Genomic DNA, 144,179 nt, shown 5'->3' on the forward strand with positions numbered 1-144,179 from the left:
TAGGGAAAACCACTAGACCATTCAGACATGACCTAAATCAAATCCCTTACAATTATACAACGGAAGTGAGAAATAGACTCAAGGGATTCAATCTGACAAAGTGCCTGAAAAACTATGGATGGAGGTTCATGACGTTGTAGAGGAGACAGGGATCAAGACCATAACCAAGAAGAAGAAATGCAAAAAGGCAAAATGGTTGACTGAGGAGTCCTGACAAATAGCTGTGAAAGGAAGAAAGAAAAAGTCAAAGGAGAAAAGGAAAGCTATACCCATTTGAATGCAGAGTTCCAAAGAATAGCAAGGAGAGATAAGAAAGCCTTCCTCAGTGATCAGTGCAAAGAAATAGAGGAAAGCAACAGAATGGGAAAGACTAGAGATATTTTCAAGAAAATTAGAGATAGCAAGGGAACATTTCATGCAAAGATGTGCTCAATAAATGACAGAAATGGTATGGAACTAACAGAAGTGGAAGGTATTAAGAAGAGGTGGCAAGAATACACAGAAGAACTATTCAAAAAAGATCTTCATGACCCAGATAATCACGATGGTGTGATCACTCACCTAGAGCCAGACATCCCAGAAAGTGAAGTCAAGTGGGCCTTAGGAAACATCACTATGAACAAAGCTAGTGGAGCTGATGAAATTCCAGTTGAGCTATTCCAAATCCTAAAAGATGATGCTATGAAAGTGCTGCTCTCAATATGCCAGCAAATTTGGAAAACTTAACAATGGCCACAGGACTGGAAAAGGTCAGTTTTCATTCCAATCCCTAAGAAAGGCAATGCCAAAGAATGCTCAAACTACTGCACAATTGCACTCATTTAACAAGCTAATAAAGTAATGCTCAAAATTCTCAAAGCCTGGCTTCAACATTATGTGAACCATGAACTTCCAGATGTCCAAGCTGGTTTTAGAAAAGGCAGAGGAACCAAAGATCAAATTGCCAACATCCATTGGATCATCAAAAAAGCAAGAGAGTTCCAGAAAAACATCTATGTCTGATTTACTGACTATGCCAAAGCCTTTGACTGTGTCGATCACAACAAATTGTGGAAAATTCTTCAAGAGATGGGAATACCAGACCACCTGACCTGTCTCCTGAGAAATCTGTATGCAGGTCAGGAAGCAACAGTTAGAACTAGACATGGAACAAAAGACTGGTTCCAAATAGGGAAAGTCATACGTCAAGGCTGTATATTGTCACCCTGCTTATTTAACTTTTTTGCAGAGCACATCATGAGAAATGCTGGGCTGGATGAAACACTAGCTGGAATAAAGATTTCTGGGAGAAATATCAATAATCTTAGACATGCAGATGACACCACCCTTAGGGCAGAAAGCCAAGAAGAACTAAAGAGCCTCTTGATGAAAGTGAAAGAGGAGAGAAAGCTGGCTTAAAACTCAACATTCAGAAATCTAAGATCATGGCTTCTGGTCCCATCATTTCCTGGAAAATAGATGGGGAAACAATGGAAACAGTGAGAAACTTTATTTTCTGGGGCTCCAAAATCACTGCAGATGGTAACTGCAGCCATGACATTAAAAGACGCTTGCTCCTTGGAAGAAAAGTTATGACCATCCTAGACAGCATATTAAAAAGCAGAGACATTACTTTGCCAACAAAGGTCCATGTAGTCAAGCTATGGTTTTTCCATTAGTCATGTATGGATGTGAGAGTTGGACTATAAAGAAAGCTGAGCACCAAAGAATTGATGTTTTAGAACTGTGATGTTGGAGAAGACTGTTGAGAGTTCCTTGGACTGCAAGGAGATATCCAACCAGTCAATTCCAAAGGAGATCAGTCCTGAATATTCATTGGAAGGACTCATTCTGAAGCTCAAACTCCAATTTTTTGGTCAACTGTTGTGAAGAAGTGACTCATTTGAAAAGACTGTGATTCTAGGAAAGATTGAAGGCGGGAGAAGGGGACAACAGAGGATAAGATGGTTGGATGGCATCAGTGACTCAAAGGACATGGGTTTTAGCAAACTCCAGGAGTTGGTGATGGACAGGGACGCCTGGCATGCTACAGTCCCTGGGGTTGCAAGGAGCTGGACACGACTGAGTGACTGAACTGAACTGAACTGAATTTACCAAAATAACCTTAATAAATTTGAAATTTGTACTAAGTTTAGGCACAGTCTTTACCCAGAACCTCATTTTTAGTCATACTGACCATAAGGCACAGGTTTATGTCTAGGAAAAGTGACGATGAAATCAACCCCGAGTGAGTGAAAGTCTCTCAGTTGTGTCCAACTCTTTGCGACCCCATGGACTATATGGTCCACGGAGTTATCCAGGCCAGAATACTGTAGTGGGTAGCCATTCCCTTCTCCAGAGGATCTTCCCAACCCAGGGATATAACTGAGGTCTCCTGCATTGCAGGCAGATCCTTACCAGCTGAGACACCAGGGAAGTGAGGTAACTATGATAGCTGTTAACAAATTTCCATTTAAAAGCACCATCCATTTATTACAGATCCTGCAAGCAAATCTTTAGTACCAACAGTATGGTAGTATATTTAGAGCACTGGAACAGGTCTCATGACACTTTTAACCTAGGTTTTCTCTGCTGAAAGATGTGTAGTGTTGGACAATTAAACTTCAGTTTCCTCATTTATAGGGTGTGTTTCTCACGACAAATGTGTGGCATGCAGCTGCCTGAATAAGTAATAGTTATTTGGGTTATTAGCCTCTTAAAGCTTCAGTCCCTTATTTCTTCACCAATTTGTCCATCCATTCATTCATTCCTACTCCCCAAACCAAATAAGGACATCTTCTACAGTAAACAAAGGACATCTGATTAATATTTTCTTCTGCTATTGCCTGAAGATTTAATTCTTTGAAGCAGTTCAGTGAATTCATCTTCAGTGTTCTTCAGAAAAGTACATTATGGTAAACTGTACTGTTCTTTCATGAAGTTCCCAATTACTTATGGGGTACAGTGGATCAGAATGATTATCTCAGTCCTTCTTTGATGGGGGACAGGGAGGAAAGAAGCTGCCTTATGGGCAGCTGGATAATCTGTGGGCAGAATGTGGGGGTGGTACCAATTTGTGATAAAGATAGACGTGAGATTTTCATCAAAGTAATGACTTGTAACTGCTTCTCTCCCATTTTCACATACAACCCACAGGCTGACATTTGGAGTTTCTTATCTTCTTGTTTTCTGAGTATAATGTTTATTTTAATCAGATTCTATTTTTGTGCTCATATTCTGAGTTAGGGCAAGTTGGGTTGATGGCTGATCTGATCTGCCATCCAAAATCTGGCTTTGGGGCCTGAGCTTTGCTACTACTGAGGGATGCTGTTTTAAGTTTAGGCAATTTTATGTGAATTTTAAAGCAATATAATCACTCACTTAAGAATCTCTGATTAAATAAAAATGACCAGGTGTTGCAGAGACATTCAATTAAAAAAAAATGCCTGGCCATTCATAGAGAGGCTTATGTTAGTTGAACTCAATATGCCTTAGCTCATAATAAGCAGAATTGAAGTGTTACTGAATTTTACCACTTAATAAAGACTAATTTTTTTTTTAAATTTTAGCATCAGGTTCCTTACCTGAATATAAACAGACAAGTGAATTTTCTATTGAAGGGACCAATCACCCACCAGAATTATAAAAGGATTACTTTAAAAACATCTGAATGAACAGCAGCCTTGGAAAGAAACATTACCTAAACTTCCTTTACTGATTTAAGAGCTGTAATAACCCCCTGGACGGAGTTTTCTGTCCAGGAGGAGACTGATTCTTAGTCCTGGGATGTGAGAGTTCAGCTGCTTTAAACTGTCCTTTAGGGGAGCTTTCCATCACGTTGGAAAAGACTGGGAAAAACTGAGGGTGGGAGAAAAGTGATGGAGGATGAGATGGTTGGTTGGCATCACTGACTCAAAGGACATGAGTCTGAACAAACTCCAGGAGATGGTGAAGGGCAGGGAAACCTGGCATGCTGCAGTTCAGGGGGTTGCAAAGAGTCAGACACAATTAGTGACTGAACAACCAGCAACCATCCCAGAAGAGCACCATCCCTAGCACCTGGATGGACAGTTGTGTAAACAAACCTGATAGAACCTTCTATACTTTCCCACTGAAGCTCCAACTGCTCCTCCTTTTGTTAAGCACATTTCGACACCACGGTCTTTGGCAATCTGGGGAGCCTTTCCTTCTCACATGCATGTGGATTATTCTCCTATGTGATGGTTAATTTTATGTGTCAACTCGACTGGACTGCAGAGTGCCCAGACATTTTGTCAAACATTCTTCTGGGTGTTTCTGGATTAGTCTGATATTTAAATTGATAACTCCTCAGTAAAGCAGACTGCTTTCCCTAGTGTTGGTTATCCTCAAGCAATCTGAGGACCACAGTCCTGAGTGGAACAAAAGGTTGACTTCTCCCTGGAGAAGTGGAAACTCTTCTGTGTGGTTGCTTTCAAGTTGGGACACTGGGTTTTGAATGTCCTTCAGACTGGAAACATACCCCTGACTCTCCTGATTCTCAAGCATTCAGAGATGGACTGGAACTGCATCCCTGGATCCCCTGGGTTTCCAGCTTGCTTACTGCAGATCTTGTCAGCCTCCATATCATGTGAGAAAATTCCTGACAATCAATCTATTAATTAGTCAACCAATTCTATTGCTTCTGCTTCTCCAGAGAACTCTAATACATCTTGTTGATCTGCATGTTGTTAATTAGTTCACAGGTCTCCAGACACTGGGATACAAGTTGACTGAGGAAAAGTTTTCCTCCCAAGAGTTTTGATAATGAGGATGGGGTATTCAGGACTCCCCACTCACTCTGGAGGGTGCAGTGATTTTGAAACCTGCAACAAAGCCAGAAAAAGTCAACTTTCTTACCAGTCTGAGTCTTGGGTCTCTGCCACATGTTCAATTAAATGAGGGTGATAAGAAATTTCCCTTTTTAAAAATGGAAACACTCATAGTTTAGATATACAAGAAAAAATTTTGGGCTAGAACTAGTTCTCTAGATATTGTGATTCTTGGTTTAAATTAGTCCTTCCCAGAGATAACAGATTTTCCTGGTGGATCAGATAGTAAAGAATCTACCTGCAATGTAGGAGACCCAGGTTTGAACCCTTATTCAGGAAGATTCTTTGGAGAAGGGAATGGTGACCCACTCCAGTATTCTTGCCTGGAAAATCCATCAGAAAAAGGAGCCTCAGTTCAGTTCAGTTCAGTCGCTCAGTCGTGTCCGACTCTTTGCGACCCCATGAATCACAGCACACCAGGCCTCCCTGTCCATCACCAACTCCCGGAGTTCACTGAGACTCACATCCATCGAGTCAGTGATGCCATCCAGCCATTTCATTCTCTATCGTTCCCTTCTCCTCCTGCCCCCAATCCCTCCCAGCATCAGAGTTTTTTCCAATGAGTCAACTCTTAATATGAAGTGGCCAAAGTACTGGAGTTTCAGCTTCAGCATCATTCCCTCCAAAGAAATCCCAGGGCTGATCTCCTTTAGAATGGACTGATTGGATCTCCTTGCAGTCCAAGGGACTCTCAAGAGTCTTCTCCAACACCACAGTTCAAAAGCATCAATTCTTTGGCGTTCAGCTTTCTTCACAGTCCAACTCTTACATCCATACATGACCACTGGAAAAACCATAGCCTTGACTAGATGGACCTTTGTTGGCAAAGTAATGTCTCTGCTTTTCAATATGCTATCTAGGCTGGTCATAACTTTCCTTCCAAGGAGTAAGCGTCTTTTAATTTCATGGCTGCAGTCACGATGAAACCTGCTGCACCATGGCTGCAGTGATTTTGGAGCCCAAAAAAAGAAAGTCTGACACTGTTTCCACTGTTTCCCCTTCTATTTCCCATGAAGTGATGGAACAAGATGCCATGACCTTAGTTTTCTGAATGTTGAGCTTTAAGCCAACTTTATCATTCTCCACTTTCATCAAGAGGCTTTTTAGTTCCTCTACACAAAGATTTGAACATGACTGTGTACCTAACACCTTCACTTTTCCAGAGATAGTCATTGTGTCCATTTATCCTTGTCTTTTGTGTTATTGCTTTGTATTGTGCTGTCTATAAGTGTTTTTGATAAGAATGAGAATCATAGGGTAGACAGAATATACAGGCATGGGTTCTATATATCTGTGGTTTGAATTGGCCTCAGAGACCAGTGAATTTGAGATTCTCACTGGACTGCTGTTCACTTGAACAAACTTTGGTGTGAGTCACCTATAAAACTGAATGAGGTGCTTCATTCATCTTGATGTTTTAAATTGTTTTTTAAAATTTTAATTGTATTTTGATTTTTTTTGTATTTTTAATTGATAATTGCTTTATAATATTGCATTGGTGTCTGTCATATATCAGCATGAATCAGCTGTAAGTATACATATATCCCCTCCCTCTTGAACTTCTCCCACATCCCACCCTATCCCACCCCTCTAGGTTGTCACAGAACACCTGTTTCAGTTCCTGTGTCACAGAGAAAATTCCCACTATTTTACGTATGCTAATGTATGTTTCCATGCTACTCTCTTCATTCATCCCACCCTCTCCTTCCTCCACTGTCTATAAGTCTGTTCTCTATGTCTGTCCAGACTCACCACTTCATGGCAAATAGATGGGGGAAACAATGGAAACAGGGAGAGATTTTATTTTTGGGGGGCTCCAAAATCACTGCAGATGGTAACTGCAGCCATGACATTAAACGACACTTGCTCCTTGGAAGAAAAGCTATGACCAACCTAGACGGCATATTAAAAAGCAGAGACATTACTTTCCCAACAAAGGTCCATCTAGTCAAGGCTATAGTTTTTCCAGTGGTCATGTACGGATGTGAGAGTTGGACTATAAAGAAAGCTGAGCACCAAAGAATTGATGCTTTTGTTTGTTTGTTTGTTTTTAATTTTATTTTTAAACTTTACAATATTGTATTAGTTTTGCCAAATATAGAAATGAATCCGCCACAGGTATACTTTTGAACTGTGATGTTGGAGAAGACTCTTGAGAGTCCCTTGGACTGCAAGGAGATCAAACCAGTCCATCCTAAAGAAAATCAGTCTTGAATATTCATTGGAAGAACTGATGCTGAAGTTGAAACTCCAATACTTTGGCCACCTGATGTGAAGAGCTGACTCATTGGAAAAGACCCTCATGCTGGGAAAAATAGAAGGCAAGAGGAGAAGGGGACGACAGAGGATGAGATGGTTGGATGGCATCACTGACTCATTGGACATGGGTTTGGGTAGGCTCCAGGAGTTGGTGATGGGACAGGGAGGCCTGGCGTGCTGCAGTTCATGGGGTCACAGAGTTGGACACGACTGAGCAACTGAACTGAACTATGTCCGTGTCTCCACTGCTGTCCTGCAAATAGGTTCATCAGTACCATCTTTCTAGCTTCCATATATATGCATTAATATGTGATTTCTGTTTTTCTTTTTCTGAGACTGCTGTTGAACTCCTCCTAACACCATACATAAAGATAAACTCAAAATGGGTTAAAGACCTAAAAGTAAGGCCAGAAACTATAAAACTCTTAGAATTTAGGCAGAACACTCTATGGCATAAATCACAGCAAGATCCTTTATGACCCACCTCCTAGAGTAATGGAAATAAAAACAAAAATAAGCAAATGGGACCTAATTCAACTTAAAGCTTTTGCACAGCAAAATAAACTATAAACATGGTGAAAAGACAACCATCTTGATTTTGGGTTCTGAGAGTTTGGCTTAGCTGCAGAAAGAACATCATCTCCCGTTTTGTGCCTATTGGGGGTGCAGATCATAGGGTCTGTGCCTGGATGAGGCTGGCTGTCAGGTCAAGGTTCTGAGACATGAAGAACCATTATTGGCTCTCAGGTGACTGTCTAATCCACAACCCTTCCTATCTCACTATCTTTGTAGTGTTGAGAATTCCTTTCTTAGTATTGTCCACCAGGAATCATGGATTAGATGGGAGATAGATTAGATGGATTTGTGGGAGACTGGAGTGCCATCCTCACTGCCTGTGGCAACTTGTTCTCCTTCTTTTCAGCTATCTTTGGGAGTTCCTTTGGATTATGGAGGCTGCATTTTCTGTGTTCTCTTCAGGGACACCTCTCATGCACATAGTTAAATTATATTCTAAGCCTGGAAGTTTACCTCCAGGTCTTCCCCAAAAGAGACAGTAGTTTGTGTTACATTTGAATAGATATACTCATGCAGATCCTAACTGTGAAAGGACCGACAATGGATCATATAATTTATAAACGCTTTTATATTTAAGGGACTTATAGAATGCTCTCATCCTACACAAATACCCTCTTGGTACTCTGGGAGGATCAGATAGAAAGAAGGGCACAAAACATATTAAAACTGGCCTAAAATGTTCCCTTGGGTTTCCCAGCTGGTAAAGAATCTGCCTGCAGGGGGCACTTTGATCCCTGGGTTGGCAAGATCTTCTGGATAAAGAAATGGCAACTCACTCCAGTATTCTTGCCTGGGGAAATCTCATGGACAGAGGAGCCTGGTGGGGTACAGTTCATGGGGTTGCAAAAGAGTCAGACACAACCGAGTGACAGAGTGACTAAACAAGAAAATATTTCCTTAACAAAATTCAAGAGCAGAAGTCAGACTTAGAACAAAAATTTGTTTTACTGTAAATTCTCCTCTGCCTCCTTCTTATACTCACCTTTACCTCCAGCTCCTTATTCCTGACTCCCCAGAATATCTTTTAGATCCACCTTCTCCGAATCCAGCTCCATTTCCTCAACTAATTCTTTTAATCTCTCAAACTTCTATGGCTTCCCCAGAAAATCTCTTGACCACCTAACCACCTGCTTTAACTTCCCTTTCTTTACAATAATTACAAGAGGTTTTTTTAAAAACTGACTTTAAAACATAAGGTAGCTGTCATTCATATGATTGTTGTCAACCAAGAAATAGGGGTCTCCTGCATTTCAGGCAGATTCTTTACCAACTGAGCCATCACGAAGACACTAGTGTAAACAGGTGAATGTGCCTTTTGGTTGGTTGACTTGGTAAAGTTGACATTCAGATAATTCCAGCCTGTGATGAAAGAAATTGCAAGAACTCCTTGCAGTTCAAAGATTTTAACTCATGTAACAATATTTCAAGATAATTTTCTTAACCTGGTACTTGTTAAGATATTTCTTATGTGTATATATTTCCTATAATGCCAATTACAATGAAATAATCTGGGGCTTAGGAAATTTGCAAGGTCTAAGAATTGAAGAAAATGCAGAGGTGAAGTTAATGTGTTTTACATATATATCACTTCCTATTTACATAGAAAGATATTTTCCCTTTGGTATGATTCTAAATTGCAAAAATGTTCATTTAAAAAAAGGTCAGCATTTTTAGTTTGAATATTCAGCAATATGTAATTATACAGATCAAGCTACATTAAGCAGAATTTACATTTTCACATTTGTCAGATCAAAACAGACTAATATTTACATTTAAAACATGACTGCATTGTATAATCATAACCAGAAGTTAAATTCAGCTACTAATTTTGCTAAAAATATTTTATTATTTTAAATAATAATAAATATCTATAAGGTGCTATGCAATACACAAAAGAAATATCAAGGAATGGTTAAAATTGGGTGGTTAGCTCCTAATGAGGGTGTGATCCTTTCAACTGGATTCAATAAATAAATATTTTCAGCATTCTAGTTTATGATGAGCTACAAAGTTAACAAGATTGTCCAAATAAATCATTAATTTTACATGTAGTCTGTTTATTCCTGCAAATAAATGGTCCAGAAGTAGGAAAGCTGATTTTACGATAAACATTAAATATCATACAATAGTGAAATTTTCTACTGAAATCATTGTTCATTATCAAGATCTAAATGTGTCCGATATATGCTTTCCAACCTGTATGGCAAAAGAGGTGGACAATAAATACTGATATAGCCAAGTAATTTTTATAAAATGCAATTAATAAATAGGAAGTCAAGAGCCATGTATTCCTAATTATATATAATCATATGAAAAGGAAAGGAACCAAAGCTAGCCACATGATAATCGTCTTTCCTTTGGTATCACTGTTGTATATCCTTGTATATGAAGTAAATATGTATGAGAGTAAGGCTGAGACAAGATATTTAGACATAAAAAAGTATCAGTAATAAAGGAAACTAAACTCTGCTTATTCTCTCTTCTTAGGAAAAACATGCAAGTCAAAGATTTGTATTAGTTTCATTCAGAAAACTGACCATTCCACTTCTAACTTCAGCTGAGGGTTACAGGCAACAATATAGGAGATCATGGTGCATTCTCCATGAGTGCTCAGTAAGTGACTTTTGATTAATGGTTTAGTGTAAGTTCATCATTGATACTAAAACATAACAACTCAAGAGCGAATTTCTTGTTAACAACACCATTACAAGTACAAAAAGCACATTATATTGTTTTTAAGATTTTTGTCCTTCAAGACAAAAATTAAATACAAATCAGGTATCATATTGTTATATATTTCAAAGAAGACAAGAAAGCCATGGAATTGGTCCTTTAGTGGAATACAGATTTTTCTTTTAACAGAATGAAGACTAGTAGAGACACATTTCATTTGAATGTACATGCTAGTATCTTTTTTTCTTACACTTTTGGAGCTTTGGGCTATATTCATCTCCTCTGCTGTTTTCTGTGCTACTGTCGCTATCACTGCTTTGTTTCTGCCTCTTTCGTTTATTTGTCTGGTAAAGGTCTGAGTCACTTGGTTGCTGCTGAGTCCATTCGTAAGAGCTGGGTCCCGCCTCCAGATCTGACCCATGATTCAGGGAGGAAGATGCAGAAGTGCTACCAGGAAGTGGTGCTGTCATCTCGTAGTAAGGAAGCTGCAGTGCTGGGTAGTGGGCAGGCCACTGCTGTGGGAAAAACCCACACACATTCACCTACCAAAGCAAGCCCACAAAGGAGAAAAAAGACAAAGTTAGAGTTCACATTTATTATACAAGTAACTATGAGCACACCAAACCATGTGTCAGTAAGGAGGACAGGGATGCAGTAGTTTCTTTAAACGATTGACAAAGATTCCAGCTGGTGTATAGCGTACTACAGTACAGATCAGTGCTGTCCTAAAGAAATATAATGTAAGCCACATGGGTAGTTTTAAACCTTCTAATAGTCACAGGACGAAAATAACAATGAAACAGGTGCAATTTAAATCATATATCTTGTGTGTGTGCTCATTTGCTCAGTTGTGTCTGATTCTTTGCCATCCCATGGACTGTAGCCCACCAGGCTTCTCTGTCCATGGAATTTCCCAGGCAAGAATATTGGAGTGAGTTGCCATTTCCTACTCCAGGGGCTCTTCCTGACCCAGGGATTGAACCCACATCTCCTGTGTCTCCTGCATTGGCAGGTGGATTATTTATCACTGAGTCACTTGGGAAGCCCTAATATATTTTATTCCCAAATGTCCAAAATATTGTCATTTCAACATGTAATCAATATAAAAATTATTCATGAGATATTTTACTTTTTTATACTAAGTCTTTAAAATCTGCTGTGCCTTTTATACTTATGGATGTGGTTTAGTAGCTAAGTTGTGTCTGACTTTTGTGACCCCATGGACGGTAGCCCACCAGGCTCCTCTGTCCATAGGATTTCCCAGGCAAAAATACTGGAGTGGGCTGCAATTTCCTTTTCCAGGGGATCTTCCCAACCCAGGGGTTGAATCCAGGTCTCCTGCACTACAGGTAGATTCTTTACTGACTGAGCTACCAGGGAAAGAAAGAAAGAAAGTGAAGTCGCTCAGTCGTGCCTGATTCTTTGCGACCCCATGGACTGTGTAGCCTACTAGTCTCCTCCACCCATGGGGTTTTCCAGGCAAGAATACTGGAGTGAGTTGCCATTTCCTTCTCCAAGGGAGCTACCAGGGAAGCCCTATATATTTACATATTTATACTTATATTCAAAAGCATATTCAATTTGGATACTAAATTTTCATTGAAAATATTTAATCAGAATTTAGATTATAAAAAATTTAGTTGAAATAGTAGCTATACATACCCAAGTTTTTTTTTTGCAAGCATACTTCAAAGTTTTGCAACAACTGCATCAAGTTTCTGTTCCTAAACTTAAACTTTAATTAAAATTAAGTAAAATGAAAATAATCAATCCTTATGGATGGCTGATAGTCACCATATTTTACAGCACAGCAGTCAATTCTTAAGATAGATTAACTCAAATTTCTAGCAATTTAAAGTAGATTAAGGACCTATTTGCAGGGCAGGAATAGAGACACAGACACAGAGGGCAGACTTGTGGACATGGGAGAAGAAGGAGAGGGTGGGACAAATTGAGAGAGTAGCATTGAGAGAGTAGTAATAGAAAAAAATACATTACCATGTGTAAAATAGACAGCTAGAGGGAAGCTGCTACAAAACACAGGGAGCTGAGTTCACCTCAGTGCTCTGTGATGACCTAGAGGGCTCGGATTCGGTGGGCAGGCGAGAGGCACAAGAGGGAGGGCATATATGTAGACTTAGGACTGATTCACGTTGTTGTGCAGCAGAAACCAACACAACATTCTTAAGCAATTTTCCTCCAGTTAAAAATAAAAAATAAATTAGTAACCAGTAATGCTGAATGCGGCAACATTAATACTTATTAATATTTTTGAATGAAAGTATAAATAGTAGACTGTGGACAATGTGATCATAAAGTTATCTACTTCCATTAAAAAAGATTAATAGGGAAACCAAGCTCTCATGTGTGCGTATGTGTATGTATGTATGGCTCATCTCATCAAAGAGAAAAATAATGCCACAAAGAAGATATTGATGGTTTTAGATGAGAATTGGCTGTTTATTACTATCTCACCATAAACAAGGAACGGGCTTTCCTGATGGCTCAGCGGGTAAAGATTCTGCCTGTAATGCAGGAGGCTTGGGTTTGATCCCTGGGTTGGGAAGATCCTCTGGAGAAGGAAATGGCTACCTACTCCAGTATTCTTGCCTGGGAAATCCCATGGACAGGGAAGCCTGGTGGGCTACAGTCCACAGGGTCATAAACGAGTCAGACACAACTAAGCACAGACCGTATTTTTCCAAAAATTAAATTATCATTATGTTTACATAAATTATTCATTATGTTTACAAAGTGAAAATGGCTATTTGAAAAATCTGAAGATCATATGTATGTTGGATGTTTGCAAGAAATCTCGTGTTAATCAGAATACCTGTGTTACAGTCCCACAGCTGTCCTTAACAAGTTGTATAATCTTGGGCTTTCTGATTAATCTCTGAACCTCAATTTTATTATGTATATAATGAGAAGTTAGAAGAAAACATTTCCTAAGTTCCCCTTTAACAATATAGTCCACCACTGTGATTTCTAGGCCAGAACCACATTTTTGAGAGTCTTTGGAAATAAGGTAGTTTACTCTACCAATTGAGAAACTTTGTGTTTAGTTAAAATAAAAACCTATGTACAAAAGCAGTATATGGTGATTGATGCTACATTCTATCAAAACGCTTCATTAAACAGTATTCAATTTTAGAAACATACCTTTTAAATTTTAAAAATACAGTCATTTAAGTGATTCAAATTTTACTTTACCACAGTGCATTATCACTTGCATCTGCCATTTTTCATTCATACACTGGCTGTTTGCAGAGATAACATGTGTGGGATTTCAGATGATCGATTTCAGATTAAAGAGCAGATCGCCACTGGGGCACAGTGCTCAAGGCATATTCTGCCTTCACTCTAGGCTTCGAGTTGAGCTTAAGTTCCAAGCAGTTTTCATATCCTTTATAGTTTGTATTATCATGTTATATTTTCAACCAAAGGCATATCAAACTTACCATCTTCTGAAAGAGAAAATATTCTTGAGATAAAGATGCATTATTAATTGGAGAGAACTGCATGGAAAAGGAAGATCTGCCCATGGCTTCTTCATTTCTTGAGGGAGGTAAAAGAAGAAGTAATATGAAGTTAAAATTCCTATGGACAGAGGTACTCTAGTCTTAGAAAAAAAAAAAAGAGACAGCTTCATAATTAAAGAACTTCTCTAAAAGCTCAATTAAGATAAATTAACTTTAAACATATTACACTGATAATATAGTGACAGAGCAGTATCTCAAGTCTTATTAATTACCACATACTGAAATCTCAATATTTAGAGTCACATTTGGCTTTCTGATAGGAAAATGTTAATCAATGTTATAGTTGTATAAAGGCATAGAACACTCAGATATGAAGAAAGCAAAGTAAGTCAATAATAATCACCAAGCATACACTCAATCTTCTACAAATAAAAAAAGGTGAAAAAATAGGAATTTTTTCAATTCATTTTTGAAGGTATTTTCACTGTTAAACTAAAAAAATTATGCTCTTTGTTAAACAGGCTGCTGATATTAGCATGAATCACATATTTGCTGATTTCTTCCACACGGTGATAGTGGTAAAGAACCTGCCTGCCAGTGCAGAAGATGTGAGAGACTCGGGTTCGATTTCTGGGTTGGGAAAACCCCCGGAGGAGGGTATGGCAACCCAATTCAGTATTCTTGCCTGGAGAATTCCATGGACAGAGGAGCCTGGGGGGTTGTGGTTCACAGGGTTGCAAAGAGACAGACACGACTGAAGTGATTTTGCACACATGCACAATCCCTGATTACATCAGAAGTGTCCAAAAATTTCATTTATATATGTAATGTTTGCATCTATGGAGATCTCTAATAAATCCCAATGTTATATGTACTGGCTGGATTCTCAGCTAGTCCTCATTATAGCTAGTCTTCATTCTACTTGCTCCACAGTATGCCACAATTTTAACACTAATACTGCTAATCTTAGGACAGGAAGTTTACTGTGGGAAGGGTGAATTAAAACAGGCAGATGGAGGCAAAGACAAGGGCAGGAGAACAACAAGAAGCTGTCAGACGGATAGGTGTTGGTTCATGGTGAGAGCAGGATCACAGAAGCCAGCGGAAAAGTGGGTTTCAGCGAGGAAATACTTAGTGTTGGTTGTTAGAGTAAACTGGATAAGCATTAGAGCTACTCTATCATTGATCAGAAGATTCCTGACAACAAACTGTTCGAAGAACAGCTTCCAAACAACAGTGGGGTTAAGAAGTGAATAGGAAGTAAAGATGTGAAGGATAATTTTTCAGTGAGAAGAAGGGGTAAATATAACAGACTGATTTGGAGACAAAGTTCAAGGAGACGTGAACATGTGTTTGCAGTAAGTGATGGTAAAGAAACAAGATAAAAAGCACAGTGAGGTTATAGACTGGGAAAGATGTGACCCAGTAGCAGAGGTCATGAGATTAGCATCATTATAAAAATAGCTGCAAAATTTCTAAAACCACTATCTTTCCCATGAGAATTTCAGGGCGTGCATATGTTTCTCCATAGAGGAGTCACATGTAAATTGGGAAGTCACAAGTTGAACTGTGTCAACTCAAAAGTTATATGTTGTAGTCCTAACACCAAATAATTCAGAATGTGACCTTATATGTGAGAGTTAGACTAAAAAGAAAGCTGAGCACCAAAGAATTGATGCTTTTGAACTGTGTTGTTGGAGAAGACTCTTCAGAGTCCCTTGGACTGCAAGGAGATCAAACCAGTCCATCCTAAAGAAAATCAGTCCTGAATATTCATTGGAAGAACTGATGCTGAAGTTGAAACTCCAATACTTTGGCCACCTGATGTGAAGAGCTGACTCATTGGAAAAGACCCTGTTGCTGGAAAGATAGAAGGCAGGAGGAGAAGGGGATGACAGAGGATGAGATGGTTGGATGGCATCACTGACTCAATGGACATGAGTTTGAGCAAGCTCCTATTGGTGATGGACCAACAGGGAAGCCTGGTGTGCTGCAGTCCATGGGGTCGCAAAGAGTCAGACATGACTGAGCAACTGAACTGAATTGAGACCTTATTTGGAAATAAAGTTGCTGCAGATGTAATTAGCTAAGAGGAGGTCATACTGGAGTAGGAGGTGCTAAACAGGCATCCTTCTTTATTATAGTCAAAGGGGAAACTTGTGGAGACAGATGCACACAGGGAGAACATCATATGGAGATGAAGGCAGAGAATTGGGTGATGCTTGTACATGTCAAGGAATATCGATGATTGCCAACAAATGAGGGGAAGAAGCTATGAGAGAGGCACTGGATTCCCTGGTGGTTCAAATGGTAAAGAATCCACCTGCAATATGGGAGAACTGGGTTCAATCCCTGGGTTGGGAAGATCCCCTGGAGGAGGACATGGCAATCCACTCTAGTATCCCTGCCTGGAGAATCCCATGGACAGAGGAGCCTGGCGGGCTACAGTCTATGGGGTTGCACAGAGTCAAACATGACTGAGCAACCAAGTACAGCACAGCATATATGAGAGAGGCACAGAACAGATTCTTTCTCATCGCCCTCAAAAGGAACTCTAGCAGACACCTTGATTTTGGACTTTGAGCTGTGAGACAATACATTTCTGTGTTTAATTTCATTTGTGATACTTTTTATGGTGGCTTTAGCACTGAGAAGCTAAAGGCAAAGGAGAAAAGGAAAGATATACCCATTTGAATGCGAGTTCCAAAGAATAGCAAGGGGAGATGAGAAAGCCTTCCTCAGTGATCAGTGATCAAAGAAATAGAGGAGAATAATAGAATGGGAATGACTAGAGATCTCTTCAAGAAAGTTAGAGATACCAAGGGAACATTTCATGCAAAGATGGGCACAATAAATGACAGAAGTCATATGGACCTAGCAGAAGCAGAAGATATTAAGAGGTGGCAAGAATACACAGAAGAACTATACAAAAAGTATCTGCATGACTCAGATAATCACGATGGTGTGATCACTTACCTACAGCCAGACATCCTGGAATGCAAAGTCAAGTGGGCCTTAGGAAGCATCACTACAGACAAAGCTAGTGGAGGTGATGGAATTCTAGTTGAGCTATTTCAAATCCTAAAAGATGATGCTGTGAAAGCGCTGCACTCAATATGCCAGCAAATTTGGAAAACTCAGCAGTGGCGATAGAAATGGAAAAGGTCAGTTTTCATTCCAATCCCTAAGAAAGGCAATACCAAAGAATATTCAAACTACCACACAATTGCACTCATCTCACACACTAGCAAAGTAAGGCTCAAAATTCTCCAATCCAGGATTCAACAGTACATGAATAGTGAACTTCCAGATGTTCAAGCTGGTTTTAGAAAAGGCAGAGGAACCAGAGATCAAGTTGCCAACATCTGTTGGATTATCAAAAAAGCAAGAGAGTTACAGAAAAACATCTACTTCTGCTTTATTGACTATGCCAAAGCCTTTGACTGTTTGGATCACAACAAACTGTGGAAAATTCTGAAAGAGATGGGAATACCAGACCACCTTACTTGCCTCCTGAGAAATCTGTATGTAGGTCAAGAAGCAATAGTTAGAACTGTACATGGAACAACAGGCTGGCTCCTAATCGGGAAAGGTGTATGTCAAGGCTGTATATTGTCATTCTGCTTATTTAACTTATATGCAGAATACATCATGAGAAATGCTGGGCTGGATGAAGCACAAGCTGGAATCAAGATTGCCAGGAGAAATATCAATAACCTCAGACATGCAGATGACACCACCCTTATGGCAGAAAGTGAAGAACAACTAAAGAGCCTCTGGATGAAAGTGAAAGAGGAGAGAGAGAAAGTTGGTTTAAAACGAAACATTCAGAAATCTAAGATCATGGCTTCTGGTCCCATCACTTCATGGGAAACAGATGGGCAAACAATGGTAACAGTCACCAACTTTATTTTCTGGGACTCAAAAATCACTGCAGGTGGTGACTGCAGCCATGAAATTAAAAGACGCTTGCTCCTTGGAAGAAAAGCTATGACCAACCTAGATAGCATATTAAAAAGCAGAGACATTACTTTGCCAACAGAGGTCCATATAGTCAAAGCTATGGTTTTTCCAGTAGTCATGTATGGATGTGAGAGTTGGACTATAAAGAAAGCTGAGCACTGAAGAATTGATGCTTTTGAACTGTGGTGTTGGAGAAGACTCTTGAGTGTCCCTTGGACAGCAAGGAGATCGAACCAGTCCATCCTAAAGGAAATCAGTCCTGAATATTCATTGGAAGGACTGATGCAGAAGCTGAAACTTTGGCTACCTGATGCAAAGAACTGACTCATTGGAAAAGATCCTGATGCTGGGAAAGATTGAAGGCAGGAGGAGAAGGGGACGACAGAGGATGAGACGGTTGGAAGGCATCACTGACTTGATGGACATGAGTTTGAGCAAGCTCCGGAAGTTGGTGATGGACAGGGAAGCCTGGTGTGCTTCAGTCCATGGGCTTGCAAAGAGTTGGACACGACTGAGCGCCTGAACTGAAATAGCACTGGTGGCTGAGACGGTAAAGAATCTGCTTGCAAGGCCAGAAACCAGGTTTTGATTCTTGGGTTGCAAAGATCTCCTGGAGAAGGGAGTAGCAACACATTCCAGTATTTTTTCCTGAAGAATCCCATGGACAGGGAAGCCTGGAGGGCTATAGTCCATGGGGTTGCAAAGAATCCGACACAACTGAGTGACTAACACAAGCACACTAATACAGGAACTATTTACTAAAAGCAGAAAGTATAAGAGGTAATAACAAGCACAAAAACACATTTCCAAGGAAGACTAGTGAAAGATGAGGGTATGACAAGAGCAGCATTCTCTGTACAACACTTCTAGGACACTATGACCTTTTCTCATCCTTCCTTTATAATGCAGCACATACTAGAAGAATAAGGTATTACCAGTGAAGTGGAGTATTATGGAATGTATACCTATCTCTGATCTTTTAGCCTAGAATTTGTGATAATGAAATGCATATCAAATAGAGGTAGAACATGTATGAGTTACTGCTATCTTCTAGTTGTTTATCTAGTCTTCTTCTGCCCCACACCTAGCAATACCTTGTTTCTGTCCAAACTCATATGGAAAAAGAGGTATCTTTTCCCATTAGAAGAATAAGGCAAGTTTTTATGTAACCTAAATGGCTCAATTCATGAGTCCACAGTTCCTTTCATACCAAAGAAGTGAATCACCACCACCTCCTGCCAACATTTGCTCAAAGTACTCACTGGATACTAGCTGTATGCCATTTTAAATACCTTGAAACTATAAAATTTGACTCTTTGGCAATAATTGTCTTCATTGTAGATATGAGGTACAGTGTGATCATTTGTCCAGGGTTATACTGTTAATAAAGTGACAGAGGCAGGATTCAGATTCAGATAGTCTGATTTCAGCACCTACTTGTCCCGATTTCATTGATTTAGAAATGTGGGGGACAATGAGGACGTGGAGCACACTGTGTTATGCGTGGGGCGCAGTACTTCTTCAAAAGATGAGTCTGGGTAACTGCCAGTCCTAAGAGGTCACTCTTCTATGCTTAGGAGGGTAAATATAATTAGCAGGCATGGGAGGTTCAATGCTGTTAGTTTACTTGAGAACATTCAGTTCTGCTACAGAAAACAAGAAAACAACCAGCATGGATAAAACTCAGAAGAAAAGAATATGGTAGCCTTTATGAAAGATACATTGATGGATCTGATGCAGCAGCAGAGAGAAACAGGGGCTATGAACATTAGTGTAGCTAGAACTCAGCTAATACAGATTTATGAGATAGTGATGATATTGTAATTAGAACAAGCAAGTGACTTGGAAGACATAGGCAGAATTCACAACATATATTAAATATTCAAAATAAATAATTTAGCATGTGTTAAGAGATGCCACGGATAGATTCAGTAGAAAATACGATGGAACAAATAAGACTGTTAGTCATGGGTAGAAAGGGAAGGAAAGACCAAGTCATTATCATGGTGCCACTGGGCTAAGTTATGCTGTTCTTATGTCTGCTCTGCCTAAGAAACTCAGGTAGACCTTGTGAGTATGTAGCTCCTTCTCTGGCCAGGTATATTTGCCCCTCTGTCTCTTTGAGAAAGCAAGTAAGTGAGATTAGCTCTAGGAACTTTCTATCTGAATGGAATCTCTTACTCTAACCTCAACTCTAGTGCTCGTGCGTGCATGCTTGCTAAGTTGCTTCAGGTGTGTCTGATTCTGTGCGACCCTTCTGGTTCCAAATAGGAAAAGGAGTACGTCAAGGCTGTATATTGTCACCCTGTTTATTTAACTTATATGCAGAGTACATCATGAGAAACGCTGGACTGGAAGAAACACAAGCTGGAATCAAGATTGCTGGGAGAAATACCAATCACCTCAGATATGCAGATGACACCACCCTTATGGCAGAAAGTGAAGAGGAACTCAAAAGCCTCTTGATGAAAGTGAAAGTGGAGAGTGAAAAAGTTGGCTTAAAGCTCAACATTCAGAAAACGAAGATCATGGCATCCGGTCCCAATACTTCATGGGAAATAGATGGGGAAACAGTGTCAGACTTTATTTTTCTGGGCTCCAAAATCACTGCAGATGGTGACTGTAGCCATAAAATTAAAAAGACGCTTACTCCTTGGAAGGAAAGTTATGACCAACCTAGATAGCATATTCAAAAGCAGAGACATTACTTTGCCAACAAAGGTTCGTCTAGTCAAGGCTATGGTTTTTCCTGTGGTCATGTATGGATGTGAGAGTTGCACTGTGAAGAAGGCTGAGTGCCGAAGAATTGATGCTTTTGAACTGTGGTGTTGGAGAAGACTCTTGAGAGTCCCTTGGACTGCAAGGAGATCCAACCAGTCCATTCTGAAGGAGATCAGCCCTGGGATTTCTTTGGAAGGAATGATGCTAAAGCTGAAACTCCAGTACTTTGGCCACCTCATGCGAAGAGTTGACTCATTTGAAAAGACTCCTTTGCTGGGAGGGATTGGGGGCAAGAGGAGAAGGGGACGACAGAGGATGAGATGGCTGGATGGCATTACTGACTCGATGGACGTGAGTCTCAGTGAACTCCGGGAGTTGGTGATGGACAGGGAGGCTTGGTGTGCTCCGATTCATGGGGTCGCAAAAAGTCAGACACGACTGAGCGACTGATCTGATCTGATGGACTATAGCCTGCCAGGCTTGTATACTGTCCAGAGATTCTCCAGGCAAGAATACTGGAGTGGGTTGCCATGCCTTCTCCAGGGGATCTTCCTGACCTAGGGATGGAACCTTCCTCTCTTAAGTCTCCTGCATTGAGAGATGGTTCTTTACCACTAGAGCCACATGGGAAGCCCACTCTAGGGCTAATAACCACACAATCAGTGGGGAAGGATGATGCAATAGAGAGAGAAACAGGTTGTATGAATATCAGTGTAACCAGAACTCAGCTAGTAGGGTCCCCTGCGTACTTGTATCCTATCCTCCAAATGTTAAATTATCCAATACCCAAAGCTTTCCTTTTGCTTTTCCCTGTATCTTTTAAATTGGTTTAATAAATGCTGTGATTTGAGCACCTTAATCTGGTTTGGGAGACTTTCTGTCCCATGACCTTTAGTATAGCTAAACTGAGAGCATCCCTGCGGGCTATGGTTGCATCAAGAAATAAGCCTACATCAAATATGAGAATATTTTGAAAATTACCATAGGGAAATTCTAAAAAGTAGTAAAATAAATAGTAGAGTGACTTAATGTTCAAAGGCTTAATTTCAAGCCTAGAAACTATCACCTTTTCATCTTTGTGCCCTTGGCAATTAGTTAACTTTTGCATCTATGTATTTATTCAAGTATAAAATATGGATAATAGTATTTCTATGATCCATCACAGTGAGACTTTGCACACTTAAGTGATTTCACAGTAATGAAAAGTACACGATAATCTATAAACAATGCTACAAATATAAATCTCTCCCACCTACTGCAGAAAATATTGACTGAATTTTAAATGAAAATACTTTCTGTCACTTTTCATGCCTTCAGGAAAAATGAATTCTTTAATATTAACCTATGTCTAAATAGAAAGGTTTTATAGAATATATGAAAACCCTTCCTGGTATTAAGACCATATTTATTTGCCTTACCTTTATGAAAAAAAAAATATTTTTAATTACCTGTAGCTGTGTGAATTTATCTTAACACAGCTTTCAAAACTTTGGTTAGCAGGTTCACAAGAGCGAGAGCTCCCTTCAAAAGAAAAAGAATAACAGATTATTTCAAGGTACATCTTTTTGGAGTTCTCACATTAAGCCATTTTCAAAAACTCCATATAAAATACACAAGATGTTTCTGACCTCCCAAGTGCTACTTACAGGGTTGCTTATATCACTTATAAGAGCGTGAATTATAACCAAGCTTTGTCCAAAGCAATGACTGTAGAAAAGAATTAGGCTGACATGGGGCCATACAAAGTATATAATGCTGCTTGCTAATACATACCTGTAAACTAAAGATGGCAAATGATCAGTGTTATTTGCCTTCTGTGTGGAAGGCATGAGTTCTCTAAACTGCACTGACAAACATGAAAGTAACCTGACAGAGGCCACTGAGCAGGTGGCTGGGGATGTGTCAGGACATGATATGGCCTGGCCTGTTTTACTGTCGGTATGAGTTAATCGGGTGGTACTTAAGAGCATGATGCAGCCAATTAATTATCTTTGTTAAGACAAAATAAAATGAAATGTGAAGTGGCCCTTTTCCTTTGCAACAAGACAACAGTGTTTTCTTATTCTTATGTTTTTTTTAGTACAGCGAGAAGCACAAGAACCAAACAAGGGGTACATTCATAAACCTGAATCATTGAGGAGGGAAGGAACATAAGTACCATAAGCACTGCAACATAAGTATAAGCACTGCCTCTATGAATCCCTCAAACTATAAAAGGGCTAGAGTAATAACGCCATGTTCTCTGGACATCTAATCAATGATGAACAGTGTTGATGTGTAGCAGGAGAAGGTGACTGAGGCCATTCATGTCAGGAAGCTTTTCTCTGTGGCTATGAAGGGTCAGCCTTTGGCCAGCTGCTTTTACAGGGCTCAGATCCAGGGTGATATGTATAACATGGTAAACCCAGGACAAAGACTAAGGCACCCACCCTATCTTCCAAATGGTAGATATTTGATACCATTGACAAGAAGATCAGCAAATAGCCTTGCTGCATAAAAGCTAGAGTTGGGTATCCCCAGTTCACTTAGATTTGTTTAATTTTTAACAGCCAATAGCAACCATCATGGCTATTTGCTGGCTGACATTAAAAGAGACCACTTTAAATTTTAATATAGAAATGATGCTATGGATTTGGCAATGTCATTGGTAGTAGTAACTAATCACATAACATTATGAATGTGTTCTGAGAAATTTTAAGAGGCTATAGGAGCACTTTTTTGGTCTTAGGCTATAACACAAAAAACATAGGAGAAAAAAAAAAAAAAGTTTACACCTCTGGAAACACCACCACCAACAAAACACACTTGGAAGATTTCATCAGTGAGAGAACCTACCAAATCGATACTGCACATTAATTGGTCTTCCATATAAACGAATTCCATTCAGCAGAGCTATGGCATAAGACACCGATTCTGGGTGTTTAAAGCAGACAAATCCAAAAGATTTCGGCTTTCCTTCTCTGTCTTTGCATATAGTCACTTTGGTTAATGGCCCAGCCTGAAAGAAACTTAAAAATTATTTTGTCATAAATCTAAATATTTTTTTACACTCAGAAAATCAACTATATTCAATTTAGGCTAAAATTCCAAATCTGTTAGCAATAACAGCTTTACATAGTTCTTCTGATCATGTATTTTCCTAACAATAAATATCATACTTCATCACACTTTCTTGGCATTTTCTGGCTCATCAAAAAACACTTATGTTGTTAAGGTCAGGAAATTTTAGGTAATAGTTCCAAATCTTAAAAAGAAAGATAGGCCTAACAACAATTTAGAGTGCATTTAAATCTAAGATTAAAATACTACTTTGCCTCCACACATATAGACCATGTTTAACTCAAAAATAACTGAAATGATAAACCCAGCATTCCTTGAGATGTTGGGTTTATGTTGCCATAAAGAAACTCCAGTACTTTGGCCACCTCATGCGAAGAGTTGACTCATTGGAAAAGACTCTGATGCTGGGAAGGATTGGGGGCAGGAGGAGAAGGGGATGACAGATGATGAGATGGCTGGATGGCATCACGGACTCGATGGATGTGAGTTTGAGTGAACTCTGGGAGTTGGTGATGGACAGGGAGGCGTGGCGTGCTGCAATTCATGGGGTCGCAAAGAGTCGGACACGACTGAGCGACTGAACTGAACTGAAAGAAACTGGTAACATCACATTAAAGCCTATTTTTTTTTTTCTGACAAGATTAAAACATTTTCACGAGAGAAATTAAGTTTCTGATCTATATAGAAACTGTATTTTAATATGGTAAGCCCATTTGGTAAATATTCTCAAAGGGAAAAGTGTTTTAATATGTTTAAGACTTTTAAGTAGGTACACTATTTGTAAAAATGAAAAATCAGTAAGGGTCTAAGTCTAATAACTGGGGAATATTATTCCATGGTATATTATTAAAATAGGATAAAATAAAATTGCAAATATTTATATTTTATTGTGATTAAAACCTATAATTAGCAATACAGAGTACAAAAGCAGAGTCAAATATTGTAAAAGAGTGCTAATTACACCCTCAAATGTCACATTTCCAGCATGACAATGATTAGAGGAAGTACTTACCAAGCATCATATAGATTTAAAGGTAGATGGCTCATACTTATTCATTGCTCTTTAATGACTGTTTGCTTTTCTCTGTTGAGTTGGATAAGTATATTAAGGAATTGTTTTTAATCTAAAGAAAAATGTTAATTATCATCTTTAAAATGATACTGTATTTAAGATTCAATCTTTCTTTCTTTATTCTCTACTTTCCCAGGGAATAGCTCATCCTCCCTTCTGGCTTCAAGAACTACCTTATCAACGAATCTATTTTTTTCACACTCATGCCTCCTTCATGCAGACAGTCTCCTTGAGAGCTCCATGTGATTATACTTCAAACTCAACACATTTGAACCTAAATTCATTATCTTTCCCCTTGAGATCTCTGTACTGTGCTGTGATTTGTCTCTCAGTTGTGAGACTGTGATCCTTTGGATTATAGTCCATCAGGCTCCTCTGTCCATGGGATTTTTCAGGCAAGAATACTGGAGTGGGTTGCTATTTCCTTCTCTGGATCTTCATGGCCCAGATTTCTTGGTTAAGAATACAAAGATACTAAACCTGATTTTCACTCTTCCAAGGATAATCAGAAATTTGAAAGAAACTAGTAAAAAGGAGAACCATATAGAAAAAAACAAATCAATTTTAATCAGTGTTTCTCCACAAGTGATATTAAATATATGAAATCACAAATGGACAGAATATGCTTATATGCTTTGAATTTTACAAATTCAAAAATATACCCATGCATTTTAAAAGATGATATTCAACAAGAAGACTTGCTGGTAGTAAAAATCACATCATAAATTTTTAGTACTTTTAAACCAGAGTCAAACACATAAATAGTGCTGCCAGTTGTCAAGATTTGCTAAGTTTTGCTGGGTTGAGCCTTTCTAAAAGACACCTCACTTTAGTAAATCGTCCCAGAATACAGAAGAGCATAGGCAAAAATAAAAACAAATGCTTTGCTGCCTGATCTAATACAGATGAACATTTAGCTAGAAATTATTAAAAAAAAAATGAGACTATCAATCTATCTAATGTATCTTGTAGTTTCACATACAACTGGTACAGATCCAGTTCCTATTGACTAGAAATAACATATGTGCATGGGGGCATTCAGGTCTATCCATCCCATGACCTCATCATTCCCACCCCCCTCTTTTTTGTTGGCTCAACATGAGAGAAGCTTTCTGGAGAAAAAGAACTATAAATTTTCTTTCTACCTCCCTCCTTCCTTCCTCTTCTTCTTTCCTTTTTTTTTTTAAGTTAGAATGATAAATTCCAAATAATACTAGGATGAAAAATAACTGCAGGAAAAGACAAGTATTAGAGTAGATTAAAAATGGCAGGTTTAAAAGGATGGCAAGTTAGAAGAATAAGCATTAAAGCCTTAAAATCCGCAATATTTTTCAAGTAATGTTTTATGTCCAGGAAATGAAACTGTGTTCCTGCAGAAAATTCTATTAAATTGTGTGCATCTGTTGGTGGCTCAGATGGTAGAGTCTGCCTGCAATACAAGAGACCCAGGTTTGATCCCTGGGTTGGGAAGATCCCCTGGAGAAGGAAATGTCAACCCACTCCAGTTTCCTCGCCTGGAGAATCCTATGGACAGAGGAGCCTCGCGGGCTGCCCTCTATGGTGCTGCAAAGAGTCGGAAAGGACTGAGCGACTAACACTTTCACTTTCACTTCATAATTAATAGAGGGGCAATTTAGTTCAGACACAAATGTAGAGCCTTTCAGAAACTACATAAATAACCCCTTTCCCCTCTGATACTCATGCTTAGCCCTTAGAATTTAGTTTTGCTATGGTCTCCCTTGGAACTTGCTCTTATTCTGATAGAGGAAAGTCACTTTTGATTTCTCTTGATATAAGCATCAGTACTATTATTAATAGTAATAGTAGTATTATTTAGCAGTAGCAGCAGCAGCAAACACTTAGGAGGTACCAGGTTCAGTTCTGTCTGATCTGGATGAGTTTACTCAGTCTTCACACCACATCATACTGTAGATACTATGACTCCCACTGACATTTGAGGAAACTGTGGTGCTGAGCTATTTATGTACTTGGCCAAAATCACATTGCAGATATCAGAATTCACACTTGAAACAACTTTGCTGTACTAAATGTCCCTGTTTTTGCACATTATTTTAAAACGTGATAATTAATTTTAAATTTCTCCTTTTAGAAAGACCAAGGACTGTCTCCAATGTGTATGCCTAGCACCTTACTTACTGTCATTGTAATTATTGATCATTAAACGGTTAAATGAACGGCCGAATGTGGATATCGCTTTAGCATGTAAAATCTATGTGTATACAGTAGGTGTATACAGGAGACATAAGTTATCAGGTCTGAAAAAGTTTTTGTAAGATCCTCTTGGTATGAAATAAAGGGAACTAGTCAGGGTACTGGAGAAGGAAATGGCAACCCACTCCAGTGTTCTTGCCTGGAGAATCCCAGGGACGGGGGAGCCTGGTGGGCTGCCATCTATGGGGTCGCACAGAGTCGGACACGACTGAAGCGACTTAGCAGCAGCAGCAGCAGTCAGGGTATCAATCGGTCTCAGTCATGATTTGGCTGCCCAAATTATGAGGAAATCTCATTTATTCTGGAGTAAAATCATCTCCTGTATAAAAGGGCTTGGGAGAGTAAGTAACGTATACGGGAAGCATTTTAAAATATATTCCTCTCATTTCGCGGGATGTAGGGCGTCAGGGTGCTTATTATCTGAAGGAATACAGTGACAGAGCTGTTTTCCGTTTTGCCTGAGCACACCGAGGCCCAGGCAGCCTCTGCAAAGCCCTGACTCAGGGCTGGGGGTTGGGGGTATCCTCGTCACCGCACACCCCAGGACTCTGCAATGGGGATGGGAAAGGGAAGGGCTGGGAATGAGGCGCACTTTTTGTCACTTCACTGCTGCTGCTGCTGCTAAGTCGCTTCAGTCGTGTCCGACTCTGTGCAACCCCATAGACGGCTGCCCACCAGGCTCCCCCGTCCCTGGGATTCTCCAGGCAAGAACACTGGACTACCCACTTGCTAACCTGGAGACAGCTGAGCCAAAGCGGAACTAAATTAAAACCAGAGCAAAGGATGCGGAGGGAAAGGGAGCCGGACTCCGGGTGGTTCAGGTGCGCCCCGCCCCTCCTGCTGCGCTTCCGGCTTGACGCGCTCCGCCCCTCTGATACCCCTTCCCTGCCGACTGTACCTGAAGGAACAGCTCGTAAAGAATTTCTTCCCGCACTCGAGCCTCTAAATTTCCCACAAACACCGTCCTGTCGGCTTCCTCCTGAGCAGGCAACATCCCTCCGGCTCGACCCCAGAATGGAGGAGGCTCCGAGGCCACGCCCTCCCTCCTTGGCTGGCGGAGCCGACGAAGAGAGTAAGAGCGGCAGGGGCGGAGCGATGCTGCGGGGCCACGCCCCCAGCACCTCGTGGTAACCGCCCACCGCACCTTTGCCATGTCCCGTATCCGACCAGGACCATGGGAGAGTGAGTGAAACTAAGATTAGTCTGCAAGGGGCCTTGACATCTTGCTTGTGGAGATCCGTTCATTTCTTCAGGGCACGACATTATTAATTCATTTTGGATGTGTTCAACAAACATTTTAAATAAAATGACTATAGAGATGAGATACAAGCTAAGCTAAGTCGCTTCAATCGTGTCCGACTCTGTGCGACCCCATAGATGGCAGCCCACTAGGCTCCCCCGTCCCTGGGATTTTCCAGGCAAGAGTACTGGAGTGGGGTGCCATTGCCTTCTCCATAGAGATGAGATAAAAGACATACTAACTTCGTTACCGAAGCTCACAGGCTAAAGGGGGAAGACTAATTTTTTTGTTTCCAAAGAGTAAACGAATAAATAATTGGGGTTTAAAATTGGTGTTTTTCATAAAACTCGTTTTGAAAGAATGAGTGCATACGTGCATGGATGTGGATAGAGTACTAGAATTAATTTAGCCAGGAAGTGTTCCCTAGTTGAAGTCTTTGAAAATGGACACAGGTTTTAGGTAGACTGCAGAAGGCATTTGCACTTGAGAAAATAGACTATACCAAAGAATACTGGAAAGACTATAGCAAGTTTTGTTACTGAAGACAGAATTTTTGAAGATGGCTGCTGGGTGACTGGGCTTCCCACCTGGCTTAGTGGGTAAAGTATCTTCTTGTAGTGCAGGAGACACAGGAGACAGGAGTTGGGTCCCTGGTTTGGGAGGATCCCTTGGACGAGGGTGTGGCAACTCACTGGAGTATTCTTGCTTGGAGAATCCCATGAATAGAGGAGACTGGTGGGTTACATCCATAGTGTCGCAGAGACTCCGATAGGACTGAAGTGACTGAGCACACAGGCATGCTGGGTGACTGTAGTAGGATCTAGTGTTTGTATTTTATATCAGGGCTGTACTTCTTTTTTTTTTTTTTTTACTTTACAATATTCTATTGGTTTTGCCATACATCAACATGCATCCGCCACGGGTGTACACACGTTCCCAATCCTGAACCCCGCTCCCACCGTCCTCCCCATACCATCCCTCTGGCTAATCCCAGTGCACCAGCCCCAAGCTTCCTGTATCCTGCATCGAACCTGGACTGGCGATTCGTTTCTTATATGATATTATACATGTTTTAATGCCATTCTCCCAAATCATTCCCCCCTTCCTCTCCCACAGAGTCCAAAAGACTGTTCTATACATCTGTGTCTCTTTTGCTGTCTTGCATACAGGGTTGTCGTTACCATCTTTCTAAACTCCATATATATGCGTTAGTATACTGTATTGGTGTTTTTCTTTCTGGCTTACTTCACTCTGTATAATAGGCTCCAGGGCTGTACTTTGTAAACTGTGGACCAAGGTGAAAAATTAATCCTTACTTGAGGAGGACTGGAAAAAAAAATTCCTGAAAGGAGGAAGAAAACTACTCAGAATCTCAATATTTTGATAAATTAAACAAAATATTGTCAACTGTTAACTTGGCTTCCTTTCTGATACCATATGTCTACATAGAAATGTGGTGATAGTTCATTTGAGTTGAAAAAGTATTCTTTTACATGGACCAAAGAAAAGTTTTCTTTTACATGGTTACTGGACCAAAGAAATCATCTTTTTTGATGGAAAGGACACATCTTTGGAATCCAGATTTCTAACTGAATTCTGACATTACTTAATTTTATAACTTTAAGTAATTTCACTTTTTAGAATTCAAGATCTATTTCTTAAGGATTGTATTGGACTAATATAATTACCTCATTTAATAGATATTTTCTGAGTGCTCACTATGTGCCAGGCACTGTTTTTAATCCTTGGAAAACAAAGGTGCCTATAAAGATATGCCCTTCTAATTCACCTTAGAGCGTAATGGGAGAAGCAGATTTCTTGAACATGTAAATAGAAAATTATGTGTCAATGACTTCAGTAGTTACCTTCAGTTGATATATCATAAGTCTTTTAAGTCCTGTCTCCATTTCTTCTTCCTTCTTTCATCAGTATTGTAGCATAGTGGGAGGGGGTTGTGAAAACATGCACACTGTATGTGTGTGTGTGTGCTCAGTCGCTCAGTCATGTCCGACTCTGCAACCCCATGAACTGTATAGCCCTCAAGGCTCCTCTGTCCATGGGAATTCTCCAGCAAGAATACCGAAGTGGGTTGCCATTACCTCCTCCAGGGGATTTTCCCAACCCAGGAATAGAACCCAGGTCTCTCACATCGCAGGCAAATTTTTTACTGTCTGAACCACAAGGGAAACGCTGCACATTACAAGCAGATAGCAAATATATGTTGATCAAATAAGTGGATACTTGCAGGTCTCTATTATGAGTAGATCTATTGATTTTTAAATTCATTTACCTCCAAATTTTTATCCAAACCAAGATATTTTCTCTTTAACTCCTCAGACATTGCTTATCTGGGAGCTGTAACTTCAGGTTTGACTGTAAAATATGTAGTGCATATAAGTCATCATGTTTTCTTGCTGGACTGAAATTTGCATCATTTTTTTTTTTTGTCTATGGTGTGTATGATTTTGGTGTTCTTATCACATCTTTTAATTTGAAAGTACATAAGTTTATGGCATGTGTACCTCTAGAATAATTATTTAATGTTTTAAGGTTTGAAAGTCAGCTCAAAGCAGTTAGCTGTTTGCTCAGAATTTGGCCTCTCTCTCTTTGTATTTCCTAATTGATACTGAGTGAATGAATGGTGATAAACCTAGTGGTAGCTTGAAAAGAATCCACTCTATTCTCACCATTTCTTGCACCATCAGTCATATATAATCACATATAAGGTCTAATGGGTTAGATGCATGGATAAATAATTAGTCTTTTTTCACTCATATCAGGATGCCTTATACCCATAACTGCATAAAGAATAAAAAATGTGTGTGTGTGTGTGAGCACGCACATGTGCACATGTGTGTGCACGCATGCACTTCCCTGATGGCTCAGCAGTAAAGAATCTGCCTGCAATGAAGGAGATGCGAGTTTCATCCCTGGGTCGGGAAGATCATCTGGAGGAGGGTACAGGCAGCCCACCTCCATTTTCTTGCCTGGAGAATCCCATGGACTGAGGAGCCTGATGGGCTATATAGTCCATAGGGTCACACAGAGTCCGACACAATGAAGTGACTAAGCACGCACACGTGCTCACATATATATGGTGATGGTGGTTTAGTTGCTAAGTTGTGTCCAACTCCTGAGACCTCATGGACTATAGCCTGCCAGGCTCCTCTGTCCATGGGACTTCCCAGGCAAGAATACTGGAGTGGGTTGCCATTTCCTTTCCCAGGAGATCATCCCAACCTAGGGATCGAACCCATGTCTCCTGCATTGACAGGCAGGTTCCTTCCTGCTGAGCCACCAGGGAAGCCCATATATGTATATATATAACTAGAGCTCCAGAGTTCCTTTCTCCCCTTCTTTGTCCAGATGACTTATTCTCTTGTAGTTCAGCCCAAATAGCATTTCTTGCAAGGCTTGCCATTCAGTACTGTAGATTAGCTGGTTGCTCCACCTGTCTGGTTCCATAGTTTTCTAGATATATCTTTTCCAATCCCTCTTCTCTGTGAAATACTATAAGGTAATATATTTCGATATCTAGAACAATCCCTGATACCTCTGTATATATATCATAAATAGTTGCTGAAATAATACAGTTTGACTAAATGAATGTCTCTACTTTATATGTTCAGCAACCAAGTTAAACCTGGAAATCAGTAGATGCTTAATAAAAGTTGCATAAATGAATGAACACATGAATGAGTGAATGGAGAAACTTGTGAAATTAATGTTAAGGGTGTGCACTGGATATCTTTGAAAAATTAACCTCACCTGTCTTCATTATTTTTCTTACTCTCAGTTTTTCTTTGTTTTGATTTCCTTAATCATATTTGTCCCAAGTAAATATAACTTGTTGTGTTGTTTTACTTGCATTAGATATTTATTAAAAGAAATATTTGTAATATTAAAGAGATAACTAAGACAGTGAATTCATCAAGGAGTCTACCATGCAGATATAAATATTCTGGAGGAAAACCTTCCTAACATACATATATACAAGTCAGGATGCATGTCCTTTCCCTAGGACATGCATCCTGACTTGTATATATGTAAGGAAGGTTTTCCTATGTTAGAAGACCCCACTCCTGCAATGTTCACCAGGTCTTCCCATGACCTGGTCAGGCTGGTCCTCCTTGGAGCAGGGATTGAGTGCCCACGCATGTGTGGTGTTAGAGCGGTGTGCAGAGCTGGCATGCCTGGGTGTGTGTCTGCTTCTGCAGCCAAGAGTGTTCTGACAAGAAGCCTGCTTTTGTAGATAGTTCTGTGATTTTAGAGAGCTTCCCAGGGTGCTAGTGGTAAAGAGCCCATCTGCCAATGCAGGAGATATAAGAGACATGTGTTTGATCCTTCGGATGGGAAGATCCCCTAGAGGAGGAAATGGTAACCCACTCCAGTATTTTTGCCTGGAGAATCCCGTGGACAGAGGATCTTGGCAAGTTATAGTCCTTAGGGTCAAAAAGAGTCGGACACTACTGAAGTGACTTAGCATATACATAACATAAAACATATTTTAGGAAAATACATGTGTATCTTACTATGTACCTTACTATACATTTTATCTTTAGCTTGCCTTTTATCAAAATGCCAACATCTGTTGGATCATAGAAAAAGCAAGAGAATTCCAGAAAAAAAAAATCTATTACTGCTTCATTGACTATACTAAAGCCTTTGACTGTATGGATCACAAAAAACTGTGGAAAATTCTTAAAGACATGAGAATATGAGACTACCTTACCTGCCTCCTGAGAAATCTGTATGCAGGTCAAGAAGCAACAGTTAGAACCAGACATGAAACAGTGGACTGGTTCTAAATTGGGAAAGGAGTATGTCAAGTCTGTATTGTCACCCTGCTTGTTTAACTTATATGCAGAGTACATCATGCAAAATGCCACGCTTGATGAAGCAAAAGCTGTAATCAAGATTGGTGGGAGAAATATCAATGACCTCATATAGGCAGATGACACTACCCTTATGGCAGAAAGTGAAGAGGAACTAAAGAGCCTCTTGATGAAAGTAAAAGAGGAGAGGGAAAAAGCTGGCTTTAAACTCAATATTCAAGAAACTAAGATCATGGCATGCGATCCCATCACTTCATAGCAAATAGATGAGGAAACAATGGAAACAGTGACCGACTTTATTTTCTTGGGCTCCAAAATCACTGCAGATGGTGACTGCAGCCATGAAATTAAAAGGCGCTTGCTCCTTGGAGAAAGGCTGACAAGCCTAGACAGCATATTTAAAAGCAGAGACATTACTTTGCTGACAGAGGTCCATATAGTCAAGGCTATGGTTTTTGCAGTAGTCATGTATGGATGTGAGTGAAAGTGAAAGTCACTCAGTCGTGTCCAACTCTTTGTGACCCCATGGACTATACAGTCCATGGAATTCTCCAGGCCAGAATACTGGAGTAGGTAGCCTTCCCCTTCTCCAAGGGATCATCCCAATCCAGGGATCGAACCTAGGTCTTCCACATTGCAGGCAGATTCTTTACCAGCTGAGCCACAAGGGAAGCCCAAAAATACTGGAGTGGGTAGCCTATCCCTTCTTCAGCAGATCTTCCCAACCCAGGAATTGAACCAGGGTCTCCTGCATTGCAGGCAGATTGTTTACCAACTGAGCTATGAGGGAAGTGTTTAACCATAAAGAAAGCTGAGCACTGAAGAACTGATGCTTTTGAACTGTGGTGTTGGAGAAGACTCTTGAGTCCCTTGGACAGCAAGAAGATCCAACCAGTCAATCCTAAAGAAATCAGTCCTGAATATTCATGGGAAGGATTGATGCTGAAGCTCCAATACTTTGGCCACCTGAATTGAAGAACTGACTCTTTGGAAAAGACCTTGATGCTGGGAAAGATTGAAGGCAGGAGGAGAAGGGGATGACAGAGGATGAGATGGTTGGATTGCGTCATTGATTCGATGGACATCAGTATGAGCAATCTCCAAGGGTTGGTGATGGACAGCGAAGCCTTTTTTGCCGAATTCTATGGGGTTGCAAAGAGTTGGACATGACTGAGTGACTAAACTGATCACCCCAAAACCATGTAATGAAGGCTTTCTACACCAATAAATATTGATTTCTCTGCATCATTAATTTTAATTCACAGTATGTATTAATATATAAAAGTAGCTCAGCAATAAAGAACCCACCTGCCAATGTGGGAGACATAGGTTCTCTCCCTGGGTTGGGAAGATACCCTGGGGAAGGAAGTGGCAACCCACTTCAGTATTCTTGCCTGGGAAATCCCATGGACAGAGGATCCTGGTGGGTTACAGTTTATGGGATTACAAAGAGTCCACACAATTTAGCAACTAAACAAACAGCAACACAATGTATATAATTAGATGAATCCTCCACTGGTCAGCATTTGTGTTGTTTCCACTTTTTTTGGCTATTATAAATATGCTGAGATGAACTTCCTGGCTCATATATCTTTGTGCATGGGTATGATTGTACTTCTTTTGCAAAGTATCTGGGATATTTAATTATAGAACCAAAGGGTGAAAACATTAAGCACTTTGACACATGTTGCTAAATTACACAACTTTTTGTCCCAAAATATATTCTGACAAAAAAATGACTCCTTCATCTCAATAAGTCTACTCAACTACATTCTGTAACTAACTATAACATGCCTAGAAACTTACTTGGTGTATAGGGCTTCATCAATTTTTTATCTTCTTCATCATCATCCTCATTTTCACTTTTATAGTATAATTTATACTGTATACATGTCTGGAAGATCTTAAAATCATTCTTTTAAATACAAGGAGACTAATTAGTACATATATATTATCTTAGTAAAATATACTCCTTTTATATAATATTTTATCTTCCCACTAGTTTTGCTATTTGATGCCGTGGACATTAATGGTCTCAACTTTCTCACAATTTACAGTAAGTGAAATGTATGAAAATGAAGCATAATTTTATATTTTGAAATTTTTCCATGAATTGTTTTGCCCTAAATGCCAACTTGGTATTTTCAATATGAGCTCTTTAGGATGGTTAAGATGAAAATAATGTGCAGGATTCATATTTAAGTGTGACATCAAAAGCACAGAGCAAAAGGAAAATGATATGTGAAGAAAGACTTATCTGTTAATTTGACTCTAAACTTGTTTAGAGTTTCTCTTAGATGTATGACATTTATCTTTCTTCCCACGTTCTGAAAATATGTAGTTTACTTATATCTTTGTTAGAAAGGTACACTTGTTACAGCTAAATGATTATTTGTTGGTCTCCAAATTATCATGTTGGCACCCTTTTAAAACTGAAGTCTCACATAAAATTCCCAGAGACCGAATAAGTCAAAATAATGATGACATCTCAGCAGCAGTCACATTTTTCATGATTTTTAAATGAATACCTCTTTTTGTTTGTGGTTCCTCTGAAGAACCTCCCCAGACCTCAGCATAGTTTGTACTGATTGATGTGAATTAAACAGGTCTGTTCTTAAAGTATCTTTTGAAGTTTACAGAGACTTGAATTTCCAAACAAATTTAATTTTTGAACTTACAATGCATGTACATAGAGAATAGTGATTCTCTCTTTTCCTTGCCTACCAACATCCATTGTTAGAAGGAAAATAAGGGAAAAATGAAGTACATAGTTGAAATCTTGTAATAATTTAAAAATGTCTTGTATGTTAAAAACAAAAATATTTTTAAAATCTTCAAATAGTTAGATCTCAAGAGACAGGCTAGCATTTTCAATTTTAAAATAGCCACTGAGTTTGGGTTGCAAAATGACATATATATAAAAAGGCCATATTTTATACTTGGAATCTTGGTGGATATGAATTTTATTATTGATTTCATGGTTATAAAGACAACTTAGTTTGTAATCAGAATGAACATAAACCACAACTTTTTCTGACTCTCTTTATTTCTAAACATCACATTTGCTTTAAGGTTTCAACAAACATCTTCTTCCCAACCATTTCTGAAATCCTGAGGTTAAGAGGAATAAAGAAAGATATAATTATCTTTTTCTTTCCCTTAAATTCACCTCGTGTAGCTGAATGTTTGTGACTTATTACAGTGTTTAACTTATAAAACCTTCTCAAAAGTACAAGCTAAATGGGAGAAAACGAACTGCCTCACCTTTTCAAAAAACAGGGAGGAGCAAAAGCCAAGGATAAAACCTTAAACATTAAAACCTACCAGACTGTGACAGTCCTACCAAAGAGAAACCTTAATGAATTTTAGAATTTCTTTTTTGGTGAATCTGAGTGCTTCTTTTACTTTTATCAGATTCCAAATGAGAGTATACATTTTTCTCTGTTTGATGTGCTGGGCAAGATCTGGTAAGAACTGATAATATGATTTATATTAAAATATGTATTAAATATTCAGTATGGTTTGAATTCTTGGATAAAGAATGATATAACATTATGGTATAAAAATATACTGTAATTATGGGTATTCATGTGCAAACAGATTATTATGAAGAACGTTTGTGTGTGTGTGTGTGTTTGGTACATTGTATGTTCTGTATTTTATTTTAGTTACTAGAAATTTGTTTTTAAGGAGATATAGTAGAATAAATACAAATATTCAAGAGAAATTTAGAATAATTTAGTGCTAGAGAATTTTCTTCAGTATTGGAAATCATGGCTTAATAAACATCTTGGTTTTTTTTTTTTATTTGTTTAAATAACCCTACTTTTGAGGACAACTTTTTCATAGGTAAATTGTCAGTTGCAAAAGAAACAATAGAAACATATTCTACAATGTTTTGCTTTGTCCTATCACCTTACAACAAAACAGAAACCGGAATAAGTTTATGATAATAATATTGAAATTGTCCTGGTTTACTGGCTTACGGTAATAAAATTTACTAATATTAAGTAATATCATTTACTACTTTATGGTAATAAATAGTTCATTAGAACTTCTTGTTCTACTTTATGATAATAAGTAGCAATTTTACAATCATAATGAATAGTTTTCTGTAGAGATTTTCCAAAAGAAGGCCATTTCCTTTGTTTTAAAATCTTTTTAAAAATTTCTTGAATGCATACTTGAATAACCTTAAAATATCAACTAAAAATTCAAATTATTTCTTGTTTCTTTTCAATTGTATATGTGAGCTTAAAAATAAATTCTGGAAATGTTTGTTCTATATTCAAATACAGACTTTGAATGGTAATAATATACAGTTCATCATTTATATTTTACTTACTTGGAATACTTTTGATAGATATTTTATGGTTTTGTAATGTACAGTGAATGTGAAAGTGAAAGTCACTCATGTCCGAGTCTTTGTGACCCCGTGGACTATACAGTCTTTGGAATTCTCTAGGCCAGAATACTGGAGTGGGTAATCTTTCCCTTCCTCAGGGGATCTTCCCTACCCAGGGATCGAACCCAGGTCTCCCTAATTGCAGGAGAGCCAGCTGAGCCACAATGTACAGTAGTGGTACCTTAATTTGAAAGAATTCTAAAGTATAGACTCCTATCCTTTGTGTTATATCATAGTTGACATCATTCTACATCAATATTATGGTAGACTTTCTCAATTTGTTGCTTTGATTAGTAGATAGGAAGTTGTTCTCAATTGATAAAACACAGATATGATTATAAAGTGTGTTTCTGGCTCTGTCGACAGAAATAAAATATCAGACGTTTTAGATATTAATAACAATAAATAAAAAATAAGAAAAATTAAAAGATTTGCTGAGTATTAGAATCATACTTAACCCATGCAAGTGTTCTCTCATTTTACATAAGTTCTTACCTACCTAGGATATTTTGTTGAAATTTCAGTAATTTATTTCAGATAAATATGTTTTTATTCAAATTATACATGCTCTTCCCTTCTCCACTAGAGGTTCTGAAATATATTTTTCAGAAGCATTTATTACACTCAACATGAGAATAATTACATCTGCCTTCAGAAATGGAAAAACATCCTGAAAAACTGGGATTAGTCAGATCATTTCAAAACTTTTAAATAGAATCAATAGAAGTAGAGAAGTACCTGAACAAACTACTGTATATACAAAAATATATGTATATGCATATATATTTAAATTATGTGCACATGTGTTCTTAGTATACTTTTGAGTCCTAATATCTGCTGAAATGGTGGTTGTGGCTGTTACCATTATTACTATAGCAAGTGTCAGCAAATATTTCTGTAAAGGGCCAGATAGTGAATGTTTTAGGCTTTGAGGGCCCTACAGTCTTGATTACATCCTTTCAACTGTGCTATCATGGCATGAAAATAGCCATAGACAGTTCATAAACCAATGAGTCTGGCTGTGTTCTAATTTAAATGTATTGATGGACACTAAGGGCTTCCCAAGTGGCTCAATGGGTAAAGAATTTGCCTGCAATGCAGGAGAGGCAGAAGGCACAGTTTTGATCCCTGGGTTGGGAAGATCTCCTGGGAGGAGAGCATGGCAACCCACTCCAGTATTCTTGCCTGGAGAATCCCATGGACAGAGGAGTCTGGCGGGCTACAGTCCATGGGGTCACAAAGAGTTGAACACGACTAAAGTGACTGAGCACGTATGCACAATGGACCCTAAAAGTTGAATTACCAAAATTTTCATGTCACAAAATATTCTTTTTTTTTAATTTTTAAAATTGTAAAATCATTCTTAGCTTGCTGGTCAGATTTAGCCCACAGGCCATAGTTTGTCAACTTCTGTGCTCCAGTAAGTAACTAATAGAAGAGATGTTAAAGATAGATTAGTTCATCTTTCTCATTTCACAGTTGAGGAAAATGAGATTCAGAAAGATGGAGTCATTTTGTTAAGATGATAGAACTTAGAGCCCTGGACTTCTGGACTCCTGGGCATTGTGTTTAAAAATGCAGATTCTTCTTCACAGGATGGAGGGTGAAGCCCTAGATTCTGCAATTTTAATTCACTCCCAGTTGATGCTCATATGTATGCAGACCACACTTTTAGTAGTAAGAGTATATTTGTAGAACCTTACTGAGTGGGCTGTCTATAGGGCAATAGTCATTCCAAAAGCCATGGAATTCTAAGCCCACTGACTCAACAAAGTCATCATTATTTTTCTCTAAACTTTATAAAAATCTTTTTTTTTTAATTTTATTTTTTTAACTTTACAATATTGTATTGGTTTTGCCATATATCAACATGAATCCGCCACAGGTATACACGTGTTCCCCATTCTGAACCCTCCTCCATCCACCTGCCCTGTACCATCCCTCTGGGTCGTCCCAGTGGACCAGCCCCAAGCATCCAGTATCGTGCATCAAACCTGGACTGGCGACTCATTTCATATATGATATTATACATGTTTAAATGCCATTCTCCCAAATCATCCCACCCTCTCCCTCTCCCACAGAGTCCAAAAGACTTTTCTATACATCAGTGTCTCTTTTGCTGTTTCGTATACAGGGTTATTGTTGCCATTTTTCTAAATTCCTTATATATGTGTTAGTATAAGGCATACACACTGAGGAAACCAGAATTGAAAGAGACGCGTGTACCCCAATGTTCATCGCAGCACTGTTTATAATAGCCAGGACATGGATGTCCTAGATGTCCATCAGCAGATGAATGGATAAGAAAGCTGTGGTACATATACACAATGGAGTATTACTCAGCCATTAAAAAGAATACATTTGAATCAGTTCTAATGAGGTGGTTGAAACTGGAGCCTATTATATAAAAATCTTTCTGATGTGACTAGTAATCTATTTCTATTGATTTACTAACATCAAATGTCCACAAACAACTTTGTAATTTATTGTACCAAAGTTTCTTTAAGGGTGTTATGAAAGAAGCTGGGATTTACAGTTAAAAGACTCAGATTCAAGTCTGGTGGCTGTTCTCCCAGGCCAAATCATTTAACCTCCCTGAGCATCAGTTTTTTCATTTTTAAGTGGAAGTAAAATTTATAATACCATTTCAGTGCATTTTCAGGCTCAAAGGAGATAACATAAATGAGTGATTTGGTCAATTTTAAAGCAATATAAATTAGGTTAGAGTAATTCACTGTTTTCTTCCGGATGCATTTTCTCTTTCATTCTCTAAGATTGATTTCCAGCTATAGGACTTCACGCTGTATCTACCCATGTACAGTTATGGTAGACTTGTATGTACTACGTATATCAGAATTCCCTGAATTGTGCCTTTAAAAATGTAGATGTACCTTCCAATCAGAATCTCTGAGCATGGCTCAAGAAACCACATTTAAATAAACTCTCCTTGTCATTTTCTATACCCATTTTAAAACTCATGCTTAAGAATTCCTGATCAAAGACTTATCAGTCACTTACTATATTTTGCTTGTTTGGTCAACTGTTAGTGTATTTTCAATAGCTTTTCAAATATTTGCACAGTTGAAAAGTTATTGATTGAATATCTTGATTTCTTATTACATGTTAAATAAATGTATTTTCAAAATGTGATTTGTTTGCTCCAGAATCATAAAATTAAGCATACTATGGCACTCTCTCCTGGAAGCCTTCAGGGGTTTTAAAGTTCTGCCTAAAGTTTTGTGTCTCAACTGGCTATATAGCCATGTAAACCTCTGATTTCAGTTTGGTTAATTGGCTCATAGTATCAAGTTGGTGATCAGTCATTTGTATCTGGAATTCTACTGGCCCCTGAAAGCCTTCGTTCTTATCACACATGAATATATAATCAAGCTAGTGAACTCCTGGTAAAGTTTTATTTATGTTACTCGACAGTTTACATAATAACTTACACCACAAATAAGCTCATGCTTTGCAGATCTCTCCCACAAATGTTGTGTTGCTTCTGTACATTTGTAGTATATATACAAATTTATATTTGTATATAACCTTCCACAGGTTGTTTAATCTTTTAAAATTTCACTTTCTTGAGGAAAAAGATAGCAAATATAAAACAGTACAGTGCCTGGCATGGAGTGATTGCTAAATAACCATAAACCATCATTAATATTATTGATGTTATTGCTGTTAACAAGTACAATTTTGCTTTTAGAAATGAAGAAAGAGAAGGAAGTACATTCTTCTTTTAGAAGTGAAGAAAGGGAAGGAAGGAGGTTTTCCTGCAGGCTCTTTGGGATGAATGTGGGTTTCAGAGGATTATCAGAGGAAGAAGTAAATCTTTACAGAGTGTGTTAGGATTGGTAATTTTTTATGACTGGATTTTGAGGACTCTCTGTTATTCATTTTGTCAGTGCTTAAAGTAGAAAGACAGACTAATTTGTGTGCAAGTGGGTTTGAAATCAAAGAATATTAGAATAATAGAAGTCATAGGGGACTATTTATTTCAACTCCTTCCATTTAAAGAAACCAAGGCCTAGAAATGAGAGCAGAAAAACATTTGCTCAAATTCACAAGAGAAGTTTGAAAGAAATTGAAGACATTTGGGTCTCAGTGGTCCATGTCCAAGGTGCTGTTCACACCTCTGAACTCTGTCGGTTTGGATCTCCTTGTTCTCTTATTCACAACCATTGCGACTGTAATGGAAATATACTTCAGTTAGAGCTGAACAGCCTAGAATCATTATTCCTGATGTCATATGTCTTTGATATTTTAAAAAAATTTACTGCTTCTATAATTTGAAACCTAGGAAGATTTTCAGAATTCTTTCTCAGTGCACTGCTCTATTGAGATTATTGCTCGAGTCATTATCTTTCTACATATTTGATAATGAAATCCAGTATTGTGCTCTTGTTACTGAATTTCTAATCAGAGTAATTTAGACTAGTCCCAAGAACCTCAATTTGTTAAATTTTCAAACAACATCAATACTTATTTTTCTGTTCTAAATATCTTTATCTTTCAGCTAATAACATTATTTGTTATCATTTTTTTAATCAACTCAAGTCTATTTAAACCATTTCTCCTCCTTATAATGCTCACAAATAAGTATATTAGATTTAAAACATTGAGAAAATATTAAAATTCAGGAGGGAGAAACACAGAGAAAATATAAAAAGATAGACAAAATATCGAATATTACCATTCACCACAAACTACAATTATGATAGTGGTTTATTTCCTACCAGTTCTAACAGTAAATACGTGTGTATGTGCACAAATGTGAGTTAGAGTTTACTGCATGTATACTATGTATTATAGCTAAAATTAGGACTATATGTGTATATTTATAGACTATATAGATTTCTTACTTGCTGCATTATGTGGATACATCATAATTTATAGACTCTGCCATGTATTTAGTTGATTCCTAAATAACCACTTTAAAAATGATGTGATATGTATCAGTGTTAATTGTCATTGTATAATGGTAAAAATGATACAGTGATATTATTTTAATTAATCTTTACTAGTTATTAAGAATATTGAGCACATTTTGATACATTTATGTTTGAATATTTAATTTTGTAAAATGTCTTTATTTTAGTCTTCACTTGGTGTTCACTTGGGGCATTCTTTTTCTTCATTAATAGTTCTTTATGTATATTAATTCCTCTTCTACTTTGTTATTAATTCCTCTTCTACTTTGTATTGAAAATATTGTCCTAAGTTTTTTTTTTTTTTGTCATTTGTCTAGTTTATAGTGTTTATGTTGTTGTTTAGTTGCTAAGTCATGTCCAACTCTTTTGTGACCCCACAAACTATAGCCTGCGAGGCTTCTTTCTCCATGGGGTTTTCCAGGCAAGAATACTGCAGTGGGTTGCTATTTTCTCCAGGGGATCTTCCCGATCCAGGGATCAAACGTGAATCTCCTACATTGGCAGGTGGATTCTTTACCACTGAATCACCAGGGAAACCCTTAGTGTTTATGTACAGAAGTTTTAAATTCACCTGCTGTGAAATCTATTGGTCTGATACTTTATGGTTTCTTCCTTTTTTTAATGCTAAAAAGTCACTCCTCAATCTGAGATGATATATGTATACATTAATTGTATTCTTCTTCTAGTTCACATAATTTTACTTTTAAATGGAATGTTTTTATCTAACTCAAATCAAATAATTATTGTAGTAATTATTATATTTAAAAACCCATTACTTTTGACAACTAATGATGTTGACCATCAGTTTTGAGCCTAGTGGCCATTAGACAACTCTCTTGTGAAGTGCCTTCAATTCTTTTGTCATTTTTTTGAAAGTAACTTTTTAATTTTACATATATGTATATGTGTACTGGAGAAGGAAATGCCAACCCACTCCAATATTCTTGCCTGGAAGATCCCATGGATGGAGGAGCCTGGTGGGCTACAGTCCATGGGGTCGCAAAGAGTTGGACATGACTGTATATGTGTATACAGGGCTTCCTAGGCAGTGCAGTGGTAAAGAATCTGCCTGCCAATGCAGGAGACACAAGAGATGCAGTTTCGATCCTTGGGTAGGGAAGATCCCCTAGAGTAGAAAATGGCAACCCACTTCAGGATTCCTGCCTGGAAAATTCCATGGGCAGAGGAGCCTGGCAAGCTACAGATCATGGGGTTGCAAAAAGTCCAATATGACTGAGTGACTGAGCACACACAGCACATGTGTGTATACACACATAAAACATATACACATAATATATATATTATATGTATATATACACACATACATACATACACATATGTATTTGGGATATGGTACTTTTTCATATGTACGTTTTGCAGACCTGAACATTCACATTCTTACCAGTGTCTTTTTAGGAGCAGACATTTTTCACTATGGCCGTTTCCAATTTATTATCTTTAGGTTTCGTGCTTACTGTATCATATCTGAAAAATCTTTTCTTACCTCAAGATTGTTAATATTGTCTCTCAATATTTCACACATGTTGTCTGCCAGAGAATGAAGCCAAATCAAAGCAAGCAGAGCTGAGAGAATGAGGAGAAAGGATGGGCCTTAGCTCTTTTTAACTCTAGAGCTAGTTTAGCTCCATTGCAGTGAAGTCTGACCCTTCTAGAGTCTCTACTGAATGTCTGTGATGTTCATTAAGTTTTCTCTACCCTGGCTGGTCAGAACTGCAGTGCCTCCTAGCAGGCTGTGGCCTTTGAGGTTGTCGAGCTGACAGCTCTTTGTGGACTTTCACCCTATGCAGGCACAAGTTTGTCTTCAGCAGTGGATTAGAAGGGACTCCTCTCAGAGTTTGGAGCTCTGCCGCTGCATAGCTCCCTCCTTTGTGGTATAGTGTGATACAAATTCTAGTAGATTCAACTTTTTCAAACTTCAGTCTTTGTCCCCAGCTTGGCAAAACCACCGTGTTTTGTTGGGTTCAACCTCCGGCACTGAAGTCTGGAAACTGCCTCCAGGTAGAAAGGTATTAGATATAGGGTTCAAATCATTTGTTTACCTTTGTAAAGATACCATGGCTGTGTGCTTTTTGTTGTCCAATGTGTAAACTTTTTTTCATATATTTTGTCAAGTGTTCTAGCTGTTTACAGAGGTAAAGTAAGTGTGGAATCAGATATCCATAATATAATGATGGGAATTGGATTCTGTAAGATCTTTGTTTTTGTTTTATTGTTGTGTGTGTGTGTGTGTGTATGTGGTCACATAGTCATGTCCAACTCATTGTAACCCCATGGTAGGTCACTCATTGTGACCCTATTGGGCTTCATTGACCCCAGTGTAGCCCTCCAGGCTCCTCTGTCTATGGTATTTCCCAGGCAAGAATACTGGAATGGGTTGCCATTTCCTTCTCCAGAGAATCTTCCCAACCTAGGGGTCAAACCCAGGTCTCCTACATTGGAGACAGATTCTTTACTATCTGAGATACCAGGGAAGCCTTTTATATTTTGATAAGACATCTATTAAAAATTACCGTTTTAAGTGTATAGTTCGGTGTTATTAAGTGCATTCACACTGCTGTGCCACCATGACCATCACCCATCTCTAGAACATTTTCATCTTCCCAAACTGAAAATCTGCACCCCATCAACTCCACATTTACCACTTTTTTCCCAGCCCTTGGCAACCCTTGTTCTACTTTATGCCTTGATAAATTTGACTCCTTAGGTACCTCATTTTAATGAATCATATAGCATTTATATTAATATTTTTGTGACTATCTTATTTCATGTAATATAACATATTTAAAGTTATTCCACGTTGTTTCATGTATAAGATTTTCCTTCCTTTTAAAGGCTGCGTAATATTCCACTGGATATATACACCAGGTTTTGTTTATCCATTCACCTTTACTGGACACTTGGGTTGCTTCCACCTTTTGGCTTTGGTGAATAATGCTGCAATGAACACAGCAGCTGCAGCTTTCAGCAGTGCACACAAGTTCCAATTTCTCTACATTCTTGTCAACGATTATTTCCTGGTCTTCTTTTTTAATAGTAGCCATCCAGATGGGTTTGAAGTATCATGTCTTCCTTTGTTTTTAGTTGATTGTTTTGTGCTGACACATTTTGATCTCTTTATCTTTTTTTGCTGTATATTCTATACATTGTATTTATCACAGGGATTATGTACAACATCTGAAGTTATGACAGTCTATCTTAAATTGATACTAATTTAGCTCCAATAATGGTAATAAGACTTCAGTAAAAACTCTCAGTTAAAATACTCTACTCCATTAAGCTCTACTTCACTCATTTTATGTTATTGATGACACAGTTATATCTTTACATATTGCATACCCATTGACATAGATTTGTAATTATTTCTATGCATTTGTCTTTTAAATCCTATGGAAAATAAAAAGTGGAGTTACAAATCAAAATTTCAATAGTATTTTTTATATTTGTTCATAATTCGTCTTTACCAGAAAATTTTACATTTTATATGATTTCAAGTTATTGTATAACACTCTTTCATTTCAACTTGAAGCGCTCCTATTTGCACTTCATGTAGAGCAGTTATAGTGTTAATGAATTCTCTCAGCTCTTGTTTGTCTCATTCACACACAAAATGTGTTAGTCGCTCAGTCGTTTCTGACTCTTTGCAACCCCATGGGCGGTAGCCCACCAAGGCTCCTCTGTCCATGGAATTCTCCAGGCAAAAATATAGGGGATCTTATTTTGGGAAGGGGATCTTCCTAACTCAGGGGTCAAACCCCCGGGTCTTCTGCATTGCTGGCAGATGTTTTAACGTGTGAGCCACTAGGGATGTGTGTCTGGGGATGTCTTAATTTCCTCTCATTTTTGAAGAACAGTTTTGTCTGATATAGAATTCTGGGTTGAAAGTTTTCCTCTTTAACCAATCTACATATATTATCTTACTGCCTTCTGGTTTGCAAAGTTTCTGCTGAGAAATCCACTGATAATTTTATTGAGAATCCCTATAAATATTACCTTACTGACAAAGGTCTGTCTAGTCAAAGCTGTGGTTTTTCCAGTAGTCATGTATGGGTGGGTGTCAGAATTGGACCATAAAGAAAGCTGAGCATGAAAAAATGGATGCTTTTGAACTGTGGTATTGGAGAAGACTCTTTAGAGTTGCTTCGACAGCAAGGAGATCCAACCATTCCATTCTAAAGGAAATCAGTCCTGAATATTCATTGGAAGGACTGACACTGAAGCCGAAACTCCAATACTTTGGCCACCTGACGTGAAGAACTGACTCATTGGAAAAGACCCTGATGCTGGGAAAGATTGAAGGCGGGAAGAGAAGGGGATGACAGAGGATGAGATGGTTGGATGTTATCACTGACTTGATGGATATGAGTTTAAGCAAGCTCCAGGAATTGGTGATAGACAGGGAAGCCTGGCGTGCTGCAGTCCATGGGGTCGCAAAGAGTCGGACACAACTGAGCAACTGAACTGAACTGTTAAGTATTTGATTTCTAGAACTTTATTATTTTTTTATTTTTCTATAATCTACCAGAGTTGAGTCAGTTTGATATTCTTTAAGAGCTTTATAGTACACTAGTTTGACTTTTTTGTATCATTTGAAAAGTTTTTTTTATTTTATCTAATATTAATATTATTAATGAAATTGACTATGTGTGCCTACACGTTGAGTTGCTTCAGTTGTTTCTGGCTCTTACAACCTTATGGACAGTAGCCCGCCAGGCCCTCTGTCCATGGAATTCTCCAGGCAAGAATACTGAAGTGGGCTGCCATTCCCTCCTCCCTCGGATCTTACCAACCCAGGGATTGAACCAGCCTGTCTTATGTCTCCTGCATTGGCAAGCAGGTTCTTTACCACTAGCACCACCTGGGAAGCCCCAAATTGACTATACAATGTCACAAAAAAGCTAAACAAAACAAAACGAAAAACACAGACCCTCGGTGGTGGTTAATGTAATGTAGCTGCTACATTTATGGATTCAGGTGGGAATTGTATAGGCAGTGCTCTTCTTTGTTGGGTTTGCTGGAGTGTTTGGCTTTTAATTGGGTGTCAATCAACTAGGGAGACTAACACAACTTAGCTTTTTTACACCTGTCTCTCCTTTTCTAGCAGGCCAGACCTGGGATATTCTCACTGTGATGGCAGAAATGTGGGATGCCCAGCTCTAACGTGCAAGCCCAGTTCAGCATCTGTTTGCATTACATCACCAAGGTCCTATTTTCCAATATTACAAGCTGTAATACTTGTACCCATATCAATTGGGGCAAGTCATCCCACTTATGATGGGAGAATACCTCAGAGTTACAAGCTGAATGGCATAGATTCAGGAAACAGTGATGTATTGGAGCCATGATTGCATCTAGTATATCAACCTAGTTTGTCTTTATTTTACTTGTGTAGAATATACCTATCTATCCATTTCTTTAAAATTTCCTGTGCACTTCTTTGGAGAAGGCAATGGCACCTCACTCCAGTACTCTTGCCTGGAAAATCCCACGGACGGAGGAGCCTGGTAGGCTGCAGTCCATGGGGTCCCTGAGGGTCAGACATGACTGAGCGACTTCACTTTCACTTTTCACTTTCATGCATTGGAGAAGGAAATGGCAACCCACTGCAGTGTTCTTGCCTGGAGAATCCCAGGGACGGGGGAGCCTGGTGGGCTGCCGTCTGTGGGGTCGCACAGAGTCGGACACGACTGAAGCGACTTAGCAGCAGCAGCAGCAGCAGCAGCAGTGCACTTCTTTATTTTGTAGCTAAGTTTCTTTTTCATGAAGCTGATTTTTTTTAATAGGAAGACTTTATTACAGTTACAATACTTTTTTTAAATTTTATTTTATTTTTAAACTTTACATAATTGTATTAGTTTTGCCAAATACTTTATGTTTTGTGTAAGTTTATCATTTTGTGTTTTCTACTTTCTATATTTTTCATTTTCTTTGTATCTTTTGTATATATACACGTTTCATATGTTTTAGTGTGTAGAGAGTTATGTCTATTGTTTTACATAGTATAATGGTTAACTGTTAAGGTAATCGATATTTTTTAAAACCCATACTTATCTATTTATTAACATTTTTTAAATTGACATATTCTGAATCCCCCAGTTAAGGAATTTTCGTACCACTTTATCTATACCCCTTTTAACCTAAATTCCCATCTTATATTAGTATACGTTGAGGCTTCCCTGGGGCTCACACAGTAAAGAATTTTCCTGCATTGCAGGAGACCCACATTCAATCCCTGGGTCAAGAAGATCCCCTGAAGAGAAGGCTTCCTACTCCAATTTTCTTGCCTACAGAATTCCATGGAGAGAGGAACCATCTTATTAGTATATATTGACTTATACTAAACATTCTTGTTAAACATTTGAATAAGAATAATTTCTGATATTGCATTTATGTTTTACTCAGTTTTATACTGTTTACAATTACATTGGTATCTAACTTGTTTCTATGCTCCCTTTTTTTTTACTGTGAGTTTCTATGGATTTTGTCTTCAATAAAGCTCTCATTTATTTAATAGTGATGATGTCAGGAACTTTACTTAGTCAACTTTGGGTGGTGTACTTTAGGAAAAATATAAAATTATTGGGCCACAAACTTTTGTACTTATAGTCTTCATTTATTACACTTTTATATGTCTGATGTATTATTTTGGAAGACAAATATGAAGTCATCATAAATTCATTCTTCTATCTGCAACCTGGATTTTCTGCCTTAATATCTTTAGGATATTTTTCTTTTTCATTGAAACCAAAACTGATTCTAGGAGGTCTCTTAGTGAGTCTGATGAAGTGAATTTCTCCAGATACTGGTGAACCTTTTTCAGTTTGTATACCCTGGTGTGAAGTTATTTCCTTAATTGTTTTAACTGCTACTCCCTCTCTCCCCATTTCCTCCCTACCTGCCAAGGGAATAATGATTTTTAATTTGAATCTTTATTTTCTATCCCATATCTATGTTTACCTTCATAATTTAAATATCTTTTCTCCTTCATTTCTTACTATATATAAGGTGAGATTTTCATGTTTTTGCATCTGTAAAATGAATTTTTATTCTGCAATTGCATTTTTCCTTTTTGTGAATTGGAGTATATTTTTATTCCATTTTAACCTTAAGCTATTGTTTTTGACTCAATAAATTTTCTCTTAATACCCTCCTGTTTTTGAGATGTGTTTTTTCCTTGCATTCTAATGAGAGTTCTAAAGAGTTTCCTGCAATTACTTCTGCATTTGGTAATAGACAATAGACTTTTCTGTTGTTTGTTTTAGGTGATTTCTTTCCCTTATTTCATCACAGGGATTGTGTTTATTCATTACTTATTCCAGGGCCAGGTAAAATCTACCTTGGCTTTTAGTGGGCCAGCAGTTTGGATATATCAATTGCATTTTGACTTCTCAGAGTTCCAGCTGGTGGGAAGGTGGATAAGCACAATTGTCTACCCTATTTGTACTCTGTTAAGCATTGATACTGCCTTGAGGTTTAATTTATTCCTCCTCTCCACTTCCTTATTCCTTTGTACTTAGAACAAATGAAGTATCAAAGTTTTTCACTTGTCCAAGTGTCTCTCAGCTGTTAATCTGGGAATTCAATTTCACTTTCTTCTTTGTCTCCTTCTGAATAATTATGATAATATCACATATATAATTTCCCAACTAGAATGATTGCAACTAGTGCATAGTATTATGTATTTTCTGAATATATTTGCATATAAATAGATGTATAGTTTTAAATGTGTGTTTATATATGTTAAATAGATACTTAAATTTATCAAATACATATAAGTGTATGTAATGACTTGAGTACATTATTTCTGGGCCTTTAAATTACCTCTATTTCTCCAATATTCAAATAATGTATATTCATTTTTTATGTGTTTTCAGACTATTTTCTTGGTGTAAATTCTTAGAAGTGTAATTACTGCATAAACTTTACTAACACTTTTGTGATTTTTGCTATGTATTGACAAATTTTTTCCCAACTCTTCTTACCAAGTTAAATTTCCAGAAGTAGTACAAGCATATGCTGTCATTAAAAAATATTTTGAGATTGTATCCTCATTTTAAAAAAATTACAATTCTTAAAAACTATGAAAAGAAAAAACAGCCATGTTTCACTGCCTAGTAATGACCATTGCTTTGGTTTGGCTTAGATATTTCATTTTCTACTCTGTTTTCATCTAGGATGGATGGCTGGATAGATATGTAAGTATATAGATGATAAATACATAGGATGCACACATTGATGAAATTACATATGATGATAACTAAGGTGTTTTAAATTTTTGTGTGATTATGCATAACCCTATAATTAATGTATTTATATTTAACACAGTGCTCATTTCATTAGTGTAACTCTAGGCAAGAAAATCAGGAAGACTAAATATTTTTAATATTTTGTATGTGTGGTATACACATACACACATATACAATTTCAAAATGAAGTATCAACTTTTGCTCTGAGCATCCATATATATGAATCTTTGTTACATTTACCCTTATAAGTATTACATATTAAAATGATTTTTTCATTGTGTTTAATTTGATAGGAAGAAATTGATATATTTTTGTTTTTATTTGATCACTAGTCAGGTAAAATATATTTTTTCCTAATGCTTATTATCTATATCTTGATATTCTTCTGCAAAATTGTTAAAATTCATATCAACTTGTGGACTTTTATTGCTATGTATAACACTTTCCTTATTAACAATATTAATGATTTCAATCACATCATTGCTATTTTGTACTGATAAAACTAATTCTTAATTTTTAGCCAGCCACATTCATTTCTATATTTTATTGTAAATTTTGAATACATCTAGTTCAAAAAGTCTACTTAAGTAATCAATGAATTACTTTCAACATTGCAGTTGCTCAGTATATTATGTTAAACTGCTAATAAAATAAAATCCTCCACACCCTCCAAGTTCAAGTATTTCCTTTGCAGCAGTGACAAGAATAGAATCAAATAAATACTATCTCAATACTTAGCTTGACTGACTTTTTTTTTTTTAATTTCAGAGAATAAGGCACCATGCCTTGAATTCTCTCATCTAAGTTTAAAGGATTCCTTCAGAGATCTGTTTAATCCCCAAATGGAGATATCTTTGATGTTGTATACAAGGAAGAACCCGACTTGTGCTGAATCACTGTTTGAGAAGAATGACTCACTTAACGTTAATTTCAACACAAGCAAGAAAGCAGTCTGGCTGATTCATGGATACAGACCACTGGGCTCCACTCCTTCATGGCTTCAGAACTTTGTGAGGATTTTGTTGAACCAAGATGATATGAATATAATTGTAGTAGACTGGAATCGAGGAGCTACAACTTTTCTTTATGTTAGGGCAGTTAAAAATACCAGGAAAGTTGCTGTCAGTTTGAGTAGGTACATTCAGAATCTTTTGGTAAGTCTGGAATTTTATGGGTTGTATATGTTATACAATAAATGGTGGTTTTATAATACTACAAAAAGGTGATAAAGTAAATACTATTTCCTTTAAGACTTTGTTAATCAAGAATTACTGCACAAGTGTGAAGAATTACTGTGTTGATGTGCTTCACATATGCAGCCATGTTTCTTTTGTGTTAATGAATAATTCTGTACCTAGACATGGCCTATCTTATTTTTTAAAGTTATCTTAAAGACTCAATTATCATATTTTATCTTAAAATATTTCAAGATTTTTGTTTTTTTTTTTTTAAATTCTGCCTATGCTGACTTCAGGATTAGTGGGTGATTTTATGTGGAGAGAGGAAATAAACTATTTAATCATTAGACTTTTTCGATATATTTTCTAAGATATGTCTAAAATGACAAAGTGTACATTGGTCAAAGTGAAAAACAACTTGAAGAGTAGCGTACTTTTGCCACCTTGGAGGCAGGTCTCAGTTCCTTTTAGGCTTATCCGGTTTAAGTGAAGTCCGGTTAAATAATTTCAGGCCAGTTCTAGGTCCATCTGTGTTTCAAATGATCTTTAAGTCAGTGTATACGGAGATCTAGAGATCTATGTCTGTTCTAGAGAGAGGTCGTAGTAATGGTGCTCAAGAGAAAGAAAGGTGATAAAAGACTTGGGGTCATTCTTGAGCTTGAAATCCACCTTCGAGTTCTGTTATGCTGAACTTCCAAGCCTCTGCTGAAATTTAGCAAGCATCATAGATCCAAGAAACAGTTGTACGTAGTTTTTAGAAGTCAGACTAGAGGGATTGAAAGACCACCAAATCCACACTGTCAGTGTGAGTCTGAGCAATAGCTTAACCATTCTGCCTCGTTTCTGTCTATTCATTTGGGATAACAAAACTTTATAACAATATTTTATTTAAGTGTTATGGGAAATTAATTCTTAACCAGTGTTTGTTTATGTAATAATCATTGAATGAAATCAGCTATCATTATTATTTTTACATCCACAAATTTGGACAAAACCAAACCATCCCTCTGAAAACAGAGGGCTATTGATTCACTTGTTCTTACTGATAGCCTGAAAATTGCATAAGTAATTTTTCCTTTTTGCAGTGGTCTTTTCTATACTTAATACATATGTACGTCAAAGTGTGGAACTTGTGAATATTAAATACAGAAGTTTAGGAAAAGTCTAATGTTAGATAAATTTCTAACAGTGCTTTTCCTTGCAATGGCTCCATATTAATAATAAAGGATGAAAAATTCAATAGCACTACAGTTGAGAGTGATACTCCCTGGAGGTTGCAGGTACTGGTCTGAGAAATTTTGAAGAAAATTATCACCCCATGTCTGGGAAATCAGAATCTAGTTTCTCATTAGACTAAATGTTCCACATCTTTCTATCAGCCATCAGAGGTGTGACTGTGTAGACTGGACCATGACCTGCTTCCTGAGACTGTAAGAGAATATAATAAGAGAGATTCTCCCTTGTTTAAGCTCCTAATGTTACCATACCCCTCTCCTGAGCTGCAAGTCTAGGAGGTGATCAAAACTTGGGCTTTGAAAATTTGACTCCTTTGCTCTCCAGCTGGAGGGAGGAGGCTGGTGGGCTGCACAGAGTCTATGGGGTCGCACAGAGTTGGACACGACTGAAGCAACTTAGTAGCAGCAGCAGCAGCAGCAGCTCTCCAGCTTGTAATCAGGAGAAGTCACTTAAAATCCCTGCATCTCATTTTATCATCTCTAAAGTAAGGGTGGATATTCACATTGTTCAGTCTTCCTCAAGTTTTGACACAATTTACAGATAAAACAAGGAGGCAGGTTAGTTTATATTTTGAAGTTAAACAGACCTGGACTTGAAATCTATCTTTTTCCCTTATAGTAGTAAGTATATATGACTTTGGGCAATTCACTATAAAACCATATTTATTAAGCATTTAATAGGTGTTAGGGAAAGTTTTAGGCAATGGATAAAAATAAATAGCTCATAGGACTTTGTGAATATTAAATATGAGATTTATATAGCACTTATCAAGGTCACTAGCACAAAGTATCCAAATATGTTTTATTTTTATTATTACAAAATAATTAAATATATTATTTTACATATGCTTTTCTAGATAAAAATTTATTGGTATTAATATGTAAAGAAAAATCAGATATTTTATTTAAAAAGTTGAACGAAGATATAGTTGTTTAAAATTATAAAATTGTATTCCCTGTCTCCCAGAAGTGGACTAAACCAGAAAAAATAATGATTTTTAGAACACTGATGCAATGAGGCATAATTTGTGACTTTCTGAAATGAAAATTGTAACACTGCATTTTGAATTGCAGAAGCATGGAGCATCTCTTGATAATTTTCATTTCATAGGTGTGAGCTTAGGGGCTCATATTAGTGGATTTGTTGGAAAGATATTTCATGGTCGAGTTGGAAGAATAACAGGTAAAATATTTTAAAATTATATTTATTTATTTTAAGTGTTTTTGATAAAATTAATGGTTTAGTATACTTTTAAGTTTCAGAAATTGTTACTTTATTTAACAGGGGCAATATTTAAGCAATGGAAACAATGCACAAACATTCATCATTTTTCTATATTATATTCAAAGACTGGTCTTTGTTTTAGTTAGACTCTTAAGTCTTACTTATTCCTTAACCAAACTTAAGTGACCCATATAGAAATGGAAGGGGAATGATTTATTTTTGCATGTGAATTAATTGTGCATGTGAATTTTAAGGAGACCTTATTGTAACAATCCTGAGGAAAGTTTTACCCATTAGAACTTTTACACATGCAAAACTTTTTTCATGTATTAACTAATAATATAACCTGTTATCATATATTTAATTTTTAGAAACTTTGATATAATTTAATTTTTTTGAAATTTTTAATTGAACACGTGAAGAGAGAAACAGGAGTTGGTATTTATACCTGGGAGATTCTGGACCCCAGTTCTCATTGTATTTCCTTAACAAAGTTACTGCCTTCATAAAGCTTAGTAACCAAATAATGCTGACATGGATTTTCAGGCCTCCCTTTAGGAATGGCAGTGATTTTAAAACTAGAAGAATAGTATCTTTTCCCAGTTAATTTAACTTTCTAGAATTATTGAGATCTATTCCAAGAAGAATTATAGTAATTTCAAATGTTAATACTAGAGTCTTAAGCAAAGGGGGAGGGGAGAAGTGAATAAATTGTTTATAGATATTTAGAGTCTTTAAAGACCTTAAGTATACCTTACTTTCTTTCATCAGTCTTAATTTTATCTTCCTTATAAAGGATGTGAAAATTGAGGATAACTGAATAAATTCAGGAGGGTCAAAATTTTAGTAACATCTAAGCCAGGATTTATACAAAGATCTCTGGCATCCAAAGCCTATTCTCTTTCAACCACCATAGTAGCTCAGTTTGGCCAGCCTACTTTATTTTAAGATGTGTTTATTCACATATTAGACTAGTTAGAATGGCTCCACATGCCAAGCAATCATCAGGGTTTAAAAGCCAGCAAACGTGTTGGATTTACATCGGGGCAATTTACAGGAAGAGAGAAATTTCTGCTTCATTCAGTTATGTCAGATCTAACAACCATTGGATCATAGAAAAAGCAAGAGAATTCCAGAAAAACATCTACTTCTGCTTCACTGAATATGCAGAAGCCTTTGTCTGGATGGATCACAACAAACTGTGGAAAATTCTTAAAGAGATGGGAATACCAGACCACCTTACCTGCCTCTTGTGAAACCTGTATGCAAGTCAAGAAGCAGCAGTTAAAACCAGACATGGAACAACAGACTGGTTCAAAATTGGGAAAGGAGTATGTGAAGGCTGCATATGGTCATCCTGCTTATTTAACTTATATGTAGAGTACATCATGCGAAATGCTGGGCTGGATGAATCACAAGGTGGAATCAAGATTTCCATGAGAAATATCAGCAACCTCAGATATGCAGATGACACCACCCTTATGGCAGAAAGCAAAGAGGAAGTAAAGAGCCACTTGATAAAGGTGAAAGAGGAGAGTGGAAAAGCTGGCTTAAAACTCAACATTCAAAAAACTAAGATTATGGCATCTGGTCCCATCAGTTCAGTTCAGTTTAGTTGCTCAGTTATGTCTGACTTTTTGTGACCCCACGGACTGAAGCACACCAGGGCTCCCTGTCCATCACCAACTTCCATAGTTTGCTCAACTCATGCCCATCAAGTTGGTGATACCATCCAACCATCTCATCCTCTGTCATCCCCTTCTCCTCCTGCCTTCAGTCTTTCCCAGTATCAGGGTTTTTTCAATGAGTCAGTTCTTCACATCAGGTGGCCAGAGTATTGGAGTTTCAGCTTCAGCATCAGTCCTTCCAATGAATATTGAAGGTTGGTTTCCTTTAGGATTGACTGCTTTGATCTCCTTGTAGTCCAAGGGACTCTCCAACACCACAGTTCAAAAGCATCAATTCTTCAACACTCAGCTTTCTTTGTAGTCCAACTCTCACATCCATACATGACTAGTAGAAAAACTATAGCTTTGACTAGAGACCTTGGTCAGCAAAGTAATGTCTCTGCCTTTTTTTTTTTTTTTGACATTCAATTTATTTGATAATTTATTTATTTATTTATTATTATTTTTTAAATTTTATTTTATTTTTAAACTTTACATAATTGTATTAGTTTTGCCAAATATCTCTGCTTTTTAAAAGCCTGTTTAGGTTGGTCATAGCTTTTCTTTCAAGGAGTAAGCGTCTTTTAATTTCATGGCTGCAAGTCCCCATCTGCAGTGATTTTGGAGCCCCCCCAAAATAAAATCTCTCAATGTTTCCATTGTTTCCCATCACTTCATGTGATCCAATCCCATTACTTCATGGCAAATAGATGGGGAAACAATGGAAACAGAGACTTTATTTTGTGATTTCCTAAAGGAAATCAACCCTCAATATTCATTGGAAGGACTGATGCCGAAGCTGAAGCTTCAATACTTTGGCCACAAGATGTGAAGAGCTGACTCACTAGAAAAGATCCTGATGCTGGAAAAGATTGAAGGCAGGAGGAGAAGGGGATGACAGAGGACCAGATGGTTGGATTGCATCACCTACTCAATGAACATGAGTTTGCGCAAACTCCCAGAGATGGTGAAGGACAGGGATGCCTGCTGGGCTGCAATCCATTTTGTTGCATAGAGTTGGACATGACTGAGTGACTGAGCAACAACAACTCTTCAGTCATGTGGGCCAAATAAACTAGGGTTAATAGAAGATTGAGATAAGCAACATTATATTTTATTTTTAAAATATCTTTTTAAGATAATTATTGCCCTATTGAATAGATGTTCTCAAGGCATTTCATTTCATCTCTTCCTCATCATTTTTTGATACTCTGCAGTAGATCATGAGCTTAGAATTTTACTTAGAATTCTGAATACACTAGAAATAATATTATCTTTTATAACACTTTTAATATATTTTTTCTTTTTTGTGTGCAGTAAACTTTTCTGAGAAATGAATGATAAGCTAATAATAAATATGTTTTATCCCACAGCTCAAATTGCACTTAAAATCATTTTAGACTTTTCAATAGACCCAGGATGAGCTGGTATGGAATGAGGTTGAAGATAGGACCAGGATAATATTTATTATTTTCCCCCCTCAGGAGGAGTAGTAGTTACTTTCTATTAAATAGAATTTTACTACCAGCATATTCGTAATTACTTGTTAAATGAATGTCCTAAAGAAAGCCACAATATTTTGTCAAAGTATGTGTAGTGTGGCTTGACATTGCATCATTGATAAACTCAAGATTGGGAATAATGTTATTCAAATAAAACAGATAACTTGCTATTCATCTAATTTAATTTATCTTTAGATATGTTTTTGGACAGGTTTAAACCTGTTCTGTATATAATTAATAATAATGCAAGCTTGTGATAATAACTCTGTAATATAACTTGTTTAATATATTAATAATTTCTTTCTTGTATTTCAGGCCTTGATCCTGCTGGGCCACAGTTCTCTGGAAAACCATCAAATGGCAGATTAGATTACACTGATGCAAATTTTGTGGATGTCATCCATACTGATACCAATGGTAACAATGCAGGATTTATTTCTTACTTATTTGAAATTGCAAAAAGCGATGTGGACACTGGGGAAGATGAAAAGGAAACAGTAGTGGATGAAGTGTTTAGTCTGAAATTATATGATTATTATATTTCCCACAAGCAACATTTCTTAGAGTTAGTTTATTCTGTGGTGTAAAATGACACACAGTTTTTAGGAACTGTCACATCATCCTAAAAAACGGAAATTTGATAAAAAATTATACTTCATCCTTTCATTCTATTAATAATTTTATTGATTTGATCACAATTTCCCCCATGCTTAATATTCCTGATATATTTAGGTTACTCTTCTCTCTTCTCATTTTATCACTTTGTTGTATATCAACTCAAACTGAGCACATATATTGAAGCACAGAGAAAGAATAATTTTCCCTAAAGATTTTAAAGTATTTTCCTCTAAATGTCTAACTCATTATTGATAGTTTTGGCCAGAGTACCTTGGACAAACACTTTCCAGAAATATTTTAGATGGCCCTGATCTCCTTCCTGTATTGAAACTGATATTGAGTACTTCGTATACACTAATCACTTTAAATTACTTATGTGGATTAATTTTGGAATGCTCCTAAATCCCCATGAAATAAGTAAACATTTTCATCCCCTTTTTGCTGACGGAGAGGCTTGGGTCAAAGTGACAAAGTCAGTAAGAGGCAGAGTCACAATTTGAAATAGTGTCTTTTGATTCCGGTATCTTCACTTCACCAGTATGTTGCTCAGATTAACTAGTAATTTACATGTGTTATGGTTGGTGGCATGGGAAAGATATAGTGCCATGATACAGACAGGAGAAAGTGACCCAAAGATGGTTCCCAATTTGCTGTTTCTTCAGCTCAGTTTTCTCTTTGACCCAGGTAATTTATTTGCTCCTATATTATCCTGAGTTTACTCTGGGAGAATCGATATCAGTGATTTTGTGAGATATAAATACCATTAATGCAATAGGTGACAAGTTTTCAACTTCTATGTCTACATGCCAGTGTGCTGAGCCTATAAGCAGAACAATTATGCTCTTTATTTGGAATGTAAGTTCATCTACATCATACAGGGTCATTGTCTAAAGTTTCGTAATTCTAATATGACACCCTCAGCCTTTTATGTCTTTCTAATCTTGAGCCCTTGATATCACCCTAACATTTCCACACATGACAGCATCAGGTACTCTGCAGTTCTTTTGAAATTCCAGCTTCAGTTCTGCTTATGGCCTTTTGAATTAATGTTTCATACATTTTATTGCTTTTTGTTTGCATTTTTTAGTTTTCTTAATAAAATTTTTGGATTGTCTTATAATCGGAGAAGGCAATGGCACCCCACTCCAGTACTCTTGCCTGGAAAATCCCATGGACGGAGGAGCCTGGTAGGCTGCAGTCCATGGGGTCGCTAAGAGTTGGACATGACTGAGCTACTTCACTTTCACTTTTCCCTTTCATGCATTGGAGAAGGAAATGGAAACCCACTCCAGTGTTCTTGCCTGGAGAATCCCAGGGACGGGGAAGCCTGGTGGGCTGCCGTCTATGGGGTCGCACAGAGTCGGACACGACTGAAGTGACTTAGCATAGCATAGCATATTCTTAATATCTTTTGATGACTCAGTTTATCAAATATGACTTGCCACTAGGTGCCATAAATTGGCACCTTTAATTGATCTTTTTATGGCTATCACCAGTGAGGAACACAGATTTTTGATACTACATATTCACTGGTTTCAAGGAATCCCTGAATAAGATACTTGAGGTCAGCACATAACCTGACAGATTTCTCTTTCCTGAAATATTAACCCACGAGTGCATTTTCTACTTACCAGTAATTCTTGTCTTTATTCAGATGTTTATGTTAAAGAAGCTATGTTGCCTTTCATAATTGTTGATTAGATAATCTGAGTAAATATTCTTTCTGGGATATTAGGAAAAAAAATTATCAGTTCAATATCCAGAACATTAAAAAAAACAACAACACTCCAGGGAGGTGAACTGGTCATTTGGAGTTCCTTGTCTCATGGATGGTTTTCTGATGTAGAGAGTATGAAAAGTGTTTTTGAAACCCTCATAAGATGTTGTAAAACATCTTATGCTATTTTTTTAGACCCCAAAGGCTAGCACTATAGAAGTAACAATAAGCTTGAAACAAGCCAGACTTTTTATAGTCTGGTTTATATTGCAAGCTTTTAGTAATTCAATGTTATCCAGAAAAACCTCACATATTAAGTTGTGTTTAAGGAGTTCTTAGATTATCAGACCTTCTAGGTATCTGATAGAAGCAAATGATAGTCCTTTATGTACAAGGATCATGTCATCTGTGGTCTCAAATTATTTTTATAAATGTATTTTAAAATGTCCAGCATCCATTGGAGATAGCCAGGTACACTTGAAGCAAGAAACACATATGAGAACCAAGAAACAATAGTTAATAGAAAAAAAAATAGTTAATAGAAACAGACCCGTAGGTATCTGACTATTGGAATAATTCTACACTGGCTAAAATGTGCTTATTATTTTCAAAGAGATAGATAAGATTGGAAATATCAGCAGAGAATGATATTTAAGTATAAATATGACCTATTCTATTTGATAAAAATAATAATAGTTCTTAACCTAAGAAGTAAGTTAATTGACAATTTTTGAGTGGGTTTAACAAAAAATTTGAATCAGGTACAAAGATAAAGCATGTGACTTGGGAAATCGGTGATAAGTCTATCTCTAGAATGAAGAAAAAAGATCCAATACAGAGCAAAAAGCAAATAAAATAGACAATACAGAGAGGTAAGAGGTTCATAGGATAAATAGCAAGAAGGTCAATCATATTTCATTCAGATTCCAAATAAAAAGAGAGAAAAATGGAACAGAAGTGATATTTAAGGATAATATCTCAGAATTTCTAAAAACTCAGGAATTATAATCAATCACAAAATTGAAATGCACAGTTAATTCCAATGTGAATAAATAGACAAACTCATTGAGACATATGATGATAAATTTACAGAAAAGACCACATTAAAGCATATAACATAAAATTAAATGAATATGTATACCTGTGGCGGATTCATGTTGATGTATGGCAAAACCAATACAATATTGTAAAGTAATTAGCCTCTATTAAAATAAATAAATTTAAATTTAAAAAAATTAAATGAATAAAGATCTAAATTACAACTAATTTCTCAAGAGGAACAATGAAAGTTAAGAAAGAATAGAGTTATATTTTCAATATGTTGAAAGAAAATAGCTTCCTAGTATTGCAGTGTGTTTCAGGAAAAAAATGAAACTATACAGTTTCAGACAAGTATACACTGAGATAAATTATCATCAAAAGAAGGAAAATTATCCTTTTAGGGCTATTCAGGAAGCAAGAGCACTGAAAATGGTAAAACATACTTCAATTTAAATGAATATTGATGGCATAAAACATTGTCATTGTTTTACAGAATTTTGAATGTATAGAGAATTAAAATACAAAAATAGTATATTGTTAGGGCTGTTAAATGAAGTTCAAGCATTCTTTGCTCCTTAATTATATGTAAGAAAGTTTAAAAGTAATTGTCAGCATTTGGTGTTCATAAATCAAGGCTTTCTGTTAAATCTCTAGGTATTTAAAAAGATAAAAAAGTATATAAGAATACATGACTTCCATGCTAATGGAGGACAAAAGTGAAACAGTTGTGTTTAAGTCCAAAAGAAGGCAAGGAGAGAAAGAATCGCATAAAGCAGGCAAGTAAATAAAAGTAAATAATGGGAACATTAAACCGAGCTATACCATTAAATGTAAATATTTCATACAGCTGGAAGCATAAAGAGTAATATTCTCTATAATCAAATAAATTAAACTATAAATAGATAAAAATATAAGTTGATAATTCATATATTTATAGAACAGTTTTAGACAACTAATGAGGGAAGAATAAATAATAATGGAAATATAAAATATTTTAATTCAATGGTATTAAAGTTACTACGTATTAAAATTTGTTGGAATCATGACTAGAAGTAAATGTCCAGCTTTTAATACAGATATTTTAAAAGATTAAAAAAATCAATAATCTAAGCATCTATCAAATCTAGACAGTGTGGTAAAAAGCAGAGACATCACTTTGGTGACAAAGGCCCATATAGTCAAAGCTATGGTTTGTCCAGTAGTCGTATATGGATGTGAGAGTTGGACCATAAAGAAGGCTGAGTCCCCAAGAATTGATGCTTTCCAACGGTGGTGCTGGAGAAGACTCTTAAGAGTCCTTTGAACAGCAAGGAGATCAGACTAGTGGATCCTAAAGGAAATCAAGCCTTAATATTCATTGGAAGGACTAATCCTGAAGCTGGAGCTTCAGTACTTTGGCCACCTGATGGGAAGAGTTGACTCATTGAAAAAGACCCTGATGCTGAGAAAGATTAAAGGCAAAAGGGGAAGGGGACAACAGATGTTTAGATAGCATCACTGACTCAAAGGAGATGAATCTGAGCAACTCTGGGAGACAGTGAAGGACAGGGAAGCCTGGCATGCTGCAGTCCATGGGGTTGCAGAGTTGGTCATGACTTAAAGACTGAACAACAACAACAAAAAAGCATCTACTTCAGAAATTAAGAGTTAATCAAAAAGCACACCTATAGATATTGAGAAAGAAACTAATAAAAATGTATAAAAATGGAATAAAAAGTCAGTTAGAAGTGATTAAAAAAGCCAAAAATTTGTACTTTACTTCCAGATTAAGTGGTCCTTGTAGAGAAAAAATAGGACGAGGGGAGAAAACACAGTATCAATACAAGTAAAGGAAATAGTGTTATAGATACTATAGGTATTACAATCATTGTAATACAATATAATGAGTGACATTTAAGATAAATATGAAAATATATTGCCATATGCTATGATATGTAAAGTAGAAAAATTCTTATGAAAAAGCAAAAGCATTTTCTGACAAATGAAAAGGGAAAATTTGAAGTTTTATAATTATTGATGAAATAGACACTGCAATTTAAAGCCTTCCAACTAAATACCCAGGCAAATTTTTGTTTTCTACTAAATAAATAAGTGATAAATAAGACCACTTTTACACACACTTTCAGGTAATAAAAAGTAAATAGGAAATGGTTTGTAAATGTTTGAGAAGGCCATCACAAACTTAATGTCAAAAGAAAGACACTGAAGAAAAGATAGTTTGCTGGACATTCTCTGTTAAAAACAAAGATGCAAAAATTCTGTATCAAGTATCACACTAGTAAACCAGCAGCATATAAAGTTGGTATCAAATCACATCCAACTTGGATTTATTATTAAGAAGTTAACTTAGTTTACCATTCAAAAATCAACTTCTTAATTCATCTCATTAAAAGAAGAGAAAATTCATTTAGTGATCTCATGTAAATGCAGAAAAAGCTCTAGGGAGGATTTATGTATGGGAAAAATTGACAAATTGGAAACAAAAGTAAAAGTCCACAATCTGGTAAAGCATACCTATCCAAAAATCAATAGAAAATGTCATATTGCCAATGGAATATGGAAGACTTTCTTTTTGAGACTGGGGACTGGACAAGGACACCGTCCTTGTCATTCTGCAGCAACATTTAATTGTATGTCTTCAGTGCAGTAAGGGGAGAAATGTATTAAAAGATATAAGAGTATAAAATCATTTCCAGATGATATTTTGCATAAATAGATAACCCCAAAGAATCTCTAGATAATTAATTAGAATTCACAGGAAAAATTAGCAAGGTTGTTGAATATAAGTTATATATACAAAATTCAATTCTTTCTAGAAACCAGCTATAGGACTTAGCAAATAAAATTCTAGAATTATGCCATTGTAATATAGCATACCTGGTAATAACTCAATAAAATTGCATAAGCACATTATGCAGAAAACCGCTAAACATTGTAGACCAAAATACTGATCAAAAGATAGTAAACCACATATACAAACATGAATATTATATACATGTCAATTTTTTGCAAGCTAACTTGCAGCCCTAGTGCAATCTTTATTAAAAGCCAATCATTTAAAAAAAAATAACCTCACAAGCTAATTATAAGATTAATGTGAAATGAAAAGGGTCAAGTACCATTGAAGTATTCTTGAAGAAGAAAAAGCACAAAGACATGTTCTTCTAGTTATTAAATCTTATGGTAGTAATGAAGACAGTGTCATATTAGTGTTCAGTTCAGTTCAGTCAGTTCAGTCGCTCAGTCGTGTCCGACTCTTTGCAACCCCATGAATCGCAGCATGCCAGGCCTCCCTGTCCATCACCAACTCCTGGAGTTCACTCAGACTCACGTCCATCGAGTCAGTGATGCCATCCAGCCCTCTCATCCTCTGTCGTCCCCTTCTCCTCCTGCCCCCAATCCCTCCCAGCATCAGAGTCATTTCCAATGAGTCAACTCTTCGCATGAGGTGGCCAAAGTATTGGAGTTTCAGCTTTAGCATCAGTCCTTCCAATGAACACCCAGGACTGATCTCCTTCAGAATTGACTGGTTGGATTTCCTTGCAGTCCAAGGGACTCTCAAGAGTCTTCTCCAACACCACAGTTCAAAAGTATATTAGCGTAAGGATAGACAAAAAAGTCAGTAAAGTAAAATACAGAGTTATGGAACTTATTAGATTTATTATGATTTTGATACTGCTGGATAGTATGAAAATTATTCTCATTTTTTCTGGGTTTCATTTTTTAAATTGAAGAATAGTTGATTTACAATATTGTGTAAGTTTCAGATACACATCATAGTGTTTCTGTTTGTTTGTTTTACAGATTATATTCCACCATAGGTTATTATAAGATATTGGGTATCATTCCCCATGCTATGCAGTAAAGCCTTGTTGCTTGTCTGTTTAATGTATTAATCCCATGCTCCTAGTTTGTCCCTCCCCCTATTTTCTCCCCTTTGGTAGCTAGCCCCTTTGGTAGTTTCATTTTCTATATCTGTGACTCTGTTTCTGTTTTTTATATACATTTATTTGAATTATATTTTAAATTGCACCTATAAGTGATATCATATAGTATTTGTTTTTCTTTGACTTATTTCACTATGCATATTCTCTAGCTCTATCCACATTGCTGCAAATGGCAATATTTCACTTTATGGCTGTATAATATTCCATTCACTTCTTAATCCAGTAATCTGTTGATGGGCACTTTGGTTGCTTCCTGTCATGGCCCTTGTATATAGTACTACTGTGAACACTGGGGAGCATGTATCTTTTTAAATTAGTGTTTTAATTTACTCCAGATATATACCCAGGAGTGGAACTGCTGGATCAATGGTAGTTCTGTTTTTAGTTTTATGTGCATGAAAATCCGTAACCCAAATTGAAACATTAAGATGTCTGATTGTATTAAAATTAAGAACTTATTAAAGAACCCTTCATGAAAGCTAATAGCAAGCCAAAACAGGAAAACTGGTAAGTAAGTCGTGTATATCAGTAATAAAGAAAAATGGAACTTAATTAAATCAAGACTTGATCAGACATTTTACAAAAGGGAAATTCCAACTAGGCACTGGAAAGTTCAGTAAGCAGAAACATTTAAATTAAAACCTCATGTAATACCACATGCCTACCAGAATGACTAAAATTAAAAAGCCTGACAAGACCATCTATTGGAGGGTATGTAAAACAGCAGAGATACTTGTATGTTGTTTGGTAGTGGTATAAATTGGTACAACCTCTTTGGCAATTTGTTTAGGATCATTTATTAAAATTGAATATACTCATATTCTATAACCAGCAATTCTATTCCTAGGTATGTGACCAACACATGTGCTTTCAAATATGCATTAATGTGTGTGTTCAAGGATGTTCATAGTATTAACACATATTAACCTTAAATTTGAAACAACATATGTCCATCAACAGAAGAATGGATAAATAAGTTGTGGTATGTGTGTCAATGAAATAGTGTATAGCAATGAATGATTACAAATGAGTGACTACATTTATACCTGACAATGTGGTCTAATATCACAAATATACTGATAATTGAAAGAAGCCAGACACAAAAGCATGCTTGAAATATGAGTCAATTTATATATATTTCCACAATGAGCTAAAATAAAATATATTGTTTTGGAAGCTTCTTTTTCAAGAAAAAGTGGTTTTTATTTTTATAGAAAAGTAAGGTGCTGGTTATTGGGTTATTTCCTGACATTGGTTTGGTAGCTAAGTGGCTTCTTGCTTTACATTCATTAATTAATCTTTAGTTTTATGTCTTATGTTCTTTTCTGCATGGATGTGTTATATTTTACAATAAAAAGAAAATTAAAAAACCATATCTGCTCTCCCCACCCTTCTTGAAACCAAGAGAATGAATGGCCCAAGCAGACTCAACTGCCCTGCCCCTTCCATCTGATAAAAGGGAAATGACATGCCTGAATCAAGGGCTACTTGTAAGTTAATAATAAATACCTTTTGCTTCTTCCTGATTCCTGAGCAGTCTTCTTAGTTTTGATTCTACTTGAGATGCAGATTCGAGAAAATGATGGCTCTAAACCTGAAACCCCCTAGTTTTAGAACTCTTATGATGAGTTCAAATATGAGGAATTTTTAAAGATCTCCAAAATTATTGGACTTCATGGGGGTTATATTTAGAAGACTGTTCATCCTTACTAAAATTCCACAAGCTAAGTTGGGGGTGGAATGGAAGGAGCTGGTTAGTTTATCCTCACCACTGACACAATCAAATCCTACATGCGCTTCCCTGGATTCCAGGGAATTCTGAGGAAGTCACCCAAGTTGCCTTTTGTCTCTCCTTATACCCTGTACCCCCTTCCCTGTAATGCTCATGCCCAGTGTCCCCATGCCCTGGTAATGCCTCACCAGCTGTTATCTTGTTCTGATACTAACTAGAACTAAAGCAAGTAGCTGCATCTTGATCCTTACTGTCAGACCCAAGTACTTATCTTTGCTGTGCTCAATCTTTTGCTGATCTCTCTCTAGAGTTCATTATGTCATAAGAAATTTCTTGAAACCCAAGCCAAAGCATTGTTATCTTACTTGGCAGTGAGATCACAGTCCCAAATATTCTGAGCTTGCTACTTTTTTTTTTTTTTAATTTCTATGGCTCCCCTAGGTTACAGACCCCACATTGGTTAATGTACCTAGAAATTGCACCTCCCCTAATGTCCCAAGGTTCTACAGATACAGTTGGCTGTCCATATCCATGAATGTGGAACTTGTGGACAAGGGGGGAATGACTGTGCTGTACCATTTTATATAACGGACTTGAGCATCCTCAAATTTCCATGTCTCTGTGGGAGAGTGGGAGATGGAGGGCAGTTCCTGGAACCAATATCCCATAGATGCCAATGGATGAGTGTATACAGAAGTTTTTAAATCATAGCTACATGTTTCATGTCACTCTGGCCCAACTTGTTCCAGTTGAAGTAGCATCTTTTGATTTTTCCAGTTAGTGAGTCTAGCATCAAATGCTATGCATTATTAACCAGAATGAGAGTGAATGATCACACCTAAAAAGTCCTAGATGACTTAGCTTCATTTCCTCCAGTGCTCTCTTTCTCACATGTTATACCAGATAAACTGGATTCTTTAAATAGCCCGTATGCACACAGATACCTGCTTGATTCTGCCTCACTCACATCCTTCACACTTCACATCTTTGTTCAATTCTCACCTCCTCAGTAATACATTTCCCAAACTAAAAAAAAAAAAGAAATTTCCCAAACTATTTAAAAGTCCAACCTACCACATTCACTGTCCCTTATTCTGCTTAATTTTTCTCTGCAGCACTTATTATTATCTGACATACTGCATTTTTACTTGTTTATGATGTCTCTCTTCCACTAGGATGTGATTTCCACTACAATGAGGATTTTTTGCTCTTCCTTTTTCAATTGTATTGATATATTCATAGCACAAATAACTGTTATGGGCCCATAATACACCAATCACATGTAAATGTATTAAATTAATGAAATTTAATTTGCCTAAGAAGTTAAATTGAGGAAATAATACCCCAAAAATTCTCTTTTGAAAAAGAGAATTTTTTTCCAATTCACATTTTGAATTACTGTCCATGAATTTTATAGGAAACTTTGTTTTATATGTGTTGCTGAACTGATTACATATACTTTGTGATTCTTGGGTCTTTTCTTCTCAGGTCTAGGCATTAAACAACCCTTGGGACATATTGATTTTTATCCAAATGGAGGGAAAAAGCAACCTGGCTGTCCGAAATCAATTTTTTCAGGTATACAAAAATATTTTAGAATAAATTGTGCATGCTTCAAAAGAATGAAAGAAAATCAGTTTTTTTTTCCTTTTTAATATGTGGTCAACAGTTTTTTCACCATTGCTGATCATTCAGGAGTTATTGGTGGAAATGATCTAATTTGATCCTTCTGAGTTCATAAATGTTACCAGTAGACCTCTCATTTGATTATGGATGATATCTACTATCCTATAGGTTTATCATTTTTAGTTTATCAGTTTAAACAGAAGTTTAAACAGAAGTAGACATCTCATTTGATTATGAATGAAATCTATTATCTTATAGGTTTATCATTTTTAGTTTATAAGTTTAAACAGAAGTTATGTCAGTGAAGAAGCATGTGTAGCCAAAGTATCATATAACACAAGTTTGGTTTCAGGATTTAATTTTTACCGTTGTTGTTGTTTAGTTGCTAAGTTGTGACTGACTGTTTTGTGACCCCATAGACTTATAGCCCACCAGGCTCCTCTGTCCATGGGGTTTCCCAGGCAAAAATACTGGAGTGGGTTGCCATTTTCTTCTCCAACCATTACCACAGTATTATTGTGTGTTATTCACAGATTATGAACTCTTGCACTTGGTCATTCTGTACATAAAGAGCTAAACAACCACTCTCTGTGTGGAATTTGGCTTACTTTAGAGCCATGGTGAGAAATGTCCTGAGATCTACAGTGGGAACTGTTCAAGAACCACATCTTTAAAGGCCACAAAAACTAGAGTAGTTTAATCAAAGAGACAGGAATGTGAGAAATTAGGAAAGGAAAGGGACATGATACATCTTTAATGTCACCTGTTTGCACAGGTATCTTTGACACTGAGTAGGAATGTTAGGGGTGAGAGTTTAGAAGGGAGTTATGTGTACACTAATAATTAAATATGGTAGCACTGTGTGTGTAATTTGCCAAAGTACTGAAATTAAACATTCTTGCTACTTTATTACTTTAGAAAATTTTCTTCTATATCTCATGTAAAAGGCATACTATATTTAAGCTTCCAATGGTACCCTTTATTAAGTTGCCTGAGATAAAACTGCATTGCAGACAGCACTGTGGTATTCACAAAGTACACAGCATTAGGTAGAATTTAATCTTTAATTTTTTTTTTCTAATTTACTCGAACTTGGCTTAATACATCTAACTGCTTGATTTTTAACACTTAAGGACTTGAATTTATTAAATGCGACCACCAGAGAGCAGTTTACTTATTCATGGCAGCTTTGGAAACGAGCTGCAATTTTATTTCATTTTCTTGTCGTTCATACAAAGATTATAAGACTGGTTTATGTGCGGATTGTGCTGACTTTAAGGGAAAATCATGTCCCAAACTAGGTAAGAGAGATTGTTATAATTACTCTAATTCTTTGTGGAAAGTGAACAACATAATTGTGTTATTTGCTGCTGGAAGCTTTCATGTGTACTTGTTAATATACTAACACTTTTGGGAAAAGTCTTCTGTGGGACAGGGAAAATAATTCATTTCCTAGTAAATGTTTTTAAGGTTCTTAGTGAGAGGAACTTGGTCAACCTCTTTTCTATGTTGCATGTAGTATATGCATGTGGAGGCCTCTTGATGATCTTTGTTCTTAATACACAGAAGGATCTATCATCCATCTATATTTCCACTAAAGAAAGAAACTTATTCATTTTTAGTGATATTAAGGGTTTTCTTTGCTGTTAGTTTGTATTTTTAAGGGAAGTCTTAAGAAGTGAAGAGGTATGAGCCATGGTTAGCTTTGCATTTATTATTAGCAAGAAGATATGAATCACACATGGTTTATACTTTCTAAATCAATAAACTTGGTAAGAACAGTTAAATATTGCAACTTTTGATTAACTGAAGTCTGACGGTGGGAAATTATACAGAAAAAAGAATCCACATAAAAATAGAATTTTAAAGCTGGAAGTGAATCTCAGAGGCTGCTTATTCAGTGTTTGCCAAAGACAATACCAGACCCCAAGTGTGTCATGAGCATGTAGCCATCTAATCGTATCATGACAGGTCTACTAGAAATGTTTCCAAAGCCAAATAGCTTCAATTAAATGGGTAGCAATGACAAAGTCTGAATTAACAGCCTCCTGTGATTTTCTTTCATAGGAGGTATATACTAACATACGTAGAGAATCACTAGAAGAGGCAAGCAATCTGCAGGCTTTGCTAGACTTATTTCCTCATAGACCCCTCTGTCTGGAATATATTTTAGTTTATATAATATATCTTAGTGTGATTGGTTTTCTTCAGCCCTCATGTTGGGGATTGCTTTTCTGGTTCTATTGCTTTTCCAAAGTCAATTGTGACCCAGTGTGAACATGTGGATTGCTTAAGGGCACAAGTGAAAACTAGAGTTAAATCTCTGATTTTTCAATTCAATATTCTGTCTACTGCATTCAGATTTAAAATTTGGAGGTAGCAAAGTAGAAATAGACACATACATGAAGTAGGAAGCATCTTAGATATGTGTGTGTATATTACATATTCTATATGTACAAATAAGGTTTATATCTGAAATATATATTATATATACAGTATATAGTACTGTGTGTGTGTATATATATATAGCAGAGATGATATATATATTTCATATATAATAGAGGTGATATCTATACTATATGCCTTGTGTGTATAATGTATACATATACATGCTGTACCAGCATGAATATGTATATAAGAGAATTGGAGGCTGTGCTCATGGAGTTAAATTTTATGTTCAAGTTTTATCTAATGAGTTTATTTTGCTGAATTCAGTAAAACGAGTTTCAAGTAAAATTACCAATTTATAATAAAGACTTTGGCAAGTGGACTTTAACCATATGGAGTATGCAACGATCTGATATGATTTCCACGGTGTAGATTTATTTGTGAATCTTCAATGTAAAAGTTGTTATAGTTGAAATAAATAGGATGTGAAATTATTTGAAAAGTGATTTTAAGTTATAAAAATCCATAAATTGTAATTATTATTATAATACATCAATCCTTTAGTTCTTTTCAGTAATTAGATATTTTTGTATGCTATTTGATTCAAGTTCAATGACTAATATTCTATTTCTCAAATCTCAGGTTATCAAACTGAGCTATGGAAAGATATTTTAAAAGAAAGGATAGAAAACACAACTCTCAGGACGACTGTATTTTTGGATACTGTTGGAACAAATCCATTCTGTAGTAAGTTAATATTTGTTAACAAATGAACTAATTATTAGTTTTATATACTAATGCAATTTTTATCCAAAATTCAAATTTCATTATGTGCTTTCAAGGAACTTTAAAATTTGCTAGAGGGTTAGTTGTACAAATTCAAATAAAATGAGCATATGCTTTGGGTAATATTCTTCCAAAAAACAATCGATGTCTTTTGTTTTCCCCCTCAATTTCCATGAGTATTCTCCCATGTTTAGTGTTATGTCAGCATATAACAACTCACAGAGTTTAAGACATCTATCTACACTCTTAACGCCCCTTTGGAAACAAGCTAAATTATATAAATACAAAATGTGCAAGTAAATAATAATCTTCCCAATTTATTTAAACAAGAAGAGAAAATTTGGAGAATGAGAAAATCTCAGAAACTTATTAACTAATTAGATTTATGAGGAAGTATTAAAAAAGTAAAATTATTCTGTTAAGCAATCAGGAGCTTAAAGTGGTTTAAATAAAGCAAATCCTATTATAAGAAAATATTATGAAGTACATTTCCATAAGTTTGCCATTGACTCTGGTTCCTGAGGAATAAATATTTGAAATAGACCCAATAAGATATTTTTGGTCAGTTATTGTAGATATTTTGCAGTCAAAGTTGTTGCCAATTTTTAAGATATTATTTAAATGTTTGTGAGGTGTCTTGTCATTCAGAATTGTTCAGTCGCTAAGTCGTGTCTGACTCTGCAACCCCATGGGCTGCAGCATACCAGGCTTCCCTGTCCTTCACTATATCCTGGAGTTTGCTCAAACTCATGTGCATTGAATCAGTGATGCCATCCAACCATCTCATCCTTTGTGGCCCCTTTCTCCTCCTACCCTTGATCTTTCCCAGCATCAGGATCTTTTCCAATGAGTTGGCTCTTCCCATCAGGTGGCCAAAGTACTGAAGCTTCATCTTCATCATCAGTCCTTCTATGAATATTCAGGGTTGCTCTTTGTTAGGATTGACTGGTTTGATATCCTTGCTATCCAAGGGCCACTCAAGAGTCTTCTCCAACACTAGAGTTCAAAAGTATCAGTTCTTCAGCGATCAGCCTTCTTTATGGTACAGCTCTCTCATCCAGACATGACTACTGGGAAAACTATAGCTTTGACTATGTGGAGCTTTGTCATCAGAGTGGTCTTTGCTTTTTGATACATTGTTAGGTTTGTCATAGCTTGTCTTCCAAAGAGCAAGTGTCTTTTAATTTTGTAGCTGCAGTTACTGTCAACAGTGATTTTGGAGCCCAAGAATATAAAATCTGCCACTATTTCCACTTTTCCCCCATTTATATGCCATAAAGTGATGGACCAAATGCCATGATCTTCGTTTTTCTGAATGTTGAAATTTAGGACAGCTTTTTCACTTTCCTTTTCCGCCCTCCTCAAGAGGCTCTTTCAGAATTCAGAATTGGGCTCATCCATTTTTTTCATTAAAATTTTTATTGAATTAAATTTAGATTCACATGCAGATGTTAGAACCAATGCAGAGGGATCCAGTGTGCACTTTATTCAGTGGTAAAATTTTGTAACGCTATAGAGTAAATATAATATCACTCAGTTCAGTCACTCAGTCGTGTCCGAATATTACACGATATTGCTACAATCAATCCCTCTTATTTATATTTCCTCACTGGTGTGTGTGTGTGTGTCTGGTTCTCTATTACTTAATCGTCATATATAGAGCTCTGTATCTATCACCCCAGTGAATATATTGAACTGTTCCATCACTATCAGACCTCTTGGGTGGCACTTTTATAGCTATATATATTAATACCACCTTCATATCCTGTTGTTTCTAATTCTTAACATCCATTAATATATTCCTAAAAATTTGTAATTTTGAAAAATGTTATATAAAAGGAATTATTCACTATGTTTGGAGAAGGCAATGGCAACCCACTTCAGTACTCTTGCCTGGAAAATCCCATGGATGGAGGAGCCTGGTAGGCTGCAGTCCATGGGGTCGCGAAGAGTCGGACACAACTGAGTGACTTTACTTTCACTTTTCACTTTCATGCATTGGAGAAGGAAATGGCAACCCACTCCAGTGTTCTTGCCTGGAGAATCCCAGGGACGGGGGAGCCTGGTGGGCTGCCTTCTATGAGGTTGCACAGAGTCGGACACGACTGAAGTGACTTAGCAGCAGCAGCAGCAGCATGTATCAATAATTCATTCCTTTTTATTGCTGAATAGTATTCCATGGTATATATGCACTAAAGTTTGTTTAATCATTCATATGTTGTAGAACATTAAGGATGTTTTTAGATTGGGCTATTATATTAAAGCTGCTTTGGATATTTGTATATATGTTTTCATGTGAACTTATCATTTCTCTGGGATAAAGTCTCAGGAATATAAATACAGAATCAGAAGTTAATTTCACATTTAGCCTTATAAGAAATTGAGAAATTTTTAGCGTGGCCGACCATCTTATATTACCCACAGCAAAGTATGAGTGATCTAATGAGTGATTTCTTACTAGCATTTGGTGTTGGTCATTATTTTTTTAAAAAAATTATCCTTCCTGATAGTATGTAGTGATATCTTGTTAAGGTTTTAATTTTTGTCACCTTATGAGTTTGCATATCTTCTCTGTATGGTGAACTGTGCATTTGTGTCTTTTGCTCATTTTTCCAATTGGATTTTTTAAACTATTGGCTTTTGAGGGTTCTTCATATATTTTTATTGGTAGTCCTTCTTTCCTTGTTGAAGATTTGGTCTGCAAATATTTTTTCCTAGTTTGAAACTTGAGTGTCTTTCCATCTTCCTCACAAGGGCTTTCACAAGGGCAAATGGGTTTACTTTTGATGAAGTCTAATTTATTGCTTTTTCTTTTCAAGGAACATTCTTTTGATATCTAAGAACTCTTTGATGAGCCCTTGGTCCTGAAGATTTTCATTCAAATTTTTTTCTAACAGTTTTATAATTATATGTGTTCCTTTAAACATAGACAATCTTGTTTTAAATTTATATTGAAAAGCACATATCTTAGAATATCTAAAATAATTATTACAAAGAATAAAGAAGAAACAATCACTTTGACCTTCCTTCTGCATTGCAACTCTTTTTCTGATTCTCTTCTTCTGTCCTCCTCTTTCACCTGTACGGCTTTGTGATTACAATCTTTGGAACTGTATTATGCCCACGTGAGTAATTCAAGACAACCTCTCTCTTCTAAGGGCAGCTTATTAGCAGCCTTAATTACATTTGAATTCTTAATTATTCTTTGCCATTTCAGGTAACATATTCACAGGTTCCGGAGATTAGGACATGGACATATTTGGGGAGGTCTGCTACAGTTAAATATACACATGTGAGTTTTCACAGTCTACTGGTATCAGTATTTACCACTTCAAGTGAAATGTGAGAACTTCACTTCCATTTAGGTTACTTTACGTTCTCCACTTTTTAATATTATTGTCTCAAATATCAGATCATGTGGTAATTTTATTTCAATTATCAAATATGATTTATCAATTCACAAGGGTGTAAGGATAATTTATTGTGAAAGTGTTAGTCACTCAGTCCTCTGTGACCCCATGGTCTGTAGCCTGCCAGGCTCCTCTGTTAATGAAATTCTCCAGGCAAGAATACTGAAGTGGGCTGCCATTCCCTTCTTCAGGGGATCTTCCCAATCCAGGGATCGAACCCAGGCCTCCCTCATTGCATGCAGATTCTTTACCATCTGAGCCAACAGGGAAGCCCGCTTTATTGTGTGTACCCATATTTTTTTCTTTTCCCATTTCCCCTTTTTATTTCTGCTGCTGCTGCATCGCTTCAGTCCTGTCCGACTCTGTGCGACCCCATAGACGGCAGCCACCAGGCTCCCCCGTCCCTGGGATTCTCCAGGCAAGAACACTGGAGTGGGTTGCCATTTCCTTCTCCAATGCAGGAAAGTGAAAAGTGAAAGTGAAGTTGATCAGTCGTGTCCGACTTTTAGCGACCCCATGGACTGCAGCCCACCAGGCTCCTCCGTCCATGGGATTTTCCAGGCAAGAGTACTGGAGTGGGGTGCCACTGCCTTCTCCATTTTATTTCTGAATACTCCAGAATTATTTACTTCATCAATTCCTCTGTGTTCCTTCTTACAAGATGTAAGAATGAGTCTGCTAAAGAGAAATTCTTTGTTTTCTTTGAAAATGTCTCTATTCCTCCGTTATTCTCAAAGTATAGTTTTTCTGTGTATAAGAAATAGAGTTGAGTTCTTTCTTTTAGCACTTAAAAAGTGTTGTTATCACTTCCTTTTGGCCTCTGTGGTTTCAGATTCATTGTAACTCAATTGGTTGTTCTCCTGTAGCTAACACATCATTTCTCTTTGGCCACTTTCAGGATATTTTTCTTTTTTCTTTTAGTGTTCTGAAGCTCGATTATAATTTTTTTTTGCTATAGTCTGACAGGTCCCTGGGGCTCTGTCCATTTTTTTCTGTCTGTTTTTTCTCTGTTTTCAGATTGAGTGGCAGATTGATCTGTCATCCAGTTCACTGATTTCTGTCCTCTATTATTTCCACTCTACTTCTGAGACTATCCCATAAGTTCTGTGTCCATTATGGTAGTTGTCATTTATGTAATGTCTACTTTATTTTCTTTTACAGTGTCTATTTCTTGGCTGAGACTTTTCTACTCCGAAATCTTTTTTCAACAGCCTCTGACTCTGAAGCATTTTTAGGATGGTTCCTTTAAAATCTTTGTCGGATTTTCCCAGCATCTAATTCATCTCAGTGCTGCCATTAGTTGATTGTCTTTTCTCACCAGAGTTGTGATTTTCTTTGTTCTTGGTATAACAGATAATTTTCAGTCACATCTTGGACATTTTCTCTATGTGACAATTCAAATGCTGTTTAAATCTTTTATTTTAGCAGGAGTTACATAGTTTAGGTTTTAGCTTTATGTATTCCAAAGCTGTGAGTTTTAGCTATATAGTTTCAGGATTTTCATATTTTCCTGGTGACTTGGTTTTTTTTTTTTTGCTTCATAATTAGAAATGCATCATTTTTTGCCTCACAGACATTTATCGGATTCTGACACAACAGTTTATTTCATAGAGCCTTTAAATCTTGTGCCTTTTTTTCTATCATTAATATTATTTCCTGTATTATTTTATTTCACTTATTTAACAATGAATAATTATTATGAATATTATCATTAATCAGATGCTCACTTATATTTACCAGTTTCAGTTTTCTGCATTTTAACTTGTCCTTTTTTCCCTCCTCATCTCCTTCCTTTTGGACTTAATCTTTATCTTGCTAAAATAGATCCTTAATAACTTTTCACTAAGTAATGTCTCTCAGTTTGTTTCCCTGAAAATATCCTTATCGTTTTCTTACTCTGGAGTGCAATTTTACTCCAGAATAGAATTCTACACTGAGAGTCATTTTCATTGAGTACTTTAAAGATATTAATTCTCTTGTTTTAATATAAATTTATATTTTCATTTATTAGCAATCTAATGGAGATAATCTACAGTTTTATTCTTGTTAAACTTATATATGTATATATGCATTTATTAATCTGTTAATTTAAATAATCTATTGTTTTCTTCTGGTTAAACTTATATATGTGTATATATATTTATTCATCTAATAATTTAGTCATGATTTATTGTTATCATTTTCTAGTCTCAATGTTCAATCCAAGTCCCTATTAAAATTAAATGAAAAATGTTTGTTATTTCAAAATAAATATTCATGCCACATTTTATCATAGAAAACTGTCATCACTCTGCTCTTCAAAATTCTCCCTTCAGAACAAGGTGGATTTTGTTTTTTCCAGAATTCATGTACCATAACCCTGGAGGACTTTTCATGTAAATTTATGGAGGTCCTTAACCAATAGGGACTTGTAAATTTAAATTCTGTGTTACCTGGAGTTTATTTTAGTCTCAGGGAATTTTTTTTTTTTTCCACTTAAGACTAATACACAACCACTAGGAAGAATTTTCCAAGTTTCTCTTTCAATGACAAAGCAGAGCGTTAAGGTCCCTGACTGTGCAGGGTTTTTCATTTCAGCTCCATCACTCAGTGCTGCATGGAAGTTGACACTTCAGTCTGTGTCTCCATGCTACAACCAGTTCTCACGTCCTTTAGAGACCCAGGGCTTCAATTGTTAAGACTTGCCTTTAATTTCTCTTCATTGCCGCCTCCTAGTATTTGGTCTTTCTTCATCTGTGCTTGGTTATATACCTAATTTATGAACTTTAACCCAGAATTTCTATGTAATTATACCAGGAGTCAGGGTAATTATGTAACATCTAAATATATCATAATTCCAGGAATCATCTGAGCCATATGAGCACCCACTTTTTTGGGTGAGGGGACCAAGATATTTTATCTAATGCTGGGCAGTCACTGCAAAGTAAAAAGTGTTCCTTTATGTCTTTTGTGCTATCAGTTGATAAGGGCCAATTACTTTGAGGTGTCCTAAGGATCTAAGTACTCTCAGCTGTTTAATAGAAACATTTAACAGCTAACATGCTCAATTTTTGTACATGTGTATCTCAGAAGAAAAGTTCATCTATTCCACATTCTGTTTCTATACATTGTCTTCCAAGAGTTTTGCATAATACTTGGGAAAATTCACAGAGAGTAGGAAATTTCTGTGTAGCCCAGGCAATAATGGGTAAAGGGATGAGTTCAGCATCTTTTCCTCTGAAAGTTATATCAATTTTTGTAATGACATTTTGAAAAAGAAATACTATGATCTCACTTTATATAGGATTGTCTAATTTTATCGTCTGGTTTCCCTGGTGGCTCAGTGGTAAAGAATCCATCTGTCAGTGCAGGAGATGAGGGTTCCATCCCTGGCTTGGGAAGATTCCCTGGAGAATGAAATGGCAACCCACTCCAGTCTTCTTGCTTGGAAAATCCCATGGACAGAGGAGCCTGGCAGGCCATGGTCCATGGAGTCACAAAAGAACTGGACATGACTTAGTGACTAAATAACTGTCATTCCCAAATAGCCAGTGAAATTGGTAATTATATTTGTCAAGCAAATATTGGTAGGACTATTAATCATATAATTAAGGAACCTTATAATATTTACCTTAGATGTACTGATAGAGAAAAATTAATTGACCTAAATTCTGGTATTTTTTGGTTTTGAGACCAGTTAGTATTTACTAATTATTTGACCAACTTTCACCATACTCATGACTGACAGGCAAGCTTTCATTTTTTCAAGACTAGTAAACATTTAACAAGAGGGAAAAATCTATTACCTGTGTACCAAATAAGTGCCTCTCAATATTATTTGCAGATATAGTATGTGCCTAGATTACATCAATATATATTTACATGCATATTTGCACCAAAATAAAGTTTAACAATAACATGAATTGCATTCCACATTTTTGTTTTGTAGCCTATTATTTTGTTCTCAGCATAATTGTTTTGGATAAAAATATGAAGGATGGCTATGTTACATTTAAATTATTAAACCAACTTGGAATCGTTGAAGAGCCAAGGCTCTATGAGTAAGTATAATTTAGTGTCTCTTTCTTTTGTAAGATATATTTTCTCAAGCATCCACTTTTCAAGATAATCCAAACAGTATAAATTTTCTATGCAGTGAGTCTTAAATTGTTAAATATTAAATGGATCTCTAGTTGTCATATAACTAAATAATTTGTTCATGTTATACATCTAGCTACTGCAAGAGTTAAAAGAAAAAAACTTTCCACCTAATTTTGAGCACTCCTAGGATTTGTTATAATAACTATTGATATTATTCCATAATATTGAGTTGGCCAAAAAAGTTCTTCCACATTTTTCTGTAACATCTTGTGGAAAAACCCAAATGAACTTTTTTGACCAACCCAATAGTTTATTACTTTAAACTGCTTAAAATTGTGTATATATGTATATACCCATGCACACATATATTTGTGATTCATTACTTATTCTTATCAGACACATGCTTTGTTAGCTTTTAAATTTACTTATTCAACAAGTGTTATTTGCTGCTGCTGCTGCTACCGCTAAGTCGCTTCAGTTGTGTCTGACTCTGTGTGACCCCGTAGACGGCAGCTCACCAGGCTCCTCTGTCCATGGGATTCTCCAGGCAAGAACACTGGAGTGGGTTGCCATTTCCTCCTCCAATAGCACCAACCAAATGTATTCAGGTGTTTCACTAAATAATGGGGATCCAAACTGAAATAGCATGTTACCATTCTCAAGGAGATCACAGAATACTGGAGGAGACTAATGCATAATTATAGGTTTGAGTAATAAGTAGTAGAGAAATAGAACACTCATGAGCTATGGGAATCCAGAGAGAGAAGCAAGGAAATGTTTAAAAGGATGGTATTATCATCAGGGAATGGATGAGGGTGCTTTCAAAGGCATGGAGATAGAAAGTGGCTGAGTTCAGTAACGGCACACAGACTGTCCTAGAGCAGTTGTTTCAAACTTGTTCAGAAGGCAAACAAATTATGAGTCTTGATTTCAAAGAATCATGTTCTGTGCAGAACACTATTTTAAATATTGATGCATTTTATTCAAATACCTGATGAGTACATTTTTCATGAAAAATGTAAAAATATGAAACCTATACACAAGGTAAATCTGTCCATCTAAGCCTGACCAATGGCCTTCTTGTTTTTCTATTAATAATTCTTTGCTAATGAATTTAGTCATGCTTTGGGATATTAACTGTTTTAGATGACATGGGAGTGAGAAACTTTTAAATGATCTTTTATTTCCCTTTTCAAAATTAAAATAGGAGTATTTTCTTGCTGGAGAAAATGGGCTATACAGTAGAAAGTGAGAATAATCTATAATTACATCATGCAGGGATATTCCCATTTACATTAGTTTATAACCATTCCTCTTTGTCCTTCTCCTCCTCCTCCTCCTGTTTCTCCTTCCCTTCCACCTCAACCTCTTCCTTTTCTTCCTCTTTCTTCCTCTTATACATGCCCCTGTGCATGCATATGTTATTTTTTCACTTAGCAAAATTAGGATATTTTTGCAAATGTGTTCTGCCTTCTGATGTTTATACTGAATGCTATAGCTTTTTTTTTTTTTTTACCATGTTACTAAAAATCACTTACACGTTGTAATGTGATGCAAATATATTGATATGCCAATATAGGATTTAAAACCGAGTGTCAATATTGTGTATTCAGGTTAGAATGACTCCTCACATGATGAGTAATGGGGAGATTAGTGTGAAACAGGTGCAGAGTGGTGGCTATCATAATAATTTATATGAAAGATAATGGGGGCTTGCATCAAGTCAGTGGAAGTGGGATTTTAGGATTTAGAATAGATTTGTTTTGTGATTAATTAAATGTGAAAGTGAAGGGAACAGTGATTAGGAGTGACTTTGAGTTTTAAACTTGGTGCCTATTTGAATTATGGTGTCATTCACTGAGCTAGGAGATACAAGGAGAGGAACCAATTTAACCATTCAATAACATTTCTTGAACTGTACTAGAAATTAAGGTCAAATGTAGGGAAAATTAGATTTCTCTTCCTTAATACTTTTAGTCTAGTGAGCAGATAGAGTTTACAAACACAGTAAGTTCCCTACGTATGGAAGAGTTCCGAGAGTGTGTTCATAAGTCCAACAAAGTTAGCCTAGGTACCCAACTAACACAATTGGCTACCTAGGACTGTACTGTAAGGTTTATAATACTTTTCACACAAATAATACATAAAACACAAACAGACAAAAAAAATAAAGAAGACATTTTCAATCTTACAGTACAGTACTTTGAAAAGTACCATAGTACCAGCTACATCTCTGCTGCTTTTCCACTTGCTTTCGGACGTCCCGCTTGAGATAGCGATGCCCTGCCACTGTACTCTACACGGTGCTTTTGTGCACCTTACTGTGAAGAGCTGCTTGTAGAAGATTAATGCATGTGGCAGTGTACACCAGACACATGGACTAACGTGTGACTGGACATGAGAACACATGTTCGCATCTTTGAAACTTCACAACGTGAAGATTCATATGTGGGGAACTTCCTGTGCATAATACAAATAAAATAATGATATTCACTATTTCTGTTTCCAAACAACTTTTAATATCTATATTGAACTGTGGAGAAGGAAATGGCAGTGCACACCAGTATTCTTCCCTGGAGAATCCCATGGACAGAGGAGTCTGGTGGCTACAGTCCATGGGGTCACAAGACTTAGACATGACTTAGTGACTAAACCACCACCACCACCATATTGAGCTAGGACTGTACTAGGAGCTGAATATACTAGGATGAGAAAAACATGATACTACCCTCATTAAATGTATAGTCTAATAAAGGATATAAAATAAACGAGTAGTGATAAAATTATGTAAATAAGATCTGTCTGTGAAAAATGTCTAGAGGCAAACCATAGAACGTATGGGAACATAAAATAGTGGAGTCACTGAAGCTTTTTCTAAGGACTTTTTATATTTGTTGAGACAAAACTGAGAGGCAGAGGTTAATCTGCTCTGCTGATTCCAGGCAGAGGGGCCAACAAAGGCAAAATTCCTGAAGCAGGAGGAGGTGTAGTCCATTTTGGGAGCTGAAGGAACTTTAATATGTCTGAGAACAGAGGCAGGGGAAGGAAGAGAATGATGAGACAGGTAAAAAGCACCTAGATTTTGTAGGAATTAGAATTTGTAGGACATGTTCAAGGGTTTTTATTTTAGTCACTGAACAAGTGAAAACCAATAAAGTATTTGCTTTGGGGCAGTCTGGATAGAGCCAGGACTGGGGTTTTGTTTTGGAAAAACAGTTTGACCAGAGTGGATTGGAGAGTGAAAAGACAGGATGCTGTTGCAAGAATAAAGGCACAGAACAATGGTGCCCTGAGATAAGGTGTTTTCAGTGGAAATGAAAAAATGAGGATGAGGATGGATGCAAAGAAGATTCAAGATATCCCATAGAGTGTAGGCACATAGCATAGATTAGATGTAGGAGTTGAAAGAGAGGATAATCTGAAGGGTGAAGTCTAGTTGTTTGGTATAGACAGTGCATTGTGGTTCCATGTAAAATTATAAGGAAGTTTCTGAGCTACAGGGCTTTTGGTGAGAGGTGAGTGTTGGGGAAGATGTCATTAAATTTGAACTTACTGAGCTTTAGGTATTCTTGAGATATCCAAGTAGACATGGTGAATAACAGTTTGTCTGGATCTCATTAGACAGGGCTCATCTGGAGGTAGAGACATGGTGATCAGGAGCAAACAGTCGGTATTTGGAATGAATGGAGTAGATATGAGTTTTGTGGGGAAGATGACAATGTTTCCATCTGGATACACTGACTTTGAAGTATCTCTGAGAAATCTAGATAAGTTCTTGGACGGAAGTTAGAGATGTGACCAATGACATTATGTTCTGTGAAAGAGGAGGTAGTCACTCTGACAGGGATGGGTTTTGAGGGGAGTGATAACAATCTTTTTGGGGTCTAGATGCTTTGGAGAATCCAAAGGAGAAGGGAACAGGCCAAATATAAGATGGCACAAGTGCTAGGTGTGCCGCAGGTTGCTTTTCAGCCATTCTGTGTGTGACAGTTGCCTCAAACAAAGAAATTATTTAACACATTTTTATAAAAATTTCTTGTCCTCTACTTTTCCTTTCCCTTCCCTCCCCCTCCTTTTCCTTCTCTTCTCTCCTTCCTTCATTCCTTCATATCTCCCACCCATCTTCTCTCCCCTCCTCCTTCCCTTTCTTTCCTCCTCCTCTTCTTTCTTATTTTTCTTCCTCCTCCTTCTTATTTTTCCTCCTCCTCCCTTGTTCTTTCATTTAGAGGCAGACAGACCCATGATATGATAAAGTGGCACAGAACAGGAAAGGATTATTATTTGTGTGTCCAGTCTATTCAAAGAATGGTGATAGCTGTTCAGGGGCTTATAAAAAGTAGCAAAATATGGATTCTCTAATCTTAGACAAGTGTAGAATCTAGACACCGAGGCGGAAAGACAAGATGTCTCAATTTTTCTCCAAAATATTTTCCCCAAATATTTGAGTGTGGGAGTTACATATCTTTTTACTTTATCTTGTTTTTAATTAGTTTATACTATTTTAATAAATGTCACATATTTTATTGTTTGGCCTTTTCACTGTAAGATTGATATTTCTACCTAACATTGATAAGGTTATATTGATTTTAAAGTTGTATTACATTTCAAATTACTAATATGATGAGATATCAAATTTTATATTTAGGAGGCACAAAATATTTTACAAACTTCAAGAATTCAAGATTCTTGGTCAATTTTTAAATGATGTTGCAAATATTTCAAGCATCGGTTTGGCATATTTTCAAAGCTCAAATCAACAATGTTCCACGTGCAAATACACTATTCAGCTTCTCAAGCTAAAATCACTTACATATCCAGAAAGGTAAGAAAACTAAATTCTAATTCCAATGTTATCTTTTAACTCGAAAATATTCCTTTGCTAAGGAGTGGTTTAAAAAGTCATGTACTCAAATGTTTATTGTATATTTTAGATTATATTTATAAAAACAGTAGACAATCTAAAAGGTATATAAAATTTTTTGGCTTAAATGAGATTTATTTTGGAATCACATTACCCAAGCAGAGAAAAAAGATATATAATTACTTCATGAGATACAGTAAACATGAAAAAAGTTAAATAAATGTCTGCCTTAGAATTTTAAGTTATTTCAATAGAGTTCTGGATTGCTAAAAATGTCTCTTCCTTTGTTGACTGCAACACTTTATCTTTATTTCTCTTTATGTTCCTGTATTTATATACTTGATTTCCCAATTACCTTTTTGTGAATGTTGAACATAGTAAATAAGAATTTTTGGAGAATAAAAATGATAAAAATGGTAAGTGGTAAGAATATTCATTTAGATGAGGTCTATATTCACAGAGAGGGGCTGGAAAATTCTTTGAAATAATCTATAAATTATTTTGTAAGCTTTTGGCATGAGAATATTTAGTCATTCAAAAGTTAATGAGTGAAAAGTTATTGTAATGGAAAAAAGTCAAAGGGTAATTTTACTTTTGCCATTGACTGAAATACTCACAAAAATATCAAATATATGGGCATCATCAGTTAGGAATATTAGCAACACCATTGCCCGACATGTATATCAGAGACAGAAAGAAACTTTGGTGGCGGGGAGGGCAGTCATATATAAAGGACTAGAGATGCAAGATTTTTAACCTTCAACTGATCTCTATATCTATTGTTTTAACTATGTAAAGTCTATACTAAATATAAGAGTAGGGACTATATTTGTAGTGCTCGAAAAATAGATCTTAGAGAGGTCAAGTTTATTGCACCATCATATTCCCCTGGTCTCCTCCATTAATACCTCTCTGAGCCTCAGGATGGTAAATATAAATAAAGAAGTGTAGTTGTTGTAGTTTTACATGCTCTGTTTCTGGCACTTAAATGGTATCAATACACCCCCACTGTACAGATTTCACCAAATAACTTGTTCATTAAGGATCTCCCACTCTTCAAAGATAAAGCAAGAGGCCAGCTCCCTCCCTCTGCCCCGTTTGTCTAACTAATTCATTGTCATCGTGGTAAGAAAACTTAAAGTGAGATCTACTTTCTTGGCAAAGTTTTAAGTGCACAATAGTGTTTATAATAGTCACGAGGTTTACAGCAGGCAAAAACAAGCAAACAAAAACCTCTTACAGAGCTTTCCTGGTAGCTCAGTAGTAAAGAATCTGCCTACCAATGCAGGAGACATGGGTTCAATCCCTGATCCCTGATCCCATGGGATTCCACATGCCTGGAGCAACTAAGTCTGTATGCCACAACTACTGAGCCTGTGCCCTAGAGCTTAGGAGCCACAACTACTGAGCCCATGCAACTACTGAAGCCCTAGAATCTATGCTCTGCAACAAGAGATGCCACTGCAATGAAAAGCCTGCACAGGGCAACTAGAGAGTAGCCCTTGTTTGTCACAACTAGAGAAAAGCATGTGCAGCAACAAAGACCCAGCACAGACATTAGTAAATACGATTTTTTTTTTTTAAAAAAGACTGCACTTCCACTGCAGGGGGTGAGGGTTCAAAAAGAAAAAAAAAAAGAAAAAAACTTACAAAAGACAGAAAATCCAACCACAAATTCCTAAAGATAAAGGGGATATGTGCATGCTAAGTTGCTTCAGTCATGTCTGACTCTGTGACCCAATAGACTGTAGCCAGCCAGGCTCCTCTGTTCATGGGATTCTCTAGGCAAGAACACTGGAGTGTGTTGCCGTTTTCTTCTCCAGGGAATCTTCCTGACCCACGGATCAAACCTGCATCTCTTTTGTCTCCTGCATTGGCAGATGAGTTCTTTATCACTGGGGCTACCTGGGAAGCTCAGCGGGCTATGTAGCCAGTTGTAATTGAAATTCCATGGAAGATGTGGCTTCTGGCTTGGCTGCATTCAAAGCATGAAGGATTTTTGCGTGGTATCTCTTGGCTCAGGCATTAACATTGCTTCATTCTCAGTCTTCATGGTATCAAGTCAGTTGCCCATACCTACTTGATTCCAAGTTCAACTCCCACAGGAAAAGAAATAAAGTTTAAAGATCCCACTGCATCTCACTGGTTTTCATTGGGCTAATTCATATCTCTGAACCTCACACTGTGTTCAGGGAATACGATTCTTCTGATTGTCCAGGGTAATAAGTTCCTTCATTGGTTTATGCTTAACTTTGAGACAAGATGGGATCAAATTTATCCAAAGTTTATAGACTGAGGGTAGAGTAAAGAAAGATGAGGGTATTATTACATGAAAGGGATAGATGGTTGGTGACAAAAATCACAGGCCACTACAGAGAGACTGAAAATATTTTGATATCAGGCAAAACATTAATTAAACATAGATTGTCCTCCTTGTAATATATCCTGTGTGTGTGTTAGTCACTTAGCCGTGTCTGACTTTGCAACCTCATGGACTATAGCCCACCAGGCTCCTCTGTCCATGGGATTTTCCAGGCAAGAATACTGTAGTGGGTTGCCATTTCTTTCTCCAGGGATCTTCCCAACCCAGGGATGAAACAGAGGTCTCCTGTATTGCAGGCAGGTTCTTTATCATCTGAGCCACCAGGGAAGCCCAATATATCCTACTAAAGTTAAATATTGATTTTACTATAAACCATAATTTTGACTGGCTGACATAGTTAACTTGTGAATGAAAGCAATAAATGAATAGTTAAGCTAGAGAATGCAAATTAAGATCATTTAAGATCTGGGTACTTCAAACAGTTGGGGGTTAGGTTTCTTAAATAGGTATGTTTATGTTCCTGCATGGCTATAATTTAATATTTTGACTGATAAGATAGGTAAGAATAAACATTGAAGTAACTCCTCAAATAATTTACTCCAGTGACATAGAGGGTTTATATACAAATTTAGACATTTTTCTTTTTTCAAATTAATTAAACATTTAAATCTCTAATTTTGTAGCTTTGGCCTCTATGTTTTACTTACTTTAGGATAACTTCTCTTGTTAATTCAGTATTGGTTTCATTAAATATTTTCAAGGTTCTTTTGAAAAATATAAAAATATTGAATTTATAATATTGAAAACATTATAAATGAAGCTTAGATTTAATGAGGTTCAGTATTTGGCTAAGAAGATCCAAAAACTATCTTTAGAGAGTAACCTCAGAAAACCAATTCACAGTTATGCTATTTGTGCTGAAGTCATTAATACTTCATTTTGTCTTTTAAACTTCCCAATTAAAAGTCCAAGGTACCCTGGGAGAATGTGGGAATTGAAACTCTAGAATTCTGAAGGGTGTTTAAAGGAAGCAATTTTGGCAAAACTATTTTACATTTTTTTTCTTTTTTTTTTTTTTAACCTGTTTTTGATTTTATTTTATTTTTAAACTTTACATAATTGTATTAGTTTTGCCAAATATCAAAATGAATCCGCCACAGGTATACATGTGTTCCCCATCCTGAACCCTCCTCCCTCCTCCCTCCCCATACCATCCCTCTGGGTCGTCCCAGTGCACCAGCCCCAAGCATCCAGTATCGTGCATCAAACCTGGACTGGCAACTCGTTTCATACATGATATTTTACGTTTCAATGCCATTCTCCTAAATCTTCCCACCCTTTCCCTCTCCCACAGAGTCCTTACATTTTTAACAAAGTTTTTTCATTCATTCTGAGACTTGTCCACCGTCTTCACTATCCACACCCCATTTTCTTCTGGATCCTCAAATGATGTTCTAGGTCAGTGTAATGTTGACAGGTGATACAGATTAAGAACTCTAAAGAATGTCAACACTGTGAGCGAGCAGTCACTGTGTGTTTCTGTTTATGTATGCAACGTAAGCTGTGCCTCATATATGAGTTATGTGGTTTTAGGATGGCTGGAGAAGGCAATGGCAACCCGCTCCAGTGTTCTAGCCTGGAGAATCCCAGGGTCGGGGGAGCCTGGTGGGCTGCCGTCTATGGGGTCGCACAGAGTTGGACACGACTGACGTGACTTAGCAGCAGCAGCAGCAGCAGGATGACTGGATATGAGTTTTTTTACATACCATTAGAGTATTGAACATGAAGGTTATTATACCTAAATGTTTTTAGAAATCCAGTATTTTAATTACCACATTAAAGGACAAGATATTATTTTCTACATCTAAAATTGTAAAAAATGGGCCAAAGAACTAAATAGACATTTCTCCAAAGAAGACATACAGATGGCTAACAAACACATGAAAAGATGCTCAACATCACTCATTATCAGAGAAATGCAAATCAAAACCACTATGCAAAACTAATACAGTTATGTAAAGTTTAAAAATAAAATAAAATTAAAACAAAAAACAAAAAACCACTATGAGGTACCATTTCACACCAGTCAGAATGGCTGCGATCCAAAAGTCTACAAGTAATAAATGCTGGAGAGGGTGTGGAGAAAAGGGAACCCTCTTACACTGTTGGTGGGAATGCAAACTAGTACAGCCACTATGGAGAACAGTGTGGAGATGCCTTAAAAAACTGGAAATAGACCTGCCTTATGATCCAGCAATCCCACTGCTGGGCATACACACTGAGGAAACCAGAAGGGAAAGAGACACGTGTACCCCAGTGTTCATCCCTGCACTGTTTATAATAGCCAGGACATGGAAGCAACCTAGATGTCCATCAGCAGATGAATGGATAAGAAAGCTGTGGTACATATACACAATGGAGTATTACTCAGCCATTAAAAAGAATACATTTGAATCAGTTCTAATGAGGTGGATGAAACTGGAGTCTATTATACAGAGTGAAGTAAGCCAGAAAGAAAAACACCAATACAGTATACTAACGCATATATATGGAATTTAGAAAGATGGTAACAATAACCCTGTGTACGAGACAGCAAAAGAGACACTGATGTATAGAACAGTCTTATGGACTCTGAGAGAGAGGGAGAGGGTGGGAAGATTTGGGAGAATGGCATTGAAACATGTAAAATATCATGTATGAAGCGAGTTGCCAGTCCAGGTTCGATGCACGATACTGGATGCTTGGGGCTGGTGCACTGGGACGACCCAGAGGGATGGAATGGGGAGGGAGGAGGGAGGAGGGTTCAGGATGGGGAACACATGTATACCTGTGGCGGATTCATTTTGATATTTGGCAAAACTAATACAATTATGTAAAGTTTAAAAAAATTGTTTTAGATTAAAGTTTTGTTGCAGTTGTGTACGATTTTTGAAAAAGTTTGATAATTAGGATAAGTGATTATTTTTTTAAATTGTCTAAAATTATGACATAATTTTACCTGATAATTGTATAATTGGACAATGTAAGCAGGAAGTTTCAGGTTAAAATTCTAAAAACTACAGCACATATATTTTCAATAACTATGCTTACCCAATGGCTCAGTAGGTAAAGAATCCACTTGCAATATAGGAAACCTGGGTGACACAGGTTCAGTCCCTGAGTCAGGAAGATCCCCTGGAAGAGGGAATGGCAACCCACTGCAGTATTCTTGCTTGAAAAATCCCATGGACAGAGGAGCCTAGTGGGCTATAATCCAAAGGGTAGCAAAGAGTCAGACACAACTGAGCAACTAAGAATGCAATGCTGTAAGATGCGATTATATAAATACCAAGTAATCAATACACATCTTAACAAAATTTGATTAAAAGTACATTATATAAATATATAAATAAAATAGTAACTAAATATAAATGTATTTTACAATCAATCCTCATTCATAAAATAGTTGCTTTTCTTTATATTTTTACCTTGTAATATGTTCCATAGCTTTTCAGTGTCATTTGTAAAATATATATTTGACTCCTAGCAGATGCTCGACTAGGGGCTTCCCGGGTGGTGCTAGTGGTAAAGAATCCACCTGGAAATGCAGGAGAGATGCAGGTTCGATCCCTGGGTTGGGAAGAGCTCTGTAGGAAGGCATGGGGAATTCAGTATTCTTGCCTGGAGAATCCCGTGGACAGAGGAGCCTGGTGGGCTACATCCATAGGGTTGCAAAGAGTCAGACACAACTGAAGTGACTTAGCACTCATGCACAGATGCTCAATTTATAGCAGTCCTTTCTTTTCATTTTCATTCCCTTCTCTTGTTGGTCCCCAATATAACTTTTCTTATACTCATTTTATCTATACACATATTTTTCAAGCAACAGACTGGACAAGTCAATAATTATATGAAAAATATTGGTCTGTTTTGCCAAAATAATTCATCAATAAAATGCTTTGTTCCCCCAAATTCTGTGAAGCTATGTCTCATTCTGCAACCTCATAAACACCTCTGCTAAGTCATTTCAGTCGTGTCTGACTCTGTGCGACCCCATAAACGGCAGCCCACCAGGCTCCCCTGTCCCTGGGATTCTCCAGGCAAGAACACTGGAGTGTGCCATTTCCTTCTCTAATGATGAAAGTGAAAAGTGAAAGCTAAGCCGCTCAATCGTGTTCAACTCGCAGGAACCCCAGGGACTGCAGCACCAGGCTCCTCCGTCCATGGGATTTTCCAGGCAAGAGTACTAGAGTGGGGTGCCATTGCCTTCTCCGATAAACACCTCTACCTTCTTGTAAAAGTTTCATTCATTGCTAATTTGTAAACTTCTTATCCAAACACTATATTCACTTCTACCACACTTCTCACTCTTTTAATTTAGTGATCAGAATAATCCTCATCCATCAGAGTTGTTGGGGATATAGGAAGACTCTGAGCAGAGTTAAGAACTTCAGAAAAAGAAATCTGCATTGATTGCAAATTTAGCTGATAAAATGGAATTTATCTTGTGAGTTATTTGCCCTAAATTCAATTCAAGCTTCTCTTTTAGGGAATGAATATTTTAAAAAGTGTTGGAGAAGACACTTGAGAGTCCCTTGAACTGCAAGGAGATCAAATCAGTCAATCCTAAAGGAAATTAGTCCTGAATATTCATTGGAAGGACTGATGCTGAACCTGAAACTCCAATACTTCCGCCACCTGATGTGAAAAACTGAGTCTTGGAGACCCTGATGCTGAGAAAGACTGAAGTCAGGGGGAGAAGGAGACAACAGAGGACAAGATGATTGGATGGCATCACCAACTTGATAGACATGACTTTCAGCAAGCTCTGGGAGTTGGTGATGGACAGGGATGCCTGGTGTGCTGCAGTCCATGGAGTTGCAAAGAGTCAGACATGACTGAGCAACTGAACTGAACTAAGAAAGATTTTTAATTTTTTTTACCAAGGTCTATTTTTTGGATGATGTATATGATTTAAGGAAAAATTATTGTATGTAAAGGATTGATGACTTAATTGAAGATTTAGGCATTAAAGGGAATACCAGAGAAGTTTGGCTTGTTTTACTATTAGTGAACTTCTTATAAGAGGTTTACAAGAACTTCTTATAAGAATAATAGTGGTTAAATTTATTTTTGGTTGTTGTTCAGTCTCTCAGTCCTTGTGACCCCATGGACTGAAGCATGCCAGGCTTCCCTGTCTTTCATCATCTCCCAGAGCTTGCTCAAACTCATGTCCATTGAGTCAGTGATGCCATCCAACCATCTTCCTCTGTTGTCCCTTCTCCTGCAGCCTTCAGTCTTTCCCAGCATCAGGGTCAGTGAGTCAGCTCTTCTCTTCAGGTGGCCAAAGAGTTGGAGCTTCAGCTTCAGCATCAGTCCTTCTAATGAATATTCAGAGTTGATTTCCTTTAGGATGGGCTGGTTGGATCTCCATGCAGTCCACAGACTCTGAAGAGTCTTCTCCAACACCATAGTTCAAAGCATTAATTCTTCAGCGTTCAGTCTTCTTTAAATTTATTTAGCATCTACTACATCTCAAATGCTATTTTTACAATCTTTGCAACAACTCTATGAGTTAAGTGTTTTCTTTGTTTTGTTAGTAAAGGAAGAGAAACTCAGAGGTTTAAAATAACATGTCTAAGGTCTCTTAGCTGAGAATTGCCTTCGTCATGACAGGAAGCCAAACTTTTCTTGTTTTTTTTCATTTGTTGTCTCCTTCATTTTTAGTTGCTGCTATTTTTATAGGAATAAAGTTTTTCACTAATTAATATAGTCAGTTATTCTCATTGTGGGACATTTGGGAAATTAATTCACATGTAGTCCTATAACTAAGAGATAACACCGTTAATATTTTGTCATGTTTACATATAATCACACATGCTACAGTGGAATCATGAATTTAATTATTTGATTCACTGTCTTCTTAATCGTGTTTTACATAGATAAGTGTTAGATACAACTCCATCGCTGGTTAAGTAGAAATAGGGCAAAGTCATTAGGATATGCCACAGAGGAAAAAATAAGCATGCGTGTCATTTTAATTTTTATGGAAAAATCTAATCTATTTTTTACATAAAAATTTAATTTTTATGTAAAATCTAAATAATTTTAATTTTTATGTAAAATCTAAAATCCACACTCTAAATAGTGTCGTTTTAAGTTTTATGTAAATTCTAAACAGAAAGTCATTAGGATATGCCACAGAGGAAAAAAATAAGCATGTGTGTCATTTTCATTTTTATGTAAAATCTAAGCAGAATTTTTATGTAAAATCTATCTAAATAGATAGACTATGAAAATTTGTTAAATTTATAAAATTTAGATGCAGTTACTTGTACTCAGGGAAAAAACTAAAATACATTTTGTGGGTGGTTAACAGAACTCTTAACATTCCTTGTTGGCTGTGAATGCTAACAGATGCTTGAATGAAATGCGTGCTTTAAGTTTAATTACCTAGATAATTGCAGTAACCATTTAGTTGCTTTTCCTGTTTAGATCTGTCCATACAGATAATGTGCAATTAATGAGAATTAGCACTGCCAAACTATTGGGAGTGTGAGTGATAAAAAAGTGATGCCTTATGGTCCAGAATAAACTGTGTATCTAACTCAGTCAATAATTAGCTGTCTGTAACAAACAGTGATGGAGACTACACAAATAATATAGTTCTTCTGAGCATTTCCAGTAGACTAGCCATTCAAACTTAGGGACTGCGAGGAATATTTGTAGTGGAGGTACCTGGATGACTTCCTGAGAAAAGTTGAATTAAATCTACTTTAAATATGTTTCCTTGTTTCTTGAGGTATGCCTGTATTGCTATGAACTTTCCCCTTAGGACTGCTTTTACAGTGTCCCACAGGTTTTGGGTTGTTGTGTTTTCATTTTCATTTGTTTCTATGCAAATTTTGATTTCTTTTTTGATTTCTTCTGTGATTTGTTGGTTATTCAGCAGTGTGTTGTTCAGCCTCCATATGTTGGAATTTTTAATAGTTTTCCTCCTGTAATTGGGATCTAATCTTACTGCATTGTAGTCAGAAAAGATGCTTGGAATGATTTCAATTTTTTTGAATTTACCAAGGCTAGATTTATGGCCCAGGATGTGATCTATCCTGGAGAAGGTTCCATGTGCGCTTGAGAAGAAGGTGAAATTCATTGTTTTGGGATGAAATGTCCTATAGATATCAATTAGGTCTAACTGGTCTATTGTATCATTTAAAGTTTGTGTTTCCTTGTTAATTTTCTGTTTAGTTGATCTATCCATAGGTGTGAGTGGGGTATTAAAGTCTCCCACTATTATTGTGTTATTGTTAATTTCTCCTTTCATACTTGTTAGCATTTGTCTTACATATTGCGGTGCTCCCATGTTGGGTGCATATATATTTATAATTGTTATATCTTCTTCTTGGATTGATCCTTTGATCATTATGTAGTGACCATTTTTGTCTCTTTTCACAGCCTTTGTTTTAAAGTCTATTTTATCTGATATGAGTATTGCTACTCCTGCTTTCTTTTGGTCCCTATTTGCATGGAAAATCTTTTTCCAGCCCTTCACTTTCAGTCTGTATGTGTCCCCTGTTTTGAGGTGGGCCTCTTGTAGACAGCATATGTAGGGGTCTTGTTTTTGTATCCATTCAGCCAGCCTTTGTCTTTTGGTTGGGGCATTCAACCCATTTACGTTTAAGGTAATTACTGATAAGTATGATCCCATTGCCGTTTACTTTGTTGTTTTGGGTTTGAATTTATACACCGTTTTTGTGTTTCCTGTCTAGAGAATATCCTTTAGTATTTGTTGGAGAGCTGGTTTGGTGGTGCTGAATTCTCTCAGCTTTTGCTTGTCTGAAAAGCTTTTGATTTCTCCTTCATACTTGAATGAGATCCTTGCTGGGTAAAATAATCTGGGCTGTAGGTCATTTTCTTTCATCATTTTAAGTATGTCTTGCCATTCCCTCCTGGCTTGAAGAGTTTCTATTGAAAGATCAGCTGTTATCCTATAACCTAACTCTACACCTAAAGTAACTAGAAAAGGAAGAAATGAAGAACCCCAGGGTTAGTAGAAGGAAAGAAATCTTAAAAATTAGGGCAGAAATAAATGCAAAAGAAACAAAAGAGACCATAGCAAAAATCAACAAAGCCAAAAGCTGGTTCTTTGAAAGGATAAATAAAATTGACAAACCATTAGCCAGACTCATCAAGAAACAAAGGGAGAAAAATCAAATCAATAAAATTAGAAATGAAAATGGAGAGATCACAACAGACAACACAGAAATACAAAAGATCATAAGAGAGTACTATCAACAATTATATGCCAATAAAATGGACAATGTGGAAGAAATGGACAAATTCTTAGAAAAGTACAACTTTCCAAAACTCTACCAGGAAGAAATAGAAAATCTTAACAGACTCATCACAAGCACGGAAATTGAAACTGTAATCAAAAATCTTCCAGCAAACAAAAGCCCAGGTCCAGACGGCTTCACAGCTGAATTCTACCAAAAATTTAGAGAAGAGCTAACACGTATCCTGCTCAAACTCTTCCAGAAAATTGCAGAGGAAGGTAAACTTCCAAATTCATTCTATGAGGCCACCATCACCCTAATACCAAAACTTGACAAAGATTCCACAAAAAAAGAAAACTACAGGCCAATATCACTGATGAACATAGATGCAAAAATCCTTAACAAAATTCTAGCAATCAGAATCCAACAACACATTAAAAAGATCATACACCATGACCAAGTGGGCTTTATCCCAGGGATGCAAGGATTCTTCAATATCTGCAAATCAATCAATGTAATACACCACATCAACAAATTGAAAAATAAAAACCATATGATTATCTCAATAGATGCAGAGAAAGCCTTTGACAAAATTCAACATCCATTTATGATAAAAACTCTCCAGAAAGCAGGAATAGAAGGAACATACCTCAACATAATCAAAGCTATATATGACAAACCCACAGCAAACATTATCCTCAATGGTGAAAAATTGAAAGCATTTCCTCTAAAGTCAGGAACAAGACAAGGGTGCCCACTTTCACCATTACTATTCAACATAGTTTTGGAAGTTTTGGCCACAGCAATCAGAGCAGAAAAAGAAATAAAAGGAATCCAAATTGGAAAAGAAGAAGTAAAGCTCTCACTGTTTGCAGATGACATGATCCTCTACATAGAAAACCCTAAAGACTCTACCAGAAAATTACTAGAACTAATCAATGATTATAGTAAAGTTGCAGGATATAAAATCAACACACAGAAATCCCTTGCATTCCTATACACTAATAATGAGAAAACAGAAAGAGAAATTAAGGAAACAATTCCATTCACCATTGCAACGGAAAGAATAAAATACTTAGGAATATATCTACCTAAAGAAACTAAAGACCTATATATAGAAAACTATAAAACACTGGTGAAAGAAATCAAAGAGGACACTAATAGATGGAGAAATATACCATGTTCATGGATTGGAAGAATCAATATAGTGAAAATGAGTATACTACCCAAAGCAATTTATAGATTCAATGCAATCCCTATCAAGCTACCAACGGTATTCTTCACAGAGCTAGAACAAATAATTTCACAATTTGTATGGAAATACAAAAAACCTCGAATAGCCAAAGCTGTCTTGAGAAAGAAGAATGGAACTGGAGGAATCAACCTACCTGACCTCAGGCTCTACAACAAAGCCACAGTCATCAAGACAGTATGGTACTGGCACAAAGACAGAAATATAGATCAATGGAACAAAATAGAAAGCCCAGAGATAAATCCATGCACATATGGACACCATATCTTTGACAAAGGAGGCAAGAATATACAATGGATTAAAGACAATCTCTTTAACAAGTGGTGCTGGGAAAACTGGTCAACCACTTGTAAAAGAATGAAACTAGAGCACTTTCTAACACCATACACAAAAATAAACTCAAAATGGATTAAAGATCTAAATGTAAGACCAGAAACTATAAAACTCCTAGAGGAGAACATAGGCAAAACACTCTCCGACATACATCACAGCAGGATCCTCTATGACCCACCTCCCAGAATATTGGAAATAAAAGCAAAAATAAACAAATGGGACCTAATTAAATTTAAAAGCTTCTGCACAACAAAGGAAACTATAAGCAAGGTGAAAAGACAGCCTTCAGAATGGGAGAAAATAATAGCAAATGAAGCAACTGACAAACAACTAATCTCAAAAATATACAAGCAACTCCTACAACTCAATTCCAGAAAAATAAATGACCCAATCAAAAAATGGGCCAAAGAACTAAATAGACATTTCTCCAAAGAAGACATACAGATGGCTAACAAACACATGAAAAGATGCTCAACATCACTCATTATCAGAGAAATGCAAATCAAAACCACTCTGAGGTACCATTTCACGCCAGTCAGAATGGCTGCGATCCAAAAGTCTACAAGCAATATATGCTGGAGAGGGTGTGGAGAAAAGGGAACCCTCTTACACTGTTGGTGGGAATGCAAACTAGTACAGCCACTATGGAGAACAGTGTGGAGATGCCTTAAAAAACGGGAAATAGAACTGCCTTATGATCCAGCAATCCCACTGCTGGGCATACACACTGAGGAAACCAGAACTGAAAGAGACGTATACCCCAGTGTTCATCGCAGCACTGTTTATAATAGCCAGGACATGGAAGCAACCTAGATGTCCATCAGCAGATGTATGGATAAGAAAGCTATGGTACATATACACAATGGAGTATGACTCAGCCATTAAAAAGAATACATTTGAATCAGTTCTAATGAGGTGGATCAAACTGGAGCCTATTATACAGAGTGAAGTAAGCCAGAAAGAAAAACACCAATACAGTATACTAACGCATATATATGGAATTTAGAAAGATGGTAACAATAACCCTGTGTACGAGACAGCAAAAGAGACACTGATGTATAGAACAGTCTTTTGGACTCTGTGGGAGAGGGAGAGGGTGGGATGATTTGGGAGAATGGCATTGAAATACGTATAATATCATATATGGAACGAGTCGCCAGTCCAGGTTTGATGCATGATACTGGATGCTTGGGGCTTGTGCACTGGGACGAGATGGTATGGGGAGGGAGGAAGGAGGAGGGTTCAGGATGGGGAACACATGTATACCTGTGGTGGATTCATTTAGATGTTTGGCAAAACCAATAAAATATTGTAAAGTTTAAAAATAAAATAAAATGAAAAATGAAAAATATTAAAAAAAAAGACAACAACAAAAAGTTAAAAAAAAAATATGTTTCCTTAATAAGTAAAATGTACTTTTTTCGGCATATAGTTCTATGAGTGTTAGTAAGCACATAGAGTCATGTAACCACCACCACAATTAATATATAGAACATTTCCATCAATCACAAAAATTGCCTTGTGCTGTCCCTTTATTTATTTATTTATTTTTTATCTTAAGCAATTTATCCTGCTGACATTTTATTCCACGTGCATATCACACGTATTCCACATGTACACATACATGTGCATAGAATGGCATACAATAAATACTTATATCTGCAAGTACCAAGTAAATATCCTAAGTAATGAGAAAACACTGGTCAGAGTTTAATTAGATAGTTTTAGATAGTTTTTCTTTTTTTAAAGTTTGTGTGCTGGGCTTAGTCTCTCAGTCATGTCCAACTTTTTTCGACCCCATGGACTGCAGCCTGCCAGGCTCCTCTGTCCATGGGGATTCTCCAGGCAGGAATACTGGAGAGGGTTGTTTTTTTTTTTGTTTTGTTTTTTTTATATATATATATTTTTTAAATTTTATTTTATTTTTAAACTTTACATAACTGTATTAGATTTGCCAAATATCAAAATGAATCCGCCACACTAAATAGACATTTCTCCAAAGAAGACATACAGATGGCTAACAAACACATGAAAAGATGCTCAACATCACTCATTATCAGAGAAATGCAAATCAAAACCACTATGAGGTACCATTTCACACCAGTCAGAATGGCTGCGATCCAAAAGTCTACAAGTAATAAATGCTGGAGAGGGTGTGGAGAAAAGGGAACCCTCTTACACTGTTGGTGGGAATGCAAACTAGTACAGCCACTATGGAGAACAGTGTGGAGATTCCTTAAAAAACTGGAAATAGACATGCCTTATGATCCAGCAATCCCACTGCTGGGCATACACATTGTGCTGTCCCTTTATTTCCAACCACCCACACCTACTCTCTGGCAACCTCTGCACCTAGATTTCCCTTTTCCAGAACTTTATATAAATGGAATCATATGGTATATTGCCTTTTAAATATCGCTTATTTCACTTAGCTTTAGACATTTAAAACTCACCCATGTTGTTGCTTATATCAATGGAATGTTATTGATACATAGTATTTCATTGTATGTGTATACCACAGTTCCTTTATCCTGCTGCTGCTAAGTCACTTCAGTCACGTCCAACTCTGTGCGACCCTGTAGACGGCAGCCCACCAGGCTCCCCTGTTCCTGGGATTCTCCAGGCAAGAACACTGGAGTGGGTTGCCATTTCCTTCTCCAATGCATGAAAGTGAAAAGTCAAAGTGAAGTCGCTCAGTCATGTCCGACTCTTAGCGACCCCATGGATGGCAGCCTACCAGGCTCCTCCGCCCATGGGATTTTCCAGGCAAGAGTACTGGAGTGGGGTGCCATTGCCTTCTCCTTCCTTTATCCTAGTTGGAGCAAAAATATAATTTGTTCATAATTTTTTATATCTGTCCAGGATAAAGCCAAAATAAATATTTACCTACAGCTTTTTATGTGAACCTAAGTTTTCATTTATCTTAAGTTCCTAGAGATTGTGAGGTCATATTGTGAGTGTTGGGGCTTCCCGGTGGCTCAGATGGTAATAATCGGCCAGCACTGCAGGAGACCCAGGTTTGATCCTCGGGTTGGGAAGATCCCCTGGAGAAGGGAATGGCTACCCACTCTAGTATTCTTACCTGGAGAATTCCATGGAAAAGAAGCCTGGTGGGCTACAGTCCATGAGGTAACAAAGAGCCAGACATGATGGAGCGACTAACATGTTCACTTTTCACTTTCATTGTGAGTGTATGTTTAACCTTATAAGCAACTGCCAGGCTGTTTTCCGAAATAACTGTACATTTTGCATCCCCACTGGCACTTACCAGAGTTCCATTGCTCTCTTACACCCAAAACTGCAACTTCACCAGTTTTTTGTTGTTGTTTTTGCTATTCTAATACTTGTGTAGAAAACAAAAACACTTCTGTTCACTATGTTTTTAACTTGTATTTCTCAAACGACAAATGATGTTGATGACCTCTGCCATTTAATTGAGGGTATCTGCATCTTTAAATTTAATGTAATTGTAGGTACTGCTGCTGCTGCTGCTAAGTCGCTTCAGTCATGTCCAACTCTGTGCAACTCCAGAGACGGCAGCCCACCAGGCTCCCCCGTCTCTGGGATTCTCCAGGCAAGAACACTGGAGTGGGTTGCCATTTCCTTCTCCAATGCATGAAAGTGAAAAGTAAAAGTCAAGTTGCTCAGTCGTGTCCGACTCTTAGCGACCCCATGGACTGCAGCCTACCAGGCTCCTCCATCCATGGGATTTTCCAGGCAAGAGTACTGGAGTGGGGTGCCATTGCCTTCTCCAGTTGGGTTTAAATCTGACATCTTGCTATTTTTTTTCTGTTTGTCCCATCTTTTCTTTGTTCCCATTTTCTCATTGTCTGCCTTTTGGATAAATTGAGGAGTCTGTGATTCCATCCAGAGGAGGACATGGCAACCCACTACAATATTCTTGCCTGGGGAATCCCAAGGACAGAGGAGCCTGGCAGACTATAGTCCACAGGGTTAATCAGAGTCAGACATGACAGAAGCAACTTAGCATGCCTGCTTATGATTCCATTTAAGCTTCTTTATCAACAGAAGAAGTTGATTATTAGTTGTTTCTATGGAGTTATATTATAATCTTCATTTTATCACAGTCTGAAAGTGAAAGTGAAGTCGCTCAGTCATGTCCAACTCTTTGGGACCCCATGGACTGTAACCTACCAGGCTCTTCTGTCCATTGGATTTTCCAGGCAAGAGTACTGGAGTGGGATGCCATTTCCTTCTCCAGGGGATCTTCCCGACCCAGCGATGGAACCCGGGTCTCCCGCATTGCAGACAGATGCTTTACCGTCTGAGCCACCAGAGAAGCCTGCAATCACAGTCTACCTCAAGTGAATTTTACCACTTCACATATAACATGAGGACCTTACAGTAGTATACTTCCATTTCTCTCTTGTGCTCTTCTTGGCATATATTTTAATTATACATGTGCTAAAATCTCTATAAAGTGCATCACTTTTCTTTAAAGAGATATTCCTATTAAAATACATGAATAATTAGAAAGTCTTACATATTTTCCCCATACATTTACCGTTTCTGGTGTACTTCTAACCCTTAGTAGATGCATATCTTCATCTGGTACAATTTACCTTAAGACAAAAGGAGCTCCTTTAAGATTTTTTTGTAAGATCTGATAGTTGTGAATGCTTTCAACTTTTGTTCATTTTTATGATGTCTTTATTTTTAAAGAGAATTTCTCTGGGTATAGAATTCTAGTTTGACAGTTGTTCTTTTTTTACTTTCAATACTTTAGGGATGTTACTGTGCCGTCTTAAACCATGCATTGAGTTTAATGAGAAATTTATTACTATCCTTCCTTTGTTGCTGTGAACAAAATAAAACTCTTTTCTGTAACTGGTTTTAAGATTTTCTCCTTATCACAGATTTTAAGCAGTTTAATTTGATGTGACTTTTTGAAATCTTTTACATACCTCTTGTGATTAGTGTTTGTTGACTTTTTTTGTCTCCATGGGTTTATAGATTTCATCAGATTTTATCTAAACTTTTCACTTAGTTTGAAATATCTCTTGCTGTGTCCCTACTCTCTAGTATCTCTTTGAGGACTCTAATTTCGAATTTATTAGGTTATTTGAAGGTGTCCCACTGTTAACTGATGCTCTGTGAATTTTTAAATTTAATTTTCTCCCTGCATTTCATTTTGAATGTTTCTCTTGCTTTGTCTTCAAGTTCATTATTCTTTCCTTCTGCCATGTCTAAGCTGCTTTTAACCATTATAGGGCATTTTTCATCTCAGATATTGTACTTTTCACCCATGGATGTTTCATTTTAATCTTTGAGTATGTTTCATGTCTCTACTTACCTATTTGAACACATGAAATACAATTATAGTAACTCTTTCAATACCTTTACCATCAGAGCCACCAGGGAATTGCCATCTGTTGGATCATAGAAAAAGCAAGAAAATTCTAGAAAAACATGTACTTCTGCTTCATTGACTATGCTAAAGCCTTTGACTGTGTAGATCACAACAAACTGGAAAATTCTTAAAGAGATGGGAATACCAGACCACCTTACCCTTCTGTGAAACCTGTATGCAAATCAAAAATCAAGAGTTTGAACTAGATTTGGAAAAACAGACTGCTTCCAAATTGGTAAAGGAGTATGTCAAGGATGCAAAGAATATAATCAGATTTTGCTGTTGACCATCTGGTGATGTCCATGTGTAGAGTCTTGTGTTGTTGGAAGAGAATGTTTGCTATGACCAGTGCATTCTCTTGGCAGAATTCTATTAGCCTTTGCCCTGCTTCATTCTGTACTCCAAGGCCAAAATTGCCTGTTACTCCAGGTGTTTCTTGACTTCTTACTTTTACATTCCAGTTGCCTGTAATGTAAAGGACATCTTTTTTGGGTGTTAGTTCTAGAAGATCTTGTAGGTCTTCATAGAACTATTCAACTTCAGCTCCTTCAGCATTACTAATTGAGGTATAGACTTATTACCATGGTACTGAATGGTTTGCCACGGAAACGAACAGAGATCATTCTGTCGTTTTTGAGATTGAATCCAAGTACTGCATTTCGGACTCCAGTCATTCTGGAATGTGAAGTCAAGTGGGCCTTAGGAAGCATCACTACGAACAAACTAGTGGAGGGGATGGAATTCCAGTTGAGCTATTTCAAATCCTAAAAGATGATACTGTGAAAGTGCTTCACTCAATATGCCAGCAAATTTGGAATACTCAACAGTGGCCACAGGACTCAAAAAGGTCAGTTTTCATTCCAAGCCCTAAGAAAGGCAATGCCAAAGAATGCTTAAACTACTGCACTCATCTCACATGCTAGCAAAGTAATGCTCAAAATTCTCCAAGCCAGGCTTCAGCAGTACATGAACTGTGAACTTCCAGATGTCCAAGCTGGTTTTAGAAAAGTCAGAGGAACCAGAGATCAAATTGCCAACATCCACTGGATCATCGAAAAAGCAAGAGAGTTCCAGAAAAACATCTATTTCTGTTTTATTGACTATGCCAAAGCCTTTGTGTGGATTACAATAATCTGTGGAAAATTCTGAAAGAGATGGGAATGCCAGACCAACTGATCTGCATCTTGAGAAATCTGTATGCAGGTCAGGAAGCAACAGTTAGAACTGGACATGGAACAACAGACTGGTTCCAAATAGGGAAAGGAGTACATCAAGGCTGTATATTGTCACCCTGCTTATTTAACTTACATGCGGAGTAGATCGTGAGAAACGCTGGGCTGGAGGAAGCACAAGCTGGAATCAAGATTGCTGGGAGAAATATCAATAACTTCAGATATGCAGATGACACCACCCTTATGGCAGAAAGTGAAGAAGAACTAAAGAGCCTCTTGATAAAAGTGAAAGAGGATAGTGAAAAAATTGGCTTAAATCTCAACATTCAGAAAACTAAGATCATGGCATCCAGTCCCATCACTTCATGGCAAATAGATGGGGAAACAGTGGAAACAGTTGCAGACTTTATTTTCTTGGGCTCTAAAATCACTGCAGATGGTGACTGCAGCCATGAAATAAAAAAATGCTTACTCATTGGAAGACAAGTTATGACCAAACTAGACAGCATATTAAAAAGCAGAAATATTACTTTGCCAACAAAGGTCCGTCTAGTCAAGGCTATGGTTTTTCCAGTAGTCATGTATGGATGTGAGAGTTGGACTATAAAGAAAGCTGAGCACCAAAGAGTTGATGCTTTTGAACTGTGGTGTTGGAGAAGACTCTTTCGAGTCCCTTGGACTGCAAGGAGATCCAACCAGTCAATCCTAAAGGAGATCAGACCTGAATGTTCATTGGAAGGACTGATGTTGAAGCTGAAACTCCAATACTTTGGCCACCTGATGCGCAAAACTGAATCACTGGAAAAGACCTGATGCTGGGAAAGATTTAAGGCAGGAAGAGAAGGCGATGACACAAGATGAGGTGGTTGGATGGCATCACCGACTCAATGGACATGAGCTGAGTAAACTCAGGGAGTTGGTGATGGACAGGGAAATCTGGCGTGCTGCAGTCCATTTGGGTCACAAAGAATTGGACACGACTGAGTAACTGAACTGAACTGATATGAAGGCTGTATTGTCACTCTGCTTGTTTAACATATATGCAGAATACATCATGCACAATGCCAGGCTGGATGTAGCACCTCCTGGAATCAAGATTGCTGGGGGAAATATCAATAACCTCAGGTATGCAGATGATATCACCTTTGTGGTAGAAAGCAAAGAGGAACTAAAGAGCCTCTTGATGAAAGTGAAAAAGGAGAGTGAAAAAGTCGCCTTAAAAGGCAGCATCCAAAAATTTGAGATCATGGCGTCAGGGCCTATCACTTCATGGCAAATAGAAGGGGAAACAACAGAAACAGTGACAGACTTTATTTTCTTGGGCTCCAAAATCACTGCAGATGTTGACTGCAGCCATGAAATTAAAAGACGCTTGCATCTTGCAAGAAAAACTATGACAAACCTAGACAGCATATTACAAAGCAGAGATATTACTTCGTCGACAAAGGTTCATATAGTCAAAGCTATGGTTTTTGCAGTAGTCATGTATGGATGTGAGAGTTGGACCATAAAGAAAGCTGAGCAATGACAAATTGATGCTTTTGAACTGTGGTGTTGGAGAAGACTCTTGAGAGTCCCTTGGACTGCAAGGAGATCCAACCAGTGAACCCTAAAGGAAATCAACTCTGAATATTCATTGGAAGGACTGAGGCTGAAGCTGAAGCTCCAATACTTTGGCCACCTGAAGGGAAGACCTGACTCACTGGAAAAGATCCTGATCTGGGAAAGACTGAAGGCAGGAGGAGAAGGGGACAACAGAGGATGAGATGGTTGGATGGCATTACTTTTTCAGTGGACATGAGTTTAAGCATGCTCCAGGAGATAATGAAAGCCAGGGAAGCCTGGTGTGCTGCAATCCATGGGGTTGCCAAGAGTCAGACACAACTTAGCAACTGAACAACATCAACAACAATAATGTCTTTGCTGATTCTCACTCTGTGCTAGCTCTTGGTTGATTTCAATTGGTTGCCTTCATATGGGTCAATTTTCCTGCTTTTTTGCATGCTTGGTCATTCTTGATTAGATGCCAGACACTGTGTATTTTATCATGTTAGGTCCTCCATAGTTTTGTATTCTTATAAATATTCTTTTATTCTTAAGATACTGTTTAGTTACTTTTAGGAAGATTGGTTCTTTCAGGTTCTGCTTTCAAAGTTTTTTAGATAGGACTGGAATCATGTTAACTTTATGGGTAATAATCCCCACTACCGAAAGGCAAGATCATTCTATTCTCTTTACTCAGTTACCTGCAGGTAGGAACAGATACCTTTGTTAGTGCTAGGAACTTTATCCTAAGTAACTATTTAAAAGAACACTAGATGCATAAATGTGATATGTTGTTCAAAAGCTTACGGGAGACATTTTAGAAATAAAGCATGTGTATATTTTTTGTATTTCATGAAATATATATGGATTAAAATTAAAAACTAATTATATTTGAATTTTAGAGATATTTTTTAATCCTTGGATTTCTTCTGTATTTTTACTAAAGTTTATACTTTATCAATGTGCTGTACTCATTTCTGCTAATTTGTGGTAAACAAAGCTTTAGAAATGCAACATCCAATGCTTTTTTTATTAAAAAAAACACTAAATATTCTTATTCCTATATTTCAACATATATCACATATATTTTCTAATTATACAGTTAAAATTTTTTTTTATCCTGGGGATAAGGAGCTATTAATAACATAGGATTAATGATCTCAATATTAGAGTCTCCTGGCAATAGAACTATATAGGCTTTCACAATGTAAAAACAAGAAAATTAGTTTTCCTCGTATATTTTGGTAAAATTTAACTTTGGAAGCTGTAATGAGCCTGACCATAATGCTTGTGGAAGCTTTGTAAAATGTGGAATATTTAATAAAAGATATGCATTGAATATATTGAAAATATGTCAATCATAATAGGATTGTGAGCTTTCATTTTATTGTAGAAAATAAATGAAAACACACTTGCTTTAAGGTTGTATTAAAAATACGTTAGTAGGACAATTACTTGATGACAGATACAATTTATTATTAGGTTGGTGCAAAAGTAATTGCAGTTTTGCATTGTTGAACTTTGCCATTTGATATTGGAATACATTCTTAAATAAATGTAATTATGTTATACATCATTTTAATGCACATTTCTCACCTTATTTATTTATATTTTTGCTAATGACTTAATACTTCCTGTTTATTTTATATTTATTTTAGACTAGGGAAATTATGCTAGAAAGCAATTTGAGTGATTTGAGTTCAAAATGGGTCAGAAAGCAGCAACATCAACAACACGTTTGGCCCACGAACTGCTAAGGAACATGCAGTGCAGTGGTGGTTCAAGAAGCTTTGCAAAGGAGATGAGAGCCTTGAACATGAGGAGCACAGTGGCCAACCATAGGAAGTTCACAACAACCAACTGAGAGCCATCAGCAAAGCTGATCTACTTACAACGGCACAAGAAGTTGCTGAAGAACTCAACGTTGACTGTTCTATGGTCGTTTGGCTTTTGAAGCAAATTGAAATGGTGAAAAATCTCAATAAGTGGGTGCCTCAAGCTGACTGAAGATCAAAAAAATCGTCCTTTGAGTGTTGTCTTCTCTTATTCTATGCAATAATGAACCATTTCTCAGTCGGATTTTGACATGCAATGAAAAGTGGATTTTGTATGACAACCAGTGACTATCAGCTCAGTGTTTAGACCAAGAAGAAGCTCCAAAGCACTTCCCAAAGCCAAATTTTCACCAAAAATGGTCTATTTGGTGGTCTGCTGCCTGTCTGATCCACTAAAGGTTTCTGAATCCCAGCGAAAGCATTACATGTGAGAAGTCCGCTCAGCCAGTGGACGCAATGCACTGAGAACGGCAGTGCCTGCAGCCAGCAGTGGCCAACTGGAAGGGCCAGTTCTTCTCCAGACAACGCCTGACCACACATCACATGACAAATGCTTCAAAAGTTCAAGGAACTGGGTTACAGAAGTTTCGCCTCACCCACTATATGCACCTGACCTCTCGCCAACCGACTGCCACTTCTTCAAGTGTCTCAGTAACTTTTTGCGGGGAAGATACTTCCACAACCAGCAGGAGACAGAAAATGCTTTCCAAGAGTTCATTGAATACTGAAGCATGGGTTTTTATGCTACAGGAATGAACAAACTTACTTCTCATTGGCAAAAGTGTGTTGATTTTAATGGTTCCTATTTTGTTTAATAAAGATGTGTTTGAGCCTAGTTACAGTGATTTAAAATTCACAGTCTGAATCCACAGTTACATTTTTACCAATAATACATTTATAATTATAACCAATAATACATTTTCACCTGATAATAAATCTGACACCCTTGTCTGACTCTGACAACTTAAAACTGAGGTGAATTAGGGACATCCAGACCATTGAAGGCTCACTCAGTGAAGAAAGTCTTTAATTTAGCAGGCTAAATTAAAAATTGACATAAAAATATATGCATTTGTTAGGGAAAGTGTTAAAGTCATTCTTCCATTTAATAATGGAGAAAGGATTATGTCTGATTTTTCAATTACATCCTGGTCTCTGACAATTTACCATAAAGCTACTTTTGCTAATATCTAAGAATCTTTTAAGACTGAAGTACTGATATTTCACACTTCTATACTATTAAATTTTCAAATGCATTTATTATTTCAAGTGGAAAAATACTGTAATATTCTGTATCAACTTTTATAGTTAAAGATAAATGTGTCCATATTTTATTACTTTTCAAATATTATCAGATGTAGGAAGTTGATTTAAAATGGAAGAATTTAACCTAACAATATTGTTGAATATTTTAAAATGTGTTTAGTCATGTCTCAAGTTAGAAGAAGATGGGGAGCAATGTATCTCTTGATCTAGAGCAGTGCACATGTCAAATAAGAGTGAGCTACCAGCAGAGATTACTTTGTCAACAAAGGTCCATCTAGTCAAGGCTATGGTTTTTCCAGTAGTTATGTATGGATGTGAGAGTTGGAGTATAAAGAAAGCTGAGCACAGAAGAATTGATGCTTTTGAACTGTGGTGTTGGAGAAGACTCTTGAGAGTCCCTTGGACTACAAGGAGATCCAAGAGTCTATCCTAAAGGAGATCAGTCCTGGGTATTCATTGGAAGGACTGATGTTGAAGCTGAAACTCCAATATTTTGGCCACCTGATGTGAAGAGCTGACTCATTTGAAAAGCCCCTGATGTTGGGAAAGATTGAAGGCAGGAGGAGAAGGGATGACAGAGGATGAGATGGTTAGATGGCATCACGAACTCAATGGACATGAGTTTGGGTAAACTCTGGGAGTTGGTGATGGACAGGGAAGCCTGGTGTGCTGCTGTTCATGGGGTCACAAAGAGTCGGACATGACTAAGCAACTGAACTGACTGACTGACCAGCTCCTGTGCAGTTGAATTGTCCCCTTTTCCTTGATTAAATTAGTATGGCTGATACTGGGAATTTCCATTTATTTCTACCATTTTTTCCTTTAGCTCTTTTCCTTAACTTCGACCAATCTTTGTTTATTTTAGTTGATTACTTTTTTGAGGGTTTCAAGATATTAACAAGAAGATAAAATACTGGACATGATTCACTACTGTGACTTGAATTCTCAGAAATCTTGAAATACTGAATACACAATGTGTCCAAGACAAAGAATGATTTAAATGTTATTATTTCCATTTTAGCAGGTGGCAGAGGATTGATTAAACATTTTTGCAAAATTGTCTGTGAATTCAGTCCAACTCTTCCATGGTGGCTATCATGATAAAAGTGGCCTAGCCACTAAGAGTTGAGCTCAGTTTTTAGCTGTTTCAGTATCCCAAAATATTTCCCATTTAGTGTAAGTATTCCAGTGAAGCAGCAAGGAGAGAGGATGTTGAAGTACAGAGAATTTTTTCTTTCTCACAAATACTATGTCTATTCATCTTTACATAGACAAATGAGATGGAGCAGAAATGATCCTATAGGTTTTTTTCAACTCCCTGCTTTTAGAGAACTTGTTAGTTATAGGCATGTGTTATGCTTAGTCCATGTCCTACTCTTTGTGATCCCATGGACTGTAGCCTGCCAGGCTCCTCTGTCCATGGGGATTCTCTAGGTAAGAATACTGGAGTGGTTTTCCCTGCCCTCCTCCAGGGGATCTTCTCAACCCAGGGATTGAACACAGGGATCGATAACGCATTGCAGGCAGATTCTTTACCGTCTGAGCCAGTTATAGGCATAGGATATTCTAATATTTGTGAGAAGAAAATAAACTTTGCTGTTTTACTAACAGTTATTTTTTCTCTCTCTTTTTCTCCTTCACAGACCACCACTATGCATCTATAATTTTGTACTTAAAGAAAGCAAGGAACTATTTCTCACTCCAAGCACATGCAAACCACATGAAATATAAAATGCCTTCATCTATCAAATGTAACAGCTTATTGTGAATTGAAAAACTTGTAAATGGAAACAATGCAATTAGTATTTCATTTAGACTGCATTGTTCAATCTGAAATTTGTATATTTCTTCTTCTTGTATAAGTTTTTAAGAATCAAAATATAGAATATTTTAAGATGCATATGGTAAAGCATTCTGAATATATTTTAAAGCTGTTTATTTCTGTTTACCTTAATCAAATGTTTCTCTTTGAATGTTTCCCTTTTTTACTTATTATTAACAAAAAAAAAAGTCTAGAAAAAAAAGAAGCTTATTGCTTTAACACACTGTCCAAATAGTATCGTTCTGCACTCAGAATGCAGTAATGAAATAAATGAATTTTTTAAAGCTGTGTAAATTTTGAGAAGTTCCTTGGATTCATGTAAATCCCACAAACAAATATACCTGGTTAGTGATCCATTTGGCATTTTATAATGCTTTGTAAATAGAGGCTTTGTTTCATGGAACACAATAATCTATGGGCCCATAATCGTTAATGTCAGATCCAGGGTTTACCACTTATTCACTTACTAATGGTGTGATCACGAATAACAACTTTTACCTCACCATATATCAGGCACCTAAAAGTTTCTGTGAATATTGATTCTACACTTCAACTAGTGTCTTCCCATAATGATAATAAAAATAATAACAGCTAACACATGCACCACTGTATTCTTGGCCTAGTTTAATATTGGGCCAGTTTAATCCCTACAGAAACCTTCTGAGATTGGCCTTGTTATCTCCACTGATGAATAAACTGAGACATAGAAATGTTAACTAACTTACCCAGGATTGTGTACAAAACCAAAATTGAAACCTAAGTCTCTTGAGTCTGTGGTTTTTAACCCCTATTCATGTTTCTCCAGGCTTCCTGGTGAATCAGTTGGTAAAGAATTTGCCTACAATGCAGGAGACCCAGATTTGATCCCTGAGTTGGGAAGATCCCCTGGCGGAGGGCATGGCAACCTACTCCAATATTATTGCCTGGAGAATTCCCATGGATAGAGCCTATAGTCCTTGGGGTCACAAAGAGTCAGACATGACTGAGTGACTTTCATATGTTTCTCCAATTCAATACATGTTAATTGTGATATTTATAAATGATCACTTTCGAAATACAGTCGTCCCTAGTTATCCTTGGGGGATTGGTTCCAGGACCCACCACAAACACCAAAATCCGATGATGCTCACATCCCATAGTTGGTTCTCATTATCTGTGGTTCCACATGCATGGATTCAACCAAGCACAGATTACAGAGTACTATAGTATATATTGGGAGAAAAAACCCTCTGTAAGTGGAACTCATGAAGTTCAAACCTATGTTGCTCAAGAGTCATTGTTAATAATCTAGATGTCCTTGGCATTCTCCCATTTACCCATTCAGTCCAGCAATTCCTGGTCCTCAGCTCCCTCTCACTTGTGTCTGAAAGCTCCCAAGATTTGTTTTATGTGTGTTTCTAAACTAATCTGTCAACTACAGTCACAGTCTCTATGCTTCTGATTTCCTGCTATATTAGTTGGCTGGAACTTTCATTAAAAAAATCACTGATAGGATGGCTTAAACAACACAATTTATTTTTTTACAGCTCTGGAGGCTAGAAGTCCAAGGTCAAGGTGTTGGCAGGTCTGGTTTCCCTGAGACCTCTCTCTTTAGTTGCAGATGGCCACTTCCTTGCTGTGTCCTAACATGGTCTTTCCTCTGTGCTTGGTGTCTCTTTTGTGTGTCTTGATTTCCTTTTCTTATAAAGATTAAGAAGAAGAAGCACAAGCTGGAATCAAGATTGCCAGGAGAAATATCAATAACATCAGATATGCAGATGATACCACCCTTATGGCAGAAAGTGAAGAGGAACTCAAAAGCTTCTTGATGAAAGTGAAAGAGGAGAGTGAAAAAGTTGGCTTAAAGCTCAACATTCAGAAAACGAAGATCATGGCATCCGGTCCCATCAATTCATGGGAAATAGATGGGGAAACAGTGTCAGACTTTATTTTTCTGGGCTCCAAAATCACTGCAGATGGTGACTGCAGCCATGAAATTAAAAGACGCTTATTCCTTGGAAGGAAAGTAATGACCAACCTAGATAGCATATTGAAAAGCAGAGACATTACTTTGCCAACAAAGGTCTGTCTAGTCAAGGCTATGGTTTTTCCTGTGGTCATGTATGGATGTGAGAATTGGACTGTGAAGAAGGCTGAGCACCGAAGAATTGATGCTTTTGAACTGTGGTGTTGGAGAAGACTCTTGAGAGTCCCTTGGACTGCAAGGAGATCCAACCAGTACATTCTGAAGGAGATCAGCCCTGGGATTTCTTTGGAAGGAATGATGCTAAAGCTGAAACTCCAGTACTTTGGCCACCTCATGCAAAGAGTTGATTCATTGGAAAAGACTCTGATGCTGGGAGGGATTGGGAGCAGGAGGAGAAGGGGATGACAGAGGATGAGATGGCTGGATGGCATCACTGACTGGATGGACGTGAGTCTGAGTGAACTCCAGGAGTTGGTGATGGACAGGGAGGCCTGGCGTCCTGCAATTCATGGGGTCGCAAAGAGTGGGACATGACTGAGCGACTGAACTGACTGATAAGGATTAATAATATCACTTACATATAACACTGTATTCTTGTTACAGTTTAATACTTTATATGTATGTATACATATATATTTATATATATTTATGTGTGTATATATATATATGTATATATCAATTATCATATATAAATTCATTTAATCCCCTACAAAAATCCTATGAGATTAGCCTTTTCATCTCCACTGATACAGAAATGAAGGCCATAGAAATGTTGACTTACCCAGGATTTCATACAAAATTAGAATTGACTGGTGTCCTTATGAGATTATAGCCTACTCTAATGAGCTCATTTTAATTTAATCACCTCTTTAAAGACCCTGTCTCTAAATAAAGTCACATTCTGAGGTACTGGGAATTCATTTCATAATACTGTCCATCACTCATTAGTTCAGTTGCTCAGTCGTGTCCGACTCTTTGCGACCCCATGAATCGCAGCACGCCAGGCCTCCCTGTCCATCACCAACCCCAGAGTTCACTCAAACTCACATCCATCGAGTCGGTGATGCCATCTCATCCTCTGTCGTCCCCTTTTCTTCCTGCCCCCAATCCCTCCCAGCATCAGAGTCTTTTCCAATGAGTCAACTCTTTGCATGAGGTGGCCAAAGTATTGGAGTTTCAGCTTTAGCATCATTCCTTCCAAAGAACACCCAGGGCTGATCTCCTTTAGAATGGACTGGTTGGATCTCCTTGCAGTCCAAGGGACTCTCAAGAGTCTTCTCCAACACCATAGTTCAAAGCATCAATTCTTTGGCGCTCAGCTTTCTTCACAGTCCAAATCTCACATCCATACATGACTACTGGAAAAACCATAGCCTTGACTAGATGGACCTTTGTTGGCAAAGTAATGTCTCTGCTTTTGAATATGCTATCTAGGTTGGTCATAACTTTCCTTCCAAGGAGTAAGCATCTTTTAATTTAATGGGAATTAGGACATTGGAGAAGATATTGCAGTATTGTTGTTGTTGTTGAGCTGCTAAGCCGTGTCTGACTCTTTACGACTTCATGAATTGCAGCACGCCAGGCTTCTCTGTCCTTCACTATCTGAATGCCATGATCTTAGGTTTTTTAATATTTAGTCTTAAACTGGCTCTTTCACTCTCCTTCACCATAATCAAGAGGATTTTGTGTCCCTCTTCACTTTCTGCTATTAGAGTGGTATTATCTGCATATCTGAGGTTGTTAATGTTTCTCCCACCTATCTTGATTCCAGCTTGTAACTCATCCAGCCTGGCATTCCTCATGATGTGCTCAGGGTATAGGTTAAACAAACACGGTGACAGCAGACAGCTTTGTTGTACTTTTTTCTCAATTTTGAACCAATCAGTTGTTCCACACAGGGTTCTAACTGTTGCTTCTTGACCTGCATACAGGTTTCTCAGGAGACAGGTAAGATGGTCTGGTACTCCCATCTCTCTAAAAGTTTTCCACAGTTTTTCATGATCTACAAAGATGTTAGCATAGTCAATGAAACTGAAATAGATGTTTTTCTGACATCCCTTGCTTTCTCTATAATCCAGTGAATGTTGGCAATTTGATTTCTAGTTCCTCTTCCTTTTCTAATCCCAGTTTGGACATCTGGAAGTTCTTGTTTTGCATAATGCTGAAGCCAACTGGCAAGATTTTAAGCATAACCTTACTAGCCTGGGAGATGAATGCAATTGTCTGATGGTTAGCATATTCTTTAGTACTATCCTTCTTGGGAATTGGGATGAGGATTGGCCTTTTCCAGTCCTGTGGCCACTGCTGGGTCGTCCACATTTGTTGACGTAATGAATGCAAAATCTTGATGGCATCCTCCTTTAGGGATTTGAATAGCTCTGCTGGAAGTTCTTCAGATCCATTAGCTTTATTAACTGCTGTGCTTCTTAAGGCCCACTTGACTTCATAGTCCAGAGTGTCTGGCTCTGGGTGACTAACCATATCATCATAGTAGTCCGGTTCATCAAGGTCTTTTGTAGACAGTTCTTTCATGTATTCTTGGAGAAGGAAATGGCACCCCACTCCAGTACTCTTGCCTGGAAAATTCCATGGATGGAGGTGCCTGGTGGGCTACAGTCCATGGGGTCACAAAGAGTTGGACACAACTGAGCGACTTCACTTTCACCTTCCATGTATTCTTTCTATCTCTTCTTGATCTCTTCAGCATTTATCCCCTTCATGGATCACTGCATTGTCATGGCAAAGGGGCTTGCATAACTCAATGAAGCTAAGAGCCATGCCATGCAGGGCCACCCAATATGGACGGGTCATAGCAGAGAGTTCTGACAAAATATGATACACTGGAGGAGGAATGGCAAACCACCCCAGTATATTTGCCGTGAGAACCTCATGAACTGTATGAAAGACCAGAATGATAATCTTTGCCTAATGTGACATTTGAAGGTGAACTGGGGCCCTTATTGATACCTACCTGAAAAACTGATATGTGAAGACTTGATATGTTAGATATGTGTTCCAGGCAGAAACTTGTAGAAGGCTTTCCACATTTTGCTTAGGGATTTTAGCAGTCTCCCTGCATTTCTACGGTCGGACATTCCTTCTTCAGTGTCTGCCTCAGCTGTTTGGTCCATAGGCCTCTGACTCCCATCAGTAGAAACACATTCGCTCTCCTTTCTGTCACTTAGGCATTTGCTCACAAACTTCCCATATTGTAAAACAAAACTAGAAACCCTTTCGTAATTTCACTTTTCCAACACCCCTCAATTAGTTTTCCAGATAGCTCCAGAAATTCTGAATCTTAGTTTGTGATATTAATGACATTTAAAATTAAATAAAGTGCATTAGAGATATCTTCCTAGGGGGAGAATTCCTATTCCAGTATTTGAGACTGCTTAGGGACTTTGGAGTGAGAAGGCAATGGCACCCCACTCCAGTACTGTTGCCCGGAAAATCCCATGGATGGTGGAGCCTGGTGGGCTGCTGTCTATGGGGTCGCACAGAGTCGGACACGACTGAAGTGACTTAGCAGTAGCAGCAGCAGGGACTTTGGATAACAGAGAAACAGTACCCAACATATCTCATAGCTTATTAAAGGACCCCATAACTCTCATAACAAAATTTCCTAGTCGTAGGTGATGGGATCCTTCAAGGATAACTTGAAGATATAAACTTATGAAATGTTTATAGGTTTCCATACTGCAATATCTGGGAGAAATATCAACAGCCTCAGATATGCAGATGATACCACTTTAATGACAGAAAGTTAAGAGGAATTAATAAGCCTCTTGATGAAGATGAAAGAGGGGAGTGAAAAAGCTGGCTTAAAACTCAACATTCAAAAAACTAAGATAAAGGCATCTGGTCCTATCATTTCAGGGCAATCAGATGGGGAAAATGTGGAAACAGTGTCAGATTTCATTTTCTTTCGCTTCAAAATCAATGTGGATGGTGACTGCAGCCATGAAATTAAAATACACTGCTTGGAAGAAAAGCTATGTCAAACCTAAACAGCGTTTTAAAAAGCAGAGACATCATTTTTCCAACAAAGGTCCATATAGTTAAAGCTGTGGTTTTCCAGCAGTCATTATGGATATGAGGGTTGGGCCACAAAGAAGGCTGAGCACTGAAGAACTGATGCTTTGGAACTGTGGTACTGAGAAGACTCTTGAGAGTCCTTGGACTGCAAGGGTCAAACCAGTCAATCCTAAAGGAAGTCAATACTGAATATTCATTAGAAGGACTGATGCTGAAGCTGAGGCTCCAATACTTTGGCCACCTAATGGGAAGAGCTGACTCATTGGAAAAGACCCTGATGCTGGGAAAGATTGAGGGCAGGAGGAGAAGGGGGACAGCAGAGGATGAGATGGTTGGATGGCACCATTGATTCAATGGATATAAGTTTGAGCAAACGACAGGAGATAGTGAAGGACAGAGAAGCCTGGCGTGCTGCAATTCATGAAGTCGTAAAGAGTCAGACACGGCTTAGCAACTCAACAACAACAACAATACTGCAATATCTTCTCCAATGTCCTAATTCCCTCTACTTTTTTTTTTTTTTTCATGATTAACAATGAAAGGAAGACTTTGGAACTTGTCTTGGGGATGAGAGGAAGTAAACTCCTCTGACCCATAAGTTCATAGTCTTCAAACAATGTTTTTAATCACATTTTTTTCCAAATTTGTAGAAATCATAGATCAAAAATAGTAGTGAGAGGGAAAAGTGCACTTTCTGGAGGACTGATGAAGCACAGATATTTTATAGCAATCATGCATGACAACAGAACGAACAGATAGCCATTACGCACAAAATGGGTTACACCAGGCTACTTTGAAGAAACTCTTTCTAGGTCAGATACAGAAAGCTGCAGAGAGGCACAATTATGTAGTAATGCTTATAATCAGCTATAATCATGTAAGTGTTGTTGTGGGTCATAACATCTATGCCTTAATCCTGGTTTTTCATATAATAATGATAACAGTAACAACAAATACGTAACGAGTAATTACGATGTGCCAATCTGTGTTTTAAGTCTTTGACTTTCAATATTTCATTTAGTCCTTACAAATGCCTCATCAGGTATGTAGCTTTTCCACCTTCTGTAACAGAGGGGAGAAGTGGAGAAGAAAATCTGTCAGACTATTTCTTTCAATATCTGAAAGATATGTTTGTTGTGTTTTGATAGTTATCTATTGGATATATATTAGGCATTCTGCAAATGCTTGCGAATGAATCAAGGGATGGATGGGTGAACAGGAAATCAATTCCCCTGGATAAAAAGCACAGGACAAAAGGCAGACCCTGGCCCTGAGAAACCGTAATGTGGTTAGTGAGTGCCTGCCAATAGCCTTGGAGCAGTAACCTGGAAACATCCTGGCCAGTCCTCAGACACATGTGCTGGTTTTCTGTTCTGCACTGTCAGGATCTGAGGATGAAGACACTGCTATCAGTTACCAAATACCTGAAAATTTCCCCAAGATAAAAAAACCTGCCTCTTCAGGTGGCATAAGCAACATTGTCAGAGAACATTTGGGGATGATGTTGGCATTATGAAATGTAGGACTTCGAAGCACAGATAACATTTTCATTCATGATTTCTTTTTTCCCTATGAACATGAGTTACATGAAAAAAGAAGGAAATACTGGAGGTGAACAGCTGGTTATGCAGATGGTGTTGATGAGTTGAATTTGGATTTCTGTACCATGACTTAAGTTTCTGGAATGTAGGTCTCTTGGCTAGGGGTAGGATTATGTATCTCACAGGGACATGGATGAATGTGTTTGCATGTAGACTAGCAGTCATGATTAAAGTGCTTTCACTGGAACATAACATTGCAGAAAGTGTTTGAAGATTCAAAGCAACAGATCACTCACCCAGATTCACCAGGACCCTATTGAATATTCTTCCAGATTTCCTATGGATCCCTGGCAGCGCCTTACAGTTCTTAACTCAGGTTTGCCCTCCCAACTTCCTGCCCACTTCGGCCCTTTCTTGGCCTTTTCTGTTGTTAATTTATCTCTCCCATACTCATTCCTCACTTTGCTTTTGCTCCTCCTCTGCTTCTTAAAGGTAATATTTCATGTCTCTGTTAAGGCACTTTGCTTACTTGTTTGTATCCACCACTAAAACATAATCTCCTTGAAAGTAAGAAATTTTGTATTATATACATATTTTTTTTGTGTGTATTTTCAGGGTCTAGCTAAATGCCTGGACTATTCCAGGGGCTCAAAAAACATTTGTTGAATGATAAATGCAAATTTTAAAAAATTAAGCAGCCTCTTTTTTGGCTTAGCTGGGGAAGAGTGGGCAGATACTAGTGATTGCTGGCTATTTAGAAGAACAAAATGTTTCAGGTGGTTCTGGTTTGAGATCAGAGAGCTCTCACAGTACAGCAAATTTAAGATTTTCTTTGTCTTACATTATTTTCTAAGAATGTAGTAAAACCAGATATGATTTTAATATTAGATGATTTTAGTCAAGACAGATATAGTACTGAAGAATAATTTGCATTTATAAGAAAATTTGAAACTTCTTTTACATATATTGTTAAAGTATTAAAATGTTAACATTCTAAACACAGATGAATTATAAATTTCAGGCTTTTCCTTAATAATTCTCTGGGAAAATAAACAATTTGAAGATTAAAAAAATAAAGTCTACCACAGGCATAGATTCTGAAATCATTGAAACTTTGTCAATGGAACTTGTCATCAGTTTTCAAAGCATGTTTTTACTCTTTAATATTTAATGTTATGTTTCTCTTTAACACTGGGTAGGAGAGATGTTTAGTTAGGAAAATGTCTATGGAATGAACATGCAAATATGTGTTTAGCCATAAAACCTTGTGATGAACAAATGTATGGGAGGAAACAATGCAGTGCCTCTCTCACTGTCACTGTTTTTTCCCCTGAAATCTCATCTTACAAAATAAGCTACAGAAGGACGCTGGGCATCCTTCAGGACCTTCGTGTCTTGAGCAGTTCTGAATGCATTTCGCAGAACCAGAGTATCTGGGGTTCTGACTTTGCTGGAAAATGGCTCCTGCAACAGGGATGTGGTGCTTAAGAGTGGTTTCAAATACAAGCCTGGGCAATAGTCTTCCTGAGTTCACATCTTGGATCTACCATTTGCCATCTGAGTGCTTTTCACCTGACTACTTAAGTCCCCTGTGTCGCAGTTTCCTTAACTGAGAAGTGGTGGTATTAATTATACTTTCTTCACAGGGTTGGTGTGAGGATTAAATAAGTATAATGTCTAGAACAGAGTGACAGAATTCACATAGATATTGTAATTATTACAACTGTTACCTGTATGCACAGTAGAGACCAGAAGCAGGACTTTGGTCATTGGTGTCAGCTACTGCAGGAGCTATGGAGTAGTGGTCAATATATGTCAGGGTGAGATTGTGCTCAGACATCACTGAAAGCTGGGCCTTTGGCTTCGTCATAAGTGGGGTGGTCTCAATTTGAATATTGCCTGAAAATTTTATTAAGACTTAAAATTTTAAAAGCAGTTCAAGCTTCACAGTAAAACTGAGAGGAAGGTGCGGAGATTTTCCACATGCTCCCTGCTCGTGTACTTACAGAACCAACGGCATTATCAACACGCCCCACCAGAGTGGAAATTTGCTACAGTTGATGAGTCTACATTGACACGTCATAAACACCGAAAGCCTGTAGCTTACATTGCGGTTCAATCTTAGCATTGTATATTCTATGTTTGGGAAAATTCCATAGCTGTACTTTTTCCAGAATGCTATATAGTTGGAATCGTACAGTATGTAGCCTTTTCAGATTGGCTTTTCCCCTCAGTTATATGCATTTATGTTTCCTCTACATGTTTTCATAGCTTGGTAGCTCATTTCCTTTTAGTGCCAAAAATATATTATATTGTCTGAATATATCACAGTTTATTTATCCATTCACCTACTGAGGGACATCTTGGTTGCTTCCAAGTTTTGGCAACTATGAGTAAAACTGTTATAAACATCCACGTGTAGGTTTTTGTGTAGACATAAGTTTTCTGTTCTTTTGAGTAAATATCAAGGAGCACAATTGCCAGATCATATGGTAAGAGTGTGTTTAGTTTTGTAAGAAAACCATAAAACTGCCTTCTGACGTGGCTGTACCAATTTGCATTGCTACCAGTGATGAATGAGAGTTCCTGTTGCTACACATCTTACCAGCATTTGGTGTTGTCCGTGTTCTGGATTTGGGCCATTCTTATAGATGTGTAGTCAAATCTCATCATTTCAATTAAAATTTTTCTGATGACATATGATGTTGAGCATTTTCAGTACCCTTATTTGTCATCCTAGTATCTTCTTTGGTGAGGTGTCAAAGTCCTTTTCCCCATATTTTATTATTGTTGCGTTTTAAGGGTTCTCTGTATATTTTGGATAAGTCTTTTATCAGGTGTGTCTTTTGTAAGTATTTTCTCCCAGTCTGTGGTTTATTTTCTAATTCTCTTGGCATTGTCTTTTGAAGAGCAGAGTTTTTAATTTTAACGAAGTCCAGCTTACCAATGACTTCTTTCATGGATCATACCTTTGGAGTAATGGACATGAAAAAGGTCATCTAGGTTTTCTTCTATGTATCTTGGAGGAGTTTAATAGCTTTGCATTTTACATCTAGGTCTGTGATCCATTTTGAGTTAATTTTTGTGAAGGGTAAGGTCTTTGTCTAAATTAATTCTTTTGTGTGTTTATGTCCAAATATCCCAGCACTGTTATTGAAAAAACTGATCTTTGCTCATTGTATTGCCTTTGCTCCTCTGACAAACATCTGTAGACTATATTTAAGTGGGTCTGTTTCTGGGATGTCTATCCTGTTCCATTAATCTAGTTGTCCATCCTTTCACTTCACCCTCTTGATTACTGTAGGTTTATAGTAAAAGTCTTTGCTTCCCTTGTGGCTCAGCTGGTAAAGAATCCACCTGCAATGCGGGAGACCTGGGTTCGATCCCGGGGTTGGGAAGATCTCCTGGAGAAGGGAAAGGCTACCCACTCCAGTATTCTGGCCTGGAGAATTCCATGGACTATATAGTCCATGGGCCGCAAAGAGTAAGACACGACTGAGCGAATTTGACTTCACACTTTCATAGTAAGTCTAAGAGTAGAGCAGTCAGTTCTCCAATGCTGTCCATTTCCTTCAATATTGTGCTAGCTATTCCTTGAAACAGGTTTGAGAGAGTATACCCCTTGAGACTTATATTTTCAGCTTTAAAATATTTGTTAACACTCGTGTGTTCATCATGTACCTGTCCAAAAGGAATGAGATTAATGTGTATTTGACAATGAGCCTTGCTCAAGAAGGACAGGTATGTGGAACATAGAAAAGAGAATAATTTGAATTCTTAGACTCAACAAAGTTATATTCTATTAGGAAAGCTACCCGGTTGAACACATGTTGTCATACCTCATGATTATTGCAGAAATGATGATGATTCTGAGGGCTGGTGTGGAACAGAGGCTGAGTATCAGCTGCAGTGGAGGTATGTGAAGGTTTGACTGGATAAAGATGATATTGGTTCCTGATGGATGTTTAGGGACTAGCTCATGTAAAGAGGGAGCTAGAGAGGAGAATGTAGCTTTTTATAGATGTTGAGTATGAGGAAGAAGGGAGAACAGATGTGACACATGTAGGTCAAATTATATGAAGTTGTGTATGTCGTGGAAAGGAGTTATTCTGGTCAGGAGCTATTTAAGATTACCAAGTGAGAACAGGACATGAGCACACTTGTGGTTTTAAAAAGATATCTCTCAAATGCCTAATTGGAGAGGATGTTACCAACCCTTCTGCTGGTGTCCTGAGAAAAGCAAGGCAGGATAATAAAAGGAGATGCTAGGTAAACAAGCAGAATAAGATGGAGAGACTCAGCACAGAGATGCACTGGAGTTCTGCCAAAACAGCCTGGCAAAAACAAAGGAAAAGTTCATATGTTGTGTAGACATGGCCCGTTAATGTGACATAATTTTCTTCATCCCTTCTCTAAAACATGTTGAGACCCCCTTTTGAGCTCCAAAGGGAAAACCTAGTAAGAGTTCTATTCAGTTCAGTTCAGTCGCTCAGTCGTGTCTGACTCTTTGAGACCCCATGAATTGCAGCATGCCAGGCCTCCCTGTCCATCACCAACTCCCAGAGTTCACTCAAACTCACGTCCATCGAGTCGGTGATGCCATCCAGACATCTCATCCTCTGTCCTCCACTTCTTCTCCTGCCCCCAATCCCTCCCAGCATCAGAGTCTTTTCCAATGAGTCAACTCTTCGCATGAGGTGGCCAAAGTACTGGAGTTTCAGTTTTAGCATCAGTCCTTCCAAAGAACACCCAGGACTGACCTCCTTTAGAATGGACTGGTTGGATCTCCTTGCAGTCCAAGGGACTCTCAAGAGTCTTCTCCAACACCACAGTTCAAAAGCATCAATTCTTCAGTGCTCAGCTTTCTTCACAGTCCAACTCTCACATCCATACATAGCCTGGACTAGACGGACCTTTGTTGGCAAAGTAATATCTCTGCTTTTGAATATGCTATCTAGGTTGGTTATAACTTTCCTTCCAAGGAGTAAGTGTCTTTTAATTTCATGGCTGCAGTCACCATCTGCAGTGATTTTGGAGCCCAGAAAAACAAAGTCTGACACTGTTTTCCCTATTTCCCCATCTATTTGCCATGAAGTGATGGGAACAGATGCCATGATCTTAGTTTTCTGAATGTTGAGCTTTAAGCCAACTTTTTCACTCTCCTCTTTCACTTTCATCAAAGGCTTTTTAGTTCCTCTTCACTTTCTGCCATAAGGGTGGTGTCATATGCATATTTGAGGTTATTGATATTTCTCCCAGCAATCTTGATTCCAGCTTGTGCTTCCTCCAGCCCAGCGTTTCTCATGATGTATTCTCATGATGTATATAAGTTAAATAAGCATGGTAAAAATATACAGCCTTGACATACTCCTTTTCCTATTTGGAACCAGTCTGTCGTTCCATGTCCAGTTCTAACTATTGCTCTCTGACCTGCATACAGGTTTCTCAAAAGGCAGGTCAGGTGGTCTGGTATTCCCATCTCTTTCAGAATTTTCCACAGTTTATTGTGATCCACACAGTCAAAGGCTTTGGCATAGTCAATAAAGCAGAAATAGATGTTTTTCTGGAACTCTCTTGCTTTTTCCATGATCCAGCAGATGTTGGCAATTTGGTCTCTGGTTCCTCTGCCTTTTCTAAAACCAGCTTTAACATCTGGAAGTTCACGGTTCATGTATTGCTGAAGCCTGGCTTGGAGAATTTTGAGCATTACTTTGCTAGTGTGTGAGATGAGTGCAATTGTGCGGTAGTTTGAGCATTCTTTGGCATTGCCTTTCTTTGGGATTGGAATGAAAACTAACCTTTTCCAGTTCTGTGGCCACTGCTGAGTTTTCCAAATTTGCTGGCATATTGAGTGCAGCACTTTCACACCATCATCTTTCAGGATTTGAAATAGCTCAACTGGAATTTCATCACCTCCACTAGCTTTGTTCGATTAAATGTCCTCAAATGTAATGAGTAAAAACAGGAGAAATGATGAAGGATTGCTGTATACCATCCACTTGAAAATTGTTTGGGTTTTAATCTGAAAGAGCACATAGGCTTTTTTTTTTCCCCCTGACAATAGCAGGGACTTGAGGAATGTAGCTGATTGAGTTGACTTACATAATAAAGTCTGGATGAGACCTACCTGCTATTTGAAGGGCTACTAATAGTAATGGTTTGAAAAGCCTGCCCAATGTAGAGATCCCAAAGGAGTTAGATATATACTCTCTAGGTCAAAATTGCATCATATCTCTGCAGTTCCTTCTCCAGAATAGGGTAACTTTCGTTTGCTCAGTTTTTAAATGAAATCCTGATAACAGTTTTAAGTGTTATTTTTATTTTCTCTTTCTTCCTATTAAAAAAATCACACACACACACACACACACACACACACACATACACACACACTTATGTCCCTGTGTGGGGAAAGGGAGGGTATTAGAGGCATCAGAGATCTCCCAAAGTTTCCCACTGAGAAGAGCTGGTTTTTCATGTGAACAATATTGAATATGTAAATTGAATATAGAAATTACACTGTACAGAAAAGTTAAATATCTAAGATTTATTAATTATATACATTATGTAGAATGACATGCTGATTTAGAAATCTCACATTTTGTGAACAATTTACCCAAGCTCTTCACATGCATTTTTAATATAAATATATCCTTTAAATCAATTAGGCCCTCTTTAAAGTTACCTAACAGGGTTTTCTAGGCCATAGTTTTTCTGTCTTATCTAAGTCATCTGAACTGCAGAACTTTTGGAACCTATATGTAATGTTATAGGGAGTTTCCCATTGCTCATTTAAGGGTTTCTCTCTCAATATGATGAGGAATAAAAGTGCACTAGAAGAACATATATTTAGAATTCCTTGCTCCAGAGACAAAACTATTGCCAATTTCTTATATTTTCGTATATATTGAGCTATCTTGTATCTGGAGTTAAAACTAATCATTTCAATAATCGTGAAGTGCCATGTTAAATTGCAATTTTGATTTACATTATTAGGATTAATTATCAAATCTTTGGTAAAATTAATTTACTCCTCTTTTGACTCTAAGGGGGCCCCAAATTTCTTCCAAATCAGCGTAAAGAAGTCATATCTTTTAGGACAACATGGCCAGTCCTTGGCTACGGGCTGTCCATGGGAAGGGGCTGTGAACTTAGATGAGATCATTTTATTTATCTGGGGCCGTTATTGCAAGAAGTCAGTTGTCAACACTCCCAGGAGCCAGAAGAATGGTGCCCTAGTCCTGAAGATGGCATGAGGTGGCAGAGCATAGCCTTGGGGAACAGATGGGTGGTGGGTAGGCATTTAGTGCTTGGCCATCTGTCCGCACAGTCTGCTGGCCTTTCTTCATCCATTCCTGCATGAGACATTTAGGACAATCAGCTGAGTTTATCATACTTGGAGTGCAAAAGTCCTCCATGAGTCACCCCATGGCCTCTTCTACCTACCCCTTCTACCTTGTTGCTGTCTTTTTTTTTTTTTTTTTTCTGGGACCTTTACATATCCTAGGATATTTCTAGAGAGCTACTCTTAGATCTCTATGGTCCATCAAGAGGCCCCTCTGTTTTCCCTCATCTGAACTATGGGGAGAGAATATAGAGATATGGAAACTGAGTTTTTTTCCTAATCTGGGGACAATCTTTCTCATTCCACATTTATACAAGTCTTTCTCATTCAGCAAAATACTTATCTCCACCAGTTTCTTGATGCTTCTACATTCTCCCTAAGGCTTAGGCCTCAAGATGTCAAAAGACAGAGTTGCAGGCTTTTATTTCTTTCCATGAAATTCTTCCTTCTTTGCTATTTGTCTAAATCAGTGAGCCCAAAATAGTTTTGCTTCTAGAACTGGGGAAGAAGACCTATGCCAGGAGATAGGTACCATTCACCATTCCATTAGTGATGTTTACTGATTAACTGATTCTTTAATCTGGAGGTGATGTTTACAGTTACAGTGAAATAGATGCTAAGTTATTAAAATATATGATGTGTGCCACTGATACATGATCTACAGTGAAATTTATTTACTTATTTTTAAATAGAAGAGTGGTTTACCAATGTTAGAAATATATCCATTCAGTTCAGTTCAGTCGCTCAGTCGTGTCCAACTCTTTGCGACCCCATGAATCACAGCACACCAGGCCTCCCTGTCCATCACCAACTCCCAGAGTTCACTCAGACTCACGTCCATCGAGTCAGTGATGCCATCCAGCCATCTCATCCTCTGTCGTCCCCTTCTCCTCCTGCCCCCAATCCCTCCCAGCAAAGGAGTCTTTTCCAATGAGTCAACTCTTCGCATGAGGTGGCCAAAGTACTAGAGTTTCAGCTTTAGCATCATTCCCTCCAAAGAACACCCAGAGCTGATCTCCTTTAGAATGGACTGGTTGGATCTCCTTGCAGTCCAAGGGACTCTCAAGAGTCTTCTCCAACACCACAGTTCAAAAGCATCAATTCTTCGGCGCTCAGCTTTCTTCACAGTCCAACTCTTACATCCATACATGACTACTGGAAAAGCCATAGCCTTAACTAGACAGACCTTTGTTGGCAAAGTAATGTCTCTGCTTTTGAATATGCTATCTAGGTTGGTCATAACTTTCCTCCCAAGGAGTAAGTGTCTTTTAATTTCATGGCTGCAGTCACCAATCTGCAGTGATTTTGGAGCCCAGAAAAATAAAGTCTGACACTGTTTCCACTGTTTACCCATCTATTTCCCATGAAGTGATGGGACCAGATGCCATGATCTTAGTTTTCTGAATGTTGAGCTTTAAGCCAAAGTTTTCACTCTCCTCTTTCACTTTCATATATCCATTAGGTAATTTAAATAATGAGAGAAGTTTAAACCTTTAGTTCCCTGGAACATCTATGTAATCAGAACTATCCATTATCTAAAATTTCCATATAAAAATATTTTTAAAATATCCCCAAATACAATCAAGTTTTATTTCTTTTTAATACTATTATGAGTTGATTTCTAAAGGGTATAAGGTCATTTTTACCAATAAAACATACAGCACATTGTCACAAGAGGGCAGCCTTTTAACATGGATTGTTCCTCAACCTGAAGCCATTCCTTGGTAATTTAAGACAGTTACTTTAATCCATGTAACTAAATAATGATAAAACAATACAAAATATTCAAGCAGATATTTTTCATTCTGCATGTTTTTTGTATTATTACTAATAAAAATATTTAAAACCCACAAGGAAAATAAGAACTGAGTTGTTTCATGCAGAAAGAAGGGTTTATATAGGTTGTATCTTTTAAATATCAACTGAAGGTCAGTGGCTGGGTTGAGTGCACCAAAATCTCATGTGATCAAATGTGAAATTCTCCTCTGAGCTACCCAAAATTCTAACCAAGAAAGGGCAAGCTGGAAGGATCCAGACTGATATATTACCCACAGGCAAATGAATGTCAGTAGATATATGTTTCTAATTTTTAACTTGCTACTGCTGCTGCTGCTAAGTCGCTTGAGTCGTGTCCGACTCTGTGCGACCCCATAGATGGCAGCCCACCAGGCTCCCCCGTGCCCCCCGTCCCTGGGATTCTCCAGGCAAGAACACTGGAGTGGGTTGCCATTTCCTTCTCCAATGCATGAAAGTGAAAAGTGAAAGTGAAGTCGCTCAGTCGTGTCCGACTCTTAGTGACCCCATGGACTGCAGCCCACCAGGCTCCTCTGTCCCTGGGATTCTCCAGGCAAGAGTACTGGAGTGGGGTGCCATTGCCTTCTCCGAATTTTTAACTTAGAAACTGCCTAAAGACACAGGGCTATTTGGACATATTGATAACGAGTACATTTTCTTGGTAGAGGGCTGGTCTTGTCTGTAAGACACAGAGAGGGCACCCTCAGATCCACAGTGTCACATCTCTCCCAGGCTGTCTGACCCTGTCCGAAGCTGACCAGTTACTTCTCTCAAAGTCAGTGTTCTTTTCAGGAGCAGCCCACAGTGCTATAAATGTCCATCTTGCCCCAACTTGCTCCAATTTGGGCTTCTTACAGAACTGGAAACTCTTCCAGCCAACTGTGGTTTCACAAGCCCTCAAGGTAACTCTGATTGAGAACTACTGGAAGCTGCTGGCAGACAGCAACAAAGACCATATAGCCCCGTGGGGTTTAAAGACTGCATGAGTTTTTAGCCTTAATACTTTTCTCCTATCCTTAGCCTCAATTCTTTGGCAAACTCTTTACTGAAGGACTGAATCTTTTGAACTGTGGTGTTGGAGAGGACTCTTGAGAGTCCCTTGGACTGTAAGGAGATCAAACTAATCAATCCTAAAGGAGATCAGTCCTGAATATTCTTTGGAAGAACTGATGCTGAAGTGAAAGTTCCAGTACTTTGGCCACCTGGTGCAAAGAAGTGACTCATTGGAAAAGACCCTGATGCTGGGAAAGATTGAAGGCATGAGGAGAAGGGGACAACAGGGAATGAGATGGTTGGATGGCATCACCGACTTGATGGACACGAGTTTGAACAAGCTCTAAGAGTTGGTGATGGACAGGGAAGCCTGGTGTGCTGCAGTTCATGGGGTCACAGAGAGTCAGACATGATTGAGTTGCTGAACTGAATGGATCCATAGCCTGGTCTCTGCTGCAAATACACACTAGTCTGTAGGTTTTCTCTCTTTCCCTGTCTCTAGGACCAATCCAGGGATTTTATTTCTGTATTATCTCTGACAGTTATGGAGTTTTCCAGTGATGTTCTTAGGCTGCCCCATTTATTCCCAGTCTTCTGCTCTTCCTCTCTACCACTTTCTACCTTATAATTATAATTATCTGAATAATTTGGCAAGTAAGTTTCTGTCCCCAAAGAATCTATATTTCTGCACTCCTGTTTTGGTAATTGGCTTAGTAGTCCAGTCATTCTTACTGCCTGGAGGCCCAACAGAAAGCCTCCTACCTTGGCTGCTTCTAAATTTTTGAATTATACATCTTCGTAGGGTCTAATTTTATTTTACTTTATTTTTTTAGATTTTGTTCTAAAGCTGGATCTCTGTTTTTTTCCTGCATGTTTCACTCAAACTAAAGGTCTAAACTCTTTCTGAATTTCAAGTATTAGTCACTTTAAATGTCCATTTGTAGGAGATAGATTTTTTCATCTGAGACACTGTTGCTAATCCACTTTTCTTGGATGTAATTCATTAGTTTACTCTGTATCATTTTCCAGTAGAGAGGACCTTCTTTCCCAAACCCTGAAAGTGTACATGCTGAGTCACTCAATTGTGTCCCACTCTTTGCGACCCTATGGACCGTAGCCCACCAGGCTCCACTGTTCATGGAATTCTGCAGGCAAAAATACTGGAGTAGGTTGTCATTTTCTCCTCTAGGGGGATCTTCCTGACCCAGGGATCAAACTCAAGTCTCCTATATCTCCTGCATTGGCAAACAGATTCTTTACCACTGTGTCCCCTGGGAATCCAACTCTGAAGGCGGGTAGGGTTGGCGTGGGGCGGGGGTGAGGGGGGGATGTCTATCTAATAGCATGTAACCTACTCCTTGTGTGGACTTTAGTCAGAGCAAGGCCTTTCCCTCCTTACATAGCTTGTCTCCCAGTAACTAGATCTGCTCCACAAAATTCCAAGATAATGCTCATGAGTCTGCACAGTTCCTGGGGTTAATACAAACTGAAATAAGCCTGCCTTAAATATGGAATTGTAGTGTAAAGGGGAGGGAACGAATTATTTTTTTCTTTCCTGCTGGATCTTTAATTGCTCAAATATACTCACTGGCTTGTGAGTTTTGAAAGCTTTTTTTTCTTTTTTCCTTTAATTAGTGAAAAACTATTCTTCCTCTTAATGTTCCTTTTTTAGATTGCAAGTGGAAATTGTAGATGACCTTGATACCAACTAAGCCAGTTTGAAAGAATTTGGGTATTACTCTAGGATTTCAGAGAAAATATCCATTCCTTGAGAGGAAACTAAATTTTATCACCATTTATACTCAGGTGGTAAAGAATCTGCCTGCAATGCAGAAGACCAGGGTTTGACCCCTGGTTTGGAAAGATCCCCTGGAGAAGGGAATGGCTACCCACTCTAATATTCTTGCCTGGAGAATCCCATTGACAGAGGAGCCTAGCAGGTTACAGTCCATGGAGTCACAAAAAGTCAGATAGGACTGAGAGACTAACACAATGTATTTAAAAATATATCATAAGAAAAAAGCGAAAGTGAAAGTGAAGTCACTCAGTTGTGTCTGACTCTTTGCAACCTGTGGACTGTAGCCCACCAAGCTCCTCCGTCCATGGGATTCTCCAGGCAAGAATACTGGAGTGGGTTGCCATTTCCTTCTCCATCATAGAAAAAGGCACGAACATTTTTCCAAAACAGGAAACAGAAATACACTACAAACACCAATTGTTTGGTGATGTGGCATAACTGTGAAGGCAAATGTTATTTAATTTGAATATGGATGACACTGCATAGGGCGAAAAAAAAAGGGAAAAATAAAACAGTCAGGTTTTTGTCAGGCTCTTGGCTTTTAAAACGTGGGTCAGGACTCAAATATTTTGGTGTGATAGATGTCTTCCCCTTGATTCCCTGGGTTAGGTTGTGGGTAAGGAAGAGAAAAGACGGAAGAGAAGCCACATAGAAAGCAGTTTCTAAGATAGCTTAGAAATGGATGGTGAGAACCTCTCTTCACTTCAGATTGAAACTGGTATTCGGGAGTGATTGTTGGACTTGGAGAATTCAAGAAGAGTGGTTAAAAAACAAGTTCCTGAAGTTCCCCTGTACCAGCTGTTATACGAGCAGAAGACATATCTGCCATGTGGTGGAATCAGATTGGCCTGAGGACACTTTATGCTCTTATTCTGGACACTGGCTCTCAAGAAAAAGTGAGGCATCTCAGTCAAATTGGTGCACTTGGTGCAGTCGGTGGAGTGACAAGGGGGCTTCATCATGAGCCCGTGGACCCGATCTCAGAAATACGTGTTCCACTGACCTGGCAGGTCTGAAGAGGTCTTATGGTTGCGTTCGGAACAAAGTGGACACAGCAGTGATCCTCATGGACTAATGACTGAAAACCCAGTAAGAATAGGTCTATCTCTGTGGTTAACACTTTGTACTACTTCCCACCCACTGCAAAATCTCAACAATATAGAAAATACCTTCCATGGTCCTTGGAATCTATGTTCACTTCTGGGGAGAGGGTGAAGGAGAACATGAATTGATGAATTTTCCTATCTACCGGCTGTGCACGTGTCTGTACTTGCATCAGCCACCGTCACCATTTGGTGGCATTTACAGCAATTCTCAGCCTTGTCACCAGGAGAAAATAACTTTCTGAGTATAATGTGACCCTCACCTTTATAAATTTAAAAATGATGGGAAACTTTACATACTCGTCAAGGCAGATGTAAGCATAGAGCACGGGATGTTTTTTACTCCTAAAGATTGACGCCATGTACCCAGCTAATCTTTATGTGAGATAGAGTGGAACTTATTTAAATGAGTAAGATTTTAAAATCTACATTTTATCTCCTGATGATAAAAATCATAGTAACTCATCAATTTTCAATCCAAAATATAAATATTTCAATGCATTTTGAGCTTTATTAAACTTATTTTGTATTGGGGGAAAAACTCATTAAATTCTGGAAGAAGTAAAAGTTAAAGTTTAAAATATAATTTATGAGGGATCTTGGATAGTATATCTGTGAAATATGTAAAGCATTTAATCTAATCGCTACAGTCAACTTTGGTCTCAAATTAGAACAAATTTGACTAAAGCATAATAGAATTATTAATGATAATAATTTTAAATATGTATATATCATGTATATTATGAACTTGGTTAATTTTTTAAAATCTCTATTTTATAATCCAAGCCTATGCCCCTTTAAGCAGCATTTCACAACTTGAAATTAGATAATCATTTATCAACTTAGGATTTTTAGACAAGCAAACTCCAAAAAAAACATCTATAAATAAAATATCTTTTAAAGGCATTGAAAGAAATTTTTTAAAGCTTGAAGATTATTTACCTAAAAGTTAAACCATTTCTATGTGACATGGTGTAGTCATAATCTTGTATATTAGCAGAACTTCAGCCCATATTATAAAAGCAGTTGGGAATTTCATGGAATAATGTAGTTCTATTCTTGGAACTTTACATTTCTTTTTGATAAACTGAGTATACTTCTCTTTTTGTCTTTAGACCAACACAAAATAACTTAGATAATTTTCAACTACATTTCTGGGTCTAGCATATAACTGAAAATATAGTCAGTTGTCAATATTGGTTGAATAAATGGATGTACTGTAGTTGCAAAGTAACTAAATGGTCAAGTTTATGGTCGAAACTGAATTTCACATAGAAAGAAAATCGAATTTGGAAAAAATTAATGAGGTGCATGTGGTTGAATAAGGCAGAGCTAGACTGCATAGTGGAATCACTGGGGAACTGACAACAACACAAATTTAGAAGCCTGGGTGTTACCCTCCAAGAGACTAATTCAGTTCTTACAGATATATTAAAATTTTCAAGCAAATCTGCTGTGGTTTGAAAAGCACTGGATTTTACGTGAAGAGAGTTGCAAATGATATGACAATGAACATTCCAGTCGACTTAAGAAATTACATTCCATTACTTAGAAAGTGTAGAATTTAATTAGTATTTTTTCCTCTGTATTCTTCATATTGGAAATTCCTCTTGACCTGTCTTCAAGTTTACTGATATTTTCTTCTGATATCTCTGGTAAGCCCATCAAGTAAAATTTTCATATCAGACATTGTATTCCTCAGTTTTAGAACTTATATTTCCTTATTTCTCCACAGTTTTTATTTCTTGCCTGAAATTCCCCATATATGTATATGCATGACAACACATTCCTTTAATTTTGAACATACTTATAATAGTTAATTTAAAGTTCTTGTGTTCAAATTCCAACATGTACACCATTTCAATGTCTCTTTCTACTGTCTGCTTTTGTTAAAATATATTTTCCAATTTCTTTTACATTTGGTTATTTTAAATAATATACTAGATTTTGTGGCTCATATATTGTAGAGACTCTGGGTTTTGTTATTTTCTTCGAAGAGTGATCCTTTTCTAGTATTATCTATCTATCTGTACTCAAACATCAGATTTCGTTCCTTTGTAGTGGGTAATATTGAAATCTCTGCTTTAATTCCTGAGCTATTGGTTTCTGCTGGGGTCTAATGGCATTTCCTCTATGGGTGTGCAATTTAGAAGTTACTCATAATTTGAATGATGCTTAGATGCATAGTTCAAATCTTCATTCTCCTCTGTGACTTTCATTTGCATGGTATCCTCTCCCACCCCATTCAATTTCCCAGCTCTTCTGTTCTTTAATCTGGAACTATGTACTTATTCCTCAAACTGGAAAAACATTTCTGCTTCATATAGTCATTCAGTTCTCCACAGATTGCAGAGCATCATTAGATGATAAAACTGAATTAATGCAAACTTATCCAACACAGTTATCTCCCTTTGTACTCTGAGGAGTTCTATACAGTCAGCAAAAACAAGACCGGAGGCTGACTATGGTTCAGATCATGAACTCCTTATTGCCAAATTCAGACTTAAATTGAAGAAACTATGGTCAAATCAGACCATTCAGGTATGACCTAAATCAAATCCTTTATGATTATACAGTGGAAGTGAGAAATAGACTTAAGGGACTAGATCTGATAGACAGAGTGCCTGATGAACTGTGGACTAAGGTTCGTGACATTGTATAGGAGACAGGGATAAAGACCACCCCTAAGAAAAAGAAATGCAAAAAAGCAAAATGGCTGTCTGAGGAGGCCTTACAAATAGCTGTGAAAAGAAGACAAGTGAATGCAGAGTTCCAAAGAATAGCAAGGAGAGATAAGAAGCCTTCCTCGGCAATCAATGCAAAGAAATAGAGGAAAACAATAGAATGGGAAAGACTAGAGATCTCTTCAAGAAAATTAGAGATACCAAAGGAGCATTTCATGTGAAGATGGGCACAATAAATGACAGAAATGGTATGGACCTAACAGAAGCAGAAGCTATTAAGAAGAGGTGGCAAGAATACATAGAAGAACTGTACAAAAAAGATCTTCACGACCAAGATAATCACAATGGTGTGATCACTGACCTAGAGCCAGACATCCTGGAATGTGAAGTCATGTGGGCCTTAGAAAGCATCACTACGAACAAAGCTAGTGGAGGTGATGGAATTCCAGTTGAGCTATTTCAAATCCTAAAAGATGATGCTGTGAAAGTGCTGCACTAAATATGCTAGCAAATTTGGAAAACTCAACAGTGGCCACAGGACTCAATAATGTCAGTTTTCATTCCAATCCCTAAGAAAGGCAATGCCAAAGAATGCCGAGACTACTGCACAATTGCACTCATCTCACATGCTAGTAAAGTAATGCTCAAAATTCTCCAATCCAGGCTTCAACGATACGTGGACCGTGAACTTCCAGATGTTCAAGCTGGATTTAGAAAAGGCAGAGGAGCCAAGATCAAATAGCCAACATCTCTGGATCATCAAAAAAGCAAAAGAGTTCCATAAAAACATCTGTTTCTCTTTATTGACTATGCCAAAGCTGTGAAATTTCTGAAAGAGGTGGAATACCAGACCACCTGACCTGCCTCTTGAGAAATCTGTATGCAGGTCAGGAAGCAACAGTTAGAACTGGACATGGAACAACAGACTGGTTCCAAATAGGAAAAGGAGTACGTCAAGGCTGTATATTGTCACCCTGCTTATTTAACTTATATGCAGAGTACATCATGACAAATGCTGGGCTGGATGAAGCACAAGCTGAAATCAAGATTGCCAGGAGAAATATCAATAACCTCAGATATGCAGATGACACCACCATTATGGCAGAAAGTGAAAAAGAACTAAAGAGCCTCTTGATGAAAGTGAAAGAGGATAGTGAAAAAGTTGGCTTAAAACTCCACATTCAGAAAACTAAGATCATGGCATCTGGTCCCATCACTTCATAGCAAATCAATGGGCAATTGATTTTGCGTGGCAATTATGATTTTATGATTTTGCATGGCAATTATGATTTTGTATGGCAGACTTTATTTTTTTGAGCTCAAAAATCACTGTAGATGGTGACTGCAGCCATGAAATTAAAAGAGGCTTACTCCTTGGAAGAAAAGCTATGACCAAACTAGACAGCATATTAAAAAGCAGAGACATTACTTTGCCAGCAAAGGTCCATCTAGTCAAGGTTATGGTTTTTCCAGTAGTCATGTATAGATGTGAGAATTGGACTATAAAGAAAGCTGAGCACTGAAGAATTGATGCTTTTGAACTGTGGTGTTGGAGAAGACTCTTGAGAGTCCCTTGGACTGCAAGGAGATCCAACTAGTCCATCCTAAAGGAAATCAGTACTCAATATTCATTGGAAGGGCTGATGTTGAAGCTGAAACTTCAATACTCGGCCACCTGGCATGAAGAGCGGACTCATTCGAAAAGACTCATGCTGGGAAAGATTGAAGGCAAGATGAGAAGGGGACGATGGAGGATGAGATAGTTGGTTGGCGTCACCGACTCAATGGACATGAGTTTGAGTGAACTCCAGGAATTGGTAATGGACAGGAAGCTTTGTCGTGCTGTAGTCCACGGGGTCGCAAAGAGTCGGACATGACTGAGTGACTGAACTGAACTGACTAAACTGATCTCTACCTATTTTCTTTTTCATTCTGTTGCATCAAATGTATTTTTTAAATGGTTTGATCAGAGTTTATAATTTTTTCTCTGCATTTGAGTTAGTCAGATATGAGCTACTACCACATCATTGTAATTTAAATATTTGAACATCATATTTTGAAAAATTTTTCTAAAATTTAAACAAGTTTCCAAGTTGTCAATCTTTCTGTAAATAGAATCAAGGTTTGAATTACCAACATCCCTTGTAGGCAGATGTGCACACAAAACTTTGGCTCAGCTAATCAGATATGCCCATACATTTGAAAGTAAGAAAAGTGATAAAATATATTGTTCATAGATATTATTTTACTTGATACCTGGAATGACAACAATTATCAACTTTCACCCAAGAATTCTGTCTTCAGTGACTGTGAATAGAGGTTAATTTCATGGTACAGAATTGAAATTGTTTTTGTGGTAATGATTGATTTTGGTAACTTTCTGTTTTTTTTCTTTTTTGTATCCCTGCTACTTATTATGTAATCAATCCCTCACATATGATTCGATTCTAGCTTTTTGTTCCCCAGCTTACACTAGATATTCATGGGCAAACTTTTCCCTTTTGATTGAAAAAAATGGTTTTGGTTGATATTAGAAATAATAAAAGAAAATAAGGAAATATGTCATCTTATTATTATTAGTGCAACATTGAAAATTCAACAATCCTCTTATCTAAAAAATAGAAAGTTTGTGTTTCTCATCATCTTAAAATCTATATCATTAAATCATGGAGAATTTTCAGAAATGTGTTATACTTAGTAGCATTCAGATTACTGAGGGGGAAATGAAGAGAAATTTGAAAGAGGTAGCACTGTGCAGTAATCTAGTTGGGACACAGGTGTGCATGGAGCCATAATACTTACCATCATGGCATTTGTAAAATTAAAGTTAGGTTCCCATGAACTTGCAAATTAGTATGACTTTCACAGACATTTCATTAACCTAAATAGTTTAGATTTCCTGTAGAGACTGCATGTATTCTCATCTTTAACCTTTTCATAATGGTCCCTAATTATAGATTTCATTGATTCTTAATAGCAAAGGAACAGCAGTAGTTTATAAAGTTATATTCTAATTTGTTTTTTTACTAATATGTGAAGTGATTTTTATCTTTCTTTTCACCTCTAGAGCTAATTAAGCATTCTGGGTTAATGAAATTTCCTGATCATACTAGCATTGATTTAAACTTAACAATGAAATCATTATTTCCATGTATTACTTGCTTGCATTATGGTGGTATTTGGCTAATGAGTTCTCAAAATGTTGTCTGAGAGGTTAAACAGTCCTCAAATGAATGCCAACATTAATTTATTTGTGTGAATTTTCAAAAACAAGTTTTCTTTTTAACTCTAAAGGACACTAATGTAGTTAGGGTATAAGCACTCTCTGGTTAATGAAATTTAAAAAGTTAAAGTAGATTATTTCATTTTTTTCCCTCATCCTCTGATGGTTATATAATTTCTTAAAATAGTTAAAATATTTAATTTTAAAGGTTGTCTAGTATTTTTAGTCAAAGGGATAAGCTTTTCAGTTTGGCTGGTTGTTGAAATTTGAGCAATCTTTCTTTCTTTTGTTTAATATAATTATTGACTAGTCCAGGCCTCCAGAGTTACTGGTATATATGAAATTATATAAACAGTCATTAGGCACATGTATATGGAAGATAGCTTTCTGTAGCAACCTTTGTGCCTATATTATAAATCATGCAACTGGACATTGATTCCTTCAATTTCTAAACTTTGAAATACAAGTGGAAGCACTGTATAGTAACAATAGCAGGCAATTTAAATTTTGTAAAACTTTTGATGTTAAAGGAAAGTCTTCCAAAATGCATATAAATAGCATATGGAATCTCTAAATAGTTATCTATAGGTGAGCATGTCCAGACATCCATGAATAAAACAGAGTTTAATAAAGTGCTTTTTTCCCTATATCTAATATGTTTATGTTGAAGGGTTTGCAGAGTATTTAAGGCTATAAGGCACAGATCATGAGATAAAGGCAGGAGGCAAAAGATGGGGTGGAGGTGAAAATGAGGAAAAACAGAAAGAGGCCTCCAAGTGGATATGTTCTTATAAAAAATTATCAGAGGAAAGGTAACTTCAAAACAACTTTACCAGGTAGGGCTTTCTGAATATACCCAGAAGATGGCTCATCTTTTTATGTAGATCATGCCAGTGCAACAAGCAATAAGCACTGTTTATTGGACTCTTCAAAGCGGTTGATAGTGAATGAAGTTATGTTTATATTTATGTTAAATATATATTTAGGTTATATTTATATTTATGTTAAAATCAGTAACCTTGATTTATAGGCGATGTGATGACCTCCTGAAAATATCCCCAACAGATTTTCGAGGGATATCTAATTTGCAAAAGCTCAACTTGAAACAGCTACCTCTTTGTGATATACACAAAGTGTATATCACACTTACAGTTGGATTTTCAGCTAGTTTCAAGTTCTACTATTCTTACAGGTTTTTAAGAGGAATGCCTACCAGAATAAAATATTAAGGGGCAAATTTAATTGGATCTTACAAGTGAAAAGCTAGGTTACAAAAGTTCTTCCTTTGTAATTATTAATTTTCCTAAATCTATTCATTCATGGTCTTGTAGGTGGAGTAACACTTATGAGACCTTTTCGTGAGACCCATGACCACCAATATAACTGTGATGTATACTAACTAGCCCACCTCCAGGGGACTCGTTAAATTAAATTGAAAGTAATCTCCCAATTGACATATCCTAATATGCCATAAAAATCTAATAACAGCATTTGTAAGAGTATAAACTTAAAAATGAATGCATTTGAGCCAACCACAGGAGACAGTGAAGGACAGGGAAGCCTGGCATGCTGCAGTCCACGGGGTCTCAAGAGGTGGATACAACTTAGCAACTGAACAACAACAAAGCTTAAAAATATTTTTACCAAATTTTATAAAACACAAAATATACATTTTGGTCTCTTGTTTTGAAGTCTGATGGTGTGAATGTGCCCATGTACAACAGCTGTTTAATAAGCAAATTTATGCAAAAGCATGTAAAGTTGATGCTTGTGTTCAGAGTTTTTCTTCCTTAGAAGTAATTCACATATCAAAAGATATATGCACTGTGGGTAAAACGTCTCAAAATTGCTGGTGGGAAATATGCCTTGCATAAGCAAACCTCCATAGCCAGCATTGTGATCTCATAGGCAACAAATACAACAATGCAGGCTATCTATCTCTGCACACTTCTGTGCAAAGCAAGACCAAGGAATATGCCTGGTTAAGATGTGCCCAGCTTACAAGACGCATTTATTTGTTACAAAAGAAATGTATTATTCTCACTATTGAATTCAGTAAATCAAGTATTGATCTAACAAGAATCAATAAATAAGCAGAATCTTAACAGCTGTTCCTTATCAAGGCAAGTAAAGTTTAGGGTTTAAACCTGCTTCTGCTGCTGCTGCTGCTAAGTCGCTTCAGTCGTGTCCGACTCTGTGCGATCCCATAGACAGCAGCCCACCAGGCTCCCCCGTCCTGGGATTCTCCAGGCAAGAACACTGGAGTGGGTTGCCATTTCCTTCTCCAATGCATGAAAGTGAAACGTGAAAGTGAAGTCGCTCAGTCGTGTCTGACTCTTAGAGACCCCATGGACTGCAGCCTACCAGGCTCCTCCGTCTGTGGGATTCTCCAGGCAAGAGTACTGGAGTGGGGTGCCATTGCCTTCTCCGAGGGTTTAAACCTAAATTAGATAATTGGAACACACAACTATAGATAGGGCAGTCAACAGTACAGAATGAGGTTATCAATATTCAGTAGTATTTTCTCTACATTTAGTAACTTTAGCAGTGGAAAGTTTAGCCCAGATATATCTGGAACTGTTGACGAGGCATAAATAACAATAGCACTTTGCATCTATTTAGCTTTGGATTAAGCAGGAGGCCAGGTAGCCTATTTATCCTGCACTAAACAGTGTCGGACTTTGTTTTTTTGGACTACAAAATCACTGCAGATGGTGATTGCAGCCATGACATTAAAAGACACTCCTTGGAAGGAAAGTTATGACCAACCTAGATAGCATATTCAAAAGCAGAGACATTACTTTGCCAACAAAGGTCCGTCTAGTCAAGGCTATGGTTTTTCTTTTTTTTTTTTTTGGCCATTGATGTTATTAATTTTATTTTATTTTTAGAACTTTACATAATTGTATTAGTTTTGCCAAATATCAAAATGAATCTGCCACAGGTATACATGTGTTCCCCATCCTGAACCCTCCTCCCTCCTCCCTCCCCATACCATCCCTCTGGGTCGTCCCAGTGCATTAGCCCCAAGCATCCAGTATCGTGCATCGAACCTGGACTGGCAACTCGTTTCATACCTGATATTTTACATGTTTCAATGCCATTCTCCCAAATCTTCCCACCCTCTCCCTCTCCCACAGAGTCCATAAGATTGTTCTGTATGGTTTTTCCAGTGGTCATGTATGGATGTGAGAGTTGGACTGTGAAGAAAGCTGAGCGCCAAAGAATTGATGCTTTTGAACTGTGGTGTTGAAGAAGACTCTTGAGAGTCCCTTGGACTGCAAGGAGATACAACCAGTCCATTCTAAAGGAGATCAGTCCTAGGTGTTCATTAGAAGGAGTGATGCTAAAGCTGAAACTCCAGTACTTTGGCCACCTCATGTGAAGAGTTGACTCATTGGAAAAGACCCTGATGCTGGGAGGGATTGGAGGCAGGAGGAGAAGGGGACAGCAGAGGATGAGATGGCTGGATGGCATCACTGACTCGATGGACATGAGTTTGAGTGAACTCTGGGAGTTGGTGATGGAGAGGGAGGCCTGGTGTGCTGCGATTCATGGGGTTGCAAGGAATCAGACATGACTGAGCTATTGAACTGAAGTGAACTGAACCCTTTATTATTGCGTTTTTATCTATGGACTCTCCCATTTCAGTGTTCTCTAGGTGGTTGTAGGTATGGATGCCTTTGGCGTTGGTAGAATATGGTGTCATATATAAGCAAGACTTCACTGGCCAGCACCTGCATCACATCAATGAGTGAGACCCATTTTTTGTTGCTCAAGATGGCATGGTGACATTACATGAATCAGTAGTTAGGACATAATGTAAGAAGCTTATATAACAACTCACAGAATGATGGAATCAAATGTGAACAGGTGAACATACAGGAAAGCTGAACAGACAATTCATTATCAGTAGAGGTAATAAGTGAAATATCTGGGAGATATGATCTTACAACTGTGCTTTTATGGGGATTCTTCTCATAAACAAGACCTTGTTTCTATTTGTGATGGACCTCTAGTGACCATTTCCCAGGAATTTCCCATAATATTATCTTATAATGAAATAATTAATGATAGCACTGAAGTGCCCATTGCAAATTCAACAAAGGAAGGGCGCTTGCTAAGTTCTGATTACCTGAAATGAGAGTTGACTTTCTTCCTTCCCTCATGGCTTCCTCTTGAAATGTCAGCTTCCTGAGAAACTGGAATCTCACACATTCTAGAATTCTCTATTGCTGCCTAATGGTTACCTGTTATCAAATAAGATAAAATTTTGCATTTTAAGAGTGTGCACTTTCTTTTTAATCTCTAAACAGAGGAGGCATTGATCTCTCTTGAGTGTTTTGGCAGTCATTATAGACTAAGCTTGGGTCATGACACTGTGGCTATTTATCATGAAAGACAATGCTTGATTTGAGGAATGTTGTTTTGATATATCATGTGGATAGTTAAGTACCATTTGTGAGAGTCTTTCAGTCATTTTAATTGTTAAATTTGATGTAACCAAGAGGCATGGTTAGAGGCCTTTACTAGCGACACTATAGCATAGAGATCTCTATCTGTGATTGGGCAGGGTTTTAGCCTTTCTCCTAGATTTCTGGGTTGGGGAGCTGGGGATGCATATTTCTTTTACATCTTTCCAAATAACCTTTATGTATGTTTTCCATGGGCTTATATTTGGAAACAACTGATGAAGGAAATAATTAGAATTTCTATGTTCAGGAAGATTTCTACACCTTTTCATATATACAATGGTAATTTTCCCAGACCAATGTCCAGTTTTTGAAACTGTAAATTTTGGGAACTGACTAAAGAGTGTAAATCCCTAAGGCAATAATGTTTGACTTAGGTGAACTGTGTTTTATGCTAAGGTTGTACAGGCTCTTAATTACCATTTACTCATTTGCTGGTCCTTTGTTTCCTAAGTTTCAGAGCAATATTAAGTCTCTCCCCTATGCTGCTGCTGCTGCTGCTAAGTCGCTTCAGCCGTGTCCAACTCTGTGCGATCCCATAGATGTCAGCCTACCAGGGTCCCCCGTCCCTGAGATTCTCCAGGCAAGAATACTGGAGTGGGTTCCCATTTCCTTCTCCAATGTATGAAAGTGAAAAGTGAAAGTGAAGTCACTCAGTCGTGTCTGACTCCTAGCAACCCCATGGACTACAGCCTACCAGGCTCCTCCGTCCATTGGATTTTCCAGGCAAGAGTCTCTCCCTTATAGACAGTCATAAATCAGATAGTTTGTGTAATCATTCTATTTATTAGAAACACATACTCAAAACTCAGGTGTGACAGCCATTTAAAAAATATCAATTTAACCTTTACAGTATTTACAACTAAATTTATACTCATGTTATTGCTGTTCATAATATTTAAATACATCTCTACATACAATGACAAGAGAAAATACTGCATATATTAGAGAACAAGTTAGGCATCCTTGGCAAACCTACATTTCAGCTGGTATTAGCAGAAATATGTGGATATAATAGCAAACTTGCTAGCCAAAATTGTTAAGTTTTTCAGACTGAAATGTATGTTAATTCAGGAGCTATATAATCAAAGATCAGTTAAAAGATCAAGTATTTGGCCTTTTTAAAACATAAAAGTTTTACTTAGATTTCCAAGGAAGTATAACACTCCAATAATTTTCTCCTTACTTCTCTGGCTTTTACCTCTCTATCTTTTGTGAAAGTTACCACTAGACACTCGGTTATCCACCTCTAGCCATCAGTCATACTCAGCATTTTTTCCTCTTCTCCTATGCACTTCCTCCATAGCCCATCTCTTTCAACTCTTTAGCTTCTATGACCCGTTTTTCCCATCTCCTCTGAGGGTACCTGATTTTAGAATTTCAAGTCATTGGAAGTTTTTCCTCCTTCCTCAGCATCTTCCACACTGCTGTGTGAGTGCTCTAAGACACATGTCTAAGCTTGGCTTTCTTGTATACCAAGTTCTTCTAGGTCTTCTTACAGCCATAAAGAAGTCCAAACAGCTTGGCATTTTATGTAAACCCTGTTGTCATAAAATTTAATTATCTGTATATCCTCCTCTCATGGTTTTCCTTTCACAAGCTTTTCTCCAGCCATATTATGCTAATGAACTTTCCTATATGCTCTCACACCTGTCTCATCTCCAAGATCCTTTGGCCTACATGGATGTCCTTTCCCTACACTCATGTCCATATAATCCTCTATTTCCATTTACTTCTGCCTTTATTGTTATTCTGGTCATAGCACATTATCATCACTTTTGAGAATTTTTCCTTAATATTCTCAGTCTCAACTGGGTACATGCTCATCAGCTTCTGGAGACTTACCATTTTGCATTTTCATTTCTTGTCAGTATTTTAGACTGGAAACTAGCTGCTTATAGGCAGAGGCCAGGATTTATTCTTACTTTATAATGCCTAATATAGGGTCTATTGTCATAAATACATTGTGGGGCCATAATTCCTGGGGACATGTACACATTGTAGGGACACATGGCTTAGAGTAAATAAAAAAATGTGATAAGTTAGAGGGTCAATACATTTTGCATTTGTAAAGAGCAGGAGTAGAAGAGATAATAGGTGATATGTGGAACACTGGGAAAGAAAGTATAGTCAGAAAGCAAGAAATTGATTCTAGGGGCTTAGAGGTCAAGTTCAGAGAGAAATATTTAAGACATAGTTCAGGAAATGGAGTGGGAAACAGAACCAAGTAACCGCAGTCACTACGAGAAATACAGTCAAGAACATGCACTGGGGGAGAGGACCGACACAGGACAAACAGAATTCAGGATTAAACAGAAGACCAAGCAAGAGGCTGATGGTCTGTGGATGACAGACTTAAAAGATGTAGAGATGCCATGCTCTTCACAGAAGACGTTTTGCACAGGAAGAAAGAATGTCTGGAATGTGACAGAAGATAAATAGTTACACTGTTATGCACTGTAATGTGATCTGAGCGGTCTTTCCAGGTGGTGCTAGTGGTAAAGAACCCCCCTGCCAATGCAGGAGACTTAAGAGATGTGGGTTCCATCCCTCGGTCAGAAAGATCCCCTGGAGGAGGGCAGGGCAACCCTCTCTAGTATTCTAATTCTCTTGCCTGGAGAATTCCATGGACAAAGAAACCTGGCAGGCTACAGTTCATAGGGTCTCAAAGAGTTGGACATGACTGAAGCAACTTAGCATGCACATGACTTGAGAACCCACTTAAGGTAAAGGTGTTGGTGGTAATCCCCACTTTACTCACTGACAACAGATTTTTAAATCTTAAAAGTGGCATTTAAAGACGGTTTCACCTTAGCTGTAAGGGTCTCCTCAGCCCTGGACAGATATTACTGATGCCTCTGATCAGATGTTACTGGTATTCTGAGGCATGGGCAGTTGATCTCACGTGGCTAGGTGACATAGCTGTAGTTGTATCAGCCAGGAAATGATCCTATAATCATACTAACTTACATGTAACAGGTTTTACACACGTTACCCTTTAGAAAGCACTTCAAGTATGTTATTACTTGTTTCCCTTTACTGCATTTGTCTTGTTATTGAACTGTCATATCTGCTGACTTCAGAAATGTCCTTTCCCAACACTGTTCAATCATCTTTTTTCCTCTGTCAAAACTTTTAAGTCTCAGGGTCTCTAAGAGATTATTCCAGACAAGCCTGGTCAGTTTCCAGTCACTGATTCCCAATTGTGATCTCATCCTTAGAGGCTTTCCCTTCCCCTTCTCAATTTAACAAGCTTTCAATAGCCTTTCCAGTAAAATGTAGTTGTTTATATGGTTTTATATTTCCTCCTGTTGCCTTTATAAGCATTTATCCATATTGACATTGATTTCTATCAGGCCATAAACTATTCAAGGTAAAGAAAATGGTACAAGATGGTTAATCTTTATCAAGAGCCAGGCACGGCTCTGAGTGTCCCGTAAGCATCAGCTAGTATAATACCCACCAGCTCACAGGAGAGGCACAAACTGATGTACGTAAAGCTAAGACATAGAGAGGTAAGGGAACTTTCCCCCAAATCACACAGATACTAAGGAAGATGGTCTAGAATTTGAATCCAGAACCCACACTTTTATCCATCATTTGTATTTCTTTCCTAAATTAATCTCTAATAGTTGATGACTTCAGGCCTCAACTATGCCACTGGTTATCTGGATGTCATTACAATGTACTCTGTATAAAGTCAGTGTATACCTCATAGCTTTATTGTAATTTATTGCCTGAAATAACATGTACAGGATTTAGAAGGAGCTGGAAGATGGTAATCTTTTGTTTTCTCAATAGTATATTACTGTTGTGTATGGCTGGTGTTACGTATGTTTTGGCTCAGAGAATGAAATGTTAATGCTTAATAATGCTAACATATTATTAACATAAAGGTAATAAATGTAATTAGTTGTTGACTAATACTTATTTTCTATTCCTTCTTATTTACTTATTTTCCAGACTATGCAATTCTTAAGTTTGATAGACAAATTCTTAGATAATCTAATTTTAGACTTTCCTTAGTAAATGCTAAATTCCATCACGTAGGAGAAAGTTTTGTTACCGTTGGCACAGTGGTTTAATATTCACTTTTATTCCCTGTGGGGTGGTTCTGATTTAACTGGTGTTTAAAATAAAGCTCACTACTTATTATATGTTTTTATAATTGCAAATGTATATATTAATCATATATATATGTATATATATATATACTGTGCTTTCCTTTATTTCCTTAAATCTTTTACTGTCTCATAATCATGGCATTTGAAATCTCATAAAGCATTATTTGGGGACTTGCTAGAAATGTCATCTACAAAGTAATGGCTCAAGTTTGTAGCATTCTTAAAGCATAATAGGAGATAGAATTCATAGCAGAGTAATAAACACCTCTTTTTTAGGGTCTATATTTGTGGCTGGTATGAATTTGTTCCCAGAGGGCAGTTAGCAAAACAGCATTATGACTGTGTGCAGAAGCATAAAACAGACAAGAAGAA

The 144,179-nt window shown here is 37.4% G+C and overlaps 2 protein-coding genes across 6 annotated transcripts; one reads left to right on the forward strand and one right to left on the reverse strand.

Annotated features, from left to right (window-relative positions):
* Window positions 1-9,339: 9,339 nt before the first annotated feature.
* Window positions 9,340-28,115, reverse strand: RBM11 (RNA binding motif protein 11). Its single transcript, XM_006078283.4, has 5 exons — window positions 27,766-28,115; window positions 23,339-23,501; window positions 21,952-22,024; window positions 13,799-13,895; window positions 9,340-10,879 (listed from the first exon to the last, which is right to left on the reverse strand). Exons 1-5 carry the CDS (start codon window positions 28,018-28,020, stop codon window positions 10,568-10,570), a joined length of 900 nt encoding a protein of 299 aa, XP_006078345.4. The 5' UTR covers window positions 28,021-28,115; the 3' UTR covers window positions 9,340-10,567.
* Window positions 28,116-51,317: 23,202 nt separating this feature from the next.
* On the forward strand, window positions 51,318-108,959 carry LIPI (lipase I). Of its 5 annotated transcripts, XM_044942007.2 has the most exons (10): window positions 51,318-51,699; window positions 54,033-54,141; window positions 57,668-57,769; window positions 67,896-67,985; window positions 69,167-69,334; window positions 71,064-71,146; window positions 72,321-72,324; window positions 78,546-78,657; window positions 83,343-83,519; window positions 108,554-108,959. In XM_044942007.2, the coding sequence occupies exons 1-10, from the start codon at window positions 51,388-51,390 to the stop codon at window positions 108,639-108,641; spliced, it is 1,245 nt and encodes a 414-aa protein (XP_044797942.2). In that variant the 5' UTR covers window positions 51,318-51,387; the 3' UTR covers window positions 108,642-108,959. The 5 variants fall into 5 exon arrangements, with proteins under 5 accessions (XP_044797942.2, XP_025138162.3, XP_044798009.2 ...); XM_025282377.3 differs by lacking the exon at window positions 72,321-72,324 and having other exon boundaries at window positions 71,064-71,168; XM_044942074.2 differs by lacking the exon at window positions 72,321-72,324 and having other exon boundaries at window positions 69,272-69,334; window positions 71,064-71,168.
* Window positions 108,960-144,179: the final 35,220 nt, after the last annotated feature.

Source organism: Bubalus bubalis, chromosome 1 (genome assembly GCF_019923935.1).
Source record: "Bubalus bubalis isolate 160015118507 breed Murrah chromosome 1, NDDB_SH_1, whole genome shotgun sequence".
NCBI lineage: Eukaryota > Metazoa > Chordata > Mammalia > Artiodactyla > Bovidae > Bubalus > Bubalus bubalis.

What these genes read in the sequence shown, in the direction of transcription:
- RBM11 (XM_006078283.4), bottom strand. Translation starts at nt 28,020, where the DNA reads ATGGCAAAGGTGCGGTGGGCGGTTACCACGAGGTGCTGGGGGCGTGGC. An exon ending in TTTACGAGCTGTTCCTTCAG is followed by an intron (nt 23,502 to 27,765) that starts GTACAGTCGGCA and finishes AGTTTCTTTCAG; the next exon opens with GCTGGGCCATTAACCAAAGT. An exon ending in ATAAATTCACACAGCTACAG is followed by an intron (nt 13,896 to 21,951) that starts GTAATTAAAAAT and finishes ACCTCCCTCAAG; the next exon opens with AAATGAAGAAGCCATGGGCA.
- LIPI (XM_025282377.3), top strand. Translation starts at nt 51,388, where the DNA reads ATGGAGATATCTTTGATGTTGTATACAAGGAAGAACCCGACTTGTGCT. An exon ending in TGGAACAAATCCATTCTGTA is followed by an intron (nt 71,169 to 78,545) that starts GTAAGTTAATAT and finishes TTTGTTTTGTAG; the next exon opens with CCTATTATTTTGTTCTCAGC. An exon ending in TCACTTACATATCCAGAAAG is followed by an intron (nt 83,520 to 108,553) that starts GTAAGAAAACTA and finishes TCTCCTTCACAG; the next exon opens with ACCACCACTATGCATCTATA.